This window comes from Ammospiza nelsoni, chromosome 17, assembly GCF_027579445.1.
Source record: "Ammospiza nelsoni isolate bAmmNel1 chromosome 17, bAmmNel1.pri, whole genome shotgun sequence".
Classification (NCBI taxonomy): Eukaryota; Metazoa; Chordata; class Aves; order Passeriformes; family Passerellidae; genus Ammospiza; species Ammospiza nelsoni.
In genome coordinates this window covers 14,010,239-14,112,810 of record NC_080649.1, presented here as the reverse complement: position 1 = coordinate 14,112,810, position 102,572 = coordinate 14,010,239, and the positions used below count along the sequence as shown (strand labels likewise).

The 102,572-nt window shown below is 44.7% G+C and overlaps 1 protein-coding gene across 2 annotated transcripts; it reads left to right on the top strand.

Annotated features, from left to right (window-relative positions):
* The first annotated feature begins 12,683 nt into the window (after window positions 1-12,683).
* On the top strand, window positions 12,684-96,521 carry ADCY9 (adenylate cyclase 9). 2 transcript variants are annotated; one of them, XM_059484220.1, is made up of 10 exons: window positions 12,684-14,585; window positions 58,075-58,247; window positions 63,384-63,488; window positions 68,035-68,252; window positions 72,672-72,774; window positions 76,206-76,414; window positions 82,737-82,896; window positions 85,822-85,970; window positions 88,805-88,846; window positions 94,400-96,521. In XM_059484220.1, exons 1-10 carry the CDS (start codon window positions 12,887-12,889, stop codon window positions 95,586-95,588), a joined length of 4,047 nt encoding a protein of 1,348 aa, XP_059340203.1. In that variant the 5' UTR covers window positions 12,684-12,886; the 3' UTR covers window positions 95,589-96,521. The 2 variants fall into 2 exon arrangements, with proteins under 2 accessions (XP_059340203.1, XP_059340204.1); XM_059484221.1 differs by lacking the exon at window positions 63,384-63,488.
* Window positions 96,522-102,572: the final 6,051 nt, after the last annotated feature.

The following is a 102,572-nucleotide window of genomic DNA, read 5'->3' as shown; positions in this document are numbered from 1 at the left end:
TCAACACATTTTGTCCAAAATGTGCAGGGCACTTAACCAGGAGGGCAAGTAAAGCCCTGTCCTGAAGAGTGTGCAGGGGCTTTGGGAGCACTTCCCTTGGCTGACACAAATGGAATCACAGGTTGGAGAAGCCCTCTAAGATCATCAAATCCAGCTGTTAATCCCAAACTGCCAAGGCCACCACCAAACCATGTCCTCAAGGCCACCACCAAACCATGTCCCCAATGCTACATCCACACGTCTCCACGGGAGAAGGATTTGCAGACTGCAAAGGGGTTCAGACCCAGAACTGGGGTTTGCACATGAGGTTGGTGTTTCCTGGAGGAGACAGGGTGAAGGAAGGGGAGCAAGCCCACCTCTGGAGCTTCTGCCTTGGAAAAAGGAATGTCCAAAAGGACTGTCTGCTTGAGGGAGATGGGAAAAGCCTGGATATTGGCCCCAAGGGATCACCACTTGCTTTAGTACACTTACATCATATTCAGGGCAAGCATCAGAGAAGCCAGGGCATCCTGGAGCCCTGGGATGGGGATTTCACTCCATGAGGTGTCCAGCAAATGTTACCCCTGAAAACTGGGGTGTGGTGGGCCAGGGCTTGGGGGTACCTCTAAGCAGAGCAGAGGCTGGAGGGTGCTCACACACTGCTGTCCCTCACCAAGAGCTCCTGCAGGCACCAACTTGGTGAATTCCCAGCAGTTATTCTATGGATGCCCAGCATGGAATGGAGCATTTGGCTCCTCCTTCTCTAACACGTTCATTAGTGGTCATTTAATTACAGGATGCAAAGATGAGCTGTTCCAAAATACTCATGTACCTGTGCAAAACTTGCAATGAGCAATTAGTGCTGCTAATGAGAGAGCGAGTCACCGTATCAGCAACAGGATAAATCCATCAGCCTCCTGGCAAACCTGCAATCCACCCTAACCCACATGGGCTGCTCTGATCTGAAATTATCCCAGTAGCCTTTTGGGGCAGAAGGAAGGGAAATGGAATGTGGGTGAGATGGTGGCAAGTGGCAAATTCCTACCCATGGGAGAGACAAGGGGTGTCCAAAACCACCTTTGTTCTGTTGGTGGGAATGGGAAGAGGATGCTGGTGCCACCATCACTTCAGATCCAGACCAAAATCCAGCAGCACAGGGAAGGCCCTTGCTTCCTGGTGACTTTCCAGTGCCATTGGCCTGGGGATGGAGTTTGGTGGGGCTGAGCATGCAAACCAAGCCCTCCCAGGCAGGGAATGTGGCCAGCTGCTTCCCAGTGATTAATTGTTGTTAATATTAAATTCAGCACTTCTATGCAGGACACAGAAGTGCTTAGGCAGAAGCCCAGCTCCCATCCTACCTGTCATTAAAAAACATTGCAATTAAGCTCTTCTGGAAGGAAATACAAGTAAATGCATCCTCTGCAAGTGGCTTCAGCTCTCCACAGACATCTGTGTCCCCTGTTTCCTCTTCGGCTGGCTGAGCTGCGGCTGTTTTCCCTCTTCCCATGACCCATACATTGCTTTTTCTCCTTAATCCTGCCCACAGCTCCCAAAGGCAAGGGCTGGAGAGGGAAGGAAAGGAGCCCCAGCTGCCTCTGACCCATTGCCACCAGTGGAAAGTTCATGTCAGCTGCAGCTGCAGCCCCAGCCCCAGCCAAAATCAAGGCTGTGCTCTGGGTATCTGCTCACCTAGTTGGATCCTGATGCTCTCTTTGGTCCTCTCCATGGGCAGAAATCCAAATGCTTCAGCAAGAGGAAGGTGTGCTACTGCCCCAGTATAAAGCATTTAACAAATTATTTCCACTTTGCAGCAGATCAGGATGGGATTTTCAGCAGCTGAGATGTGTTTAGGTAAATGGTGACAGACTCAGCCAAATGCTCCAGGAGGGCCAGCCTGGCCTCTAACCCTGCAGGGCCCAGTCAATCATGGCAAAACTGAATAGGCTGGGGGGTTATTGCATCCCAGGACAGGGTTTTCCCATGGCATTGTCCCCTTTTCATTCCAGCTGTGGTTCTTCACCTGGAAAAGGATGAGGCAGGATGTCAGAGGTGGGACATGGGGCAGGTGGTGATAGGTCAGCCTGAGCCAGAGGACACCTAGAGCAACTGTGGTGGCAGGGCCTGAAGGGACAACTTCTGCCTCTGACCAACAGGACTGTGATGCAGCCAGAAATTGTGGTTAAAGCTTAGGGAATGCCAGGAGAGACAGGTGGGAGTGACAGCCATTTACAGCCAAGTCTGCCAGGTCATTGTGTGGCCAGAGTCCCCATCAGGTCCTTAAAGCCTGGGAAAAGGCAAAAAACAAGATAAGACTTAGGGCAACAGAGCTGGAGATAAAAAGGGCCAGCAAGATAAAAATAAACCTGGTGTCAAGGACAATACCAGTGCCAGGAATAATAATTGAAAATATTGGACCTGGGGGGATAAGGATCATGTGAAAGGTGTCCTGAGTGCCAAAGCTGGCTCTCCAGAGCCACAAAGGATGCTGGCAGAATCACAGAGGGTCAGGATGGATGGGCAGGGCAAAGGGGCACCAGGTGTGCCTAAATTTGGGCAGATCTGGGGCTCTGGCAGCCACAGGGCATGGCCAGCTGGAAGTCTGGGATGCAATGTGAGGATTGTGGTGCTGGGTGGCAAAGAGTGGTGACAACAGTGCCCACAGCAGCCTTAGGCTCTGGCCACATCCCTGGGCTCTGCTGATGCAGCTGAGGAGGGAAGGTTTTGCTGGGATCATGGTGCTGATGAACACAGGGTTTTTCCCCTGTTGCTTGCAAACATCGTCATCACGTACATAAACTCCAAATGCCAAATGTGAGTCAGCCCAATGGCAGTTTGGCTCCTGCACCAGCAGTCTGATAAATGGTGGAACTAGAGCTCGCAGAGGCGATTTATTCCTGTTTTGGGGGTTCCAAAAAGTGCTTTCATGGCAGGTACAATATACTGCTGAGATAAAAAAGAAAAAAAAAAAATTAAAAAAAAAATTATAAACCAGTTTTTTTTTTTCCCTAATTAGCTGCTCTCTGTTGATGAGGAGAAACCTTTCAGTCTCAGTTAGTGGTCAAACATACTTTTTTTTAGAGAGGAAAGAAATACAGACAGTATTTGCATGTGAGCCATAGATTCAAATTTTATGAAGGTGGGTTTTTTTCAATATTTGCTGAATAAGTTTTGTGGGCCAGTGCTGTGATCCAGCACAACAAAAGGTCCTATTCACACAAGGGAACAGATCTGAGACCACCTAATGAATCTTAATTCCTGAGTTTCTCAGGGTTTTTTTTTCAAACATGAAGGATCCCAATGAGCTGATTATGCAGACCTTGATATAATGCCTTTTTTAAAAATTAAAATGCTATAGTTTAAACTCTGCTCTGTAAACAGTCTGGCCTTCACTTCTATCTCCAGGTGTCAATAATCCCATGAGGGTCAGCAGAACCAACCACAGATATAAAGTTGAGTGTGTGTGAAAAGTGTCTGCAGGATTGAGGCCAGCGATTGCAAAACAGTTTAAACTATAATCCCCCATTTTCATTAGTTTCTTGAAAAACTTCTGCTGTGGGCTTGAAATCCTTCCTGTTTTATTGAGCCAAAGGTGATTTTTCTCCCCAGCAGTCTGAGCACAAACCTTCCCGCTGGTTTTATGCTGTCAGGCTTCAAAACTCACATTTCCCACTAAGGACATTCTGCCCTTTTCATGAAGAGAGCTTGACATTGACATCTATCATGTAAACAAAGCTAATTAAAGACAGTTATTATTTGCTAGACATAAAAGTCTTCCAACCCCACAGTCCTGTAGATTTGGCTGCTTTTGGTAAGTGAAGGTCTGTGCTCTCCCCATTCTGCAGAAACACTGAATACATTTCCAGCCTAAGAGGTTTCTTCAGCCTTGTAACTCTTTATTTTCTGTAAGATTTGGGGCCTATAAAAGGGACTTCTTTCAGTCCATGGTGTTTGCCACGTCCTTGCCTTGAGATACAGGAGGAGGATGGAGCAGCCCAGACCATCCCTGCTGTCAGCTCCAACAGGCACTGGGAGCATCCTTCATTCCTGTGTGTTCATTTTTCAGCCTAATATATAATTTAAATAAGACCTCAGCCCAAAAATTCTACATCTGCACTTCTCCTAGGACACTGAGCAGGGCAGAGGTGGTGGGCTCCAGGCAGTGGCCACCTGAAGCTCTGTTCTGTTGGAGAAAGAAACATCCTCCCACTAATCTGTCACTGCCTTTTTGGGGGGAAATGAAAGCAGCAACTCTGTGTTGCTGAAGTTTCCATGGTTAGAGAAGCACGACTGCTCACAGGGACAGAGGTGGGCTGTGGGCTGCTTTGCACTCAGGCTGAGGTTAGGAAGATGATAATCTCTCCAAAAGCCCTGCCCACATTTCTGGCTTGGAAGAAGGAGTTTGAGGCTGTAGCAAAGTGATGGACTTGGTGTCACCTGGTCTGAGCAGCGCAGCCGGAAGGGTGAGACAGGGCAGGAGGGAAAATCAGATAAAAATCCAAACATCTCCACTCAAAGTGTGTCTAAAGCAGTCCATGGGGCTTGACTGTGAACTGAACTCAATGAAAAAAAGGAAGGAAGAGATCCAGATGCAGGGCAAATTCTTCATTAAGAGCTTAAATTGTCCAAATAGAGAATCAAACATGGCAATAGTTATTTGAGTTATAATAGAATGAGACTTAATAAATATGTGTTACAACTGTGAAAGGGGAATAGAATATTTTCTCTTCTCTTCAACAGAGATAAAGCTGAGGAAGGAATGGAAACAAGGATGGTGAAAGAGGATAAATGAACAGACAGGAAAAAGCCACTTTGAACAATCAGTCTGCTTCTGAGCCCCTACTTCCCTGGTGCATGGCTGGAGCCTTTTCTCCTTCTCTGGTCACATGGCTCTGCCTCCCAAAATCACTGCAGAATTGTGGAAAATCCTTCAGCTGAAGATGGTGGGATACCTTACTTTAATATTTTCAGCCAGGCTTCAGCTTTGCAGCTTATTCAAGAACAGGTTCTCCAGGCACCCAGGAATTTAACATTAATAACTGAGATGTTTGGACTGAACATGTAAGACACACAATGAGTTGGTTTGGTTTTTTGTTTGGACTGAAGAAATACTGAGAGGCAATTTCAACTCCTGTTTTTGCTTTCCAAGTGTTCTAGAAATTAATTTCCCAAATAAATAGACAAGATGTGGGACAGTTTTAGGCATGAGATCACACATAGTAGTACCATCATAACCAAGATCCCTTTGGTGTATAACTCATCTCACTAAATCTACCAAGCAATCTGAGCAGTTCTCACAGGTAAAATCATGCAGAGCTTCTGGAAGCTGCAGTCTGGAGGAAACCTTTGGTGGGAAATTCCTGGAGAGGGATTTTGCCTGACTGTTACATTGAGAGTTCAATGTGTGGACAAAGCACAAGGGTGTGATTTTTACCTATTGATGATGGCTGTTGGTTATCCCATTCACCAATCAAGGAGATTCCTGGTTTATAAAAGGATTAGGGTCCCCATTTCTAAATCCTGGCACCATTAGGCAATAAATGCTGGATTGTAGCATTTCTCCCTTTGTGACCTTTCACTGGGCTCTATGTGCCACCTTGTCCTGCTCCCCAGCTCCCCCTTTTAACAGACATTTGCTGTGTTTTCAGTTCTCAGAACCATTATTCCCCTTCCCCTGTGGAAGCAAGCCTTCCCTCTTACCTCTGACAAAAGGTATTTATGTACTTGCCTCATCCACAACCAGCAGGACCCACTCCTGAGTGACTTCACACTTTATTTCCACAATACACCACAACTGCCAGGGCAGCACCACAGGTAAAAGTGCCTGGAGGATGTGACAACCACCTCTGCCAAAGTGTTATGTTTTAGTGTTCTCAGCAACATTTTCTTCTTTTGTTTCCTCTGGAAACAGAACAAGGCACATGGCAAAAACATTCATTCATGCTCAGTTTTAAACATGAGTTTTTGGAAGGTGTTTGCTTTCACCTGGTCTAGTGGAAGGGGGTTGGAAAGAGATGATCTTTATACTCCCTTCCAAGCCAAACCATTCCATGATTGTCTGATTCTATACATTGCCCTGTATGAATCTTTCTTGTTTCATCTAAGTCTCAATCCTACCACCACAATAAAAATTTGAAGTAATAACAGGTTGCTGTGTTTGTAGAAAAAAGTGAACTTTCTCCAAGCTTGAGAACACAAAAGTGTGTAGAAATTGTCTTAAATACAAACTAAAAATCGATTTAATAGTTTCTCAGTGCCTTCCACTTCATACTTGTCCCAACATTGCTAAGTTGCTGAGATATATCTGATCCACTGAAGGAGTAAAGGTCATGTATCTTTCTAGATATCACCAGAGCTGCAGGTACACAGGTAAAGTCCTAGGTATAGGTAAGAAGAACGTTCACTTCAACCCTTTGGGGGAAAAAAAAGTGCACCAGTATTACTGAGTTTGGTTATTTTTTAACAAAATGTTGGTACCCACGGGGCAGAATAAGAGATTTGTGGCTAAAATAGAGCCAGGGAAAGAGCAAGTGGATCTATTCAGGGATACAGTTGGGAACACTGTGCTTGGATCAGACAGCAATGGCTCTCACCAGATCCATTCCCAGCTCAGCCGTGCCCGGGGTCACCTTTCCATCAGGGATCAACCAAGACGAGGGATCAGGTCACAGAAATGCCCCAGCAATTCTCTTCTTCCCAGAAATCTAAATTTAAAAAGGGCCTAGTGCACACATAGCAAATGTTTCTCAAAGTTTAATGGTGTGTAATTGCTTGTGGCACATGCAATTCCTCAGCTGGGGTTTTCTGTGGATTTGCAGTAGGTCTTCCTCCCAAAGCTGCACTGTGTGCACAATCCTGTAATTACACCTGTAAATCCTCACCCCACCTCTTTCAACTAAATATAAAACATGTTTCAATTTGCAAAAATGGTAAAATTGTGTGTTGCAACCTTCACACCTGTTGCAGAAACGATAAATTTTTCAAGTATCTACAGTTTCTCCATGGTACTGCAGGAAAATTCTGTGTCAAGGATCACATCTTGTCTGCCCATGGTTTAAAAGCAGTTACTGATTTTTGTCTGCCCATTGGAATGGCTTTTCCTTGTAGAAAACAGAGCCAATTCAGACACATTTAATGCAAGCACCAGTTTGCTTGGACCAAGAAGAACATGACACCATCCTGCAGCATGCAGGAAAAGAAAACCAGGAGCACCCATGGGAAGGGGGCACCCCAGTGCTGCTGGACAAGGGGGTCCTTTTGTAGGATGCCAAATACCACAGATGCTCATTTGCAAGAGAAAAAACTGCAGATCTTGAGAAGGGCAGATCCAGTTAACTCACATTTTCCTCATTCTTCTACTTCTTGTCCTGACTTGGAGCCACAGAAAATCCTCCCTCATTTGTATCACATAAGACTATTTTTATGTGCCTTTTCACTGCCTTCCACCTACTCATGAAGTCCTGCTGATGACTTTAGTGTCACTTCCCATTATATGACTGCAGCTCTTGGTCATTTCCCCAGGTTTTTTGCTGTTTTATGCTGTGCTATAAAATGGAGTTACCTCATGGCAGCAGGACTGACTTAGCTCTACCTTGGGAACGCTGGTAGCTGATCTCCAGTCAGTGTTTTAGAGCTTCTACCATGTTTTCTTGCCATTATTTCCTAATGGCTTAAGACTCTGCTTCAGTTTGGTTATAGCCTGTTTGTTGTCTGCCTAATTCCTGAGCATGTCCTGAGAAACTGCAAGCAGGTGGAGTGGGAGCTTGGTGCTGGGCTGGGCTAGGTGACATCAATGACTGCCACTTGTAAAGTCCTTCTCTTGCTCTTTAATCCTTGGGACTCCCACATGCCCACAGTTCCACTCACAGCAACCCTAACACTGCTATTTTGAATAAGAAAGTGCCTTTTTACTTCCCCCTTTTTTTTTTTTTTTTTTTTTTTTAAGCAGCAGAGTGCCATGGAAGTCCCTGCCCTGAGTGTTTGTAGCTATAAAAGCATGTCAGATGTGGCTGTATTTGCAGACAACAGTGGCACTTCCTCTCTTCGGAAATAGAGCAAGTTTCTATTTTGGGCTCTGCTGACTCAAGGCTGAGGTACCCAAGCTGATTCAGCAGCTGGGCAAGTGAGGAGAACTTCTGGTTATGAATGAAATGAGCAATAAATTTAAGTTTGTCTTCATCTTAAAGAAATGTGTATTTGAGTGAAGCCACCTCCTGGTGGCAGACATTTTGTCAGATAAGTGGAATTTTCTGCACTGCTTTTGGCAAAAAGACCACTCCAATGAGCCAACCATAAAGCCTGCAAGTAAAATCCTGGTCCCAGAGGAGTCAGAGATTTCCACTCATCCAGACTGGGATTCATCCTCTCTCTTGAGTCACATAAAAAGATCTTCTATTGCTTACTTGCTTATTTAATCTGTGCATCTCATCTGGGATATGAAATCCTCCCAGTGATATGAATAAATTGAACAGCAATTTCAGAAGGATGAAAATAGAGAACACAAAACCAACCTGGCACTGCAAGGAGGTGAGAATGCCCCACCCATTTACTCAGCTTCTGTGGGTTCATATGGAACAGATGTCAAAGGCAACCCTTGTGCTCTTCTGCTATGGAATAATGAAATAAACATTGTGATACTTTATAATTTTTAAAACCATGAAGGAGTAACAGTGTTTCACAATATTTGTCAAGGTTTACCTGTTAGTCTGTGAAAAGAAGCCAGAAGATTTGTTGAGTTTTGGTTTTCCTAAATGAGTTCTTTCACCTGGAGGCTTCCAGGATTCAAAACAAAACTTACAATGATTGCTCTGCATGTCAGTAAGGATGAAGATACAGCAATTTGTCAGAAAGTGAGATCTTTCTGTTTATTAAGAGAAGATAGCATGACATGGGGCATCTGAGCTGTTTCCCTTGAGCCCCCTTCTGTCTGTGGATGGTCCAAACATGTTTTAACATATTTGCCTCCATCTTTATGCTGTTTCCAGGCAGGATCAATAATCCCCACAGTCCCCACCCATGGCATCCACCATGCTGTTCCTTCAGGCTGCAAGCTCTTCCTTTGACAGCACACAACAAAAGCTGCAAACCCTCAAAGGCCATTTCTCCTCCCCAGCCCCAGCAGCCCTGCTGGCATTAAGGCAGGCTGTTGTTGCAGCCAGCCAGGTTCTCCTCCCTCCTGAAGGCGGTTTGTGAAGTCTAAAAAAGCATCATGTGGGCTGTCACATTTCAGAAGCCCCTAAATAGCTTTGCATGCCTCCATCAGATAAGCAGTCAAGTACAATATTATGAATGTCAAACAACAGCTCATCATTACAGCTGACAAAGCTTGTTCCTCTGAGAGGGGAAGTAAATACAGTTCCATAGACTAAATGTGTATTTAGTGGCTTGAAGTTAAAAGAACTCTGCAAGGAGGGTTTGCATTTGCCCAGCTATTGCTCTGTGAAATATTTCCTCTAACTAATTTTCCTCTGAGAAAGGAAAGCAGTCCCAGAGTATTTTGGAAGGGTGGTCAGAGTTCTCCACAGGGAAGCAGCACAACCAAGTCCAGAATGAAGCCAGGGCTCAGGATCCAGCCTGCATGGAGGATCCCAGCTCTACAGGATGGCTCATTGTGCTGGCTAAAAAGTGATCCAGAGGAAGCATCTTCCTTAAAGGATGCCACAGACATGACCCACTCAGGTGCTGCCTTAGGGACACAATGGCTGTTATACCCATCTGGATAAAAACAAATCAGAAGGTAGTGGTGGTGAGGAAATAACAAATACAACCTCAAACCACTTCTTGTTCTCTAAAACAAATCTCAGTCACACTTAAAATGAATCCAAGCATCACTGGTGTTTGTGGTTTTCTGCTTCATGCATTTAATCTGCTACTTGAATTCAACAGAGAAAAATTTACACAATAAAAGCAAAGTGAAATTAAAAATTCAGTGTTTCAGGAGACAGCACGAGATCTGTCCCAGCCAGAGCTAATGAAAATTGAAGAGAACTGTTCCTTGACTGCACATGCAGGATGTTTCCATGGACAGGGGAAGATGGGGAGTGTTGGTGGCTGTTCCACCCAAAAGATCAAGTGGAGGAGCAGGATGGGAGCCTGCAGGTTAAAAGTTTAATGGGAGCTCCTTGGGGGAGCAAGGATTCTGCATAACCCTGAAACCCCCATGTGCAGTTTATCAAAGGAGGGTCTGACAAGTCAGATATCTCCTTCCATCCCATCTCCATCCTTCAAACTCATAAACAAAAGCTGGGAAAGAGGAACTATTTGGCATCATGTGGGTGACTCAGTGAAAACTTGTGATGTAGCCAGTATCTTTGATGTGATTCTGTTTATTCTAAGAACATACAAAGTCCCACTTTATGGAGCCCAGGGGAACAAGACAAAAAAATCTATGCTGGAATTTCAGTACCTTTTAAATCTCTAAGTTCAAATCACCCAACATAAATCTTACAGGTTTGCTTAAAAAAAAAATAAAAACACTGGTAGTTTTACCTTAAATTCTCTGCCAATGAGGTAAAAAAATTTTTTCTTTTCCCACCACACCTTTGAATCCTTAGAAACTGTTGCACTTCTTTAATCTTGCAGATTAAATAAATTCATCATCCTCTATGAAGTAAGAATGTAACTTAAAGTGTATTTAGATGAATCAATAAAAAGGCTGGAAAGAAGTTTTAGTAATTTTATCAATTAATAGCCAAGCCCAGGAGGCCATCCTGCCTTTCTGCTCTGTCAGCTCAGGGATTTCTCTCTTCCCAACAGTGTTTATGTAAGAGCTGCATGGTAAGCAGCACTCCCTATAAAATATTGATCAGCTGAGCCATTAGCTGGAATTCAAGAGACAACTATGTCACAGCAAAACCAGAACAATTATTGCTATTAACTGGAATTTTTGGAGATTAGTTTGATATTTGAGCATGTCAGGAAATACAAATTTCTTCTAAACAATAACACTACGAACATATGTTACAACATGGTTACAGGACATCTTTACAAAGGTAATGGAAAATAGGGCAGGTTTCAATTTCAGTAATGGTGTGGCCACAGATTTTCTATTACTATTTTTGAAAAAGAGTACAGAGAGTCATAGATCATTATGGCTGGAAAAGACCTCCAAGGCCATTGAGTCCACCCTTTGACCCAATATTACTGTGCCTACTAATCCATACTGTGAAGTACCATGTCCACTTGTTTTTTGAGCACTTCCAGGGATGGTGACTCCACCACTGCCACGGGCACCTTGTGCCAGTGTCTGACTGCCTTTCCAGTGAAGAATTGTTCCCAGTATCTGATCTGAACTGGTCTTGGCACAACTTGAGGCTGTTTCATCCTGTCCCTGTTCCCTGGAGCAGAGCCCAACCCTTACCCGGCTGTCCCCTCCTGTCAGGAGCTGTGCAGAGCCACAAGGTCCCCCCTGAGCCTCCTTTTCTCCAGGCTGAGCCCCTTCCCAGCTCCCTCAGCCCCTCCTAGTGCTCCTGACCCATCCCAGAACACTCTCCAGACCCTCAATGTCTGTCTTGTCTTGAGAGGCCAAAAACTCACCCCGGGATTGGAGGTGCCCAGCACAGGGGATGGTCACTGCCCTGTTCCCATGGCCACAATGTCACTATTTTTACATTAGCGCCATTGGCTTTATTTTACGGTATGCTGGGGTCTTCAGAGGAGAAGGGGCTGCAGGAGGAAGTGAGGCTGGAGTGAAGTGCTTCACTGGAGAAGGCTCACCTGGAATAAAGTAAATGGGATTCAGGGAAGGAGAAGCCACAGCAGGAAGAACTGGGGCTGGAGCTGAGGGGGATGAGGTGGGACCAATACGGGAACATCACCTGTGAGCAAGGGTGAGGGATGCAGAGCTGGGGAGAGGAGAGGGAGCTCTAGCACCAGCAGAGAGAAGCCCTGTGAAGAAGGAAAGCTACGGTCCATCTGCGAGGAGAGATAATGAAACCGAGGGAGCGGTGCAGGCGAGATAGCGTCAGCCATAAACAAGCGGAGAACGAGGAGAAAAATAACCCAGCGAGTTTGCAGCGGGGGTCGGGCTGAATTGTTTGGTGAAGTGCATGTTGTCTGCGCATGGCAAATGTCAGCCGGTGGGGAGGGCGGTGGCGGGGGCAGCCCGGGAACCCCGGCGCTCGGCCCCGCGGACTGTCCCCGCTAAGGTGCCGCCCGGCCCCCGCCACCCTCGCTGTCCCGTCCCTGCCTCACGGAGAGCGATATTGACATCACGCCCGTCCCTGTCTGAGGGGACCGTCCCCGCTCCTGCCCGCGACCCTCGCACTGAGGCGGGAAGTGTGTGTTTGTGTGTAGGGGGGGGGCGCGCTCCCGCCGCGCCGCCGCGCCCAATTGGCCAGCGGGGGCGCGCTCCCGCAGCCCCCCCGAACCCCCCCCCGCGCCGTGAGGAAGATGGTGGCGGCCGCTTGAGCGCGTCCCCGCGCTCCCCTTCCTCCCCTCAGACGGGCGGGCGGGCGGAGCAGAGAACAGTGGCTGCTGCTGCCGTCCCGGCTGGGCGGGCGGCTGAGGGCGGGAGGCGGCCCCTCGTCGGCGGCCGTGCGGGGAGGAAGCGGCGGGCAGCTGCAGCCGACATGGAGGAGCGGTCCCCTCCCGGCGGGGGCCCGACGTCCCCCCCGCGGGGCTGAGCCAGCGGCCCGCCCGCCCCGCGCCTCGGGAGGGCTGCGGGGGAGCGGGGCCGGCGGCGGGCGGCGGCAGCCCCGGCCCGGCTCGGCCCAGGCGAGGGGACTATGCGGGGCAGCCCCGGCGCGCAGTGTGCGGAGCCCGGCGAGCGGCCGATCGCCGCGGCGCTGCCCGGCCGCCCCTACGCGGCGGGGACCGGAGGAGACTAGAGGCGACTCTGCGAGGAGCCCGGTGGCTTCGGCAACCCCAGAGACCCAAGTCCGGCGCGGGCTCTTGAGGAGGAATTGACAACATGGCTTCCCCACCGCACCAGCAGCTGCTGCATCACCACAGCACCGAGGTGAGCTGCGACTCCAGCGGGGACAGCAACAGCGTGACGGTGAAAATCAACCCCAAGCAGCACCAGGGCTGCACCTCTTCCAAGCACTGCAAGTACAGCATCTCCTCCAGCTGCAGCTCGGGGGAGTCGGGGGGCGCCCGCCGAGCCGGCGGAGCGGGCGGCACTGGCTCCGGCCTCCGCCGGCAGAAGAAGCTGCCGCAGCTCTTCGAGAGGGCCTCTTCCAAGTGGTGGAACCCCAAGTTCGACTCCAACAACCTGGAGGAGGCTTGCATGGAGAGATGCTTCCCGCAGACGCAGCGCAGGTTTCGCTATGCCCTCTTCTACATTGGCGTGGCCTGTCTGCTCTGGGGCATCTACTTCGGCATACACATGAGAGAGAAACAGATTGTTTTCATGGTGCCGGCTCTGTGCTTCCTCCTGGTATGTGTAGCTTTTTTTGTGTTCACTTTCACTAAGACTTATGCCCGCCATTACGTATGGACTTCGCTGATACTCACCCTCCTGGTGTTTGCTCTGACCCTCGCTCCGCAGTTCCAGGCTCTGAAGCCTGTCTCAGGAAGTGGTGACATGTCCAACCGGACTCTCCCGGCAGATCCCACGGACACTTGTCTTTCTCAAGTGGGCAGTTTTTCTATGTGTATTGAAGTGCTCTTGTTGCTTTACACAGTGATGCACTTACCCCTGTATTTAAGCTTGTTCCTGGGACTGTCGTACTCGGTCCTCTTCGAGACCTTTGGTTATCACTTCCGTGATGAGAACTGTTTCACACCTCTGGGAGCTGGTGCGGTTTACTGGGAGCTGTTGAGTAAAGCCTTCCTGCACATCTGCATCCACGCCATCGGTATTCATTTATTTATCATGTCCGAAGTCAGATCAAGAAGCACATTCCTGAAAGTGGGGCAATCCATCATGCATGGAAAAGACTTGGAAGTGGAAAAAGCCCTGAAAGAGAGGATGATTCATTCTGTTATGCCAAGAATAATAGCCGATGACTTAATGAAGCAGGGGGATGATGAAAGTGAAAACTCCATCAAACGTCATTCCACCTCAAGCCCCAAAAACAGGAAGAAGAAGCCCTCCATACAGAAAACCCCCATAATATTCCGTCCCTTTAAAATGCAGCAGATCGAGCAAGTGAGCATTTTGTTCGCGGATATCGTCGGCTTCACGAAAATGAGCGCCAACAAATCAGCCCACGCCCTGGTGGGACTCCTGAATGACCTCTTCGGACGCTTTGACCGTCTGTGTGAGGACACTAAATGTGAGAAGATCAGCACTTTGGGAGACTGTTACTACTGCGTGGCCGGCTGCCCTGAGCCCCGGGCAGACCATGCCTACTGCTGCATCGAGATGGGCTTGGGGATGATCAAAGCCATCGAGCAGTTCTGCCAGGAGAAGAAAGAAATGGTGAACATGAGAGTCGGTGTTCACACCGGGACAGTCCTGTGTGGCATCTTAGGCATGAGGAGGTTCAAGTTCGATGTGTGGTCCAACGATGTCAATTTGGCCAATCTGATGGAGCAGCTTGGGGTGGCTGGCAAGGTCCATATTTCGGAAGCTACTGCCAAATATTTGGATGATCGCTATGAAATGGAGGATGGCAAGGTGGTTGAGCGCGTCGGTCAGAGCGTGGTAGCCGACCAGTTAAAAGGTACGTGTTTTTATTTTGTGCTTGTTTTTCTTTTGCGAGGTAACAGAGTTGCCCCGGTGCCTGCTCTGTGCTTGCTGACCGTGTTTTACATTTAACTCAGTGTGCTGACGATCACAAACACCGGGGGAATTACAGGATAAAAGATGCCAGGGAGATAAGCGTGAGAGATCATCTGTGGTACTCAACGTAGGCTTTGAAACTCAGCGCTCCTTCTGAGAGTGTTGCTTTGCAGGGAGGAGAAGGTTCATGTGTTTGCTGTCTGCGAGAGGTTTTTGTTTTACTGTTGTGTGTCATCCTTTAATTCTGTAAGTAAACTTGTTAATTGACTTCATGTGCCATACAGAGAGCATATGTGTTTTGCAAAATTATGTATATCTGTGAAAAGGTTTTTTTTTGGCATCAGGAGAGTTGGGACTGAGAAGGCATTTGGGAAAAATGACAGCTGGATTCACAGAAAGAAATGAGCACTGTAGATTTGGCAGTTTGATATGGCAAGTTGTTGCAGTTTGGAGTTAGGCTGGAAAAAGTTACTCAGGTGGCTCAGTGAGCTGGCAGATGCTCTCATTTCTGCAGCTCAAGGGATCTGGGGATGAAATGGCAAATTTGCCTTTTGGAGAAGAAAATTAAGGATCCTTCGGTTCCCTTTGGTTAAAAGTCTGATTTTCATTTTTCTGCAATGTTCATTTTGAAGGGAAACTCCTGGCTGCTTTCTAGCAGCACTTAGAGGCGCGTGCAGGAGGGTTGTACGAGCTGAGGGTTTAATTGGCTCTTTTGTCAAAGCTGTGTCTCTCCAGTGCCCTGCCTTTGTCTCACAGAGAGATTGTTGTCTGCAGTGCTCCCAGGCCAAGGTGGGGAGCAGATGGATCTGAATGGGAGTGGAATATGTAACGAACCCTGGCATGCCCTGTGAGTTTATTTGTTCTGCTTATAAAAATACCCATTTTGATGAAGTAACTTGAAAAACTGAGTGGAAGAACCCGAAGGAGTCATAAACTGGCATAGTGATGGAGGAAGGAGATATTTGTGGCAACAAACACAAAAGGAGGCCGGGATGGTGGTGGAAAGGTCAGTGAGTAAGGACGTGGGGACAGCACTGCAGAGCAGTGGTGGCAGTGGCAGCTGCTTGCCCCTGGCAGGTGCTTGTTTTGATGTGACACAAAAACTTATTTTTGGTGAGCGAGCTGTCTGCCTGCATAGGGCAGCGTGGCTGCAGCAGGAGCCTCCCAGGCAGCAGCGACATCAGCTGTGACATTGCTGCCTGGGGGCCACGGGGCTGAAGCAGATGTGTGTCCCTGGGCTTGGGCTTTCTGCTTGGCTCCTAAAATACCGATTCACTGAATTTCTTTGGGAAGTGTTGACACTGATGGATTTCAGTGGGAGTGTGCTTTCAAGAAAACAGCATAAGATGTAACCTCGTTGTTACTCTAAGATGAGTTTTGCTGTTCTAATGGAAATAGATTGAACAGGTTGTAGAGGAACAGCCCTGTGATACTTCCCCCTTCCATGTACCTTTACAGCCAAATGCAGTGTGAAGGCTGTGTTGTAGCTACAAATAAAATTCAATATTTTTGCTGCATTTATTACTGTCCTCAATATTAGTCCCAAACTGACATGAACTTAGCTGTGGAGACTGCTCCTAAATATTCTTATTTATTTGTTTATATTTTCTAGGAGATCACAAGAGCACTGTGTAGAGCAATTATACCACATGCCAGCAGTGGGTTTTTCATGGTCTTTCTCAGACTTCTGTTCTGTCCTTGGTTGCCATTTATCACGAGAGGGCACAGGCTGCTCTGGCTCCTCAGTACAGAGGTTTGGATTTTGCAGCTCTGAATGCCTTTCACAGCTCCTGCTTCAGCCAGGGTACTACAGATGGACAAACTGACATGCAGTCTAGATAAGATGAGATTTGCTTTGTGAACTGACATTTAATGGTCTCTTCTTACCCTGAAGTGTAGCTACGAAAGCAGCTGGAGCATGTGGTAAGAATTACTTTAACAAGGAATATGGGTTGGGCTTTGCTTTTTCCCCATTTCACTTCTGTATTTTTTTTTTTTTTTGGTAGAGCTGTAATCAGCTGCCATTTCTTACCAATGTCTTATGCAGTTATAGAAATCAGAGGCTGTGTGTGTTTCTAAGCCAAGCAGACCTTTGCCATGACTTTGCCCTTAGCCACAGGTTTGTAGCACACTTAACTCTGTTCCCTCCCTGCCCAGACCCTCAGGCGATGTGGTAGTTAGTGGGTGCTTCAGAGCTGCCCATTTTTCCTGTTTCCTCAGAACTTTGTTCTGCAGCCAGATTACTCAGTTTATAGGTAAATGCCATCAGGGGAAAAAAATACATCAAAGGCAATGATAAAAGCCATCAAACAGCAGTGCCAGGGGCTGGTGTGTAGGATCTGCTGCAGGGGAGGGTTTTGTTAGGGAGCAGCTCTGAGATTTAATAAGGAAAACTGAGATTTCACCTCTTAATTAATTGATCTCTGCCAAGCACCTGCTCAGTTCTGTGAATGGAGGTGCTGTTAGGAAGCTTTGCTTTACTGTTTTCCCTGAAAATCTGTTGATAGTAGCAATAGAGAAGAGGAAGTTTGTAGTGGTTGTTTAATTATCTCATACTCTGTACTCTCTTCAAGTATAAAAGTGCTGTACAGATAGCACACATAAGCTTTGTTTCCCTACCAGTACTTCAATTCTCAGCTTCCTTTCAACCTTTGATATCTTAATTATATCCTATTTTTGATGCTGTATGTCTAGTGTATTATCTCTTAATTGTCTGAGCTGCAGCAGCTGTAGCTATCTTTGAGGCTGAGTCAACAGGAGCAAGTAAACTCTTCAAAGAGCAGAAGTAGGAGGTGCTGAGCACACCATGTCCACGTTCTGCACACTTCAGGACTTGCACCTAACACTGCTTCTGGAGCAGCTCTTGGAACAAAAGCCCCTCTGTGGCTGGAGCGTGCCAGGCTGCTCCTTTGGCTGGCTTCACCCCCAAGGAATCCAGGTACAGCTCTCCAGGGTGTGGGGGAATCACTTGGGAAACTGCTTCAAAACCCTGCTCCCCATTCCCTTTGAAGCACTCAGCTTCATGTGCTCCAAGTTGTCCTAGTGCTGCTCTTCCTGGATTTGGAGATGAGGCAAGACTCAATTTCTTTCTGGAATCTTAGGATGGGAGTATCTTATCTTCCTCCTTTGCTTCCTTGGCTCCTTAGTGCAAGCAGGGAGGCCCTGGTGTGTTCCCTGCAGTTTCTGACTTTGGAATTAAATAGATGGTGTCTAGAAGAAATGAACAAGGAGAGCTTACCAGTGATGCCTTGCAAAAAAATTTGCCTATTTCTGACTGCTCTATGTTTTAAGATTCCTTAGATCCCTGTTTTCACAGTACCTGATCCCCTTGGATGTGAAGGGAGTGCAGGAGAGTTTTGCAGGGAAATTTTTGAGATCCACAGATAAACCCCAGCCATCAGTCCAATTATATCTTCCATAATAATTTTCCTGTAGGATTTGAGACAATCCACTTTTTCTGTTTTCTTGCAGAGCTTCCTAGCAAATAAATTTATTGAGGATTGTGAGATACTGAGAGTCACATAACACAGGTTAATGTGTCCCTTTTGAGCTCTGGAGGCAGAGATCTCTTGGGATAGAAAAACTTCTGCTTATGGAAATATTTTTGTTTTGCTCTGTTCTTCTTGGTTGTTTGCATTTCTCTTTCTTGTTGCTTGGGAGGTCACAATATTGCTATTTACCAGCCAGCAACTCTTCCAGAAATATCAGGGTCACTGGCATCTTGTTTTTTAAGTGCTCAAAATAAGTATGTTGGGGCAAGAATGCTTTCTCTGTGTTTATAGGGCATAGCACAGCAGAACCAAGATTTCATTTGGGGCCTCTCTGTGTGCACTGATACCCAAAATAATTCCCAAACTTTTTGCAGCCAGACATCTCCTTGTTAAGTTTGCCTCAAGGAGTGGCTTTATTGCTGTACTCCTGTTAGAAGCTCTTGATAATACAGCCACGCTTTTCTCTCTGATTTTATCCCTTATTTCATCATGGAGAAAGTGCTGAGGGATTGTTGTGCTCTGTGTCACCTGGCTGAGGCAGGGCTGGTGGCACAGGGAAGGGTGGCTTTCACAGCAATTACTGCAGGAGCACCCACCAGGTCACCTGTGGCCAGCAGTTCCTGATAAAGCTTTTCAAAGATCTCCTCTTGATGTGCTGCTTTCACTGTTCTCTGTGTTTCTTTTAATATTTACTAATAATTTTAAATGTTTCTTTAGTAATAAGTAAATTGGTTATAAAAATCACCATTTTGCTCAATGGTGAAACCTTTTAGTCCATGAATAAATAACCTGGCTCTTTTCAGGGTGGCAGCCTGTGAGCTTCTCCCATGGCACATGGGCTGCAGCTCTGCTTGGTGACTTGATATCCCACTGCTGCTTCATGTTTGGGTTGCAGGGAGCAGGACATGAGTGCTGCTGAAAGACAAAATCTTGGGTCAAGTTATGAAGAGAAGTCATTGAATTTTTCTTCCCTTCCTCCCCTCTGCAGCTGCTCAGGGAAGAGCACCCCTGACAAGCACTGGAGCCTGCCCTGACTCCCTGGCCTTTACCAGCACTGGGCACAGAGAGAACCTGTAGCTGTCATGTGCTTCTGGAAGTTCAGAGGTAGATGAAAGATCAGATGACAGTTTTCCTTGGCCTTTTGAGCCCAGCCTGCTCAGTGGTGAAACCTTTTAGTCCATGAATAACCTGGCTCTTTTCAGGGTGGCAGCCTGTGATCTTCTCCCTTGGCACATGGGCTGCAGCTCTGCTTGGTGACTTGATACTCCACTGCTGCTTCATGTTTGGGCTGCAGGGAACATGGCAGGGGTGTTCCTGAAAGACAAAAATCTTGGTCAGTTATGAAGAGAAATAATTGATTTTTTTTCCCTCCCCTCTGCAGCTGGTCAGGGGAGACCTTAAAACAAGCCCTGGAGTCTGCCCTGCCTGCCCTGACTCCCTGGCCTTTACCAGCACTCTGCACAGAGAGAACCTGTAGCTGTCTTGTGCTTCTGGAAGTTCAGAGGTAGATGAAAGATCAGATGAAAGTTTTCCTTGGCTTTTTGAGGCCAGCCTGCTGGGCACAGTGTAAATCTAGAAGGCTTGTGCTTGTGCCAGCAGGATGGCTCTGCAGAGAGCTCTGCAGATTCAGCTTTGCTCTGGGGCTAAGGGCAGCTTTAGTCCTTAACAAGTGAAGGTTTTGGAGTCAATGAGGGGGTTAGGGTGCTTGTCTTGTGTCTTGCCAGCTGCTGTGCAGGTCTTTTTGTTCAATTTCTGGTTTCATCATGTTCTATAAAAGTAAGTCTTTAGATACAGGCTTTTTATATTTATTGAGCTGGCTTGTGACACACTGATTCTGGATTTCATGTGTTCTGGTACTGATCTGATGATCAGGCCAAAGTAGACAGAACAAATGTCCATTTTTTTAAAAAGTGGTAATTAGGTAAGCATGTGTATATATTTCTGCTTTCCCACAAACAGAATTTTAAGTGCTGCTCATGATAGAAAATTGTAGTGACCAGTCAGTTTATCAGCTTTACATAATCTGACTATTAACTGTTGTTGAGGTGGTGAGGTTCATGATTTTATGTGTGACATAAGGTAGGGAACCTCATGTTGTGAGGTTCATGATTTTATGTGTGACAGTGAAAATAAAATATCATACACAGGTTGACTTCACTCCTGTATTTCAAAAATAGAAAGTATTCAGTGACAGATAAAGAATAATAATTAGAGGTAATTTGCACAAAGGCATATTGCCAGGGAGAAGCAAATTCTACATTGATTTAACATTTTGACATGATCTGTAATTTTACCATGTAAATAGTGACTGTAGTTGCTCAACCTGGTTCTTGTCAAGTCTTCACTCTCTGAAGATGTCTTTCACAGCTATAAACAAAAGAAAGAACTCAGTAGGAAAACCTAGTGATTATTGAGCTTTCCAAGTATGACTTGATGAAATGACAGAACTTTTTCTCTAAGTAAGCCTGAGTTTGTGTGCAGGTACTGCCAGACCTGGACAGGAAGGTCACAATTTCTTCACATTTTGAGGAAGATTTTTTTGAGTTGCTCATAGTTTTATTTGTGCAAAACCAAGTAGAAAAAAATCTCTCCGTTAAAAATACTCACACTTCAGCTGCTTTTATTATTTAAGGGAAACTTGGATGTTGGCATTTGAGGCTTTGAGTTTTGATAAGTGGGACAGAGTGAAAAATAATTTATAAACATTGTTAGAACTTGTGTAAGGTTCTTCACTTTGAAGGGGATGGAGCCTAACCATACACTTTATTTAACAACACGGGCTCTGATTTCAATTTCTCATGTCCTGACACTAGTTAATCAATAAGTCAATGCAATACTGAGGGTCTGGTTGTCAGGTGTTGCAGCTCTGCCTGCTTAAAAACCCTTTAGCCCTGAACACTGTGGGGTGAAGGAACAGTTTGAACAGACCTTAAAACATTTACATCCTGCAGGAACTGAAGTGAGAATGGCCACAGTGGAGCTTCATGCCAGAAATCTCAGGTCCTGGGATACTGGAGGGACAGTGTGGCTTCTGCTGCATCCTTGATCATCTGCAGAGTCTTTGACCTGTATGTCTGCCTTTGGTTACCCCAAATCTGGGTGCATGGTGTACACAGGTACCCTACCAATTCAAATCTGAGTTTTCTTCTCCTGTTTACATCAGAAAATCTTGAGAGGTAGGGAACTGTTTAAATGCGAGAGATCACCGTTTTTTAAATAAAAGCCTTGACATGGTGCTTTTTGGGGAAAAAGATTGATGGAAAAGACAAAACAAAGTCAAAGACATATAATTTATATTCATCTTCTGTCGTGAGGAGGATGCATTATTTGAATGGGTTGTTTGAAACTCTTTTTGCAGTTATTTCACAATATGTACTCGTGCTAGTAGGCAAAGAATATAAGAATTTACATTCACCAGTTTTAAAGTACAATATCACTGGATTTCAATTTGCTGTAGATTGTCCTGGAATATTATTAAAATGAGGAAATTAGAATTATTTCTGACCATCTACAGTTTGTGTGTAAGCTCTCTATCTTGATCCTGGATCACAAGCTCCCTCCATCCATCCTGGCTCTGTAAGGAGAGACAGCCATTCCTCTTTGCGTTACAGCTGACACTTGAAAATTCTCTGCTATTTTTAGATGATTCTCAATCTCATTTCTGTCCTTTGAAAAGAAAGGAAGAAAAATAAATTCCTAGCCTTTAAATTTTTAACTTCCAGTGGGAGTTGCTTTTGCAGAGAAGCCAGCTAGTCAATATAGTCTCATTAACACATTTTAACAGGTTCTGTTATATAAGTTTGCATTATTGTGATGGCTCTTTCATAGGTTTGGAGGGAATTGTTGGAACTCAATTTAAAGAGGAGCCATGCAGGGTTTGAAAGTGTAGCTGCTTGCTCCCAAGTAATAATTTGTGAAAATATAAAGTGGCAGTTGGAAGAGAAGCCTAAATTGGGGATGTACCATGGAATTACAGCTCGTTCTTTCCTCAGAGGTCGTGTTTGGGCACGGCTTCTGTCTTAGGCAGCAGCACAGATTTGGCTGGTGAGGTGGTTCTGGGAAGGCATTTCTCAGTATTGGACTACCCCAGAAATCTTTACTGCCCTTTCAAGCCAAATTGTTTCCACCAAATTAATATTCTCTTTCATTTGCCCCCCCAAATGTTTTAACCTTGAGCACTAAGCCTGCTTTGAGGGATTGGTATTTTTTCATGGTTCTGAAATTTCTTTGTGGAGGAACAACATGTTCTAGATATATTTCTTCAGCTAACATCCCTCAGGATCACAATCTCCTTCTCAACTGCTTGTAAATTTTTTGAGTTTGTATTTGCTACAGTAACTTACTGTGGGAATTCTTGGCAAACCATGTAAATAACGATTATATTGCAAGTCTTTATTTCACTGATAGCACTTAATGTTCCTCTTGTTGCACGTATAAAACTGTTGCCTTCAACTTGACTTGATAAATTTAGAAATCACGTTGCTGTCGTAAAATAGCATTACTTCTAAAATCTCCAAAATTGGCACAGTCCAGAAGAACTGGCTGAATAAAGTCCACAAGAGCTTGGTGATGGGATCTTTCCTTCTGCCTGCCTGCCTAATGTGTATGGGAACATGCAAACAAAGGAAAAGTAACATCTTGATCATCTGCTCATGAAAGAGCAGTTTGCTTCCTTTTGGTGGGTTTTTTTTCCCCTTCAGCTGAAGTTAACTCAAATCTGCATGGGCTGGAATTCCCAGAGAACCTGCTGGGTACATGATTCCATAAAGCACAGGTCCTGCCACTGCAATGGGGACAAAGGGGCTGGGCAGAAAAGACCTCAAAAGCATCCAAATCCAGCTGTCTCTGTTTGTAAAGGCTTAATTTCCTGCCAGTGTTACTGATTTTTAGGCCTTGATGGGAAGGCCTTCAAAACAGAGGGGGAAAAGTGGAAAGCAAAACTAGCTGATAAACAGTACCATTGATATTAACAATTATTTGTATGTTTGAAGGGGCAAAGTTGTTGTAGTTTGACTGTGTTTAACTGCTCAATAAGCTAAAAAAAAACACTAAAAACCCTCAGCAACACCCACCTCATAAAAAAAGGTAAAGTCTATAATTTAAATAAAACATGCTATGAAACATTGACACAGACCACAGGAAATGTATGAAAACTTCTTCTGATGTTGGATGCTTAATTCTTGAAGTTTATTAGATAAATGAGGGTGTTTGAGTCAGAAATGGGATCTTTTCAGTGTTTAAATGTGCAGCTTTGCTGTTTGACTCAGATGCACATGCCTGAGAGATGGAGTAGAAGTTAATTTTTGTTTGTGCTGTTTTCAGATGACCTCCCTGGGAAGCTTTTTCGTAGGTGTTTCCAGTAGTTCTTGGAATCAAATCTTTGCTTCTTTAAGTGGTGTTTAGTGGCCATTTGAAGTGTGTCCTGTAGGTACTGAGTGTCTCTAACCTCTGACCGACTTGGACGGGCGAGCAGCTGATAAATCTCCTGGAATTGCTCAGGGCCTGACAGGAGTGGTGCTACAGGCAGGATGTCATGAGGAAATGTTCCTCTATAAGGGCATTATTTGCAAAGAGACCAGGTACAACATCAGCTCCAAATTTCCTTTGTTTAGACAGCATGATGCTTGGGAAAAGCTGTTCCAGCAGGTCTGAGCTCAGTTTGTGCTTAGAGAAGAAGTGGCCACAGGCTTCCAGGGCAGGGATGGGGACCCTGTGGTGTCACACACTGTGACTGTGCACCAGCAGATAACCAGGCTTTGGTCCAAGGCTTTTCCAGCTTTTCCCATCTATTTCCAGGTTTTAAAACTTGGCTTTTATTTGGAGTGGGTCCAGAGGAGGCCACTGAGTTGATTAGAGAGATGGAGCACCTCTCCTGTGAGGAAATGCTGAGGGAATGGGGAATGTTCATCCTGAGAAGAGAAGGCTTTGGGTGACCTGGTGGTTTTCCAGTACCTGAAGGGAGCTGACAAGAAACATGAAGAGAGATTATTTACAGGGGTCTGGAGGGACAGGACAAGGGGCAGTGGCTTCCTATTGCTGAAGGGCAGGGTTAGTTGGGATATTGGGAATTGGGAATTGTTCCCTGTGAGGGTGGGCAGGCCCTGGCACAGGGTGCCCAGAGCAGCTGTGGCTGCCCCTGCATCCCTGGCAGTGCCCAAGGCCAGGCTGGGCAGGGCTGGGAGCACCTGGGACAGTGGAAATTGTCCCTGCCCTTGGCAGGGGTAGCACTGGATGGTGTAAGGTCCTTCCAACCCAAACCATTCCATGATTTTGAGAAGTTGTTTGCATCTGTCTGACTCCCTGTTTGGGACTGACCTTGCTGGTAAGATCCATATTATGAAAGAGATTCTCTCTCATGCACATATAAGTTACTAATGAGACAATATGAGTAGTGTTTAATCTTTCACTTGCTGCTTGGCAATGTGGCATCATCTAGAAGCAGAGAGTGTTCTTAAAAGTACCATGTGAGGATGAGAAAATTTATTATAAGTTGTTTCATAATTCCAATAAACTGTTGAAGAGAAACATACACACCCCGTGCCTCACCCAAGGTTCTGGAATCCTTGATGATCAGCAACTGCATTTTTCTGCTGAGAATGTTAAAGTAACATATATGTCTTTGGTTATGAAACACTGGTGCTGCTGGAAATTTCTGTGGATACAGAAATAAACAAAAGGTCTGTTAGTCTTCACTGAAGTCATATTTTCTTACCTGTGTCAGATGCTTTAATTTGATATTTGATGATAATTTTCTGCAGATAAGTCCGAAAATCTTACATAAAGCTGTTGAGTTCATAGCACTGTGGAATGATTTGGGTTGGAAGGGATCTTGAAGATCATCTAGTTCTGCTTCCCTACCTTGGGTGGGGACACCTCCCACTGTCCCAGGCTGCTCCCAGCCCTGCCCAGCCTGGCCTTGGGCACTGCCAGGGATGCAGGGGCAGCCACAGCTGCTCTGGGCACCCTGTGCCAGGGCCTGCCCACCCTGACAGGGAACAATTCCCAATTCCCAATATCCCATCCACCCCTGCCCTCTGGCAGTGGGAGCCATTCCCCCTTCTCCTGTCACTCTCTCTTTCCCCATGTATATGTGTATATATAGCATTTCAGTAACTATGTGCACCCTTAGAATGTTTTTTTTAATATGAAAATGATCTGAGTTGTTGCTGCAGTCTGTTATTTCTCCAGAATCAGATGCTTGGATCGTGTTTAGCTTGGAAAACGTGTTTAATTCTTGTAGCATGAATGGCTGTGTGTTCATGAACTGGGTGACACTAATTACTAAAATTTTGCTTGGCTCTATTTAGTAGGGAGCATCACAGAATTTACCTGTTGGCAGTGCAAGGTGGGTTCAGCACATCAAGAATGGCATTTTTAAGTGTGAAGGCAGAGGATCCTGACAGGAAGGTGCTGTTTCTGAGCCCTGGGATGATCCTTTTGCTCTGTTGCTTATCCCTGCTCAGAGATAGAGCCAGTTCGGCCATTGCTGTTTGCTGATCAGGAGTCAGGAATGATTTTGTGTCCATAATGGGGTACTGAAAGTGAATCAGAGCATAAGGGAGGCATTTTTATCAGGCACAGTGTTTTCTGTGTGTTCTAAAAAACGCGTGCGTGATGTGGCTATATTTAAAATGGAGTACATCTGTTATGCATTTCATTCTTTCCAAGATTTCAGGAGGTGACAAAGTTGGAATTTGTCTTAAAATTCAGATTAAAATTTTGTTTTTCCAAGTTAGGAGATTTGCCTGCTTGGCTTCCATCCTCACCAGTGTTTCTTTGAAGGAGTGTATTTGCAAAGCACTTAAAGAAATGGTATTAGTTATGTATTTTGGGATTTAGGTTGTGATGGGAGTTGTATGATCCTAATATCAGCCCCAGCCAAGTGTGCAGCCAAGAGGGTCATAAATCACTGTGAGTTGTGCTGCTGCTGTAATGGAGTGGGATTGTGCTGACGGGGCATTATTTGTGTGCCTCATTTGGAGCAAAGGATTTGTTAATTCTTGTGCTGCTTATTAGTGCAGCAGTGGGACCATGCCCCACCAGTGTTTGGGGCAGCTTTTGAAACACCAAATCCTCTGAATTCAAATGGCACTTGTTGAAGTTTACACTTCAATTGTGACACTTCAAAGAGGAGCTGGTTGGTTTTAAATTATTGAATGAAATAGGTTTAAAATAGCAGAATTATTGATTTGTGGAAATAATGTGATTGTTTGTGTTAAATGTCATCTTCGGGATGTTATGGTAACACAACAGCCTGGGTGAGGGAAATATATAACACAATTCAGGAACTGCATCTAATATACATTGAGCATGCCTATAGCCTGTCTAAATAAAACAGCTTTAAATGTAGCCTATGACTCACTGATATAAGTAAAGCAAAATGTTGCTCCAAAAGTCTTTGCTGCTGTATTTAGGTGATTCAGTATCAAATCAGAGAATCACAGAATGGTTTGGGTTGGAAGGGACCTTAAAGCTCATCCAGCTCCACCCCCTGCTATGGGCAGGGACACTTTCCACTGCACCAGGTTGGTCCAAGCCCCATCCCAGCCTGGTCTTGGACACTTCCAGGGATTCAGGGGCAGCCACAGCTTCTCTGGGCAACAAACACAGAGTTACTCTATAAACACAGATTTTTGGGGTCAGAAGAATGATGACCTGCTGTATTTATGTATTTTATTGCCCTTCCAATGCATGTATAAAATTACAGCCCTGCTGTAATGACTGTTGGAGGGCAATCTTATGGAGAATGAGGCAGTGACGTATAGCTGGTGTTAGATATCATTGAAAGGGTTAATTCTTGGTACTTTATTTGTAAACTGAGGCAAGGAGCAGCATTGACCTGATGATGCCTCTGCTGCTGCTTGGGCTCCCCAGGTGCTGAGGAGCCAGGGGGGCTGAGCCCCAGTGAGGTTTGTGCTCACAGAGTGACAGCAGAAAGACCCCAATAACCCACTCCACATGTGCTGAGGGGCTGTGTATGATCAAGGAAGGAAGGAAGGAAGGTGAGGCAGCCTGAATTCATGGCTGGGCCACAATCCAGTAAATGCAGCAAGGATCCCATCCCTGTGCTGGAGCTGCTCACGGCTCTGTTAGAACCGTGCAGGACAAAGAAATGCTTCTCATTTTCTGAGCTGCTTCTTTTCCTGGTCTGACTTTGCCCTCTCTCCTAAATTGAAGGAAATCATGCTTTACTTTCATGGAAGTTTTGATTTATATACATTTGGTTATTTCCATATTAATATATATCTGAACCATGATAAATGGGGATGAAATTTTACTCTTTCCTTTGTCAGGGGATAAAAATCTCCCACATTGGCACAGTACAAGCACTGGAAAGATTACCAGGTATTTGAATAACTGGTGTGGATTAAAGGAGTGTTATTTGTGCATGGATATTGCAGTAAAGGAGGGTGGGTCAGGTGCCTGATTTGAAAACTCTTTAGAATCTTTATTTTCCTGATGAATAAACTCACCTGTGGCTGTGGAGCCCATTCCTAAAACCCCCTTGTCCAGACATTTTGCTGAGTGTGTCATTTTTGGCCATGCCAGCTCAATAACCTGCCAGAGGAGATGAGTCCTCCATCCAGCTCCACTTCAAGCTCTTGTTGGGTGTCTCAGGGGCTGTTTTGTGATGTTCCTGCTTGCTCTTACAAACTTCTGGAAAACCCTGCTTCAAACTTCTGTAAAACCCTGCTGTTTCCTGTTCCATGAAGTGGAATTGTTGCCAGTGTGAGGAATTTAAATGTGACACCAGACACATCCTGAAGATCTGGTGTTGCTTGAGATTTCTACTGCACATTGTGCTGTGGGAATCCTATAGCCAGCTTTAATCCCAAGCAGGTTTAAATCCCTGTGTTCACTTCTAAACTGTGCCTGTGGTCCCTGAGACACTCCAAGTGCTGCTCTGTGCTGAGGCAGGGACATGAACTCATTTATTCATAAGAAACTGTGCTAATGTTTTGGTGACAGTGGTTCCCAAAATGCTGTGTTTGAAATTTGTCCAGAAATCCAGGTGCTTGTTACTGGAGCAGGGTTAAATGGACTAAATAGTGAATAGTGAGTAGCTAAAATTAGAATTACTGTTCCATGGGACACAGGGTGTCTCACTCTTTTTATTTTCTCATATCACAGTCTCAAATATTTTCAGCCTACTGCATTTTTATTCACATGTTGAAGGGGGAATAAAGGGGAGAATTGTACTTTGTGGCAGTAGAAATCCTTCATAAAATAATGGGAAGTCTTGAAACGTCAAATCTGCTTTTGGATATTAGAATGAAAAGAGATGGGGGACTGTGGGCATACCAGGCACTGTCATTCCAAAAATGGGATAAAGGATTGCAAGTTCAGCACAGCAGCATTTGAATTTTTTTTTTTTTGTAATTTGTTTGTTTATCTGTTTAAAAACAAAGCATTTAATGACTACTCTTTCTTTTGCACTGGCTCTAGAAGACAGAGGGCTTTTAAGTGACACTTTTTGGGAGGAAGGAAATGATTCTTTAATAGCCTAAAGTTTTCAAATGCTGCTTTGCATCTGGGGCAATTCCTGCTGTTTCCTGAACCAAAATTTAACTTTTAGGGTGTTTAAGATAGAAAGAACATGCTGAAAGAAGAAATATCTGAACATACTGAAATAACAATATCCACGATTATTTTTGTTATTTTATGCTCCCCAAAGAAAATTCCAGGACCTTTAAAACGTGGAGGAGCCTCCACCTGTGCCAGATGTGGAAATGGCTGATTCAGTAAATATATCCAGCTAATAATTTTGTTTTGGATACAGGGACTACTTAGCACAACTGTTTGTGTGAGCACTTCTGTTGTCAGCGTGTCTCCATGTGGGGAGAAATTGGGAGTTTTTGAACTGTCAGTGTACATTGTACAAAAAAGTTCACATGTTTTTAGCTGCTTCACATGAGAAGTTCACATATTTCTATCAGCCAAGAAAGCAGGGAGCAAATGTATATAAACCATGAAAATCTGAGAGGTCATCACTAAAGTGATGTTAACAACAGAGTAAGTAAATTGAGTTTCTTTGTTTGAATCTAAAATATACTATTATCAGATTTAATTGCTTAATTTAAAAATATATTGCCCTTTTTGATTTTTTAAAAATCTACTTAAATAAGCTGTTAATTGATGAAAAAGTTTTAAAAGAATCTAAGTGAAAGGGAGATTAACAGCTGATTTTTGGCCCAGTGGGGATGATTAATTCCCATGATCTCCTGAGCACTGAGACCATGGTGCTTCTCTATTTTGTGAGCTCTCCATGAAGGCTGTTTTCCTTCTGGATGCTCTTCCATGTTCTTGATTGCAGATTTTAGGGGCCACACAGGAGTTGATTTTTCTCTGTGAAGCACAACCCATGATAACTCATGTGCTCTGAAGAAAGGTCGTATTTGCTGGTAGATCATTCTTCCTCCTCCCAAAAAAACCTGACAGCTGTTTTAAGAAGTTATTTTCAGGCTGGAACATGAAGCTTGGAAGAGAACCAGGCTCCTTTATATACAAACTTTGCAGTCCTTGTCCCCCACATAAAAACTACTCCATATTTTTAAGTTTCATGTACTTGCTCATATGTTAATTCTCTCATTTATTCCCCTCTTTTTATTTACTTCAATATTTCTTAGTATTTGTTTGCCAATAATGCAAAAGCATAAACAAGTAGTGATGGATTTCACGGTGGGAGTTGTAACAGTGTTGCCAATGCAATTTGCTGATATGAAATAGGAAAAGTGGGATTTGCAGATATTGGTAATATTGTTGTTTCTAGCCATGGAACTGAAGAGCAAAACTGACCTCTGAGCAGTATCTCACATATTTTGGTGCAAGTTTCCAAGGTCCCATAGCACTGTAGCAGCTTTTCTCAAAATATTGTGGCTTTTTAAGATAATTTTTAAGTGTTTGTTTTCATTGTTCTCTTGCAACTGAAGATAATCCCTGTAGGCATTATGACTGCAAAATATTTTAATGGGATGGAAGCTGTTAGGGGAAAATACTTATTCCTAAATTTTCTTTTGTATTTTTAATTACCCATTAGATTGTATCTTCTGAGAAGTAAATTAGAGAGGAATTTCGTGATGGTGTTTGGAAAAACTGGAAGGCAGTGGTGAAGTGAAAGTCAAAGGCAGGGTGGGTTACAGTGAGAGAAGAGATTGTAAGAAGTTAAAATCTGCAGGAAACCAATCTGAAGCACTTTTTGAGGGGTGTTTTCTGTTTAGTCCTTAAATCTCAGAAGTTGTTTCAATAGTAGAAGAAGCATGAATTAAAGAGATGTGAACTAAATGCAGAGAGCAAGCGGGATGGATGGATGGATGGATGGATGGATGGATGGATGGATGGATGGATGGATGGATGGATGGATGGATGGATGGATATCTAGAAAAGAGCAAGGAACTGCAGTTCCTGCAGTCTGGAGGGAAAAGCTGTGGATGGGAGAGATGGCCACGTTCTCCAGACAAGGAAGGGAAGGAGCTGGAGCTGGAATTTCTGTGCTTGAATGCTGCAGGAGCACTGCCTTGGTGGGAGCACCAACACCTCCAGCAGGGATTCAGGAGCTCTGTGGGAGCAGCTCTGGGCTGTGGCCTTGGGGCAGGTGGGCCTGGAGTGGTGAGAAAGTAATTCAGCACCTCCCAGGAGGCACTGGAGCAGCCATGGATCATGGGGATGGATCACTGCTGTGCCACTGGGAATAACCACACAGTGTTCAGCAACAGGGCATTGTGAGAATTTTAATCCTCTTTCTGAATAATTTGAATAATTTGGCATAGAGCTGTTGCTGATTTACTGAGGTTGTTGTTTTGGGGTTTTTTGTGTGTTGTGAACTGTCTGGCTTGTCCAGGACATGGAATGAAAGAGAATTGCTCCACTCATCTTTGCTGTCATCAAGAGCCACATGGAGCCAATGGATTGCTGGAGCTTGTGCCTCTCCTCACTGCTGGCATGGAGGTGCTCCATCCCTGTGTTGCCCAAGGAGCTCAGGGGTGCACAGGTCCAGGTTTGCCCACAAGTGCCAGCTGCATGTTGGTATCTGGTACCCATTTCTGGCTGAGCAGAGCAAGGGGCTTCAGAGGGTTACAGTCTCTTTTTTTCTTCTTTTCTATTTTAGCATTCAATCAGTCTCTGCTTCTCATTACCAAAGTTTTTCCTATTGGTAGAAATCCAACACCCAATGATACTAATTTTTGTCTCTATGTGCACATGTATAAGTATATAAATAAACCCATTGATTCAGTTAGTTCAGAACTGAAAAAAATACATCACAAAGGAACATTTGGGGGTTGTTTTGCTTTTGATGTGAAAACCTTTGGATGCTGCAGCCTTTCCAAATGCCAAGCCAGAAGCTGGATGTCTCTTTCCATGCCTGGTGCTGGAGCTGCAGGAGCAGCCCATGTCCCTGCAGGTGGATGTGCCAGCCCAGGGCAGCAGTGCCTGTTGTGTCTTCCCTTCCCGTGTTTATCCTTGGCCAGCTGACCCAATCCCAGTGCACTGAGCCAGGTTTGCAGAGCTGCTGATCCCTGCTCTGAAGGTGCTTTTGTTGTGGGTACACTTGTGTGATAAGTTTTTGTGATTACAAATGTGTTTGTTGTTGGAATTTATTCTGCCCTGCTCTGCAGTTCTTGCATTTCCAAGTCCATTTAACTGGAAACTTCACTCACACTGTCTAAACTTACAAAAGCAAACCAGATGTAGCTATCTGGAAAAGGTTTTGTGTGAGCCATTCTTTCTGTAGATTTTCCAAAATTATGTTGCAAATGGTCAGATGAAAATGAAAAATAGGTGATTTGGGTGAAAATATGAGCCATGGTAGGAAAAGATCCATTTCCTCCTTGTGCAAACAAGAGCACTTGCATCGTAAGACATTCCCAAATATTTTCCCTTTCTATTTTCATTTTTCCTTATCTACCTGTACAATTATATAGGCTTATCAATAAGCAGGTAAATATCAAAGAACAAGAAAATAAATTTGATTTTTTGATTGAGATGAAGCTGGCAAGTGATGGAAGCTCTGTGTGTGTGTGTGTGAGTGTTCTCTGAGGCTGCTGAGCCCTAATGGTTTGTTAGTAATATTTCAGACTTAAAGCCTCTCTCAGCCATCAAATCATTAATTTAATATTGTGTTAGCAGCTCCTCCTTGCAGTTATCTACAGGGAGACTAAATAAAAATACCTTAAAACCCATGTGACTAAGATCAAAATATCCTGAGGGGAGGAGCCCTTCAAGGGCTGTTTTTAGGTACCAAAAACTTGAGACTCTTCCCTCTCCCTCCTGCACACTTTGGGGGTTTGTGGTGCCTTTGTTTGGTGGCTTTATTTGGTTTTTTGTTGTTTTAGGATTTTTTCAAATGAATTATATTTCTTTTCTTAATTGGGAAAATTGTTGCCTTGAAGTACTAATTTTTGAGGGTCGCAGCAAGTTTTAAGGAATTGTATTTTTAGATTAATTTTTATCAGCTTTTTTACATCAGGATTTCTTTGCATCTATTTTATTAATTTATATACCTCTTTAATTTCCCTGGTAAATTGCACAGGGCCATGTTTATTACAAAAGTCTGCCAGTGTATATTTGTATCCAGTTTCCTCAATAATTTGTTCTCTCTCCAAGTTTGAAACTTGAATCTTTTATTTGGTTTTGTTCAAGTCTGATGTAACAGTGCCAGATCTAATTATTTAAATTTCCCATTATAACCTTCTTACAATTTAAACAGTTTCTACAACACTGAACTTTCACAAGCCCCAAGTTTCTCCAGGCTATGCCTTGCCTTTAATTTGCAATTTAAAATTACAGTGGGAGTTGTGTCCCTAACTCATTTTGATCTCTCCATCTACAGGTTGTGGAAACTGAGTTTTAAACTTGAATTGGGGAAGAAAAGCAAAATATAAATATATTTCACTCATTTGAAGGCCTTGGCATGATAAACACATTCCCAAGAAGCAGTGGGGAGAACTGGTGGCCTGTTTGCCCAGTCTCCCACTCCTGTGGGATCAATGTAATTGGAGTAGAACTGAGATTTACTCCAAAAATCTAAATCCCTCCTTCTCATAGATCCATGGAATCTCAGCCTGGTTTGGGCTGGAGAGACCTTAAAGCTCATTCAGTGCCACCCCTGCCATGGCAGGGACACCTCCCACTGTCCCAGGCTGCTCCCAGCCCTGCCCAGCCTGGCCTTGGGCACTGCCAGGGATGCAGGGGCAGCCACAGCTGCTCTGGGCACCCTGTGCCAGGGCCTGCCCGCCCTTACAGGGAACAATTCCCAATTCCCAATATCCCATCCATCCCTGCCCTCTGGCACTGGGAGCCATTGCCCCTTGTGCAGTCCCTCCAGACCCTTGCAAATAATCTCTCTTTGGTGCTTCTGACAGAAAGGAGACAAATTTTTAATTTCTCCATTCAGTTTCCAAGCTCAGTTTTTTCAGAATTGCTGGAGTTGCACATTGTGTGCAGGAGGAGCAGAGAAGCCCAACCAGGCTGGGGCTGAGGCAGTGGCCAGGATGTGTTTCCCTGCAGGATTTTCCATCACAGGAGGTTTTGTGTTTCCTGACAACCTTTGCAGTTTTCCCATGCCTGTAAAGCTTGTGCAAATAACCGACCAGCAAAGCTGCATCCCTACAGCTCAGCCTCCAGGCTCAGCACTAATGCCCCTCAGGCTGATTCCCTCCATTCCTGATGCTCACTTGCAGGTTTTCCCCTGGTTTTCCCCCTTTCTCTGCTGGTTCTCCCCCTCTCTTTTTTATTCAAGTAAGGAACCACATGGGAAAGTAAATTCAGTTCAAGAGGCTGGTTCTCCTCTGCTTGTGCAGTGGTTGTGAACGCTGCTTCATCAAAAGTTTGCCTTCATCAAAATGTCAGTTTTACTTTGTTTTAGAAAAGATCAGAAGTTAGATAAGCATTTTTAAGTAGGGGAGATAATTATGCTTTGCTGTTTGTAATATGATGCAGACACTGTTCAGCCCTGATTTCTTGGCCTTCTACTTTCCATGTAGATTAGAACTGTTGAATTTCCAATTAACCCTTTGGAAAATTTGTTTTATCTTCCTTATAGAAGTGTTTTTCTTCCATGCCTCCAGCGTCTTACTTTTCCCCATTGCCCTTTTCTTCCTTCCTGTCTTTCCTTCCAGGTTTCCACACTGAGATTAAAGCTACAAAAAAGGGCTGGCTCAGTGTTTGATAGAAGTGGAGAGCTGAAGTAAATGAAGGAATGGGAGTAAGTGGGCAGGGTTGGGATCCTGCTCAGCAGATCTGCTCCTGGGCAGGTGTTCCTTGTCTATCTGCAGCTCATCTGCTACAGGGCTTTCCCACTTCCTCTGCCCTCTTGCTTTCTTCCTTGCAGTTGTTCCAGCTTAAGTGCCCCTCAGTTCAGAATTCCCAAGGAAACAGCCAAAATCTTGATTGGAAACGGTCACAGTCATCCTTTAATTCTGTACAGCCACAACACGGGACATTGTGCAATCTCAGTGTTGGTGAATTGGCAGTGAATTTCCAGGCCATTTGTTCTTCAAAATCCATTTTAGCTGGTTTTAATGGCACAAAAATGTAAATATACAAGTGGAAAAGTGGCAGAGCAGCTGAGCCTGTCTTGGTTCCTTTGCAGGAGAGGAGCCCAAATCCGGTGGGCTGGGAAGTGCCCATAAACGGATTTCAGTCCGAGTCGCTTGTTTAAACTCTGCATTTAATAGAGCAGAAGGGAAAGTAAAGAATACAATATCCTATCTGGAGTGTTTCTTCTGCACTTGAAAATAAGTGAGTGCTAGAAGGGAGCCATCAGGGTGTCCCTGGGAAGAGCAGCTGGATCTGGGATGGCAGCGCTGTCGGATGAAGCTTGGGGTGTTTGCCCACTGCCTTGGCACCCCAGACTACAGCCACCAACTCTGGCCCATAAAAGGAAACAACTTTTCTTGTCAAAATACAGCTGCCCAGCCCATTTGCTTTCTGGGAAAAATGTCCAGTAACTGCTGGTACAGCTGTGTGATGTGCAGCTCTTCATAGAAAACTTACTCTGAACTTACTCGTTGGTTTTTCAGAGCCCATGTGGCAGGGAATAACATAATGCTGCTAGCTGATGAATGGTCTCCATGCAGCAATGGAAAGCCTGGATAGAGTTTAAAGTTCAAAACAATTTGCTTTCCAAAAAAAGTTGATTTTTTAAAATCAGAACAAATAATGTGAAGTACCTAATTACTTGTAGAAATTGTGCATCTCTGCATGAAATTAATTTTTGCATCAAATGTAGCAAATATGTTTTGCCTTATAATTTGATTTCTTACTTCATAATACCTTTCCTCATTGCTCTGATAGTTTTAAATTTCTATAAGCTCTTTAAATGATGCAAGAAAGTGCTCTGCTGGCACAACATATAAACCGAGTGAGTGGAAAAGTAAATATTTAGGGCTGACATATTGAAGTATAAATAGCGGTTACTGTGTGTAATGTTTCAATTGTAAAACTATTTCTAGGACTCTATTAGTGTGCACCATTGCTTGTTAAAATGGGAATGTTTTCTAAAAGCTGCATTTCTGTTTTGGAAAGTGGATCCCAAAGTGGTCACACAAACGTCTCTGACATGGATCCCTTGCGTGTTTGTCACGTAACCTGGAACGGGTCAGAGCAGCACAAACTGATGGGCAGTGAAGTTTAACATTCTTGGAGGTTTATCCATCTATTCCAGGCTGGATTTGGTGCTGTCCAGTGAAAAAAGGAGGAATATGGTCAGGTAATGGGAGCTGGCTCTGTCACATGCCAGGGTTGAGTCATTTGAGGTCCAGGGTTTCTGCCTGGCTCCAGCAGGAGCAGCATTCCCTGGGAGCTGCTCTGGGGGATGTGTGTGTTACCCTCAGAGACACTGAGTTAACTTAACTTACCTGTGTGTTACCCTCAGAGACACTGAGTTAACTTACCTGTGTGTTACCCTCAGAGACACTGAGTTAACTTATCTGTGTGTTACCCTCAGAGACACTGAGTTAACTTATCTGTGTGTTACCCTCAGAGACACTGAGTTAACTTATCTGTGTGTTACCCTCAGAGACACTGAGTTAACTTATCTCACACATCTCACTCAACAAGTGCAGTTTGCTTCTTCTTTTCTCTGGAATTTGATCTTTAGCATTTGTGTTTTGCAAGAGCAGGGAATTTATCCTACCTTGTGTCTTGGGGTACCTTGTCCCACTCTCCTCTACAATTCCCTTTCTTGCAGATTTAGGGAAGAGCCCAGTGGTGTTTTAGCTCAGTTCTGTTCAGCAGCAATGAACAATTTTCCTGTCCATTCTCTGTGGCAGGAGGGCTGGGTGGCTTCCACATGGGCACAAAAATGCAGCTTTTAGTGCTGTGATATTGCACAAGAGCTGTAAACTACTCAGAGCTAAAGTTTAGCTCAGGCTGAGCCAACCTGACATTTGAATTTAATGTTTAACGTGTTTTGCTGTAGAAATAATATTGTAGGAAGGCATCCCTCTGTTGAGAAGTTATTGTGGTAGCAGGTATTGGTGGTCCTGCTGGTAACTGCAGCTAAATCTGCTTATATTTTGTACTGAAAACAGATTTTTACCAAAACTTTTCTGGAAGAGAATAATGTGAGTGATCTTCTGAATTTCAGCTTTTATAGCTCTTAAAATAATGAGTCTGAAATGCAAAAATTTGGTCTTGGATTGCCCTGTAGGGTGTGAACACACTGGAATCTTTCAGAGTATTCTTTTTCTGAAATTTCTAGTTTGCTTGGGCCAGGTTAATAACTTTGTCAGTGGTTCTAAATCTCATTATGTCTATGTCAGCTCATGCTTTCTCTTGTTGGTTTTTATTTAATTTACTGGTTTTTGTAATTTATGTGAAACATGCTGAAGCATTTAGCAATAAAGAGTTGCTCTTGCACTCCCATACCCCTTCTCAGCCTGACACACATTTTTGTTATTACCTCAATATAAATAATTAATTTAGTAAGTTATTCCTTTATGTATTAGTTTCAAATCTAATATATAATTATACAATAGTATTAATCAAAATCATTGTCCCAAGTACTCTTAAAATGAAACAAAAAACTCTTCATTTCTGTAAATTCTGATTTCAATGAAAAAGATAGAGAGATACAGCCCACAGCAGAAATTAATTGGTATTCAGGATAGGAATATACCTAAATATTTTCTCTCAAAATGAGGTTTTAGAGAGTACTATTTAATGTCCCATCTTAGATACTTAAAAGTCTGAAAGCTTTGTTCAGAATGATCAAATGTGCTGTGCTGATGATGCAATACAGATAATTCAGAGGCTGTTTAGCACTTAACAAAAGACCAATCCTGCCAACTTTCCTCTTAGATTTGTTCTCTCCTCCATTTGATCAGCTGCATTTTTTGCAGCCTCCTGCTCCTTTTCCATCTCCCCAATTCCATCATTTATTTGCTCTCCCTGACATTCCAGAATCAGCATTTGGGAACTGTGGAATGTGACCGTGTTCACAGGGGTCTGAGGATGAGGGAAGAGATGAGGATCTGACTCCATGTTTCAGAAGGCTTGATTTATTATTTTATGATATATATTATATTGAAACTATACTAAAAGTATAGAAGAAAGCATTTCATCAGAAGGCTGGCTAAGAATAGAATAGGAAAGAATGATAACAAAGGCTTGTGGCTCAGAGAGAGAGTCCAAGCCAGCTGACTGTGATTGGCCATTAATTAGAAACAACCACATGAGACCAATCACAGATGCACCTGTTGCACTCCACAGCAGCAGATAACCATTGTTTGCATTTTGTTCCTGAGGCCTCTCAGCTTCTCAGGAGAAAAAGTCCTAAGGAAAGGATTTTTCATAAAATGTGTCTGTGACAGTGGAAGAGCAGGGCTGCCCTGCAGCTGCTGTGCAGCAGGGAGATAGCCAGGGGTAACCATCCTGGAATCACAGAATCAGCCAGGGTTAGGTTGGAAGGGACCTCGGAGCTCATCTCCTTCCACCCCATCCACCATCCCAGGCTGCTCCCAGCCCTGCCCAGCCTGGCCTTGGGCACTGCCAGGGATCCAGGGGCAGCCACAGCTGCTCTGGGCACCCTGTGCCAGGGCCTGCCCACCCTCACAGGGAACAATTCCTCATTCCCAATATCCCATCCATCCCTGCCCTCTGGCAGTGGGAGCCATTCCCTGTGTCCTGTCCCTCCATCCCTTGTCCAAAGTCTCTCTCATGTTCCTTGCAGGTTCCCCTTCCCTGGAAGGGGCAGTTCCATCACTCAGGATCCTTCTCTTCTCCAGACTGAACAATTCCAGCTCTCTCAGCTTTCACTTCTCTTAGCCCACCACAAGCACTTTTTACCTTCTATTTTTTTCTAATGATGCTTTTTAAAATCTCTTCTACTTGCTACTTTAAAAATCTCAGACTCACTTGCTGTGTTTTAAGCATATTCACATACTTTAGTCCACGTGGCTGTTTGGAAACAAACTACTCAAATTCATTTAGGTAGTAACTGTAAGCAGCACATTTAAATCCCATTTCATATTTTTTCACAGTTTGTAAATCCATCAGTAATTGATTAGAAATATTCTTCAGGTATTCTGGATATGGTACAGCCAGGTACTTTGGGTGCTTGCTTTAGGCTTATTCCCTTCTTAGTGCTAAAAAAAGCAGATTTTTTTCTCCTCATAGTAGTGCCCATCATGCAAGTGTTTGAATGCTGGAGGTGAGAGTTTTCCAGTAGCTCCTCCCTAATTTCAGAGCTCAGGAAGGACCAGCTCACTTCCTGAGGTAGGTATTACTGATTTGACTTCTGTAAGCCATACATATTTCTGCCTTCAGCAGCATTAACTCCAATACATTTGTATAATCTATAAAGCTTTAATCCCCACATGTTGTACAGGTTGTACATAGTTGATTCTTATCTCACAATGTTATCTTGAGCAAATATTTAATTTCTTTTATCTCCCCAGAAACACAGAGTGCTAATTTATGATGCAGTTGCATTCAGGTTGACTCTTAATTTCATGTGTGTATCACTTAACAGATGCTCTGGGGAGTAAAGATTCCTATAATTAGGTTTGACATATGTTTTCATGCGAGGTGAAATAGTTTGCATGCTTCTAGAATAAATATTGACTGGAGCCTGGATTTCTAATCCCAGTAAACAATTGGACATGTGCTGGGAGCCCTCCATGCCAAGTGTAAGCTGTGGCTTTGGGAGCATGGACCCTTGTGATTCCCAAATATTGAGTCCTTCCTAATGGCCTTTTTTTGTTGTTGTTTTTGCTCCAAAAAAGGGCAAGATCAAAGTGCAGTCTGTTCTTTCCTGCCCTTCTAGATATACAAAACAGCTGCAAAGCACAATCAGCTATTGTAGTGATATGTGCCCCAGGTCTATAAATAGATGGAGAGCTGCAGGCTTGAGCTGTGCTGCTGCAGAGGCCAGGGGATTTTTGCTTGGGGTTACCAAACATTCCCTTGCTTGTTTGTGGTTTAGAACCATCATTTCTGAGGCTGCTGACTTCCAATTGAATTGGAATTCAAAAGGATTTGGCCATGGAAGCTTTATGTGACTTCACTGTTTGCATTTTCTCCTTCCTTTTTTTTTTTTTTTTTTTTTTTTGCAGGTTTCTAAAGGAAGCCAATTCAAACACAATAATTAATTTGCTCAACTTAAAAAAAAAAAAAAGGGAGGGGCAAGAAAAAGCTGTGATGTATAGCCCTAAGTGGGAAGTTTCCAGAGACACGTATGGAGAGTGAGGATGAGAATCACTTTTCATTAAATTGTGCTCTGGCCTCTCCTCCAGGCTGGAAATGTGGAGTGAGACACTTGATGGGAGCTCTGTGTTCTCCTGAGCTGGGAGGTGGGTGGCTGTGAGTGTGCTCTGCCTCCTGTCTCCTGTGCAGGAGGGACCAAATCTGCATGGCAGAGCCAGAGCTGGCAGAGCTGTTCCCAGATTTTATTTTTTTCTTTTAATTCAATATGCTGCATATTTTTTATTCATTATGTTAACTCAGAAGAGCTGTTGAGAGTGTGCAAGCTAAGGACTTGTTAGAGATGAGAGAAAAATTAGTGTGTTTGGTAGAAGTGAGGTGTTGGAGATAATTTGGGTTTTGGGTATCCAGGAGGTGGCTGAAGCTGCTGCTGGCAGAGGTGAAGCAGTTTTAAACTGCTCATCTCCTTTTCCAAGCTCTCTCTTCATGGAAAAACTATTGATTCCCCTTGCATTTCAACAACATTAGCACCTCACAGTATCACTACTGCTGTCCTGCTTTAAATTTAAATGAGAGGGAGGGATAAAAATAACTCCTGTGGCATTTCACATGGATACTTTTCAGCTGTAACCTTCATGCTTTGAGTCAGGTGAACCAGTTCACCTCTGGAATTTTTTTCCTTTCAGCAACAGGACCTGAAAATTGGATTTCCCACTGTGAATCAGGAGGTCTTGCCCCACGTAGACATCTCACTGATGGTGCAGAAATGCAGTCCCAGTAATGTGGTCAGTGTTTTCCAAGGCCATGTGAGGTTATGGTGGAAATTCCTCAGAACAGAGCAGGAATTTCTCATTTCTAACCTACTTGTTGTTTCTGAAGAAACAACAGTAAGAATGTTGAAGGAAAAATGTTGAAAATGTTGAAATCTCAACTAAAAGGAATTCATATTTACCTGAATTCAAAGAATTCACCTAATATGACCTTTCTCTGGGAAAATTAGAGCATGAAATGGAGTTTTAAAGCCAAGTATGACAATAACTTGGAAAACTTCTACCTGCCTATGTGTTCTGCTGCATCAGTGACAATGTAAACCAGAGGGGCACACAGCAGATCTTGGAGGGAAATCTGACTTTTCCTGTCGTTTTCTATGTGGCAGCCATTTGATTTCTATTGGTTTGGTTAAACAGCATAACACACAGGCTGTTGAGGGACCTCTGAAGGTGCCTTGTCCAAACTCAGGCTCAGCAGAGGTTTGGAGCTGGTTTTAGGCATCTCTCCCACTGTAACTTGTCCTTGTCACATCCTGCCTGGTGCTGTGCTCCTCTGTGGAGAGCCTGCTCTGGTAGGTGATTGTAGCTTCCTCCTCTCAGAGCTCCCAAAACCCAGCTCTGTCCTTACACACCAAGTACTTCAGCCCCCTGATCATTGTGGGGTCCTCCCTGGTGTCACCCTCCCTGGTGTCACCCTCCCTGGTGTCACCCTCCCTGGTGTCACCCTCCCTGGTGTCACCCTCCCTGGTGTCACCCCAGTGCATCCCTGGGGAGCCCAGAGCTGGGGGTGGATTTCCAGGTGCTGTTTTAGTGCTCACTGGGATGCTCTCAGGGCTGAGGTCCCTTTGAAGAGCAGCCTGGTCTGTTGACTGCTCCCAGCTTGGCATTGTGAACTCAGTGGTGACATGAAGTTGTCATCTTGCTCAGACTGAGATCTGCAAACTGAGCTGTCATTCTGTGTGGCAAGGAGCCAGAACAAACCTGGGTGCAGCACTTGGTGACAAAAACTCCATTTGAGAGCTTCACCTCATCAGCTTCCAGCAAACAGATCTTTGTGAATCCCAGCAGAATGAGGAGGGGAAGTGCCAAACCTTGCTCTCAGATCTTGCTTTCAGGCTGAGGCAGCCACAAGGAGAGAGGATCCCTCTCTCCCAGCCACTGAGGCTCATCTGTGCAAGGCAAACACGGTGGGAGAGGCTGAGAGAGAAAATCAGCCTCCTTCCTGCAGATGCACTGAGGATTTTAGCTGCTTTGGGAAGACTTGTGCTCTTCCTTTGCGTAGATTTTGATTTATCCCCTCTTTTTCAGGAGAAACATTTCAAATAGTAATTACAAGATGGATTTCATCTCTTCTCATTGGAGTGAAACAGAGGGAATAAAACCACAGAGAGATGGAGGTGCAGATGATCCATCTGATCACACACAGAAGCAGAGGGAGGGAGGGAAAGGAGCACCTTTGTTTTCATTTCCAGCCAGGGTTCCTGTGGCAGCCCCAGCTGCAGGCACAGCAGGGATGTGCAAACTGAGGAGATACCAGCCATGGAGAGGATCCAGGGGCAGCACAGCTTCCACCCCAAAATAACAGCTTCAGGATGCAGTCAGCACAGCTACATTTTATTTTTAATTATCTTTTCCCCCCCAGGCTTCTGTGCTTGCTGGTTTGCCTGGGAGAGAAAGTGCAGCTTCCCTGCATGCATGCACAATCCAGGTCCAGCAGAAAAGATAAATGCTTTGCTTGTGCTCTGGTGCTAATGGGAGAGCAGACTTCAAATAATCAGTTTTCCTCTAAAGTAAACAACTTCTATGCTTCTGACAGAAAAGATGAAAAGCACACCTCCTTTTAAAAGCAGACCTTGCTCCTTAACACTAGGGCAGCTTTATAAATAAAAAAAGAAAATTAAAACTACTGTATAGGCTTGGTATGAGAAATTCTTTCTAGGAAATAGTGTATGAATTCCATATTCTGTATATTCCCTGTATTCTGCAAAGAGGACACCCAGCTGTTCTGTATCACCTTGGTTAGATGGCTGTGACTCAGTGGAGCCCTCCAGTAACTATTAGAAAAATATTTATTTTCTCACTTTTAAGTTCATACAGTTCCATTCCAGTTCCTCAAGCAAAGTCTTGCATGAGATTCCAATGGCACAGATCAATGAGAAATTGAAATGACCTTTCTTGGGCTAGGAAGCTAACTGGAAAAAAAAAGCAACCTATGGATTTAGCACCAAAAAAAAACCTGGTATAGGTTGGGTTTTGTGCTCTGTAGGAAGATAATGCTTTTCATTTTGAAACTTCATTTTCCTGAGAACCATGAGTAGAGGTTTCCAGCCTAGGGAAGTGTCCCAAGTGGAACAAGCCCCATTGTATTAGCAATGTGTATTTCCATGTTTCTGTGTATCATGATATACTTACCATTCTGATTTTCTTGGTGTTTCTGAGATACCCTGTGATGATGCTTTTTAAGGCAGAAAAATCTCCTGCTTATGATACCCACAGCAGTAACATGTCTTCCTTTATATTCAAAACTATGTTTACAACATATTTCTTCATTTATTGAAAAGTATGAACATTAAACAAGTTTAACAAAGTTTTTTAAACTTAATAATTTAGGAGGACAAGCTTTTATTTTGACATCAAATTCATCTATGATTTATCTGTTGGTGATTAAGGAATGCAAGTGTGCAAGAGCAACAGGACAAGTGAAACGAAGTCATAAATCCACTCAGGAGGGCAAAATATCCATAAAGAGCAGAGATCTCTCTGTACACACAGTGATGTGAAAACTTAGAGTGGATTTTGGTGCTGGTGCCAAGGAATAGATGTACTGAGCAAGCTGTGAGCTCACCTGTAAATCATGCACTCTATCTGAAACCATTCTGTGATATCAGTCTTTAATTTCAGTTTCCTTGAGGGAAGATATTGTAAATCAAATGGTGATTTTAGCACTGTGATTTTTTTTCTCTCTTCTTTTTTGCTCTGCCCCTCTGAGGTGTGCAGCTGCCTTGCTGCACTCTAGATAAGCTGTTGCTTCTAAACCAGCAAAAGCTCATACTGGTTATCTCAGGGTCATGCTGAAAAATGTCAAAAGTTGGTTATAAAATCCTCCCTTTGCATAAAATAGTTTACACAAGTGTGAGGATAACAAAAAGCATATTCTGTTTCTCATTCAAACAAGTTGTCTCAAATACTTTTGAAAAAAAGAATTGCTTGTTATCAGATTAAAAAACCCACACTTTTTAAGATGAGTAAGCTAAAACCACTGTGACTCATGGTGTTTCTGAGAAACCTTGATCCCTAACCTCAGGGAAAGAGTAATCCCACAAAACACTTCATTCTTCATTGAGGAATTTTGGTTTTGAATGCTTAAATCTTCAAATAAGCCATGAAAGACTTCATTAGGCAAGTGATTCTGTGGAAGTACAAAGGAATTGGGCTATGAAGTTGTCTCTTCCAATTCTAACAGAGTTGTGGCAGCAAATGGCAGCAGCATCAGAGAGGCAAATACAGAGGTTAGGGAAATATTTAGTCTTTGTTGGATTTCTTTCAGTTTTTCTAAGCACAGCCAAGAGCTTTTTTTTTTTAGAGTGTGATGGGAAAGGGGATATTTTCTTTGTTTCTGTGCTTTCATTTGATCTTAATTCTTTAGGTTGTTTTTAAAGCTTTTTTTTTTTGCCTAAAGGCTGCAAATAAATAGGTTGTTTTTACAACAGTCTTCTTCTGGAGACCCATAATCTTTACTTTCCCCAGTGTCTTCTGTGCCTCAAAGTGATTGAGAATAACTCAGTGAGAAGGGATGTAAGTTACACAGAGGCAGCACAAAGCCCCAAAAATCAAACTGGGGGGATGGATCCCTAATTTCCATGGATGCCATAAATCCTGTTTACAGCCTTTGCAGGGCTGCTCTCTTGCTGAGTGCTGAAACCCCCTTGCAGAGACTGCAAGGAGAGACCAGACCTCAGTGATGATCTCACGGCTTAATCCTCAGCTTGAACTTCCAGGTGGAGGCTGATGCAGGAATCTGCTTGGACCACAGTAAGTTTGCATACCAGAAACTTTCTGTCAATAAACCTGCCATCATTCAACCATGGAGAAAGCTTCCCTAAGAATAACTTTTCCCCCATTTCTTTCCAAGATGTGAAGCATTTGGCATATCACGAAACTGCCGTCTCTTACGTGAGTTTATCAACAGATTACGCAGGGTGCTTCTCTGCCTGGCATGCGAGCACAACAAAACATTATTGATGGATTTGTGGAGATTGGACATCCCTCTTCTAAGGGCTGGGAGATGGCTGACTCAGTTCTCCAATGAGATTAACTGGAGGAGATAAGGGGCACTGTCTTTGGGTTTGGTTTTTGAGAGGAGATGAGTTTCCACAGGGAACTATCTATTTATACCAGCTCAGAGCCCACTGATTTTTCACCCCCGTTGTTTTTGCATTCCAGACACATTCCTGCACTCCCCAGTAATAACTTCTAGCCCGAGGGTTTGAAATGTAATCAGCTAGTTATTAGCACAAAGTCTGAGAGTGTTTTTGCAAAGGATGAAAAAATCAAATGTGGGCCATGAGCTGATGGAGGAGCTGTTGGTTGGGGGCTTGCTCTGGTATGTGCTAGGCTGCCAGGACTGGTCCAAGTGCAGAGAATAATAATAGATGATTTATAGAATATTCAAACCTGGGAGAAACAGAAATGCTGATTTTACCCATGTCTGGTTTATGTCACTTGAAGGACTTCTTGTTTGTGTGGTGGTGCTGGTACCTCCTTCACCCTTAAAAATAGGTTTGAGCATCAGCACTGGGCAAAGATTTGCTGCTGGGAGCATGGGGGTGGACTCATTTCAAAAGAACAAATAGAATGTTTCAATGGATGTGCATTTAGAGAATGTTTCTTTAACTGCATGTTATTTAATGTCCTTCCCACTGGATAGATTTACTGACATGATGTAATGGTGATCAAGCAAATCTGTTGGGTACCAAGTGACAAATCTCCATATTTGTTTCTTTGGGTGTTCCTGTGGATACATGAAAGAATTCATTGCCTGTGTTATGTACTTTATGGGCATGAATCATGTTATAATCCATGTGTTGTGTTACTTGGTGAGGTACGTGCTGCTGCAGTGCTCCAGCATTTGCAGTGAGTGCACAGGAGCACAGGTTCACCTGTGGTCACCACACATGGTTTAAGGCTTGGTACAAAATATTTCTGTGAACTCTGATGATTCCTCACCCAAGTGTTTGGCTCCTCTGTGCTAGGAGCTCTGAGGGATGAGCTAAAACCCTCAGCAGCTGCTTGTGTGACAGAGAATTTGTTTTCTGTCCTTGCAGTTTTGGGGGTGGGGAGTGTCATCACCCTTTTTGCCCTTCATGGTGTTTTCCAGAAATAAGAGATGCAGTGAACTCCACTGGACAGTGATCCATTGGGGAGAGCAGTAGAATGTCCTAGAAGATCAAGGCCAGGTTGGAACTGGTCTAGTGGAGAAGTCCCTGCTCATGGCAGGAGGGTGTGGAACTAGATGGGTTTTAAGGTGCCTTCCAACCCAAACCATTCCACAATTCCTGATTCTTGGTTGTGGTGCTTTCAGAGTTTGGGTGCCTTGGCCGAGGAGCACAAGGTGGAAACCTTCACTGGAGGTTGGATCAGCTGTTGGAGAAGACTCTTCCAGTGAAGAGCTGGCCATGGCTGTCCCACCACGCTGCCCAGCCAAGAGCACAGTGTCCTTTTCACCGGGTGACAGGGCTGTCCTGCAGCCAGCATCACTGCAGCCCCATGGCCTTGAGGGCCTGCCCCACGTGTAGCAACTCTTGATCCATCTCCAGGATGGGTTTAGTGTCACCTGGGTGGAAGAGATCCATGCTGTGGATCCAGCCTGGCGTGCAAAGAGGAGGGGACAATTCAAATGTGGCCTGTCAGGACTGGAGGTTTCTTCAGTGTTGTACACTGAGGAAATGGAAGGAATTTCAGAAACGTTTTGACTGTGTAAATAAACACATTTCTGGTAATATTTCCTTTTTAACTTTGTTTTTGGACTTTCAGATGGTTTTTATTTTGGGGACTGATTATTTGCTTACAATTTTACCTAAGGAGGGGAATAAACTGAAAAGCTGATCCTCTGCTTGGGGGAGACACAACACTCATGTAGCTGTTCTGAAAAGAGCAGTGGCTCTGAAATTCTTATTTTGAGCTAGAAACACTGCAAATACTCATTGGCTGAAGCTTGCCAGTTAAAATACAGCTCTATAGTGATACATACTTAGGTGGTGGCAGCTCTTGGGAGTTTCTTCTTTACCACCTCACCAGTGTTTATACCACTGTGAGATATTGTTATTCTGAAGTGCCTCCTGCAGCAGTTTTATTTGCATTAGCTTTATTTTTCAGTACTGAATTAGTAACCATTTAAAACTGTCAACCACATGTAAACAAGTGGTGTGTGAGTTATGAATAACAACTTACCTGGAATTACAACTGCCTGTTTGGATTGCACAAGGCTCGGCGCTGGGGGAGTTGTGAAATGACTGAATTCACTACTGCAACATGATTTCTGTTTGTCTGGCTTCTTGCAGCCAATTTGAATAAATACCCTGGTGCTCACATGGTTCCCTCAGCCAGCAATCCTTGGGGAGGAATGCTGGCTTCCCAAGTGTTGGAATATGTGTGCTCAACTCCAGCCCATGTGATGAGCAGCATTTTTTGCAGGCTCTGTCAAAACTGTGCTTGCTCACTGGGTAACTTGTCAGTTCTGACCAAAGATCCTGGATGGGGGAAGAAATACCATTATTAACTGATCTAATAATAAAATGTGTTGAACAAGTAATTGGTATAAACATCAACTCTTCAAACTGTGCTGGTGGGCTCTGATGGCATGTGGGGAAATGATCATAGAATTGTGGAATGGTTTGAGTTGGAAAGGACCTTAAAGCTCATCTTGTTCCCTAAATATGCCATGGGCAGGGACACCTGCCACGGTCCCAGGCTGCTCCAAGCCCTGTCCAGCCTGGCCTTGGACACTGCCAGGGATCCAGGGGCAGCCACAGCTTCCCAGGGCCTGCCCACCCTCACAGGGAACAATTTCTCCTCAATAACCCATCTAACCCTGCCCTTCTGTGACAGTGGGAAGCCATTCCTCCTTTCCTGTCACTCCAGGCCCTTGCCCAAAGTCTCTCTCATCTTCCTGGCAGGTTCCCTTCAGGTCCTGGAAGGCCACAATTAGGTCACCCCAAAGGTTCTTTTCTCCAGGCAGAACAATCCCAATTCCCCCAGGCTTTCCTCAAAGCAGAGCTGCTCCATCCCTCTGCTCACCTTGGTGACCTCCTCAGGACTCTCTCCCCACAGGTCCATGTCCTTCCTGTGCTGGGGACCCCAGGTGACCTTTTTCTTTGCTTGGAGCACTGATACACAGACATATACAACTTTTTAAAAACCCTATGTTTTAATGCAGGAATTATCTAAGATATGCAGATTTACTTCTTTTCATTTGATCCCTTAAGGACGAATCTTTTATGTTCTCTGAGTATGTCTTAAGGCTAATCAAGCTAATGAATTGTTGTTCAAGGTAACAACGTGGAAGGTACTTGTGTTCCCCATGCAGAGCCCACCAGCTTTGCACGTGGATTTGAGCTGATTTGGGTTTTGCTTCCCTCTGAATCCCTGGAGCACAGGACACTGCCAGCCTGTGGGATTGCCCTGCTCCCTGTAAAATGCTGATTAAGCATCCAGCTACCTGCATTATGCAACAGGGAAAGAATTTGCCTGATGGTAGAGCCCTGTCAACACAAAGGGATTGCAGCAGTAGAACAAAACAGGCTTCTAAAGTCTTGTTTAAATTGAATCTGGATTCTATTAAAAGTGTTAGTCCAGAGAGCCACAATAGCTCACTCGGTTACCATGGGCCGAGCAGGCTCCAGTTGCATCAGACTATTGTTCTTTATTGGAGTCCTCTCTTCCATCCTGCACGTTTGTTATTCATTAATTCTGAAATATCAATCAAAAAGATAGGTGGCATCCTCTGGTCCCAAGTGGAATTTTCCTGGGTGGGATTTTAATAAGCTTCCAACTGCTTTCACTGTGGCCTCGCCTTTTTAGTTTAAAATGAATGATTTTCCATTCTTAAAAGCCTGGAGCTAAGAAAACTTGCACCTAGAGCCTCTCTTTGACTTCTTTTTAATTCTGCCTGTGTGTAGCAGAGGCTGGTGCAGCCATCCGTAGTTCCTGAGGTATGCCAGCTACTGTGTGGGAAGAAAATGTAATATATATGATGTCTTTCTGGATGTTTGTGGCTTTGTATAATTGTCCTGTCTAGAGCAGTGGAATTTTTTTGTTGAGAAATCCTTATCTGTTCATAGATCTCTGGTTTATAATGCCGCTGTTTAAATAAATTGTTTGAAGTCCTTGCCTTGGAGATATCTCCTGTGCCGTGTTCACATTGCTTGTTTCCCTCCCACAGTGGTTTTAAGTTGGAAATGCTTTTTTGTTTATAATAAAAGGAAGTTTTGAAAGTATATTCTACACATCCCAAAGGATTGCTGCACTCTTTGGGTGATGTGGAATGTCAGAACTTCCCATGTGTGCAAATTCACCAGGGAAACGTGGACAGATCCTGCCCAAAAGCTTGGATGGCAGAGGCAATACAGAAAACTGTTCCCAAAGGTTTCCTCTGTCATCCTGCTGCCTTCCATGCTGCTGCCATGCAGCAGGTGTTTCAGGTGTGGACAGGGATGTGTGTAATGGATTTGTGTTGCAGAAGAGCCCCAGGGACTGATCTGTGCCCTGTGTTTGACATTGTGGAGCTGCTGGGGTCGGTTCTGGCCTTGGCTGGCTGGGTTTGGGCTCTGAGGTACCTTCCTGGCAGTGATGAGCGGGAGAAAAAACTCCAAACCCACATTTGCATCCGGAACAAGAAACTGGAAGAAAAAGACTCTCAGTAAAGTCTTCAAAAGACTTCACAGTGCTGTGACCTTATAATATTCCTTGAAGCACAGAGTCCTGAGCTGCCAAAAGTGGCATTTTGTGTGTCAAAAGTGTATTTACACCTGCTTTACCTCACTGCAGCCACACTCACAGGATGGAGCTCTGCATCCCACAGCTCCCAGTTTGCAGGGGGAGCAGCAGGAGCTGGACACTGCTGGGCAGTGGCTGCACTGGGGCTGAGGCTCTCGGTCTCCATCCCTGCTCCTTCTGCTCTTCCACCTCTGCTCTGGCACCTCATTCCCACTCCAGCAGTGAAATTATGAATTCTGAATGGGCTGTGTCTTTATTAGATTCAGTTTCTAATTCATTATTATTTCTGTTTCCAGAAAAGGCATTCTGTGGGAGGAATATAATAATTGTTGAAGTGTTTGGACCCCCCTGCAAGTGCCATGCCCTCATTTGCTTGGGTGACTTGTGCTTTGGCCACCTGCATTGTTCAAACATTTCTGGTTCTCATAGCATGTTTATTCCTTTCCAGGTGTTAAAATTAACACAGAGGGCAAAGGGATTGTCAATAAATGTGAAAAATAATGTCAATAAAATAATAGCAGATGCCTTTTCAGGCGTGGCATTGCATCATGGAATTTGTTTTCGTGACCCAGACTGCAGGAGAGTTTACAGGGTGGCTGAGCAGTGTCAGTAAAAGCCAGACAGTATTTTTACCAGTTAATCCCCAACATCCTAGAGCTGGAATTAGGGCCTCTTTTTAGCTTTAAATGTAGGAACATGATATATCTCCTAGGTTTTGTGAGGGACCCTTAGGACAGGATCTCTTCTCTGCAGCATGTTAGTAAATTTGCTGGACTTCAAGCTTCCCTTGCCCCTGGCAAGACTGCAAAATCCCAGGCTTACCTTTCCTTAAACTTGCTTTTCTGTGCTATTAAGGTGACAAGCTGTGAGCTGAACTGAGGTGAAAAAATGAGTTAAAAACCCAGAGTCACTGCAGGGAATGGGCTCATCTGCTGTTCACTCTCAGGCTGCGGTCTGAGGCACTTGGGCACCAGCAGAGTGTAGGAATCAGTCTCTCTTCAGCCTCTTTCATCTGCCAGGAGAGTTAAAAAATAATAATTTATATATATATATATATATATATTTTTATATTTCTGAGCCAGCAGTGGCAGCTGGACCAGTGTGTTTGAGCTGCATGTTTGCCTAGGCCTTTTTCTGCTGTGTTTTTCCTTTGGCTGGGTTATTTTATCTCACCCAGGTGAGAAGAAGATAAAAGACGCCGAACATGGATGGATTACCAGCCTGCAACTTCCTTTCTGCAGCTTAGCTAGAAATGTAAATTGTGGGTTTGGGTCCAGGGTTCCCCACTTAAAACTGGCAGATGTTGAATACCAAAATTACACATGTGTTGTTGATCAGCATTTTGCAAACCCACTGTTGTCTGTTGGAGGATCAAAAGATCAAAAATAAGTATTTTGCTGAACAAAGGAGGCATAAGGAAAAGAGCAGTTTACCATAATACAGAAGATGCCTCTGGTTTCTCTGGCTCTCTGCAGATCTTCCTTGGAGATTATGGGGATAGGTTTGGGGCTTTGGCTTTTTTGAGTTTCTTTTGTCTCTCCAGTCTATAAAGTTCTGTTTCTTATTATCATTGTTTCTGCTTTCCAGAGACCTAAGATAGCAAGTTGGCTCAGAAATTCTCTTTCTCATTTTAGCCACAGGAAATGTTGCTCCATACATTGAAAGTGCTTTTCCAGGTAGGCTTGTTTGGAATCTCAGTGCTTTGGGTTACAGGCTTTGTTTGCACTGAGCTGGAAGTGGTTTCTGTGGGTTAGAGAGTGGGACTTGCTTCATTGCTTTGCAGGTTGGGGGAAATAAATCCAATTTTTTATATATATTTTTTATATGCAATGTCCTTTTGTGCAGCCCTGCAGAGTGAGTGTCACAAAGCCTGCTGTGTAAAAGACAGTGGTGTGATTCTGGCTTCCAGCTTTGTCACTGAAATATCTGCAGATAAAAAGCTGGAATTCTCTTAGGGGTATTTTTAGGGCTTTAAAATAGAAATAAAACCTCATGAATATTTTTGTCATGTTATTCTGCACAGCCTCCATCAGAGCAGTCAGATGCATTGTGTTTACCTTTACTGGTGCTTCCCTGACTGTTTTTCAAGAATAGATATGATGATGTGGGTCTGTAGGGTGTATTTGGTCTTGAACTACTGTGTGTGATGTTACACACACCCTGGTTTGTAGGAGGAGTAGAAATAGGTAAGCTGGGTTTATAAGAATTAGCATAATAATAACAATAATAATACTAATACTAATAATACTAATAATAATAATAGTTATATTATTTATAATAATAAATTCACAATAACCCCAAACATGGGGTTATTATGGGGTTATAAAAATTAACATAAAACTCTTCATTAATTGTGTGTGTGTGGGAAATAAATTCATAGAAAATTTTTAAATCTTGACAGAAGGCTCACACAGTATACATTTGTGTGTAAACTTTGACATAAATGTTTACTAAGAAATACTATAGAATAAGAGACATTGTTGAGAGAGAAATAGAACTATAAAATATATAATAAAATAATTACATATATGTAATAAACACATAAATATATAAAATATAAAATAATTATATCAAAATAAGATAATATATAAAGAGATGAAAAATAATATTTAATATATTAAGATATTTTAATATATAATAATATATAAATAAATATATAATTTATTTTAATATATGATATATTTTATATATTGTTATATATTAATATATTAAGATATAATATATTTTAATATATTAATATATAATAATATATAAATAAAATATAAAATAAATAACTATATATCTATATATATCATAATTAAGAAATAGTTAGCTTCTAATTGTAATAGCATGAATGATAACATCTGTATTGTCTCACCCTTCTCATGAGACTAAAAATAGAATAAAAATTTTTAAACCCTCTCTTAGTTACCCCATGTCTAAGTCAAAAAAGAACTAAATCCAACACGTGGGGAGGAATCTGCTTTGGTGGCCCAGGTTGCTGTGAGCATGAGGAGGACAAGGGGAGGGCAGGGCAGGACAAGGCTCCTGGTGGCCCTGCAGCCCTGGCCATTCTCATTGCCCTTCCAATGCCTGGCTGCCCTTTCTCTGAAAAATGTTCCCTAATTCCCAAACTAAACCTTGAGTGGTGACAAAACAACAGCTTTTTGTTGTGGTGGTGTAAAATCCCAGTTCCGTGTTGTGCAGGGAGGAAGGAAGAAATTTGTGTGAACTCCCTGGCTGTAATAAAGGGAGAAGACAGTCCCCATAAATACAGATTTGGCAACTGTTGAACTTTAAGAATGAGGGAGAATATTTGCTACTGGAAGTCATCTTTAGATTCAGCTTGGACCCAAGAATGCTAAAGCTCCTGGACTGGTGATTTGTGCTGGATTATTGCATGATAAGGTAGGTTAGTGCCTGAAAAATCATTTGGGCTTTGACAAGGGAAAAAAACAAACCAACCAGCACAGAAAAGTGAGATGCCTAAAAAACCTGCAATTAGAAGTAAATACATTGATGGGATTTTTTTAGTTACTATTTGCCAATCATGTTACATACCAGAAATCACAGTGAATAATTTATTTTATAGAGCAAGTCAGTCTAATGAAATTGTGGAGCAGCACCTTTTATTGTATGAGGAAACCTCACCATTGGTCTGTGTTTCCTTTCCCTAGAGTGGCAGTGCCTGAATATCAGTATTTTCTTGATAAAGTGCAAAGATGTCTTTAAAAGGCATGGAGGAAAGTTTTTATTGTCTTTGTAAAAAGAGAAAGCAAAAAGCTGATGGATTGCAGAGAAGCACAACCCAGAAATGAGTTATCCATCAGTTCAGAAAGGAGCTCAGACCTGAGATGTGATTAAATGGTTAAAGCAAGGAGACTGCAAGGGAAATGTTGGAAAGTTAAACAGTGAAAGAGCAGCATTAATATAAAGCTGTTTGGTCAAAGGGGTTGTAATCAATACAATTTGGATTTTATTACATCAATAGAAGGAATGTTGCTGTCTCCCAACACAGAGGGCTGTGGAGTGGCAAACATTTAATCAGAAAAGGATGCTCACCTGTTAAACTGCCCATAGTGCAGCTAAAAAGGTGAAGTGATCCAGGGAGGGAGGAACAGGGGTGTATGAGAAAAGTGAGATTATATTTTGATGAAATGAATCCATAAGGCAATGACTGAAAATGTTGCCATTGTTTTTAGTCTCTTTTCAAATCAGTGCTGAGAAGCATTTCAAAAGAATTTGAATTTCTTACACAGAGACATTAGAGGTGTAAAAATCTTTGCTAGAGAAAGAAATTTTCCTGTGTGTTATCAACAGAGAGGTAAAAAGTTTCATTTCCAAACAGAAAGCATCAAAAATTGAAACTTGAATATTTTGTTCAAGAATTTCTTATCAGTATTTGTGTTAATCCCTCATTTCCTGCAGGAAAAGACATCCTGTCCTAAACAGATGCATGGAGGGATGTCCTCTCCTAATGTAAAAATCAGATTAGATTGGATTACAGCAACTTCTGACCTGAAGCAGTGAGGATAAATGAGCTGAAAGGAAGGAGTAAATGTCTGAATGAAGGACTTGAAGGATCAAAATATTTTCCCTCTCCCTTTCCCTGTTGCTTCCTGGCCAGTAACTTCCCACACATTACCTGGGCTGCTTTTCCTCTGCAGGCCCTGCTGGGGATGGGGATTCACCCCAGGGCTGCTCTGGGTGTCCCTGGGGATGGCAGGAGGGAGCTGCAGCCTCTCCCTGTGCTCCTGAATCCCCTTTGCTTGTGGCAGGAGGGAGCTGCAGCCTCTCCCTGTGCTCCTGAATCCCCTTTGCTTGTGGCAGGAGGGAGCTGCAGCCTCTCCCTGTGCTCCTGAATCCCCTTTTCCCACTGCAGGAGGGAGCTGCAGCCTCTCCCTGTGCTCCTGAATGCCCTTTTCTCATGGCAGGAGGGAGCTGCAGCCTCTCCCTGTGCTCCTGAATCCCCTCTGCTCACAGCCTCTGGCTTTTCTCACGCCACCACAACCTGGGGGAAGCCTGGGATGTTTATACCCAGCCTTATTTATAATAACTGCTGTTTATTTTTGTGCAGACGGAAAAGAATTTGTGTGTGAGCACATGCATCTGATTTTTTGTTGTTCTTAGCAGTGGTTTTTAGTGGTTGGGGTGGGTTTGCTGTTTTTGTAAGCTCAGAGAAATGCCAGGGATCAAAGCAAGGCAATCTGAAGGAAGGAGCCAAGTACAGAGACTCACTAATGCTTCTGAAATTCCACAGTAGTAGGACTAAGAAAGCCACAGCCGTTCTATGAAGATCTCATCTGTTATTATTTTGTCAAAAATACACTTTGCAAACACTGCCATGTCAATATTCAAAGTAGATGACTTCAAGCAATGAGTGTTTTGGCTCAGTGTGCAGGAGCTGTTATTCTTTATAATGCTTACAGGATCTCAGACCTTGAAGAGCAGTGAAAGGAATGGTTTGTGTTCCTCAGAGAAACACCAGAGAGCTCAGTTTTTTCCCAAGGCAGAAAATATTACTGTGTTCTGTTGGATTATTGGGGTTGTTGTAGCCTGTTCCCTGTCTTTCCTTCCAAGAACCACCTCTGGAAAAAGCAGAATTGCAGGTTAAAGCTTGCCAGAGGACAGATTTGCTATCAGGCACTTTGAGGTTGTGCTTCAGCATTTATTTTGGATAAATTTTGGGGAAGGAAGTGAGTACAAGATTGATCTTGGCCTTTATAAATAGCACTCCAAGCACCTCATATCATTTTCTGCATTGCCATGTCTTGAGTTACTTGGTTGCGCAGCAACACAGACCAAAAATTGCATTTTCACATAAAATAGCAGCTCCTCTATTTATTCATTCCTTATTGTCATGTTACTTAATTGATTTAAAGGTGCTGCTGTGGATGTTTTTCACTCCCTGCTTGTGTGGAAAATGACAGTGCTGGTTGTACCAATTCCCTGGAAATGTCAAAGGAGGAAGAGCAGTTCTCAAATGATGCATTTTAGTTACACCAGTACAGTTCTACTCAATTAATGACGCTTTTTCTACCCAAATATTTCAGACTCAGCCTGGGAGGTGCTTTGTGAAGTGTCTCAGAGTTCCAAGGAACACTGAGGTAAATGGAGTTTTCCCATCATAGGGATTTAATAACAAACAAGTATCAGCTAAACCATGTTAGCAAAGTTTTGTAAAGATGAGAGGTTTTTACACCTCTCTTTTTCCAAAACTTTAAAAAAATAACTTTTTTCTCCTCCTAGCTCTCCTGTTGGCTCCACACAAAACACATACAGGATATTGGTTTTTCTCTTTCTGTCCCAATTTAAATTTCCCTTTTTGAGTAACACTCCTTGTGCAGGGATATGGTGGGGCTGGGAGCACGAGGAGGGAATACAGAGATTTTTAGAGTCCTTGGTGCCAACAACCAAGCATTTTAGCCACATTTAAAGCCTGGAGGACAGAGTGGCTGCTCTTGATGTGCTGAGGGCTGGTGGGGTTGGCAGGGATGGAGAGGACAAGGTGGGCAGTGGGGTCAAGGAGTTGATGTTTCAGACTGGGATTCTGCTTTCCCAGATCCATTTGTAGTGTGTGGTGTGTTGTAGCCTTTCCTCCTTTTCCTCCTTTTCCTCGGTGTGGAGCTCAAACTGGAGGTAATTTTACTGCATGCAACAAGATTGACAAAATAATTTTCCTGCAGGCACAGTAAGACATGAAAAGTGCTTTTTCAAAAGTACAATAAACAAAGAAAGATGTTTGTGTAGGAAAAAAATTGGAGGAAATAATAGGAGCAGGGAAATTGCTCCTGTTGCTTTAAGGTAGCTTTTAAAAATAGGAGTAGTCAGTTAATGCTCCAGCCTTTACCACAGTAAACATATAATTGTGAGCTGATTGTGGTGAATTCCTAAACAACAGCCCCCATCAGCAGAAGTCTGAAAGAGAGAACTCGACATCTGGAAGCCAGCAGCAGTCAGGATTTTATTAAGCAGCACTGCCAAATAAAATCTGAGCACTGCTATAAATGATATAAAAATAAAGATTGGCTATGGTGTAACATCTCGAGATGCCAGCAAGTGTGCCTGGCTTTGGAGCTCTGAGAGCAGCAGAGCTTTCCCAGCAGCTTTGGAGCCTGAGGGGGACATGGTGGGTAGGGATGTGGCTTTCTGTGCTGCTTGTCATGTGGAATAAAGAGAGAAACTGCAAAATTGCTCTCAGTGTGCCTGAGTTATTTTTATTGGAAAGGTTTTGGCCACGTTCAGTCTGTGTTGTGTATTGCAGACCTAAAGCAGGGTTTATGGAATATGATTTTCTGTCTGTGAAGGAGGTTATGAGAGAGTGACCTTATCACAGGGAGGAGGAACCTGCCCTCTTCCTCAGGCTGCAGCTTGACACATCTATTTCCAGTGCTCACCCTGTGCATGGAGCCAATTGAATGGGTGATGGCTGTGCCAGCCCTGCCTGGCTGCTCTGGGAGCCAAGCCTCAGGGTGAGGGAGGGGATGCAGAGCTGCCCCAGATGGGACCCAGCAGCCATCCCAGGAGCCTGGGGCAGGGGGGATTTGGGGCAGCATCCCCTGGGAATGTGGCCTCTGGCAGCACAGAGAAAGGAACATTTTCCCCTTGTGCACACTCCTTTTGGGGGACATTGGTGCCCCTCCGTGCTGAGCAGGACATTGCCCATCCAGTGGCAATCAAATGAACGCCTGTGAATTCAGAAAGCTGTGATTAAGAGCTTCTTCTCAGCCTTTGTGTCTAGAAATAGCCCAGAACACCACAGCACAAAGTTCAAGGATGTAAAAGAAGTGCTATGTTAAATGAAATTCCGATCTTTCATTTTTTGAACAGGTTTTTGATACAGCTCAGCTTGATACAACCTGCTGTTTACCAGCCTGGCCTTTAATATTGGATCTGCTTTCCAATTATGCTTCAATTCATACACCAGTTGCAGAGGGCGTGTGTGGGTGTACGTGCGAGAGAGGGAGATTGATTTTGTTCTTTAAAAATGTGAAGTCTGCACTAACTATGAAAACCCATCAGAATTTCTAGCACTTAAATGCCATCTCCTTTCTCAATGTGCTACCAGCACTAAGTAATGTTCACGACATCTCTCTGGCAAGTGAAGGAGTACATGCTGCTTTTGCAGAAGTAGAATATTAATACAGATATCAGTGAAAACCAGGCTGCAGATCCTTTCCAGAAGTAAAGAGTTAAAGTGAAAGCTCAAATTATGACTTAGAAGCAAATGCATAAGGTCTTAGCTGTGTTTTTCAGAAATACATGAGTGAAAATAGAATAAATACGTGAGTGAAAATGGAATAAAGAGAGTACACATTGCTGTGTGTTGGAGTCACCTCTTGTGTCTGGAACAGCAGATTTGGGGAACCCTTTGTGTCACCACTTTGCACAGAGCATATTTGAATTCCTGGTTGTTTTTCCCAGCCACTGTCTTTTCTGTGTGCTGTATTCCTGAATCTTGGCAGTGCTTTGGTAGTCACTGTGTCTGAGAAGCCCAAAGCAGTGTTCTCTCTGCCTTTCTGTAGTTCTGACTGGTCATTTCTATTTGTTCTAGGCTTAAAGACCTATCTGATCTCGGGTCAGAAGGTGAAGGAGCCCCAGTGCAGCTGTTCCCAAGCTTTGCTTCCTGGCTTGGAGTCTGCAGACGGAGCCAGGACTCCGGGGACGTCGGCGGCCGACAGCTCCAGCGACCCCTCCAAGACAACCAAACAGGTGGAGAAGCCCAAGGTGAGCTGTCCTCTCAAAGCCCAGCAGCACAGATCTCAAAGCAGGGCTGGGGAAACCTTATGGGCTTGTTTATGCACTGCTTTACATATTTACATATGTATGGGTGTGTGTGCATAGAGTGACAAAACAGTTTGAGGGAGGAAAAATGTACCAAGTTAAATGGCTCGCTCCCCACTTGGCAAACAATCCCTGAAATAAGGTGGTTTCACATAAATATTTCTATTTGTATTTCAGTTCTGAGAGGTCAGTGATGCTTTTTAAATGGTCTGGATTTTATGGGGGGGAAGAATATGATTTATGCAGCTGCTGTAACTTCTGGGATTTTCTGGTTTTGCTGCTTCTGCTGTTCCTCTGTTGTGAAGGTCATGTACCTGTGAACCTTTCCATGAGTATTCAACAGACATCCCTGCAGAAGATAATTGGATTGTTTTTGTGATGGGAGAAAATGCTCTGGTGGGTTGGGAGATTGGTTTATCTGCTTGCTCTAGAAACCTATATCTGGAGCTGAGGGCAATGATTTGTATGGATTCAGCTTGGAGGAATGATGACACTTTGTTATGTTCACACCTCTCACAAGATCTCTTGACAAGGAAATCTGTGAAACAATGTGTATTGCTTCAGAGCTTTGCTGTTACTCTCCATCTTCCATCTCAGAGCAGATTTCCCAAACAACAGATGTCTATTCTCTCTTTTCATTTGTGCTAAGAATTCCTTCTTCTGGGCTGCCTGAGATGGGCACAAATGTCAGAGCCAGGGGTGGCCATCTGCAGGTCCCTGTCCTTACACTTCAGTGTGGTCACTCCTGACTGCATCTCTTCAACTCAGGTTTGAGACTCAGCTGACAGAGTTGATGTGAGGATAATTGGATAATTTTCATGCTACTTCATTTTTACTGCTTCTCATTTGTTTCTGGATTAGGAGAGCATGAGTAGGGCACCTTTACCCTGCCTCTGCTCCCAGTTTTAAGATCTGAAGTAAAAACACTGGATTGCAGGTGAGATCAGCTGGAGGGCTGACCCAAAGAGATGGTCCAAGGTGGAGTGAGCTCCTTAGAGAGTAGGCCAGGGCTGTTTAACCACAGAAGGGAGCTGTAGCCATCTTTATCCCTCCCCAGAATGTGCTCTGAGTGTGGTTTGACAGCATCTAAGTTATGGGTGATATGTTGCTATTCCTTTTCCTGTGTAAGAAAGAATATATTTGGCATCCTACTGGCACCAGCTTTCCAGCTCCTTCTTGCTTTTCAGTGGAGGCAAAGGCAAATAAGGCAGGAAAATACATCTTAGAGCTGGGGGGAGCTGTGCAGATAAAGCTGTGAGTGCTGCCCAGGCTGTGGTCCTGCAGAGCTCCAGGTGTGGCAGTGACAGAAACTCCTTCATTTCAAGCACTGAAGGGAGAAGAATGTGCCAAGTGGAGCAGGATTGCTGAGCTGCCAGAGTGGAGCAGAAGGGAGAGAGGAGGGATGAAGCCAAGCAGTGAAGCTGTGGCTGCTGTTCTGAGAGACAGTGAGGATGCCTTGGGAATGTCAGACAGCAGAGGAGGCTGTGGCTGAGGATTAAACTGCAGTGGAGGATGGGACTGACCCCCCGGCAGCTGGGGCTTGGTAACATTGTTATGTACAAACTTGGGCTGGTACTTGTTAAAATGATCTGGGTGCAAAATGGAGTCTGTGGTTAAGGATCAGCTCTGAAATGTGAGGTGATTTACCTTGCACAAGGGCAGGTACATGTGCACCATTCTTCCTGAGCAGCTGGGATGTGATGTGGAGCATGCTGCTGCCCCACCACACTCAGTCTCTGATTTTCTGCTCTAGGACTATTGCTGGGTGTTAATTTAGAGTATCCTGAGTGGAAGGGATTCACAAGGATCATTGCAGTCCACCTCCTGGCTCTTGAAATGTTTTATTGCTAAGTGAAAGTCTGTAGAGTGTAAAAGTATCAGCATGGCTGTGACTGAGATAGAGAAACTAAAAGAAGCTGCTCAGAAGAGCATCTCAGACAAGTGCCAGCCCAGATTCAGCTGCCTTGGCTGCCCTGTTGTGCTCCAGCTACTGCAGAGTTTGTGTCTGGAGGTGCCTGGTTTTACTCACTCCCCTCAGCACTGCAGCTCTGGCCAGGGATTCCCTGAGTGGCCTCACAGCTGTGACTCCTGAGCCTGCCTTGCCCCAGGGCTCTGGGGCTGCAGGGAGTTCTGGATGAGCCCAGGTTTCCCTGTGACTGTGTGAGCACTGCCTGCAACCTGTTCTGAGCCTGGGGAGGCAGCACAGCAGTGTGAAGCATCCCTGCCTCTCCAGCACAGCCAGCTCCAGGGATTCCTGACTCCACAGCACGCTCTGGATGTGCGCCAGCCTTCCCTCTGCTGGGGAGAATCACAGAATCATGGGATGGTTTAGGTCCTTCCAACCTTAAAGCCCATCTGATCCACCCCATGCCACTTTCCACTATCCCAGGTTGCTCCAAGCCCCCTCCAGCCTGGCCTTGGACACTTCCAGGGATGGAGCAGCCACCACCTCACTGGGCAAACCTGTGCCAGTGTTTCACCACTCCCATTGTAAAAAAATTCTTCATTGTATTGAATTTAAATTTCCTCTCTTTTGCTTTAAATATATATGCTAAAAAACCCCCACAAGGTATGACTGCAGTTTGATCAGAGATCATGCACAATTTTTGAAAAGGAGTGGGTTTCTTTTTTACAGTTTTTGGGCTTTTCGTGAGGGTTTTTTTTAAAGCCTGCAGCTTGCTGGTAGGGTCTGGAGATAATAATTTGCAAAAGAATCATGACTTACATGCCGACTGTTTTAAATACAAAGCTGGAAATGGTGTCAGTGTAGGAGGAGATGACTCCAGCTCTGCAAAAGAGACTTAAGTAGGAGAAGCAAAATTACAGGCGAGTTGAAATATTTTTATTTTAAAGGGAATAAGTGGCTATATTGGATGCAAAGGATGACTTTCACGTTTTGGGCTTAAAAGGACGTTCTAGAGGACAAGATCTGTAAAGGAAAGTCAGGAGGGAGAATGCAACAGTAATTGATCCATGAAAGGAATTGTATTTCCTCCTCTGGTGTATCTGTAGTTCATTTAACTGCAAACCTTGTTGCAGTTTGAATGTCAATAAGATGTGTTTACATTACTGAAATGGTGAACACAGAGGGTAAGAACTCTGAGTAAATCTATAATAGCAGGTGGGTTTTTGAATGAAAACACTCTACCCTGCTTAAGTGGTTTTGGTGTCAGTTTATCTTCCCTATCATCTTTTATGACATGCCTCACTTGACAGGGAATCATAAGCTGTTGTAAAAATGTTTTAATGATTGCTTGGTATGAAAACAGAAAGTCCTTTGCTTGTCTTAGTGTTTGCTGGAAGTGCATTAATGTTTTATTCATGGCACTGAGGTCACAGCACACAGCCTGTGAATGCCTGCCATAGAGAGGGAAGTTAATGATGTTGACTTGAACACATGGGGAAAGTCACAGGAACTTCTGCCTCTTCTCAAAGGTCAGGCTGCTTTTCCAAGCCCTTTGTCTTCTGGCTTCACCCTGGGAGCTGAGTGTTGGAGGTGGTCTTGCTAATTTATTAGCAGGATCAAACAGGGAGTGGTTTCTTCAATTTTTGTTACTTGTTTTTTGTCACCATTACCTGACTTTTGTCATGGATAAATGTAAATCTAACTCCCCAGAGGGTTAGTAAGGCTTGGTAGCCCACTGCTGATTTATTTTTTAGTTCATCTAGCAATGCCTTCCACCAAGTGGCCAAGACATTTGTGATAGTTACTCAGAGATTATTTTTAAGCAAAACCATTTGAGAACCAACTCCACAGTTTCTTCAGCTGTGTTGGTATTTGTTCAGACTGCACAGGTTCAGAACTGGATGTAAATTGTTTATCTGATGCCAGCTTAGGAAACTCAGAGTAATTTCAGTGCCCAGCCTGGACTGTGTCCCTGAGGAACAGCAGACAGGATGATCTGCTGGCTGCTGAGGAGCCTCCAGGTCCTACATGAAAGCCTCTGAGAGGCATTGGTGAGTGGGTAGATGTCACAGGGAGAGCAGGCTGGGAGAAACATCTGAAAATTAAACAAGCTGGGTGTTTCCAGGTGGGACATCAAAGGTGGAAAGGGAGCATTAGGTGAAAAGTTAGTCCTGAAAAGACTCAACATGCTGGTCTCTGAAATGGGGAGTGAACCTGGAGGTAGAAGTTGTGGGTTTGGACTAGAGAGGCTTGAACATGTCCAGAACAAACAGACAAAATTAAATGGGATGTTGAGTTTGGGACAAAAGGCTCAAGTTCTTGCTGGAAAACTTGCTGTGGTGTTTAGTAGCAGACTTTGGTGAGCCTGGTCACCCTGAACATCTCCAGAGCCAGGAGGGCTCAGGCTCAGGGTCCCTCTGAGCAGGATCCTGCCTCGACACTGCCTGCACTGGAGAAGAGAGTGAAGAACTTCCAGGCTTAATTCCCCTAAAGAAGATTGCATTTTAGATTGAAGGAATTAGCTTGTTTTAAGAGCTCAAATGCAGCATTTAAAGTTTCTTCCAAAATGCACAACCTGAAGCTGGTACAAATGCTGATGGTTTTGCTTTCCTTGTTCCCTGTGACATTTGCTGGGTGTTTGGCTCCAACAGCCTGATCTCCCCTCTCCTGTTTTAGAGCTCTGTATGAAAAAGCATTTGCCTTTATTCATTTCAGATTTGTTGCTTTCCATTTCCCTGGACTGTTCATAATGCATCATGGTGTTTCATGTTTTTTCTGGATTTTGCTGCATTTTGTGCTGTCTTGTCTCCTAATGGCATTTAGATCCCTTCACAAGCAGGTTTCACCCAGGAAATTGCACTTCTCCTGCTAAAGAGTGTTTTATTCCTCTTGGGGAAGTCCTTTGCCTGTGCACAGTGATTACAGTGTATCTGTGATCTTACACTAGTGAAGCTTTCCTGGATTAGATTTAGCTTCAGCAAACAGCAAATCTGTGATTTATTTTTGAAATGGTGCATTCTGTTCCAGTCAAATTTTGCTCCCTGCCTCCCATTCTGTAGCTTTGTTTATCTTTGAACAGTGCTGCAAGTATACAAGTGGACTGAATTACGAATTGCATCATCCTACAAGGACACCAGAACATTCCTGGCTAAAATTCTTTTGTCTCATTTCAGCCTTGCCCTTCATGTAGTACCACACTTGCTCCCCAGTGCGATGTCAGCATAGATGAAGGAGCTATCCAAAATGGTTGTCAGGATGAGCATAAAAACAGTACAAAGGTAATTGAAGTATTTCTCACTTCCCTTTCCCCCTTATTTTTCTGCTTCCCCCAGCTTTCTTATTTTTGCACCACTATTCCTTTATCTAAGCTCTTAAGCAGCAGAACTGATTCTGATATTTTTGTGTTCAGAAATTTAGTTGAGTTTCCCTGCCCCAATTTTCAAAATTTTAGTAATTTTGTGAGCTCAGCTTGATTCTGAGAAGGACCTGAAATTAGGATTCTTTAACCTATGCTGATGGTACCCAAAGAGGGAGGTCCAAGGAGCACTCCCACACTCTCCATGCTCACACAGCAGGCTGGGTCACCTCACCACAAGTTCTGTGCTCTCCAGCATCTCCTGCATCACTGCTCTAAGACGAGGTTATTCTGTTCACACACAGAATTCACAGCTTTAAGTCAGTTTGCATCCTTTCCTGACCTACAGAAATAGCCTCTCTCATATTCCTCATGCTGCTGCCATGCTTGTTTCCTTGCCTGTTGCTTTGATATTCTCACTAAAGCCACCTAATTCCTGTGCCACGCCAGACACTGCCTGTTTGTCATCCTGTTTGTGGCCTTTGCAGCCTCTCTGCTCTGCCTGTTCCCTCTCACTCCTCCCTGAATGTTAAACTAAATGCAGACTGAGGACCAGTGCTCATTACCTGGTTGTTATATATTCAAATAAATAGAATGTTTTCTCTCCCTGGAGAGAATCACTTCATAGACACGCTCTGAGACAGTGAGCTTGTTCTTCATGTCTGTCTTACAGCTCTTCTCACCAGTAAAGCAGATTGAAAACCTTGCCAGTGCTGAGCCACTGCATTAATGTGTGTTTGTCCCTCTCTGTACTTGACATGTTGTCTCATGTGAAGCTGTAAGCTCAGGAGCAGGGCCTGCCTCACTGGGCTGGAGGGGTGTGTTACACAGCAGCTCTGTGCCAGAGTTCCAGGAAACAGCCTAAGAAAAGAATAAAACCATGATCCCTTCAGCCCTGAGGGAGGTGTCAGCAGAGACTTGTCTCGAACCACCTGGAGATCTCTAAGACAGAGAACATGAGGGAGATCTCCTGGGCTGCCAAGATGGTAGGCAGGAGATGCTTCTTCCCCAGGTGGCCTCTGCCCACGTGCAGGGAGGGATCTCCAAGAATCAGCTGAGGAGGGGTTGATTGTCCTTAGGTGCCAACTGCCTGCTTTAAATTGCTTCCTACTGTACCTGCATTGGCTTCATGTGTGTGAATCAGCAAATCATCTGACCTTCCTTGGAGGAGATTTCTATACAGAGTTGAGGAAGAGCTCTGTAATTGCACTGGAGGAATTCCAGTGGAGCCCAAATCTCACTCCTTGGGTTTGGTTCAGTTTTCGCTCAGCCAAAAATGGGAGCTGTGTCATGGCTGTCAGTGAGTCTGGGATGCCTGTTCAGCTGAAAGCTCAGAGAACAGCCACATGCACAGAGTTGCTGTGGCATTTGGTTCCCAAGCCTTCCTTGCAGCCTCAGCTCTCTTGGGAAGCAGAGACAGAAGCTCCCTCTGCCCATCTCTGTTCCCTTCCCACAGCCCGTGCTGCACTCCAGTCCCCTGTCTTTAGGGAATGTTAATGATGTTTGATCATATCCTTGGACTTGCAAGCCTCTGGAGCTTCCTTGTCTCTTGCTGGGAGGAAACTCCACACAAGCCTCCAAGTTCTCAGGGAAACCCTACAGCCTGTTCCTTCAGAAGTCCCAGTAACATTGGAGCTAACAACATTTAATAAATAGGGATTTTCTCCTACACAAACAGTTTCATACTCTAATCCCTGCCTGTTGAGATTAACAGAGCACAGAGAAACCTTGAGCTGACTGAAGGGAAGAATTTTCTTGGGGATTTGAGCCTTTGCCAAGAAGCTAAAGAGAAAGTCCATGCTGACCTTCTTTGAAAGAGAGAAATTTTCGCTGCATTTTTCAAATGATCTTGAGGAACAGCAGGGAAAGCAGACAGTGCCTAGGAGTCCAAATCTTTTGTTTGAGCTGATCATGGCAAAAACTGAGTTCTTGGTTTCTGCTTTTCAAGTACCAAGTGGCTGGAGTGGTGAGGAAGAGGAGAAAGATTGTTTCACAGGGGGAAAGAAAAGATTGTAACTATGACTTTCAGTTTTTCTTTAGGCCTCAGGTTGTTCTGGGAGATGCTCTAAGCAAATATAATCTTTAGCATAAATTAAGAAAAACCAACCCACCAAGCAATGAAGGCTCTCACTAAGAGCTAGTTGGTCAGTTGATTTGGTTTCCCTTTGCTACTCCTCCTCACCCCAAAACCAGAGGGGTTTGCCCTGGTGTGACAGAATTCACAGGGATCTGAGGATGAGGGAAGAGATGAGGATCTGACTCCATGTTTCAGAAGGCTTGATTTATTATTTTATGATATATATTATATTTAAACTATACTAAAAGAATAGAGAAAGGATTTCATCAGAAGGCTAGCTAAGAATAGAAGAAGAAAGAATGATAACAAAGGCTTGTGTCTCAGACAGACAGTTTGAGCCAGCTGACTGTGATTGGCCATTAATGAGAAACAACCACATGAGACCAATCACAGATGCACCTGTTGCATTCCACAGCAGCTGATAATCATTGTTTACATTTTGACCTGAGGCCTCTCAGCTTCTCAGGAGAAAAAAATCTTGAGGAAAGGATTTTTCAGAAAATATCATAGCTACAGCCTGGCTCTGCAGGATGCTCCATAGCCCTGTTCCCTCTGGGCAACCTGGATAACCTGGCAGAGGTGTAGGAGCACTTGCACAGGAGCTGCTCAGTGTCTTCTCTTAGAAAAGAACCTGGTGACATTTTATGTGAGAAATTCTTGTGCCTCTCCCTTCCAAGAGTGTCCCTGTGTCCCCTGGTGTGCCCCTGCTGGGATCTGTGGCTGCAATCCCCTTTTCCTTCTGCTGATTATGGTCTGCAGCAAAGCATTGGCAGCACCCCAAGGAAACCACCCCATTTCCTGTTCCTTCCTCAGCTGCTGTCACTGTGCTGGGAGCACCTGCAAGCTGCCAAAACAACTGCTGTGAGGGCTAGAAGGGCCCAGACTGGGCCTCCTTCCATCTCCTGGCTCCCAGCACGTGGCTCTGGGGCTCACAGGGGCCAGGGCAGCCCACAGGGTGGGGATCCCCATTCCCCCGGGAGGCCGCAGGAAGGGGAAGCACAACCCACCTCCCTCCTGCTTTTCCTGCAGCTCCAGGGAGCCATTCCAACACACCTTGTTGTGCCTTTAGCTCTGGAGGTCCTGGCTGTGACAGGAGCCAAGCCCAAGGGCTTCCTGACCCTTCCCTGTGCAGGGTTCTCCTGCTGCCCCCTCAATCTTCTCTTCCCTGGCTCTGTCTGAACCTTTCCCTTCACCTCTCTGTGTTTATTTGCCTCCTTTGCTTCACAGGACACATCACACAAGGAAATGGAACTGATTTTGCATGGGCAGCCAGAAAGAATATATTTTTTAACTTTAACTAAGTTGATTTTACAATGTCAGTAACATATTTCAGCACGTGGTTGGGGTGGTGATGATATTTATGGTATTTATTTATGGTCACTGTGGTGGCATCTAAGAATAGTCTTCTGGAGGAGCTTGTCACTTCTGTACAAGCAGGAATGGAGAAACTTCTGTCATGAGTGGGCTTCAGGATGAGGATAAATGCTACATGATAAGTGATAAGATATGGAGGGGGGGAGATGAACACTCAAATATGCCAAGTTTGTTCTATGTTTGCATTTGAAAATGATCCTGACTAACTGCAGTTCATTTTCATTCTAACCACACTTAGCTGTCTAATTCTTTTGGAATTGCTTCAGTACATATTGGTCTAGGTCAAACAAAATGCAAAAGAGGGAACTTCAGGCTCCACAAAAATAGAATTATTTTTGTTTAAAAGTAATTTGTGCTCTCCGATGACAGCAGAATTGGTGATACTGTGTACCTAAGCTATGTTGCAAATTGTCAAAATTAAAGCTGTCTTAACTAACAAAAATGTAAAACAAAGCCAGTAAAAAGAAGTGTATCTTAGAGAAGGAGATGTAGTTTAATTTGCAGGAGTTTTAGTTGTAGGATGAGATGCAGGAGTTTTTGTTGTAGGATGAGATGTACAAAAGGGCTGATCCCACAGGTGAGGAAGAGGAGGAACCTCTGGGAAAGCAGCAGGCCTGTGGTGGTCAGGGGCAGGATCAGCAAGGGCTGGCAGAGTGAGCTGTCTCATGACCCAGGGAGAGTCAGCACAAATTAAACGTGTATTTAAAATCTTTCTAGAAGAATCTTATCCATAAAATGAGTGAATGAAATTTGGCCTTGTGGTTGGTTATCATTGAGTGTGTGAAAATGTGCTTTATTTTCTGCTCCTTGGAGAGCTGGTTGGTAGAAAGCACAAAGGTGGCACCTGAGGAGGCACATGGGAGGTGTGGGAGGTACAAGCCCAGGAAATGTGGATGGTTCAGGGCAGGGGCAGAGCTCAGGGTGCTGAGGGCAGAGCCCCTCTCAGTTTTTGTCCTTGCAACCTCTCCTGTCCATTTTTCTGACATTCCCTGGGTGTGTTTTGCTCTCTGCTGTCCAGGCTCCAGGAGGACACAGCCCAAAGACCCAGAATGGACTTCTGAGTCCTCCCCAGGAGGAGAAGCTGAGCAACAGCCAGACCTCTCTGTATGAGATGCTGCAGGAGAAGGGGCGCTGGGGCGGCGTCAGCCTGGACCAGTCAGCTCTGCTCCCCCTGAGGTTCAAAAACATCAGGGAAAAGACAGATGCCCACTTTGTGGATGTGATTAAAGAAGACAGGTAAGGAGAATGGAGCTGTGCAGTAGAAAACACTGTGAAGGTATAAAGGAAAATCCTGAGAAGGCATACTGGGGTCCCATATCTTTATCATTTGTGTGGTTTTTTTCTGATTTCAGTAATTGTCAACATACAACACGTTATAAGTTTTCTGATTTTAGTCTTTATTCTGCTTAAACTGCAGGAGAAACTTGATGTCAGAAACTTTCTGTTTAAAATAAGTTAAACCAGTTTTTCATTGCTTCCAGGGTGAACAGTCCTCCTGTCAGTCCTTCAGCTGAATCTTTGAAGGGGAAATTGCTCTTTAAATCACTTGTCACGAAGCTGAGCTCCATTTTATAATCCAAAGTCCTCTTAATGCATGTACTGTGTACCTTCCTCTGCAGTTTAGGGTGTAACATAAAATCTGAACCACAAACCTTGTAGTAAAAGAAGGATGTCTGATAACATGTTATTAATGAAATCCTACTGGGCTTGGAGGCAGAATAATAGGAGTGAATTCTCATGGACTCACATCTACTTAGACATTGTAAAATGAGTTTCTCTCTCTGTTTCAAACAAAAAAGCTTATTTTGGGCAGAGGAAATATTCTCAAAATTCAGAAATGGGGGATTTTTATCAACACACATCCATATCTCCATTATGGCAGGGACTTGACTGGAGCAGTTAAACAGATAATTGGAGTTTGTTATTATTTTTTTTATTTTTATTTCATTGCTTCCATTCAGATTGAGAGTATTTTGTCTAAATATCCTTGAAACTGTGTTCTCCTGTGGACTCAGCTGCTTGGAACAGGGACACCATCACCTTTATGGAAACATGACTTAGGCAGGGAGAAGTGAGAAGGAGGGACAGGAGTCCCTCTCCAGTCTCTTACCTAGATTTTGTCAGTTTACCTTTCTCCTGTTGCCATTTGAGTCATAATTTAGGCTTCTTTATTGTTTTTCTCAGTGTGTGGTCTGTCATTAGTGGCTGAGAATGGAGATTTAGCTGATATTTCCAAATATTAGAAAATAAATGAATTGGGAATGTCCAGGTGTTGGCAGAAATCAGTCAGAACAAACAGGAATATTTTTTAAAATGTAACCAGCACTCTGCAAACTGTAAGTTAGAGAAACAGCTTAATTTATGCAGTTGGTCTGCTGAAGATACCTCACTCAAGTTCTTGTGTTCTGGTGCTTTCCTCCTCCACTCCCAAAATGGGTAATTTTTTCTGATTTGGAAGAAGGAGTACCATGATTTGAGATCAGTCAAAGCCTGGCTTTTTTTTGGTCCCAATTAAATATCATCATTACCATATTAAGTGGGCCATTTCTTGTTGCCAGGGAAACTTCTCTGCTGAGTTCAGTTCATGTAAACATAACTTTCCAAAAATAATCTTCTGATTAATTAGATCTATGCAAAATGCTTTAAGCCTACCAGTTTACACTGATTTTTTTTCAACATTTCTCAATGAGGAATTATATGGAATAAGCCATTTTAAAAATGTTCTTGGTCCCCTTTTGTAAAACATAATGTTAGTCTTGATGAATCCAGTATCTCTGAGGATTTTTGAATTTGAGGTGTCTCAAGGAGGGAACAAAATTTCCTCATGGTCATTTTACAGAAATCTCAATTTTCAATGAGTTCTGCTGTGTTGGTTTGATGCTGTTGCAAAGCCAAGTGATCTTTCCTGAGCACTGAGCAGTGATTTCCACTTGGATATAAATTCCTGTTAACAGAAAATACTTAACCCAGATATGATGATGAAGTGCATCAGTTAATCCCACAGGCTTCCTGCAGAGCTGGGAAGGGTTAAACATCTCCTGGGGGGATTCAGGAGCCTGGAGACTGCATTAGGAAGCTGCTTGGGGCTAGCTGGGAGGAAATGCTGGACACTGGAGATATTGAGCTCAGCTGTGTGCTTGAGAGCTTTTGGCATGCCAAGATTTCACCTTGGAGCTGATACCTGGGCACAATTCCAATGTTCTTTAAAAATAATATTAATAAAGACAGTATTAGTGTGGTATGTTTGTATTAGTACATTACAAAAGAGTCCTTTTGTGAAAGTTACCAGTTCTTACAACTTGATTCTCTGTATTTGACAAACAGTGAATACTTCCAGCTTCAAGTCTGGCTTTACTTCTATAAAAATCCTGTTCTCTGTTCATTGTACCCTGCACATTATTGTGCTCTTTAAAAGAATACTGTAGTGTAAGGTTTAGAATGTTTGAATTTAATTTCAGTGGGAATGTCCTCAAAGGATTCTTGCTTTGAGGACTTTTGTTTCCAACAAAAATTAGATATTTCTTAGATTATAGAAATAAACCTTCTGAAGTACATGAAGCAAGTACTGGTATGCTGCTCAGGGCAGTACTACAATGATCTCTTCAGACTCCAGAGCAGAATCTCAGGGATGTCTGAAGCTCCCCCAGAACTGGGTTCTGTGTACCCTTCATCCCCTCCTTCGGGCAGTTTCTTGTTGAAATATTTTTTCATTATTTTAAATTATTTTTGTTTCTTTCATTTCCCACTTCCCAGTCTTGCTTGATCTGGGGAACACCCTGTGCTGGGAGGCAGAGACCTCCTGGGAAACAGATTCTGTACTTGACTGTTTCATCAAGTGGGCTCTTCCTTTTGGAGGCAGAATGAGCTGAAGGGAGCTGAGAAGGCCTCATGAATGCTGCCTTTCCCTGGCTCCATCGTGTTCCACCTCCTGTTTCGTGCTGCACTGTGGAGCTGGACTGATCCTCCTACACCCTCACCAGCACAGCAGCACCATCACCACCCCCCCTGAGCTTCCCTGCAGGAAAAAAAGGGGATTCAGCAGTATTTTAAAAAATAACAACCCAAAAGCTTTCAAAAATTTTATTATAAGATACTCTTAGAAATGTCTAAGAAAGGTGAGGAATGAAGACAAGAATGAAAGAGAGAGGGGTGACTCAAGTGAGTGTATCCTGATATTTTTAATGTGTTGGCCAAAGCCAGAATGTTTAAAGGTTACCAAGTATTGGCCTTATACATGCTTAGACTCCTTTGTCTTCTCTAGCATCAGTCTAGGAATGTGTGTTTGGTTGATCTAAGTTTAAAAAAAAATGCTTCCCACATGCCATCTTGTGCTGGGAGCTTCCAAGAAAACCTCTTAGGCAAGAGCTCCATAAAAATAAACAGAAAATAACCCTGAAACCAAACCCCCTTAAAAAGAGAATTCAGGCACAGACAAGCTCTGTAGAATCTTTCTTTCAGCTTCTTCATCTGCTTGGAATTTGACCTCATGTGCATCTCTGGTTTTTGCTCAGAGTCACCAGCTTGGAAATTGCCCACTGTGCCTGTGGCTTTGATGCTGCAGCTCCCAGGGTGGGAATAGGAGCCTTGGATTCAGATGGATTTTAGAAACAATTCCCTGTAAATAACACATGGAATCAGCTGGTTGAAAATGAGAGGAGGTTCCCAGGCAGGGAGGAGCGTGTTTGGAAGCTGCTCAGAGCAGGGGACAGGCACACCAGTGCCACAGGCAGGTGTGACCTTGCTCTGTGACCCTGGCATGAAGCACTCGGTGCTCTCCAGTCCCTTCAGCTCCCTGGCCCCTGCTCAGGGGACAAAAGACTGGCAGAAGTGCCATCAGGAAACTTCATTCATAAACCTCATACTGCAAAACTCAGCTTCTTCCAGAGGATGGGGAATAAACCTGACTTCCAATGATTGAAGTCTCTTTTATGTTGTTGTGGGATTTTTCCACCTTCTGTAGGAAAGATGAAGGTGAAGGAGGGCATAAACACCCTCTGGTGGATGCTGCCTCTGGGTTCCTTAGCCCTGATATCATTAGTTGTCACTGCCTTTGTTGATGGTGCTGGTCATTCCAAATCTCCCAGTTCAGAAGTAAATCTCAGCTCTCCATCTCTTCTCTGCAGCCCAGATCATTAAGGGAATGTTCCCAGTTGAGTTACTTAGTTATTTTAGTGTCTGAAATAACAAGAAACTGCTGTTTTCTAAAATGGGCAATGGGTTTTTTTTCCCCCATAACAATTTGTCACCTTTGTCATCCTTGGCTTGCTTTGAGCCATAGAATTCCACCCAAGACACAAATATCCCACAGCCACGTGGCTGCAGAGGTTGTGTGTCTGCAGCAGCAATTAACCTTTACTATTTGCTGGCTTATGTTACAATTATCTGTACTCATCAGTTAGATCTGTTAAATTTCTGTAAGGACTTATTAGACCCTTCCTGGAAATATAAAAGTTTGCTTTTTTTGTGGAATATTTCCTTTCACTGAGCAAGTGATGTGGGTAAGAGGATACTTTGGTGATCAAGAAAGAAGAAAAACCACAGGAACTTCAAAGCCAAGTGCCAGCATCCTTGGAAACAGAAGCCACAGTCTGGGGGGGGGGGGCTGAAGGAGGTACAGCTGAACAAACTGATGTTGATTTTGTCTTCTCTCTTCAGCCTCATGAAAGATTACTTCTTTAAACCACCTATTAACAAGCTGAGCCTCAACTTCTTGGATCAGGATTTGGAGATGTCCTACAGGACGAGCTACCAGGAGGAGGTGTGTTTCTGCTGGCATTGGTTTCTGTCTGTGATCTGTCTGAGCCCTGTCTGCCTGTCCTTGGGGTTTTTAACACATTTTGTTGCAGCTGTTTCATGAGAAGGGTTGTGAAATGTCGAATGTGATTTGCTGCTTGATATTGCTGCCTCTGTAAAGAGTCTCATTTCAGTTTATTATAGAAATGTGGAATGGTTTGGGTTGGAAAGGACCTTAAAGCTCATCCCACCCCACCCCTGCCATGGCAGGGACACCTCCCACTGTCCCAGGCTGCTCCCAGCCCTGCCCAGCCTGGCCTTGGGCACTGCCAGGGATCCAGGGGCAGCCACAGCTGCTCTGGGCACCCTGTGCCAGGGCCTGCCCACCCTCACAGGGAACAATTCCCAATTCCCAATATCCCATCCATCCCTGCCCTCTGGCAGTGGGAGCCATTCCCTGTGTCCTGTCCCTCCATCCCTTGTCCCCAGTCCCTCTGCAGCTCTCCTGGAGCCCCTTCAGGCCCTGGCAGGGGCTCTGAGGTGTCCCTGGAGCTTCTCCTCTCCAGGCTGAACACCCCCAGCATTCCAAGCCTGACATCAGAGCAGAGGAGTTCCAGCCTCTGGAGCATCTTTTGCCATGCCCTAGTCCAGTGTTTGGGCTGGAAATCTGAGGTACACTGATTATCTCCAGGTCCAGGTTAATGTTCCAAGTCTTTAGGGTGGCCAGAGAACCATGCTGAGATGGTAAAGGACCAATTGCTGCTTGTCTTCTCATCAAATATTCTAACTTTGACAATGGTAACTTGGAATTTGGTTATTGTTTAGTCACAGTTTCATGGTTATCCCTGAATCCAAACCTGAATTCGAATGTCCTATTTCCAGAAGTGTGCAGCTCAAAACACTGGAATTGTAAGGAACTTGGTGTTTTCTTCAGTATTCTGCACTGAGTCTAAAAACTCCTTCATTCCCTTGGGGGCTAATACTATCACAGGCTTTCCACAGCACTGGATTTTCCTGCCTGACTGATAGGAACTGGCAGGATAGTTTAAATTTACCTAAAGTGACATTAGGTGTCAGTTAGAACTGAGGCTGCATTTCCACCAGCAGCTGCAAAATTGCTGCCAAGAAGAGGCAAATGCTCTGCCCTCCTTGCTCCTCCTCCTCCTCTTCCTCCCTGCTCCTTCTAATGGCTCTGGTGCTTCTCAGCCTTCCCCCTTGTGAACACTTCATTTACTGGCTTAGCATGAAATATTCATGATTTGTTTTTCTGTTTGGGGGCTCTTTTTATTTTCTGTTTGGGGCTCTTTCTCTTTGCATCTGGGGCTGTTTTGTGCTGGGTGGAAGCAGCAGCAGCTCTGGAGGGGTTGCCAAGTGCCCGAGGCAGCACAGATAAGCGTCCGGCAGCAGGAAGGGGAGTGGGCCCTTCCCTTCCAGCAGCATGAGCTGCTCATTTGGGTGATCCCTCTGCACAACTGCATCTGGAGAAATCAGGGGTGGGTTTCTTTTCTTCCCAGTGTGTCCTGCATCTGAGGGCAGCACAATTTGTGCTTTTGCTATTTGTTGTTTTGAGTTCTGGGCAGTGTTGTCACATTCTCCTTAGCAATATTTGCTTGTTTTCCAATACTTCCAGGTGACACCTCACTTAATTTATTGTATTTTAGCAAAGGAAAGCTCAGTTGTGCTGGAATTCAATCTCTTCACTTTGGTGAGCTCCATGCTCATCCTGTAATTTAGTTTCATCTCTCTGCATACAGTTCCTGTAGCAACAACAGGGAGAAACTTCCTGTGGGATGCAGCCTGCAAAATTTGCAAACTTTAGTATTTTCTATTGTAAAAAAAATAGTAAAGTTTGCAAAGTTTTACTATTTTCTTTTGTAATAAAATAGTAAATCAAGTAGTTTCCAGTGGAAAGACTGGAAAGAGAAGCAAAGCAGAGATAGTAAAGCATATAGAGATGGACCTATTAATGTAGCTATTTAGGAAATTCCTAGAAAGAGCAGAAATGTGGCCTGTGCATTTTGTTAGTGGCAAGCTAATAATTTGAAAATTATTACATAAACCTCCTTGAAAGTGGGAATTTTCACTCTCTAATAGTAACTCTGCATCATTGGGGCAAAAACTTGTTAAAGCTTTTATGTTAGCAGAGTTCTGGTTCAAAACAACAATGAAACCTTTTTTCTTTCTCTCTCTAGATCACTGGGGCAAAAACCTGTTAAAGGTTTAATGTTAGCAGAGTTCTGGTTCAAAACAACAATGAAATCTTCTTTTGGAGAGTGAAAAGATTTGACAACAGTCCAGGTTCTCTAATGGCCTGACAGTCAATGCTGCTCAAAGTGACTCCAGCACCCCTGAATTCCCCTCTGATTATGCAGTGCCAGCTGCAGGCTCAGGTTGTGATCCCTCTCTGGAATCAGCTCTGCTTCCCAAGAGCCTCAATCTGTTCTCATTTGGAAATGAAGGCACTACTTAGCACTGTTAGAGCATCTCTGACTCTGTCACTGGGGACACAGTGCTGCTTCCCTTAATTCAATTGATGGCACTTGGTGTGCATGAACAGGGTTCTGCCACCCCTTCAAGTTAAAAGGTCATTTAGGCACTGAAGTGATGCTGGCTGGATTTGTTAGGTTGCAGAGAGGTACAAATGAGGAACAAGTTTGTTTCCCAGTATTGCTGAGCACAGGAACAAAAGAAACTTCCAAATTAAACCAGAGTGCTCCAACTGGGCGCCTTCATGGTGACATTGATAACATAATTTCTGGTTTTCTTTGGAGCTTGCTTTCTAAGCTTGGGCAGATACAAACACTCCTAGGACTGGGCTCACCTTCATAATCAGCATGTGGAGCTCCTGATCTGGTTTTCAGCAGGACTGGCCATGGTAGCACAAAGCACAGCTGCACAAGCACTGGGCCAGGCCAGGATGGGATGGGAATGTGTGGTGAGGGGTTATGGAAGAGCAGAACTGGATGTCCTGGGCTCTGGTCAATTTGGATTACACAGCTTTTAATCTGGTCTGAAAGGGAAATGTGAATTCTGCCACAGGAGTTGTGTCTGTGGAGTGGTGTTAGGAGGGTTTTCTTAAGGTTAAAAAGGTTGTAGTAAAATCTGTTATTATTTTAGATTAAAAGAATAGAAGAAAATATCCCATAACTTATCTTCTACTTATTATATTTATCTTTCTTTGCACAGAATATTCAATTTTCGTGTTGTATTATTTCTATATCATAATAGTGTGTAAAAGTCACCCCAGGCCTGGGGGCTGTGCCACCAATACTACTTCTCAACATGATCTGCTCAGAGAGCTGTGACACCATCAAACCACGTCTTCTGCTTCTTGTTTCCAACCAGTGCTTACACTGGATTAATGAAGTGGCCAAAATTTCCTCATTCTGTTGTTCATCATCCAATTGAATCCAACAAAATATCATTTATTCCTTTCAATCCCTGTGCTCCACACAGGTTATAAGGAATGCTCCAGTGAAGACGTTTGCCAGTGCCACCTTCAGCTCTCTGCTGGACGTGTTCCTGTCCACCACAGTCTTCCTCATCCTCTCCATCACGTGTTTCCTGAGGCACGGCATGGTGGCAGCCCCGCCGCCGCCCGCCGCCGTCGCCGTGTTCGTCATCGCCATCCTGCTGGAAGTGCTGTCCCTCGTCGTCTCCATCAGGTGAGGACAGTGTGACAAAGCCTGCAGAGAGCAGGGACAGCTGCACTGGTGCCTGGCTCAGGGACATTTTGTTTGACAGCATCCCAGGAGCTGGGTGGGATGGGCTGGAAGAGCAGAGGCAGAGCAGCAAGGCTCACAGCACAGGCTGGGCAGGGAGAGCTCTGGCTGCAGGAATTGCAGCAGGATTGTGACTGATGGAGTTCGCTCAGGGAAATGGAATCTGCACCCCATCCCTGCCCCTCTGACCGTTCCTTGGGATGCCACGTGCCACTGTATGTCTTCTCTCCTCACAGCACTGTCAGAATTCAAACAGAAAACTTTGATCTCTTGTTACAGGGCTTGCAAGGGTTCCTCAGGGGTGAAGAGATAGACAAGAATCTTGATCTCATGATCAGAAGGCTGGATTTATTATTTTATGATACATTTTACATTATGACTATGCTAATAGGAATAGAGAGAAAAGTTTAGAAGCTGCTATGCTAAGAATAGAATAGGGATGAATAAACAAGGGAGCTCTCTCTGATTCTGTCCCAGAGGGAGCTCAGTCTTTGATTGGCCATTAATTGTAAACATGGAACATGGGCCAATCACAGGTGCTCCTGTTGCATTCCACAGCAGCAGATAATCATTGTTTAAATTCTCTTTCTGGGGCCTCAGCCTTCCAGAAGAGGGAAAAATCCTAAAGAAAGGATTTTTCACAAAAGATGTCTGTGACAATCTCTCCTGCAAACAAATCCACCCAAAAAACTGCTCCTTTAAACTCCAAGATAAAAGTACAGAGTTCTGGGGTTAAAACTGACATCATGTGTCCGAGCTGCAAAGAGCAATGCTGCCCTCAAAGAAGGAAAAAAGAGAAGTTGCTGAAGGCACATTGTGTCTGCCCAGAATTTATTTTTTTTAAGTTTCATGGGTTAACATTGAGATAGTTCATGTTTTCTGTGTCTGGCATATAACAGGAGTCCAGTGTTTCCCCAGAAGGGAAGGGGCACTGCTCTGTCTCTGCAGAAGGGGTGGCACTTGGCAGGGCTGTGCTCAGAGGTGCCAACCCCACTCCTGAGCCCTTGTCCTCCCCCTCAGCCTCTCCTGTGCCCTCAGCACACTTGGCTGCAGGTGCCAGGTTTTTAACAGCAGCTCCTCATTCCCCATTTGTGCCCAGTCCCCCCAGTGCTGGGCTGTTCTGGGCTTCCAGGGCACTGCTGTGGTGACTCCTCCACCCAGGGTTACTCACACTCAGAGCACTTTGCTCAGTGCAGCTCCTGCTCTCCTGGGTGTAACCTGTCATTAACCCAGGGGATCGACCTGTGAATGAGCTGATTGTTTGTCTGGGCCTGTGGGAGCCCCTTCACTCTGTCCTCCTCATCCTGGTGTTCCCTGCCCTTCCCTGACACGGGGATAAGGGTGGAGTGTGCAGATGGGTGTCCTCTCCTAGACTTCTGCAGATCTGTCAGTCAAAATGCTTTTGTAATTATGAGCTGGAAGCAATTTCTGCTGCTGTTTCAAAAGAAACAAAAGATTGCAGTTTGCACTCTCATTTTGGCTTTGCAGGGTCGAGTTTAAAAAATACTGAATTAATGCTTTAGTCACTGAAGGAATTTGTACTTCACTGGGCATATAAATGTGTGCAAGTGGATTTACATCAAAGCTGGAATGTGGAGTGGAGAGAAGCAATCTATGAAATTCTTTAAAGATAGCATTTCTTAGCAGGTGTGTTTGCTTGTTGTAATTTGAATAGTTTTTAGAAAATCTAGAAATTGAGAGAGTTAAAAGCTCTACTGGGAGATGGTTGAACTGCTAGAGTTGTCATTCTAAACTGTGTTAATTATTGGTGTGTCCTCTCTCTTGCATCAGAAATGCATTTTCCCCTTTGCAGAAGATTCTGTACTCTGGTTTGGGTGGGGCAGAAGTTGAATTTCAGACAGTTTTCAGGCAGCTCTTTCAGGTGGTCTGGGTTTGGTGACCATGAACTTGTTGAGATGGGAACAGCTCAACCACTGCTTTCCAGAAGTGCTGCTCTCTGCTGTCCAGGTATATTTGGAGAAAATTTGTGTTCACTTGCTGTACAGGTGAATTCTTACTTCATTTTTGTGTTTTTCAATTTGTTGTTTTCCCCACAGGACATTGCTTTTGCCTTATTTTGTACATTTATAAAAATTATTGCTATAACATTAGAAATATTTATAGGTAGATATATAAGGTTTTATTGCTCTGTAATTGGTGGTTTATGGGTTCCTTAAGGAGAAGAAAAATTGTTGTTTTCAGTGTGTATGGAGTTGGCAAAGTGGTTTTGTGTGTGAGTGGCTGTGCAGGGCTTTGGCTTCCCTGCAGCTCTGTGCTGTCAGCTTGACCTGGGATCTCCAGACCCTTCAAACTGTCCTGGTTACCTTGGGAACCAGCAATGGCTGGATGGGACAGGTGACCTCTGCTTTTCCCTGTCCTCTCCTTCAAACCAGCAGGGATGTTTTGAATTTTTATTGTGTATTTGCTTTATACTAAATACCCAAAATACACTTCTGGGCCACCCCAGTCTCCATAATCTGAGGCACACACTTTGTCAGGGAGGTGAAAATCATCTTTTTCCTCTTCAAATCCTCTTCCAAGTGAGGACTGCTCCCTCTGACCACTCATTATGCACAGAAACAGTGCAGAACTTCCTGTGCAGAAATGTCATCCCAAATGACAATCACAGAATACCACTGAGATATCTTTGGGGAGGAGACTGGACTACAATGCTGGGCACACTCCCAGAATTTCAGGAAAAGGGATTATTTTAAGACCAGAAAATTCTTGCCTAAGTTTCACATTGTATTTTCATTATCATGATGCTAAACACCCTGCCTTTAAATCAGCTAAATTGTAATTAAATAATTAAATCCAGGGCTCAGCCTAGCAAGGGCTCCCTTGGCTCAGCCCAGCTGTGGGAGGGGAGAGCACAGCACTGTCACAGCCTGGGCAGTGGAAACACCTTAAAACTTGAATTCTGCAACAGCAGAAGTCCTCATGGAGCAAAGCTTACGAGGGGGAAGGATGTTTTGATTCCTCTGAAGTGTCTGATAATAAATTATTGGAGTACCTATAGATGAGCATCCCACTGTTAGCACAAGAGCCACTCGAAAATTAATTGTATAAAGCTGCAGGCAAAAATTGGTGCTTCATTTGTGAGCACGTGGAAGATGTCATCTCCTCTGTGAATGTTCTCTGAAGAATGTCCTTCTGCCCACTTGAAATGCAGCTACTTTGACGAGCTCAGCTGAAGTGTAACAGATCCTAAAGTTCTGGTATTTAAAAAAACCCCGTTGTCATTGAATGTACAATGGTGTGTGAGATTCCACTTGGGAGTCTGAGGAGTGGCTCTGCAGGAATAGAGATTAGAGATTCTGCCCAGCAGCTGCCCAATATTTAGTGTAAATCTAGAAGTTTTGTTCACTAGATAATTTTGATACGTTACCCTCGAGTAAAACTGCTTATAAATAAGTTTATTTACAAGAAATGTGTTGCTTTTGATAGCGTGCTTCAGTGAGGGGTGGAGGGCAGAAGAGTGGGTGTTTAGCCCTGTTCAAGAGAGTCAACTTTCAGTTAATTCATGAATTTAAAAGGACCTTTTTAGACAGCAGAACAGAATCCTCTGGATGAAGAAAGCAAGTGCAATCCAACAGCCAAAGGGAAGCTGTGCTGTTATGTGACCAAAGAACTGTCTTATTCCTGCTGCTTCACCTTCCCAGCCTTGCTGAGGTGCCACCCCTGTCTCTCCTCAGCCAAGACCTGTGGGCAGCATTGGATCTTCCTGAATTTCTCATGACCAGGAGCAGAAATTGCTCTCTGCCCCTCGAGCCTAATGAAGCAGATCTGTTAACACGGCTGATACAGAGTATTGATGCTGAGGAAAACAATGTAGTCTGTTTGCCTTTATTTATTTCTAACATCTGGTATTTAATATCCCACCAAATTGCTGCTATGCCAAAAGCTTTTGATTTGAACTCTGGGAATTGATTTTAAACTGCCAGTAAATACAAAAATGATGGTAACAGTCTCCATTAGCCATTAATCATTTATGTCAAAGTTACTAATTTGAACTCCAGCTTGTGTAAACAGCTCAGATGCTTTAGCATTTAAGCCCTGTTGAGCTGCCCACTGACACTGCATTATTTACTGATACTGCCCTGTAGCCATTAAATCTGTCTGCAGCTCTCACTGCTGTCTGGATTTAATGCACCCCTGACTTCCTGTGCTGGGAGCATTGGGCTGGATCCACTGCTAAGGAGGAGAATTCCATCCTGTAATTCCAGAGTGCAGAGCCCAACATTAAATCCATCCCAAAAAAATGAGTGCAAGAAGGTAAAGATTAGCAGGAGAAAGGTGGCATTGCCCTGGAATCTGCACCTGCCTAAATAAAGCAGAGTCCTCCTGGCAGGATTAACCCCTCAGCTGCACCCCTGGATTTGTTGCTATGGTTCCCACAGGAGTTTGTCCTGGCATGGAGGCTTGGCAGGAAGGGAGATGCCAACCCTGGAGTCCCTGGTGTGTGGGCTGGGGTGGGAGACACGAGCTGGGCGTGTGCCACAGGGGCTGTGCCAGCCACAGGGGAGCGTGGGCACAGGTGGCACTGCTGCCTCACAGGGAGCCCTGGGCTGGCATCCCTGCCCTTCCCCTTTCCCCTTCCCGGGCTCCCAGCTCAGCCCTGGCACTGCCAATCCCAACCCATCGGTGCTGGAGGACGGGGCTTCATTTCAGAGGTGGGAAGTTGGGTGCTGATTTCAGACCTGGGCACAGGGACAGTTCTTACACTCTGTACCCCTTCAGAAACCCCAGTTCATACTCTAGAGACCCTTTTAAAACATCTTTTATATCCAGTTTTGAAATTTCAGGGCTTTGCTGGAAATTCTGTTTTCCAATGGAACACAGTTAGACTTTTTGGTGGGAGTGGAAGTTCATTAAACCTGCAAATCTGTGAGCACCCTCTCGTGGGCTCCCGATGAATTACAATGTGTTCCATCCTCCCAAATTCCTCATTTCCCATAAATTTAACTGTAATTTACAGATTTTAACACATGCAATTAGAGAAGAGTTCTTTATGCTGCACAAAATACTTTTGATTGCAATTCACTGAATTCCAGACTGGAGAATTAAAATCTCATTCACAAACAATTTATATTTAAAGGTGTGGAATGAGTGTCAAACTGGCATATAGAAATTTAAATGCAGCTTAGTTTGTGTCAGGTTTTTATCCCATATAGAACCTGGTATTTCAGACAACAGGGTTAAAAATGAGTGGATATATTTTCTCTTTTTGGAGGTATAGGTGATGTGGGGTAATTTATGTGACTTTGGAGACTGGGAATTTCATTTTTGGGGTTTTTTTTTTCAGCTGTGAGCATCTCTGTCCATGCAGAAGGTGTGATTCTGTATTGTTTGGGCTCTGTGGTCCAGAATCACCTGCTCAGCCTGAGTCTGATCACTCCACACGTGCCATTCATGGCTCTGGATGCAGCCAACTGTGCTCCACCACCTTTTTACAGCTTCTTAAAAATAATTAGGCACTTGAACAGCAGTTGCACTTTTTCTCAAGTGACTAATGTTGAGCTTTGAGAAGGAAGTTATCCCGAAGATGTATTTCTGTGGATAAATACGAGTTTTCTATGCAATGCCCTTGAGCATTGAGCATCCTTTTCCCTTCCCTTATTCATTTTAGCAATTAGAGCTGCTCTCATTTGAGAAGCATCTCCGGTAAGCTGCTCTCCAGAGCTTTCCCAGTTGGCTCCTTCAGCGTTTCACAGGTTGGGGCCGTGGTTTTCTCGGCAGCTCCGGGCGAGAGCGGCTCCTTCCCTTCCCGCGGGGCGGTGCCAGCCGGGCTCGGCTCCTGCCAGCTCGCAGCCCACGCTCCCCTTCCCCTTCCTAATGACAGGGAACTGCCTGCAGAATGGCTGCTTCCAACTGGGAGAACTGGTGTGGGTTGCACTGTGATGGGTGCTGGAGCTGCCCTGCTCCTCAGACGTTCTTGGTGTTATTTTCAGTAGGTTTCACTTGTGAAAGTTTCCCCTCTCCCTGCCTGCTTTATTTATGAATGGAGAGGAGTCTTCTCTCTGCTTAAGCTTCCAAGGAAGTGAAGTTTGGCTTTCAATTTGCTTCCTCTCCCTCCCTTTGCTGCCTCTCCTCACTGGAGCAGCCAGGCTGGATTATTCCCTGGTGTCACCAGCAGGTGCTGTGGCACCTTGGTTGCTCACAGAACCCAAGTGATGGATTTGAAGCTGTGTTATTACAGGTAAATGAGGGGTACAGGGAGATGTGCTGCCATTAATGCCTGGCTCCCTGCTTTCCTGTGTTCCAGGATGGCTTTTTTCCTGGAGGAGGTGATGACTTGCACCAAGCGTCTCCTGGAGGTGATATCTGGCTGGCTGCCCCGACACTTCTTCGGTGCAATCCTGGTTTCTCTCCCAGCTCTTGCAGTTTTTTCACACTTCACCTCTGATTTTGAAACAAATATACATGTAAGTTGTTGAACTCCATTCCCTAAAGTGAGTGTTTGCAGCTACCAAAGCTTGTTGCTTGCCTGCCTTCCTCCACCTCCCTGCTGCTTTACATCTGTGTGATAGAGATCCCTTGGAGGGATGGGGCTTTGTGGATGAAGGAATTCCTGGTCTGTTATGTAAACACAGCCATGGTGAAAACTCTCTGACAAAAGGGGAGAGGATACCTAGAAATTCCTGCTGCCTGCATACCTTTTTCTCTTAAACCAAGCACTTCTGCAGGAATTTTTTTGAGATAATGCAGGTGGTTTATCCCAGGATTATTGTCCTGGGCTGGATTTGGAGTTTGGAGTCAGAGAAGCTGTATCAGTGAACCTCAACAATGGGAACAGGATTAGTGAGGGGTGTTTTGGCTTTGCAGAGTGAGATGAAGGAACTCAAAGGAGAGAGCACTTGGTACCTAGGAATGGCCATTGCAGGGGTTGTGGGAATGGTTAAAGGAATCCAATAACTGCCTTCTGAAAAGGAAGGGAAAGAAATTGGCATGTTTAACCCAGACACAGAGATCCATAGGGAATTTGGTGTCTCTGTTATTAAAAGCACTCAGAAGGGGAGAACAAGGGGTTAAACATTCATAGAATCACAGAAGGGTTTGGGTTGGAAGGCACCTCTTGTTCCAGCCATGGGCAACAGTGAGGAGGGGGGAGAACAGTTTAATTTAAAAGCCAACTGTAGCATAAAATCAAGGCTTAAAAACTGTGAACAAAATGGCCTCAAGCTGGAGATGAAAGATTGTTTCTCTGCAGGTCTCTCTGAGGCAGCACAGTGTGCAATCCTTCCTTTGCAGGATCTTCAGGGAATTCTATTTCACAAAGCTTTGCTATTTCAGGGTGTAGGTAATGACCAGATCCTCTTCACTCTTCCTATCACAGCTTATTCCTGGGGCTGGGGGCTGTTTGTTCGATGGGAACATGTGACCACACATTTTTTGGTCCTTGCTGATTTAAACACACATCCTGTGGTTGTCACAGCAGGGTGTGGCTGACATTCTGGTCCATCCCATGCTTAAGATCATTCTGCAGTTTCTACCTTTTGGAGCTTTAGGGAAGAAATTTTAAGCTGTAAATTTATTTATTTGTTCATTCAGTCTAATGATGGTCTTTCCCCTCCATGATTATCAGTAAATTAACCACAGGAATGTTTTCCTCCAGGGAAGGGAGCTGAAAACCTTCAAATCTCTCAAATCTGTCTGTTGATTTTGATACCATCCCATTCATCACCATCCTTGATCATCTCTCCAGATGTTTCAGATAATATCAAAACCACTTTATGAGTGTGTTCTCAACACAGGTCAGGTTGAGTCAAACCACTTGGGGCAGCAGCAGTAAAATGGTGATTTTCATCACCAAACTGAGAATGAGCTTTGCTTTTTTTCCTCTTGCAGGTGCTCCAGAGTCGTGGGGCTGTTGGCTCACTCCCCAAGAGATGTCCCAGCTCAGCTTGTGCTCAGTGTTCCCACACTCATGGAGCTCTAGGAAACGGAGTCAATCTATAGAGGGTCAGGTAAGTCTCCTCCTTTACTATGACATGGTTTTGCAAAGTTTTTTTTTTAATTCATAGCATTTTATACCTTCCCTGGATATAAAATAATTATAAAATGAAAATTAACAAAAACAACCATGAAAAAAAAAAAAAAAACTTTCCAAAGCCATGCATCCATAGTAAAATCCAGCACATCCTGACCCTCTATAGGCTGGCTTCATGCTGGGGCATCACTTGGAGTGAGAAGCAGTGCCCTGCCACTTCAGGAGACCTCAAATGGGGGGAAAAAAGTAAGTTTAAGTTATGGGGTTTTTATGGACACTTCTGAAATTCCTTTATCCGTTTTTAAGTCATTAAAAAATCCAACAATTGTTGTTTGTGGTTTAAAAATGGTGAATTATGTAAGGATTTTTCCCATCCTCTGTGTCTGCTCTCAATCACATGCTTGTTTGTTATGCCACAGGACTGCCAGGCTGCAGAGTCTGCACTTCAGCTGCAGAGGACACCTAAAAGGAGAGAGAAGGGGAGAGAATGATCATTTCATGCTGTAAAACACAGCATAAAGCTAGACCAGAACTCCTTCATCCAAGTGTGGAGTCTCTAGTTTAGCTTGGATGGTCATGAATATATTTGGGAAACCAAAATTGGCACATCATTGGCACACTTGAGAGTTTTGAGCACTGTAAGGTTGTACTGGGGAAATGGAGGTGCTCTGGGCAGTGCATGTGCATTTCCTTTCATTTATCCAGGCAAACTGTGGACAGGTAAAGGGGTTTTGAGATGAGGAATTTGGAACCTCATATCAATCAAACCTTAATCAAAATGTGAGCTTGTCCTTTGGCAGTGACTGCAGCTGCCATTTGTCACTGAGGCAGATCCTTCCTTCCCTGGACTCAGCTGTTACAGGGCACTGTGGGAACTGCTCTGAGGAGTTTCTAAAAGCAGGCAGGTGGGTGAAGTTGCACTCTGCATTTCCAATGCAATAGAATTTCAATATTCAGTTCAAAGCAGGCAGGATCTAACCCCAGCACTGGAGGGGAGTTTACCATGAATTTTCATCTTTTTTTTTTTTTTTTCCCTTTGTTTGAATGAGAAGAGGCTCTGAGCTTTGACCAAGGTAAGCTGGAGGATCTGGAAATTACTGAAATAACTTGGTGTGTGATAAAACCTCCATCCAGGGAAAACAGTGACAAAGCTCCAGTGCTGAAGGTTTTGTTGCTGCTGGAAGGGAAGATGTCCAGTGACAAAGTTCCAGTGCTAAAGGTTTTCTTGCTGCTGGAAGGGAAGATCTCCATCTCCACGTGGGCTCACCCCCTGTGCCCATCACCCAGCATGAATTCTCCATGGTGGCTGTGTGGCAGGGCCCTGGGCAGCTGCTAACCCCCCTCTCTCTCTCTGTTGCAGTACACCATGTTCATGTGTTGTGCCATTCTCATCACCATTGTGCAGTACTGTAACTTCTGCCAGCTCAGCTCCTGGATGAGATCCCTGCTGGCAACGGTGGTGGGAGCAGTGCTGCTCATCCTGCTCTACGTCTCCTTGTGTCCCTCCAGGTGAGCCTCACTCCAGGGAGCTCAGCTGGGCTCCTCCCAGGGAAACAAGGGGCTGGTGCACAGGATTTGCTGTCTGCCATGACTTTCTCCAGCATCTCAACCTAAATGATTTTATTTCTTCATTATTTATTTATTTTTTGAAGGATTTCAGGGGTGCCTCTTCTGTGTGACACTCTGTGCTTCCTGATGTGTTTCTAGGACACAGTTACAGACCCACAGAATTGCCTTTCACCATTAGTTTGAAAATCTGTTTTATTAAGGAATTTCCCAGGTATTTTGTGGTGCCAGAGAGCCTAACTGCTCCCTAACACCCCTCTGGATTTATTTTTGCTCTTAGGATCCACATATTCTTCTTCCACCTCCTTCCTCAATTCATTTTCCAATGTGGAAGGCAGGTCCTTAGGTTTAATGGGATCTAATAGCCAGTTCCATTCTCAGTTTCCTGCCTTTTCAGAGGACTCTGCAGAACTGTAACCAGAAGAATCAAGATAATGCAGTTTCTGTGCAATAACCTTAAATTTTTCCAGTTTTTCCCTGATAAATTATTTTCTGCAAGGAGAATTTGTTTGCACTATTCTCCTGCTGTTTTCTTGTCAAGAGGGTCCTTCCAGCCTTCTACTCCTATTGGCAAAATTTTATAATCAACTTGCACTTCTCAGTAGCTTAAGACCCCACCTTGGGATGGATTTAGGAAGGTCTTCTCCTCAATCATTCAGTTCCTCTCCATAAGAGACCTGCTGAAGGTGAAAAACATGAAAAAAACCCAAACAAACCAAAAAGGGGTTGCAGATATATGTTTTAGTGAGTATTTAGCTTTGATTGCCTCTTTATGTGTCTTCAGTGGTCTCTTTTAATCTTGATCAAATTTATATTTTAAAAAAAGGGAGAATAAAAGTCCCCTCTTACCCCTGTTCACATCTGTGGTGGCTGTAAGGGTTGGAGGGAGAAAGTCCTGGAAAAAATATCCTGGAGCTGGAGTCAATTGACAAATGATTTGTAAATCATAGTGACTACAGAAAAATCCCTTTCTTGTCTGTCTGCAGAGGACTTGGACAGGGAGGGCAGGGGAGATCTCTCCAGCTGCAGGGCAGGAAGGGAGTGTTTGGTTGTGAAGCCTCCCTGGTCTCCTCATGGGTTTGTCCCATGGGGTTCAGGATCCCCCATCTGTCCCCAGCCCTGAGTGATCCTCTCCCAGTCCCAAAGGTTTCTCCCTGTGGTTTTTCCTTTTTCCCTTTGTAGCACAGGTGCTTTCAGTGGCTCAGCTTCACTGAGAGCCATGGAATCACAGAACCCTTGAGTTTGGAAAAACCCTCTGAGGCCATCAAATCCAGCTGTGCCCCAGCACTGCCAAGGCCACACTGCCCCATGTCCCCAAGTGCCACATCCACAGGACTTCTAAATCCCCCAGGGGTGGGTACTCCTGGATTTGCCATGGCTTTTATTTAAGACATTTTCCCCTGCTATCCATCCAAACCTCCCCTGGCACAACCTGAGGCTGTTTCCTCTTGAGGTGTCCCTTGTTCCCTGGGAGCAGAGCCCAACCCCCTGGCTCCAAACTCAACCCAGGCTTGGTTTTGCAGGGGAATTGGCAGAGAGCAGACCCTCAGTGCCATTTCTTGGTTCCCTGCTTGCTCCTCCCTGATTCCCCAGCAGTTCCTGGGGCTCCTGGGGCTCCTGGCAGAGCCTGGTGAAGGGGCCATGGATACTCTCCTGGACAAGCTCTGGGTTGAGACTTTGTGCAGAGAGAAAGACCCAGGACTGGGCATTTTCCCTGCATTTCAGCTTTATTAATGGCTCTTCCAAAGGTGGGAGGTGGATACCTTGCTGTTGTGTCAGGTCACAGCATCAGCTCTTGCTGAGTGCTAAAGGGGCTCTGTGAATGATAAGAAACCTCATTCTCTTAATAATTCTCTTATTTCCACCTGTGGTGTGAATAGCAGTGACCATTAATGGGCAAGGTTCAGAAATCATGGAATATGTTGTTATTTCATCCCTCAAAAATAAATATTTCAAGTAATAGAGCAGTTGAACTGCAGGTCTGAAAGGTAATTGATAGAATTAATCCTGAACAAGAGTCACACAGGTTTAGTCAGTGAAACCCATTGCTTCAGGTTGTTAATAATCATCTTTTTGTTTGTCTCTTACCATGATTCTGATAATATTTTTGTCATGGTGGCAGCTGCAGCCCTGTCTGCACTTTTTTTCCTTTTCCAGTTATAACTAATCCTCAGAGTTTGATACTCTCTTGCTACTTGGTTGCAGTATAGAAATTGTAATTCAAATAAATAAGCAAAGTGTTTGAATTACTTATTTTCTCTAATGGCATCTTAAAAATAGGTTCTGTGTTAGGGTTTTGGGGATTTGGGAGGTCTTTTGGTTTTGGATGGTTTGGTTTGTTTCTTTGTTTGCTTTGTTGTTTTTTGTTTGGGGTTTTTTGGTTTTGGTTTTTGTTTGGAGATGTTGGGGTTTGTTCTCTTTGTGTTTTATTTTTAAAATATTTGTGCTGTGTTCTCACATAAGATGGAGGCATAATGGAGTCTTAGAGCTCTGGGATTGCTTTTCCCTATTTCCAGGTAAGATGGGATTGTTTAACAATTACTTGTTCCAGGCATGACAGAGTTCCAGTTTCCCTTTTCAGGGATTTGCAACTCTGGCTGGTTCTCTCTCCCAAGCAGAAAAGTCATGTTCAGACAAAGTTTGTGTGCAGTTATCAGGTCTGCAGTGCAGTTCTTGGTCTGTGCAATAGGGAAATGGAAAATTCTGTCTGGAATGCTGCAGGATGTTTGTTTATTGCTTTAGCTTTCCCTCTGAAATCAGTGCTTTTCTCATTTCAGCTCCATGGAAGCTCCTCATCTAGATTTGGCACAGAACTTTAGGTAAGCTTTCTATAAAATTACCATCTTTATATTTAGGGATAAAAACATTTTCAGTGAATTACAGGGAGCAAAACTTTACATCCACAGTAATAACTTGGGAATTCAACAAATTGGTTCAGCAAGTTGTGTTTAAGCTTCTCCTGTAATTTCCTTTACAGATTACTTGGCTATGACCAAAACTCATCAGGGCTGGTGCTTCACTCACAGAGTTGTGTAATGATATTTTCTCCTTAAATTGGATTTCTAGGAAATAGAACTGTGGAGGAACTATTTAAAACAGCATCTGTTTTTCCAGTAGCAGCAGTTTTTAGAGCATTATGTGTCCACCACGAGCTGTTTCTTTGATTTCCTTGGCTGATTTGCACCATTCAGAAGCAGTGGGAGTTGGATGCTCTCACAGCTGGGCAGGTGAGAATTCCCTGGGGCAGAGGAAAAGCTGTGGAATAGCTGGATGTGCAGCCAGCTGCCTTCCCAGGCTGGGATGTGACACTCTGGGCCTGGCTGTCACCTTCCCAGGCAGGGCAGGGAGTCATAAAACTGAGAGCAAAGGCAATTTACCCTGGAGCCTTTCAAAGCAAACAAAAATCCCTTCCTGGGTAATTAATGGCCCCTTAAAATAAGAGTGTTAAAGATTCACTCTGGTGATTTCAGTGTTGAGTTTCTCATGGGTTTATTGCAAGTTTTTGCAATACCATTTAAGTGTTTTACTGGCCCTTGGTATTAGACAAGTCTGGGTTTGCTCATTGCAGATTTGGGGCAATATTTGGGCCTTGCTGGGTTTGACTGAACTGTGACTTTGGTAAAAGGGGTTTCAGGAGCATGCTGCTTGTCCTGGGAGGATGTGTTAAAACAAAATTCCTTTCTAATAACTCTCATCTCCACAAATGCTGTGGTAGTTCAGAAAACACATGGGGTTTGGTACAGAGGGATGAGAACAGGGTTGCTTTGGGTATTTCTTCACCAAGGACTCAGATCTTACTGCAGTGTTGGAGTTTGGGGGGGCTCTGGCTTTTCTTGCATGGATTTTCCTTTTTCCTGGTTTTGATTAATGAAAGTTCTTTTTTGTAACAGAATTCCAGTTCATTGAATCCAGAATGGAAAATTAAAACCAAAATAATAGAGGAGGCTTTTTTTTTTTTTTTCTTTTTGGTAAACATCAGTGTGCTGATCACTCCAGTAGTGTCTCAGGATCAGCCTAAGTTTGGATCCTTATTTTTTGTTTGTGAAGCTTTTGTGCTCCTCAGAATTCCAAATCTCTTCCCCAGCAGGCTCCTGGGCAGCTGCTGATCACTGATCAATAATTCATCCTGCCTTAAACCTTTGACAGCTGGGTCTTCCCCTCAGTGACAGAAATCTGTGAAAACATCAGCTGTCAAGCATTGTTTTCCTGCAGATATTTTTCTTCCATAAATATGTAACTTCTGAGTGATGACAGGGGAAGGTGAGAGTTTCTGACCAGACCATGAGGTGTCTGTGGTGAGCAGCTGTGGAGTGAAGCTTTCCCTCCTTTGTAAGGCTTGGCTGGTGATCTGAAGGCCAAGTAAGGCAGTGTCACCTGTTAAACATTCCTAAACTTCATTTTTCACTTTTTATTAGGATGTTGTCTGTGCTCCTTGAGCTGAGGAAGAGACCCATGTGCTAATTCTGCTCAGCACTGCCCTTAGTCCAGCTCCCCTGCCTGACCCTGCCCAAACCTGGACATTAACAAACACTGGGAGTTAAAAGAGAGAGCTGGGAGTTAATCCTATTCTGTTTCTGCCATTAAGGAGAATTTGGCTTCTTTCTTCAGGGTTCTTATGCTGTATATTATTGAATATCACATTTTTGAGTATTTCCCCTTTTTTCTGGTAATGGACTAACAGAAGGTGAAACTCTCTTAGCCTAACAAAATTTTTTGCTGTACCTTTCTGCCAGAATTACATAAATCAGGTTCCTTGCTTACCCCACTCAGCACTGAAGTTTTCTCATGTTTTAGGAGGGCTAGACAAGGTTGTGTGTTGTCTGTAATGGGGTTGTTCCCTTTCCTTGATCAAGAATTGAGATAATATTAATGTTGCCTGGGAAGGGAGACAGTAGCAATGGTAATGAAGCCTTAGCACAGAGTTCACCTCTGGACTGTCTGTAAATAAAAATGTGGAGTTTCCCTTGTTTTCCAGGCAGCCCAAAGGATACAGCCATGAACTTTGAAGGAAACATTTCTCATTTTCATTCTTTCCTCACCTCAGAGCCGCTGGGATGAGCCACTTTCCAAGGGGAAGCAGGAATTGGTCACTTGAGTGGAGTCTGCACTCACCTGAGTGCAGGGAAGGGTTTGTAGGCACCCACTGCAGGATTTTCATGGACAGCAGCACTTTGATCCCCTTTTCCACACCTTTCCTCCCATGCATTCTTCTCAGATTTAGCAGGGAGAGCTCCTCTTTCAATATAGCAAGATACCAAATCCAAACAGGGGTTACTGCTCAGAAGCAAACTGGCTTTCCAGAAAGTTCTGTAAGTGGGAAGCCATTATCTTGATGATTTGTGATCAAGCCAAAGGAGATTCTGTCTCTGGAGTCTCACTTGTTCCATGTTCACAGCCTGGATGGAGGTGCCAAGTTAATAGTGAGGGGGCTGTGCCAGGCAGCATTTCACCAGTTTGAGTTAAAGAGACACTGTCAGCTCAAGATCTCAATTGGAATGATTTTTAAAATCAGTTTTCTGCTGCAGCACCTCATAAAAAGGAGAATTGGGAAAGATTGGGATGGGGGGTTGATTTTTTCTGTTGGAGGTGTGGGACAGTTTTTCTTCTTTTCATTCCAGAGTGACTCCAGGTCATGGCTGCTGCCTGGGGAGGTGATTTAGGTGATTTCCAGCCCTTTAGGTCCTGTACCCTGGTCACTGCAACATCCCAGGCTGGAATTCCACATGAGGGTGATGCAGTTTCTCTCTCCTTCAGGCTGGAATCAGAGCTTTCCATCCTGATGCACAATGGGATAAAATCTCCTGCTCTGGAGGAGGGATCCCACCCCATTCCCCATTCGTGGAAGGAGGTCAGGGCACAGTGAGTCCCTCCCTGCCCATGCCCATCTCAGGGCTGGAGCCCACGAGGTCAGGGCACGCTGAGCAGCTCATGGGGAGCTCCAGGAATGGGAGTGGGAGCAGCAGCTCCTTCCCCAAAGGCAGATCCTGCCTCCCACTGCTCCTCGCAGAACTTTGGGTGCTCACCTCATTCACTGCAGAGGAGTTGAAGTGCTTTGAGAGTGTTTTGTACAGCAACCTGTAAATAAAAAGCCCTTAATGGCTTAAATAAATCCCTGTGGCAGGAATGTCTGATGTTAGAGGGGATTATCTGGATCAAACTCTCAGAGCAGTAACAGAGTCAGTAACAGATCTCTGCCCACAAGGTGTGTGAAAAAATGAACTCAGATTCAAAGAATCTGAATTGTGCTCCTGAATCCAGATTCCTTCCTCACTTTCCCCCACCTCTTCTTATTTTCCAAGATATTTTCTCTGACCCACATAATTTTGTTTTATTGGCCCATCAAGCTGGGAGGGCATTTTGTCACCTCCAAAATAACAGGGATTGTATTTCAGGAATTGTTCCCTGCTAGTCATTAATTATGGAATAATTTAGGCTGGAAAAGACCTCCAAGATCAGGGAATCATAGAATAAAAGGGTCCAACAAAGATCATTGAGCCCAACTATTAACCCAGCCAAGGCCACCACTAAACCTTGTCTTTGTCTTTGTCTCTGACTTGTCTTTCAAGGGAGGAAATAAACAGGTTCAGACCAGAGGTTCTGTTGAGAATCAGGGAGGAGGGAGTGTCTTGGTACAGCAATTACAGGAACCTGATGGTGGGGCTCTGTTTGAGTTGGGACATCTCCTCCTTTCATGGTCCCCTTGTGAAGAGGAATAAATGAATACACCTTCACTTCTCCTGGGAGAAGTGTATTTATGGTAGAAAACAAAAGAACAAATTTTCAATGTGATCTGTCCTGTCTTTCATCTGAAATTCAGCCTGCACTCTCTTGTAAATATTTCACTCACCAGAAACTTTTTTCCCCATAGGATTTCTGTAAAAAAGGGAACAGATACAAAGACTATGGCACAGAGAAATGTTTTTGGATATGGGGCACGTTCATCTGTCTCACAGCTGTGCTGTGGTTTTGTTTCATCACACTTTCCTGTCAATCAAGTATTTGAGAATGAAACTCAGAAAAAAAAAACTGTGCCTGTAATAAAGTTCAGTTCTGAAATATATCCAGAGTGGAAGCCTGTCCCCCATGGACATGAAGCAACAAAATGAACTCAGGAATGTTTTCATATGTTACAGTAACAAATTCAGCCTTCTCTTCTTGAGCTGTTGCTCCAGTTGTGCTGAGTTTTAATCCCCTCCTGCCTTCCCAGAGAAGTGCAGGCAGGTGCTGAGTGTGGATTCCTGTCTGGCTCTCCAGGAGCAAGGTTGATGTGATGCTCTCCCTTTTCAAACCTTCTCTTAACTCAAAGAACTTCAGCGCATGTCTGCTCATATCAGATCTCAAGCTTTGGCATAATTTTATCCCAAAAATGCAGTTGGATCCCTGCAGAAATGACTGCATGCCAAGCTATCTGCCTTCAGCCTTCGCTTCTGGGAGTGCATAGGTGGGGCCTGCTCAGATTCAATTTGTGCCTTTGCATCTCTGCAGAAAGTTGAGATTGGAGAGTGCAGATGTCTCCTCGTTCAGGGTGGTTTGGCACTGGCAGAGGCTCCATCAGCACCTCATAATCTGCACAGGCAGGCACTGAACTGTCGAAAGGATCTGAAATATTGCTCCCAATCCATGGCAGACAGGAATTCTTGATTATTTTTTGTAATCTTGGCACTTGGAGAAACTTTCTGTCTCCGCCATGAAAAGCTGAAGTGGTTTTATCACAGAAAAGCACAGCCATGTTCCCCACTTCCATGCAGCTCATAGAACCCCAGACTGGGCTGGGTCAGAAGGACCTTAAAGCTCATGAAGTTCCAGCCCCCTGCCATGGGGTTCTCCACAATGTGTCTTTTACAGGGTTATCTTCTCCCAAACCCTTCTTGTGTAGCATGAAAGGCACATGGCAGAGGTTCCTGGTCCTTGGTGAGGACACAAGGGAAAGGCACAGGAGTGTAAAGCAGCTGGTTCTGAATATTGGAGGTAATAAAAAATACAAAACCAGGTAAATTCCAGGAAACTCACAGGCACCCCCACATACAGACATTCAGTGCACTCAGATACCTAAACACACACACAGGTACAAATTTATATACAGTGTCTTTAGATATATATTTAGATATAATAGTAAATGTTTCCTTGCTGAAGTCCTTAAAACAGGATTGGCCTGTGCCACTGAACATGATGATAAAGAAATCTTTGTGGGTTTATGGAAGTACTTGGTGAGTTTAAAAATTAAATTAATTCTTTGGCATTTCCTTAACAGCAGATGAAGTTCTCAATGGATATTTTATAATTTAGCATTTCTAATCCAGCATTTCTAGCTGTGGGGCAGGGATGGCCATGCCCTAAGTTAAAACACGCCTGTGTGCTCTCCCCCTGTGCAGCTCCAGGAAGAGCCCGTGCAACAGCTCGGCTCCGAGCGAGGCGCGGCGGCCGGCGGAGCTCATCGGCCAGGAGGTGGTTCTGGTGTCCTTCCTGCTGCTCCTGCTCGTCTGGTTCCTGAACCGCGAGTTCGAGGTCAGTTACCGCCTGCACTACCACGGCGACGTGGAGGCCGACCTGCACCGCACCAAGATCCAGAGCATGAGGGATCAGGCTGACTGGCTGCTGAGGAACATCATCCCCTACCACGTGGCCGAGCAGCTGAAGGTGTCCCAGAGCTATTCCAAAAACCACGACAGCGGCGGGGTGATCTTTGCCAGCATCGTGAACTTCAGCGAGTTCTACGAGGAGAACTACGAGGGAGGCAAGGAGTGCTACCGGGTCCTGAACGAGCTCATCGGGGACTTCGACGAGCTGCTGAGCCAACCCCACTACAGCAGCATCGAGAAGATCAAAACCATCGGGGCCACCTACATGGCGGCGTCGGGGCTGAACACGTCGCAGTGCCAGGACAGCAGCCATCCCCACGGGCACCTGCAGACCCTTTTTGAATTTGCCAAAGAAATGATGCGGGTGGTGGATGACTTCAACAACAACATGCTGTGGTTTAACTTCAAACTGCGCATCGGCTTCAACCACGGCCCCCTCACGGCCGGGGTCATCGGCACCACCAAGCTGCTCTACGACATCTGGGGGGACACTGTGAACATCGCCAGCAGGATGGACACCACCGGCGTCGAGTGCCGCATCCAGGTGAGTGAGGAGAGCTACCGCATCCTCAGCAAGATGGGGTATGACTTTGACTACAGGGGGACGGTCAATGTGAAGGGGAAGGGGCAGATGAAGACCTACCTTTACCCCAAGTGCATGGACAACGGCATCGTGCCCCACCACCAGTTGTCCATATCTCCAGACATTCGGGTTCAAGTGGATGGCAGCATTGGGCGGTCTCCCACGGATGAGATTGCCAACCTGGTGCCTTCTGTACAGAATTCTGATAAGATAGCCCATGGCACAGATAGCTCAGAAGCCAAGGACATCCTTCCTTCCGCCAAGAAGCTCCAGAAGGACGTGGCCAAGGCAGAGGAGAGGTGCAGGTTTGGCAAAGCCGTGGAAAAGGATGACTGTGAGGAGATGGGGACTGAGGAGGTCAATGAACTGACAAAGCTAAATATCTCTAAGAGTGTATGATGAACTGTCAGAGTTGCATGAAGTGCTCTGTCCATAGAAACACACAGACTTTTGCAATTGGCAGTTTTCTTTTCCAAGAGAGACCTTCTCCACACCTGGGTTGTACGTTTGTGTTCATTTCGGCACCTGGGGCTGTGTGGATCATGGCTCTTCAGGGCTTGTTTTCATCCATCTCTCTCCTCCATGCCCCAAACCACATCCCAAGCTCCCCAGCTCCCTGTGCAACCATCTTACAGCTGAGTAGAGGATATTAAGTGCCTTCAGATATACTCCATTGGACTCCCTGTCAAGGTACAGAGGCCCCAAGTGAAATCATAGCTTTGGGTATTTATCTAATTTTAAAGAAAAGAAAAGCTGTGGTTATATCATTTTTATTGTCGTTTCTCACAAAACACTTTTTTTGGCTAACGCAACTCCTTGGGTTTTTTATATCTCTCGGAACAATGTTTTACTGTTATCAGACCTTTTGTATGTAACACACAGACATGTGCATGTATCTGCCATATGAGACTGCTATAAAGTGCCAGTAATGCACCACAAGAATGTCTGGGCGAGGGGTGGCACCCTTTGGGCCGGGCTGGAGGGGAGTTGTGCCGTGGCTCAGCCTTTAGTCAGGGCAGGAGGAGCAGCTGCTGCCCTTCTGTTCTCCTTTCCCCATGCTTCTGCAGCCTCCATGTGCCATCGTGTGCTTTGGATACACTTCTTTTCCATATAGCCAATGAGTTACTGATCCTGGGAATGGAAGGAGGGTTGGGACAGTGCCAGCTCTGGGGACAGATGTCCAGAAGCAGGAGAAACCACGGGAGTGCTGCAGTTCAGGGCTCCCTGCTCCGTGTGCAGCTCAGTGGGTGAAGGTAGGTGACATCGGTGTCTCTGAGCTGATTGGAGAGAGACAAAGAGAGAAGCAAAATAAATGTTTTGGGAATGCCTTTATTTATTTATTTATTTATTTTATTCCTGTTTGGTTTCTTGGGGTTTTGTTAATTTCATTTGGGACTTTCGTGGAAGGGACTGGGAGAGATAAATCATTCATGGGTTTAATGGGAATGATGAGACAGAGTTTGAGCCTCTTTGAACTACCAACCACTGTGAGGATGTTATCTTTGGCAATATTTGGTTCCAAGCTGGAGACACTTTGGAAGCCACCAAACACAGTTGAGTATCCCAGCTTCCCTCTGGACTGAACCAATGGTGCTGCACAATATTTTCAGGATTTTACACACACACACACACACACACACCCACACACACACAGAAACACACACACACACACACACACCTCTGTGCTTTTGCAGCAGGGAGGAAATTAGAATGCTCTCTTCCTGCTGCTGCAAGCAGGAATAGGGAACAGTCCTTGTAGTGAGCTGAGAAGCACAAACATTTCCCAGCCCTGCAGAGAGTCTGTGCAGGTCCCTGGGAGCAGAGCCTGCAGGAGCCCAGGAGCTGCTTGCACAGAGGGAGATCTGGGCCTGGGGGCTTGGGCTGTGCCAGTCTGTGCCCTCTGCATTCTTCCACCACCTCCCTCTCTGGCATTTGGTGCCCTGCTGGGGATCATATTGACCATTGAACTGTTCTAGTTCAGCCAACTCCCTCTGATTTCACCAAATCAAGTGAAAGGATTTTTATTCCCAAAACAAGTTGGTCAGCCAGGGAAGAGCTGGGGAAAGGTGGTGCTGCACTGGCTGCTGATGGAATGGGGGCTCTTTCCATCTGAACTCGAGTCAGAGTGTATTGATTCTTCCTCTCATCCCCATGTGATTTTGGGGTATGAGTAATAAATGTATCCATTGTGGGGTTCCTGTTCCATCTCCTCTCCACAGTCTGCATGGAGCCTGTGAAGCCTTTCTGAGATGTGAGTCTCTGGGATTTCTGGATCTCAGTTAAACAGAACTCTGTGCAAAGGTCCTGCAAAGCTGCTCTTTATCCATGTCAGTATTCCATTGATAGCAAAGCTGCTCAGAATTCATCTTCTTTGCTCAATCTGCCAGCACACAACAGACCAGGGGATCCTCACCCCCAAATCCCTGTGCCACAGATGCTGTTGCCTGTTTGGAGGCTGTTCCCAGTGAGCAGCAATGTGAGTGTTTTGAGGGCAGATTTTCAGCATCTTCCTACTCCCCTAGGTTACAACTTCCCCCTCCCCACAGTGGGTTGTACTTCCAACTTTCAGGTAGTAATTCTGCAAATACCTCTTGCATCTGAAGAATGTGTTCCTGACACCATTGTTAGGGTTCTTGGTGCAGTTAAGGTGTGTCAGTACTCCTTTTCCTACAGTCAAAGAGCTAACATGATCCAGAATTGTTTACATGCCTTCCAGTATTACATTATTACCTTAGAGTCGTTCCAGCCTTTCTCCCTGACACTCCTTTCTCCAGTTTTATAGACCCTGCCCATCCTTGCTGTCTCCCTGCTCAGCTGTGTGCAAGGGCAGAGCTCAGTCAGGAGGCTCTGGCTCCTTGAGACCTGCACAATAACCAAACCTGCACCAGGAGAGGTTGGCAACCTCTGGTTAAACCCAAAAGGAGAAGGTGCTGGAATGGGACCCTGGACCCCAACCACCTTCCCCTTCATTGTTCAGGATGCAGAATCCTTCTCCTCCAGCCCATAAAGTACACAAGGCTCCCAAGGGTCTGTGGGATCTTTGGATTTATGGGAACATCCAAATACCAAACTCCAAACCCACCAGGGCCTCTCTTTGTTGGCACTAAGCAAATCAAGGCACTGAGGACAGCAGCACTCAGAAATCAAGGGCTGTTGTCTGCTCTGGGAACTGCCAGTGATGTACTCTGCCTTAACTGGACTGGGAAAAGGCTCCTGATGGGTCACCAGTGGTGCCCTGTTTGCTCCTTGCCAAGACAGCAGCAAGGATTCCACAGCTGGGGCTGCCAGGGGTTAAATCTCTTCAGTGCAGGGAGGTAACCAAATCAAGAAGTTCAGTTCTCAATGGATGGTTTGGAGGGGGAGGTTTCTACCTGTTTGTGTTGCAAACCAGTGTGAGCTGAACCTTCACACCTCCCTTTATGCTTTTGAAGATTTATCCTGACACAGAAATGACTCTGGAGGCATTTCCAGCAGTGTTGTGTGGCTGTGCTGCTGTGGGAGGCCACAGGCAGAGTTCACCCCATGAAATGCCTGTGCTGTGTGTGCTGTGGGTGCCAGCAGTGCTGTCAGGGAATGTGGGGGGCTGGCTGGGACCCCAGGGGTTTATTCCACAAGGACAATCCATCCCTGACTGTGCTTCCAATCTTTAGGGTGGTTTAATGATTTAAAAATGGTCCAGAGAAGGAACTTGGGAGGTTGCTGAGTATTTGTGAGCCCTGTGTTTCCTCCTGCCCCTTGCAGCACCTGCTCCAGGGTGCAGAGTGACAGAGTGCCCAGAGCACTGTCAGCAGTGAGGTCTCAATCTGCTGCTGACACACCACGATGCATTTTCCTCCCTGCTGCTCCTGTGAGAGAGTTCTCAGTGAGAACCAGGTAAATGGCATTGCCATTGATTAAATTCTGGTATCAGGACTTTGAGAAGGGTGGATTTGCTGTTACTCCCCAGGATTTGGGGCCATTCCCCTTTGCTGGAGGTAACATGAGCAGGGTGAGCAGAGTGGGACAGTGCCACGATGTGGCTGCAGCTTCTGCTGTGCCCCAGGAGTGGCAAAATGAGGGGAGGAAAGGGTGGCTTCCCCAAGGGCTTTTCACAAAACAAATATTTGGGTACTTCTCTTTTAGGGCTAAAACACAGAAAGGAGGTGCCCAGAGCAAAACTGAAGGGAGCACCCTGTCCCCATAGCAGCTTTAGCTAAAGAGGAGTTTATTCCTGAGTAAAAGGCCAAGTTTTTAGGGTTTCTGGCATTTTAAAATTGCTAACTCTGACCTGTTTCTAAAACTTTCAGTCTGAATACAGCAAAAGGTGTTGCAGGGGAGCAGTTAATTCACATCAGAACATCTCAAGAGGCTGAGGGTGCCTGAGACTGGCTGTAACACCTTTGGCTGCTTAAATCTGCACTTGGGCTTGGGGAGGTTCTGCCAAATTCAAACATTTGTTTTCTGCCTTGTTCCCTGCTGTGGTCTCATTCTCTCCATCTGGATGGGACACACAGATGCTTGCTGCTCCTCACCTTTGGGAACCTTTGTCTTCCTCATTGCACAGCAGCTGCTGAGCAGAGCTCAGGGCTCTGGGTGCTGCTGGTGCCTCCCTGTGTCCTGAGGAAAGGGGAGATGTCTTTGCTTTGATGCCTTGGTCCATTCTGCCTGGTCACAGCTGCAGCTTCCTCCTCGTGGTGGTGACAGAAGATACAGAAGAGGCACATCCCTGCAGTTAAATTTAAGAATTAAATTTAAAAATGCAGGTGTTGTTTATTGATGTGATTTTTCCAGTTGCTGGAAATGCCAGAGGGGTGTTTTGGCTGTAAGAACAGAATGATTTGCAAGTGGGGACAGTTGAGGTGGAGGTGCAGGGATGACCCAGTGCCCTGGTACTGCCACCTCAATGCCCAGGCAGCTGTGAAAAGCCAGCTGAAGTCTCAGGGACTGCTGAGACTTGACTGGCTGCTTGTGGAACATTGATTTGTGCAGCAAAGTCGTTTGCTCCAATGTTTTTCTCCTTTTGAGTTCTCTCTGCAGGCTGTTGCTGTCCTTGGTTTGTTTCCTGGGGTAAAACTTGAACTGCCATTGCTGAGACTGAGCTGTGCAGGCAGTGGCAGTGGGATTCTGCAAAATCCTGTAGGAAAGTTGGAATTAGTGACCATTCCTCAGCAATTCCTGGGGCTATGTGAGTGCTGCCATGGTGTGAAGGTGTCTCAGTTCAGAGCTGGAGGTGGGACTCAGTGTCATCCTTTGGCTCCATATGGTGACGTGCTTCCAGCTCTGGAACTGGGGGGACAAGGAAAAGGGAATGTGGAATGAACTCCTGGCTGTTTCAAGGGCTGATCTGTGTGCCCAGGAGTGCTGTGCAGGAAGGTGTCTCAGGGGTGAAGCAGAGCCTAGGCTTCTCAAGCTGTTCTTGTTTTATGGGACAGGGAAACAGAGAGCTTTAAAATGGGCTGATTTTATTAAAGTCTGCATTAACACCACCCCCTGAACTCCGCACAGAGAGCTTTATTGGTGAAAGTCAGACAGCAGGAGCTTATTGCCTTTGTCTTATTTAAAGAGTTTGTTTAAAATGAAACAAAAGGCTCTGCAGAAGTTGAAGGAGAAAATAAAATTAGTAGAATGTCTTGTTTTGACAGTGGTGCAGTTGGAGGGTGCCATGGGGAGGAGGTTTGAGGTGCTTTGCAGACACTGGGTAGGGCTCTGGTAGAAAAAAAAATCCAAACATTTTGTATAAAATCTCTTCCAAGTCTTTGTGGTGTGAACTGCACTTCTGTCTCAGCCCTGATAAGGGGCTGGGCTGTACAGCACGTACAGAACTGTTTGCTCCTTGCCTTGGGGAGTCAATATTGGCTTGGGAGAAAGAAGATTACTTTGGACAAAACAGATGGGTGGGAGATAGTTAAAGCTTTTTTATTTTCCTTGTTCCTTGTTGTAGCTGCTAAAGCTGTGCTGCCCTAGCCCAGCTGCCCAGGCTGAGGCTGGCAGGAGCTGAGGCAGGTTCTCAGTGTGTTCCCATCTCCTGCTCTGGGGTGGAGCTCAGCATCCTCCCCAGGAGCTGTCCCACAGGGGAGATCACTGTCTGAGGCTGCAGCCCTTGGTGTTCTGCACTCCTGGAATGGCCCCAGGCTGCTGTCAGCACCTCCTGTCCCAGCCTTGCTGTGCTTTGCTGCATTCTCTCCCTGTTCTCTGGCTCACTGCAACAATTGCACAGAATCCCAGAATGGTTTGGGTTGGAAGGGACCTTAAGGCCCATCCAGTGCCACCCCTGCCATGGCAGGGACACCTCCCACTGTCCCAGGCTGCTCCCAGCCCTGCCCAGCCTGGCCTTGGGCACTGCCAGGGATCCAGGGGCAGCCACAGCTGCTCTGGGCACCCTGTGCCAGGGCCTGCCCACCCTCACAGGGAACAATTCCTCATTCCCAATATCCCATCCATCCCTGCCCTCTGGCAGTGGGAGCCATTCCCTGTGTCCTGTCCCTCCATCCCTTGTCCCCAGTCCCTCTGCAGCTCTCCTGGAGCCCCTTCAGGCCCTGGCAGGGGCTCTGAGGTGTCCCTGGAGCTTCTCCTCTCCAGGTGAGCACCCCCAGCTCTGCCAGCCTGGCTCCAGCCTTTGGGGCATCTCCATGCCTGTAATGGATTTTAATGTTCAGAAGTTGCAGCATTCACTGAATTGAAGAACTGCAGAGAAGGTCCTGGCTGGGAACAGTTGGTACAAGTTTGAGTTCCCACTCTCATGGGTGATGCTCTGACCAGTTTGTCATCAGCTCATTGCTGGATGTGTGGTGTAAGCCAGTGCCACCACTTGCACGTCACTGATTTGGCCACCAAATCCCAAATCCTCCTTCAGATGAATCAAAGTGACTTCCTCAAGTTTGTCCTCATTTTCCTCCCTCAGTTACTCAAGTCTACACTTGTTTCTACCTTGATGCTGTTTCCACCTTTGGAGTTGCAGATGGTTTGTATGGATTTGTGCTGACAGGTACAGCTCAGGGCAGGGAAGGACACATAACGTGCTCCATGTGCCCAAGGGAAATGCCTCTGCAGGGACTCTGAAGCTTTGCCTTTCCCAGGTGAGCCCAGAGCTGTTTAGGGCTCATTTCCAGTACTGGCTGTGCCCCTCCATCATGTCCAAAGGAGGGGGTGGCAGCACTGCCAGCTGTGCTCTGTGTCACAGCCTCAGCCAGTGATGGCCACTGCAGGAGTACTGGCATGGTCCCACTGGCAGCAGCAGATGCTCCAGGAGCCCACAGTGACCCTCTCCCCAGTTCCATTGCTTCTGGTTTCAGAGCCCGTGCTGAGATACAGAGATACAGAATACCTGTGCTGAGACAGAGACCTGTTACACCCTGCTGCATGTACAGCTTTAAACTTCCAAAGTAATAAACTCTTTACAGCCAA

What these genes read in the sequence shown, in the direction of transcription:
- ADCY9 (XM_059484220.1), top strand. Translation starts at nt 12,887, where the DNA reads ATGGCTTCCCCACCGCACCAGCAGCTGCTGCATCACCACAGCACCGAG. An exon ending in GGACGAGCTACCAGGAGGAG is followed by an intron (nt 72,775 to 76,205) that starts GTGTGTTTCTGC and finishes TGCTCCACACAG; the next exon opens with GTTATAAGGAATGCTCCAGT. An exon ending in GTCTCCTTGTGTCCCTCCAG is followed by an intron (nt 85,971 to 88,804) that starts GTGAGCCTCACT and finishes TTCTCATTTCAG; the next exon opens with CTCCATGGAAGCTCCTCATC.